Raw genomic sequence first — 144179 nt, 5'->3', positions numbered from 1 at the left:
GTATTGATTTGTAACAGGCCGACGTCATGCAGCTTGAACATGCAGCATTACAGGTTGTCAACAACACGAAATGCAATTTTTGATTACTCTCAGGGGGTCCATAAAATCAAATAACAGTTATTGTTGCTTTCAACCCGTTATGTTTATTTCCAGGTATTCGCAGCAAGACTCACTGGGGATCGTCAAGTGATTCCTTCATGGATGGTGTGTAACATAGCAAAATGTTTTGGGTTAAAATGAAACGTTTTGGATAACATCTTCGACAGAGATACGTGGAACTTGAATTCGTTTTGTGTGACAAGGATTTTCAACTGCCAAATACAAACAGAGTTACAAGACATTACTTAAACGTTCTACAAAAATCCATCTTACATTTCCGGTTCCGGTTTAGCAATGGCGGATCCGGTTGTTAGTTCCCGGTTTGGACAACGTCCGATCTTAGAGGTTCCCGCTCTAGAAGTGTTCAACACAAACAAAATGGTAGGCTCGTTACAAGACGACAACCCACGATCTCATCCGACGTTCGGGCGAACCGGGTACACGGCTCCACAGCCCGACTACAGCCGTTACAACCACATACCCCCGTACCCGTACCCGAACATCCCAAGCGGACATGCTCCACCCATACCGTCGTACTTTGGAATTAACCATCATGCACCGCGACAAGTTCAAACAGTTCCGGCGTACAGCCAGCAACCGGACACCCGTTTTTACACGTATGGACCATACGGGGAGGTGAGGGGAGGCTCGGTTCAACCCACGTACTATAACCCCTACCCTGGGGTGCAGAGCCCGTATTATGTACCCCCACCCCCTCCTCCACCACCCGTACCCCCACCGCCAATGGCTCATCACGTGACTGACGAGAGTTTCTTCATGGAAGGGTGTTGGAGTTTGGCCGGCTTGTAACAGTGCATCTGAAAAGGTCTTCAAGGGATTTTACAGGGTTACCGGATTTTATGAAACGAGAGTTGAAAGCAACGTACGGGAAGTATCCCAAAACTGACATTCGGATTACATCGGATAAAGGCGAGTACCACATCTACGCCAAGCCGCAGGGGTATGCTGATGACGCCGACTACCCCAGGGCGTTCCGGACCCCGGCTAAATTCGAGCAAGAAGCACATACCCGCAGTTATCGACCCCGGGATGTTGAGAGATGGTATGACTGGGACCCACAGAACAGGCGGGATGATGATGATTATTTTGAATGAAGCAAAACCAGGAACTACATCATTGTGCAGGTCCAGATATGGGACATTGGGTAGCATGGTGTACCATCGGGTGACTCAAATGGAAATTCTGTCAAATGGAACCTAGTGGTTAAAGCCTTCGCTTGTCACCCGGAAAGTCCGGTCTTGATTCCCTTCATCGGTACTATTTGTGAAGCCTATTTCTGGTGTCCCCCACCGTGATGTTGCTGGAATATTGCGTATAAAAAGCTGCGTAAAACCCGACTCACTCACCGATAACCGCCGTACTGTGTGTGTGTTTAGCAGTGACAGTGTTCCTCTGCTGTTTCCTAAACTTGTTTTTTTTAATAAAGGGGGAATTACCTTCATGCTTATATCTAATACAGTAGAACATTTCGGAGACAGAATAAATAGTTTGTTGACTCAGATACAAGCATTTCAGACATTCTTGTCACACGTCAGTCTGATGACGGAGCAGTGAGTAGACATTTACTGGGCACGCCATTTTATACAAGAACATCAGAGCATATAAATATTAAGCAAGCGTTGGGTTGTCATGGTGGTTAAAACGTTCGCTCGTCAATGTCGAAGACCCAATTCCAGGGTTCCGCTCCCCACATGGGTTGTCACCAGGTAAAGCCAATTTCTGGGGTTTCCAGGACTCATATTCCTTGCTAAAGGTGGCGCAAAACGACATTCTCTCACCAAACAGGCTCTCGTCTACACCTGTTTGGGTTAGTTATGCCCTATATATGTTATGAACATTATTATGTCTGCTTAGATGCCAATATGCTTTGGCTTGTATATGTATGTAACCAGATGGATTGTAACATATATTAAAATGGTGTTTCTCGTACAGCCGGCTGTATGCGTATGGTCGGTGTGAATCAAGTTTAAAAACTTCAACTTTATAATCCGAGTATACTGATAATTCCCTTTTACCTTAAAGGATAAGTCATCTCAGGCAATCCACTGTAGAATTGCTCCGAGTATTGTAATTCCGTTTTACCTTAAAGGATAAGTCATCTCAGGCAATCCACTGTAGAATTACTCCGAGTATTTGTCTGATGTCCACATCAAAATCCACCTGACCATCATGCAATAAAACATCCACAATTTAAGTAATTGCTTTCTTATTGATGGATTGGATCAGACTGAATCTGTGGGCATTGTGGATGAAATGAAAATCTTCGAGAAACCTATACTATTCACACTTTGCTATGGATCAAATCATTGATTCAACAGAAAAGTATGATGTGGGGTCTAATTTGGTTTAAATATCTATTAGTAAGCTTATTATAAGCATGATCCTAGGTTTCAGTTTGTCATTTCATCTTGTGGATCCCAAACCTGCTATTGACAGGTATTGTGTACTTGTCAATGACTCGTTCCATGATTTGCAAATTGGTTGATTGGTGCCATGAAAACCATTTTTATGGTTACTCATGTATCATGTGCATAAGGTTAGATTAAAGTGGCTGTTTGCCTAAAGAGGGGTCACCATAGCATTATTTATCTAGTTTTAATTGTATACACTTTCAAAATATAAATCTACGTTTAGGTAAAGTTGGGAATTTTTGTGATCCTTAGCAAAGTGTGAGAAGTTTATGTATGTCGTAAAAGGCAACACAGTGGATCGGGCGGTCAGTTTCAGTGACTTCATTGGGTGAGTGAGGGAATGTGGAATGTCGGGACAATATTAGAGTATAATCAGGCCGTTATGATGGGTCTCTATCTGTCCCAGCTCATGCTGTTGGTCACTGGATTGTCTAGTCCAGACTCGATTATTTACAGACCGCCGCCATATAGCTGGAAAATTGCTCAGTGCGGCGTAAAACTAAATTCACTCCTCTCTCACACACACGCTCACTCACACACACTCACTCTCTTTTTTCTATCACACTCACTCCCTAAGTCACTTCCTCTAAAACACACACACACACACACACAGCAACAAAGGTAATAGTTTAAATACACATCATCGTAATAGGTCGGTTCCTTTTCAAATCTTAGTATTGACTTGTGTTTAGTCTTCAATGAGGGCTTGATATGCGGATTTCTTAAAAAGGGAATATCCACTTATACCGAATTGTCCTTCCAATAAGCGAGTCTGCACAACACAAACCAGTGGTTGACAGCAAGAACAACGTTCAGAAACTTTATCCGTGGTATTATGATACACGTGCCACTCAGAGACCAAGATCACTGCTGATTGGCTGGGGCGTGTTATAAACAAGACCCGTGAGAATCAACGGTCACGTGTTGTATATCGAGAAAGTTCATGGAGTTGGGCCGTTGGAGTATATATTGTAGACGTGTCTGAGTGCCAAAGTTAGACAATAAATTACCCCCTCTGTCGTGTAACGCCAGCATGACAATGGACAGGCCCAGATTTAAGCGGATGGATTGATATTCAACACATGCAATAAACCAGTCCTAAGATTAATTCCTTGCTTTGCATAATCGACACATTCATATTTCTCTGTTGATTTTTATACCCTTTTTAATTTTTTTTTTTTTTTTATTCACACCAAATCATATGTCTGGCTAGTTTAAAAATGTATGTGGTTAAACGACAAATTCTACTTGAATGTGAGTCAGACACTTAGATCTAGGAGTGCTGCGTTGTTTTCTAATACTTCATGCAAGCTCATGGCGTGGAGATTATCGAGTGTACACCTATGCTGAAAGATATTGCAGCGCACTTGTACGCATTAGATCTAACTATTATGGTGTCAACGACATGACAAGGAGTCTTTGTTCAGTGGAAAGTGAGTGAGTGAGTGAGTTGGGTTTTACGCCGCCTTTAGCAATATTCCAGCAATATCACGGCAGGGGACACCAGAAATGGGCATCACACACATTGTGCCCATGTGGGATTCAGTGGAAAGACTTTATGATAAAAATTGTACAACAAATTAGGAACATAACTTATTTAAGTCCTTTTCTTTGTCAACATCTACTCGGGTGTTGAATGAAAATGTTTTTGATGAGTAATTGCGAAACATAAATGAACAATAAAAGAAATTTTAAACAATACCGTTCAGTCCTATATGTTGATAACAACGTCTGGTTTGTTTCTGGCGGCGTTTCGATGGAGGTTCTTTCACGATACAGCAATGAAGAACTGTAAAATAAAATGGGGCGATGGGGTAGCCTAGTGGGTAAAGCGTTGGCTCGTCACGCCGAAGACCCGGGTTCGAATCCCCACATGGGTACAATGTGTGAAGCCCATTTCTGGTGTCCGCGCCATGTTGTTGCTGGAATATTGCTAAAAGCGGTGTAAAACCAAACTGAGTCAGTGTAACATAAAATTGGTGAATGTGGTGGTGTCGGCAAAATAATGACATAGTCTTAAGATCAATCTCTCCTCAACACCGTCCCCACCTACCAAGATGACATCCCCTCCCCATGACGAAGTACCAGCCACATGTCAGCCTCTCTTGTTTAAATCACATAGCTACATGGCAGTATATTCATATAGCTTATATTCAATAATCAAGTCTGGACAAGAAAACCCAAAACAAACAAACATCAAATAACAAAAAAGAAAAAAAAGGCTGTGATATTATGAGCAACCAAGGAAATTGATTTCAGAGCCTGGCCACCCGAACCATTGGACGCCACGTGCAGCAAGCGTAAGATGCTGGGCACATTTACCATGAACCTGTAAATAGTTGGAGCAATGACCTAGTATTGGCGTGACCAAACCCAACAACTCTCGACTACCACAACTGAGGACGGCACAACACTTGTGTTTCCAGTATTTGTAGTTGGCAAGGATACCTATATCTCACTACGTCACTGAAACATGTGTCTCCACTCTGTGGGGACAAACAAGGCGCGCCGAGTGTTCTCAGCAATCATATAAGTAACTCTGCTAGTTTATATACATAAGATTGTGAATAGTTTAGAGACAGGACCTTATTAACGGAGAGATGAAAGGTGTTATATATGATCTGGTTTACCGAATGCGGTCGCCTTTGTTGTGATGATCTTAGATCTTTGGTCTAATTAACTACCCTGGTGTATTTATTAGATTATTACCTATAACCTACTTCTAAACACGACTGACGTATTTCCAAGTTTTTGATTTGAGATCGGTAATTCAACCGGAGACATTACTGAACGAGTCCAGCATAGAAATCATCTGGACAGTACCGTCCGTCATGATCGATCGCGCATGTTCAGGTTTTTGTCAAACCTTTCGCACGTTGTACAAACTTGCCATTGTGTTGAAGTGGACTTAGAGAAAGAACCTTCCCCTTTTCCTTCATTGGATTCTCTATTAACGAAGTTTCTCAGCCACATCAAATATACTGAACATCATTGAAAACGCACCACTTATAAAAGTTCAGATTATTAAAAGCACGTGTAAGGAATTGATACTTTTTGAGAGGATAATAACAGATGGACGACTGACAAAAAACAACAACACAGAAAAGACGTTCATTCATTGAAATGTTCCACAGTCAGAAAGGATCAAACACACGTGGGGTCAAATCGAAAAATCAATATCGCGTGCGACCGCCATTTGCATTGACACATGCAGTTCAACGTCTCCTCATGGAGTCAATAAGCGTCTTGAGGATGGCATTCCACTTCTGCAGTAGTGCAGCCTTAAGTTCCCGGATGTTTCGCATCTGTTGTCGCCGCGAAAGACTTTGACCAATTTCGTCCCACAAGTGCTCCATGGGGGATACATCTGGCGACTGTGCTGGCCAATGAATAACCTGGATGTGTTGCTGGGCCAGATACTGCGTGGAAAGTCTTGTTGTGTGTGCCCGTGCGTTGTCCTGTTGAAAAGTATGGACATCTTGGTGGTGATTGAAGACAGATACGATGTGATTCTGAAGAATCTGCTCACGGTAATAAAGGGCATTAACTCTCCCTTGACAGACATGAAGGCAGTCCTGTGATTGTAATTTATTCCACCCCAGACCATGACACTCCCACCACCCAAAGGTCTGTCTGAACCACACACTCATCAGCATAACGTTCACCACGTCTACGCCAAACACGTAATCGGCCGTCAGCAGTACGTAGATGAAGACGTGACTCATCAGTGACTACCACACCATGCCATTGTTGTAACCTTTACTGAAAATGCCTGCTAGCCCATTGTATACGCTCATTACGGTCTGTCAGTCAGAATTGGTCCAACGTAAGGACGTCGAGCATGGAGCCCTGTAACGTGTAGACGGCGTCGCATAGAGTCAGCGCTGATGACCCCACGTCAACCTTGAACTAGTGCAGCAGTCCTGGCAGTCGGCAGTGTTCAATCACTGATATGGACAAGGTCAATATGGCGATCCTGATGGAGCGTCGTAACACGTTGTTGCCAAGGTCATTGAAGCTCACGGGTGCTGCCTGTCTACTGATGTCGTCTATGAAGCATAACGATGGTGGAGTGGCCAAGTCCAAGTTGTCGAGCAATATCCCTGCTGCTGGTGCCAACCTGAATCATGCCTAGTGCACGTTCTCTTTCGTGTGGTGTTAACCTCGGCATCTCTGTCCTCGTTTCACAATCGTTAGTGAAGCAATGATAATCGGTTCTCATACACCTGCTTTTAATGTCAGTCAGTATGATTTTAGAATGAAATTCGCGCTTTTTTCATGGCGTGGCTGCATGTTGATGCATTTTGGAATTAAGAGTCATACTGTGTACAGGAATTTGTGGACAGCATTTTTTCAACTGGATATGCCCTTTGACTTCATGTTAGTTATATTCATTGATCATTGTCATATTGAAATCCATCTTGATGAACATATGGACAATTTTAGACTGGTGCGTTTTCAATGATGTTCAGTATATTAATAAAGAAAGGGTGAATGGTGTTCTTGGTATTCACTGACAGATATGATTCACATTTGAAAAAATCGGAACTGTTTTTTGGTCTTTGGTGTAGGATGGCAAAATTACTATCATTCGTGATGAATACCATACCCTTTTAGTTAGTCATCTTAAATGGAACTGGGAAAAACTCCTGCCCACCCCTACTTAGGGACCGTTCATAATTTATGGCTTGGGTGTGTGTGTGTGTGTGTGTAGAGGGGATGATGATTTTTATGGAGAAGCATGTACAATGTGAATGCCCCCTAAAAATTTATGTACAAAGTAATTGACCCCTGCATGTCATGTACAAAGTCAATGACCCCCCCCCCTTTCCACATTTTTATAGCATAATTTTAAAATATTTCATGTACAAAATTGCTGCCCCCTAGAAATATGTGTACAAAATTGATGACCCCCTACCTCCCCAGAACAAAATGGGTGACCCCCTTAAATTCATCATCACCCCCCAGCCATAAATTATGAACGGTCCCTTATTGTCAGCGTTCGAAATTAATGTCGGTCCTTAGGTCCCAGGCCAACTGAAAACCACTCGGACCCACAGCTTTTGTTATCTGCAGGTCCTTATGTCCGACAGCTTTTTCATCCCCAATAACTAAGAATATTATGTCCATATTAAAATATCGGGCCTACACATTATGATCAGAGTCCACAGTTTTTTTATGGTTCTGGGTCCATAGGGCCTTCAGCTTTTCAGGGATAAGGGATATGTATCAAGGATCAATCAACCCATTTAGAATACTGATATATTTGAAAAAAACCCAAAACCTCTGCCTGTTTAATGTAATACGTATACATCTGTGTGTGTGTGTAGTGAGGGTGATACTTGAAGGTGCAGTGATTATTGTAGAAGGGTTTATGTACATATGTAGGTGAAAGAAACAGGTCCTTGATGCAGAATATACACATTGTGTAATAGAAAAAAACACACAACTATTTACATACATTTATCATTTTGTATTTGTGATAACATAAATGTTGAATCTAATGGAATACAACTGGATTCAGCAAAACATTAGTTAAAGTTTCATGGGAATGCTCACACTATCCCAAATACCTTTATTTGCATGTTATCTCAATGTTGCAGTTCTGCTTGTTATCAATAGAAATAACCTCAATTTCTAACCTGGAATATAGTGAAATTCAAAACAAAGAACATATCATTTTCAGGAAACTATTCAAGTCATAATCAGCTATGCATAACACTGACTGACTGACTGAATTTGGTTTTACGCCGCTTTCAGCAATATTCCAGCAACATCACGGCAGGGGACACCAGAAATGGGCTTCGCACATTGTACCCATGTGGGGATTCGAAACCTGGGTCTTCGGCGTGACGAGCCAACGCTTTACCCACTAGGCTACCCCACCGCTCCAGCTATGCATAACAAATGTCAAGGTGTTCATTATTTCAGAAATGACACAAAACATCCATGGTTGGCTTTCTTTTCATTTTAAATTTTCACAATGGTAGCATCATCCTGAAATATACTGATATCTAAAACAGTTCAAAATAAAGAGGTAAGAAAATAAGTTCAATATACTGTATTATAGCCTCCACCTTATGAACTACCCTCCCCACTGAAATGGGTCAAACATGCATGTCAAACTGTCAAACATCACATACAAGCACACACAGAAATGTTCTTTAATAGTTGGCACTCACACTGTTCAAGTTAACAGTAATGGCTTTAGGAGAAACTTGCTTTTATCAGTTTACAGATTAAGCTCAGCATGCTAAAGTCCTGATAAGATATGCCAAAAATAGATACAGCTTAATTATTTCCAGTATCTTCATTCTGATGTTTAAGATAAATAACGGAAACAACTGCAAAATATTTACAAAATGAAAGTAAACATGAACTTAACTGATTAAGTAAAGTATACATGTTGTTCAGCAATCTTTCTATATATGTCACAAAGTGAACAAAATTCATCATTTACAGAATAGCAATATATTTAAAAAAGATAATGACCAAAGCTTTATACAAATTCATCATATCCAGTTAATTTGTCCATGAAAATTTGCAACCTCTGTGGCCATATCTCCCATCCAACACGACACCTGGGTTAGAATTGGTCTTCAATAACCCACGCTTGCCGTAAGAGGCAACTAACGGGGTGATGTGGTCAGGCTCGCTGGCTTGGTTGACACATGTCATCGTATCCCAATTGCGTAGGTCGATGCTCATGCTGTTGACCACAGGATTGTCTGGTTCAGACTCAAATATTTACAGACTGCCACCATATACAGCAGAACACGGATATAACGAACTCCAAGGGACCAAGAAATTTAGTTCGCTATATCCGGCGTTCGTTATTCACATTTGACCGCCATCTTGGATTGTAGAGATGTGGAGACACGTATATGCTGAGGCTACAAATCTTTATTCTTGTACATGTACAATGACATAACATTAAAATTCTGAATTTATCATTCACAGACATTAGCTAGAAAATGTTTAACAATCACAACAATCTCAACAATATGTTGATTCGCCGCCAACAAGGTTGATGTATACCGCTAAGTGGCTGAGCTGACACTGAGCTGACACTGAGTGAGTTCGCTAATCACGTCGTTAATTGGGCTTGGGGGTAGTAAATCAGTTTGCTATAGCCGTTAATTCGCTACTGACGAGTTCGTTATTCACGTATAATTTTAATGATATTATAAAGGACTGTTGACGGGACTTTTAAATTTGTTCGCTATATCTGTTTGTACGCTATATCCGTGTTCGCTATATCCGTGTTCTACTGTAGCTGGAATATTGCTGAGTGCGGCGTTAAACACCAAACCAAACCATCATACACTTAAGGTCATGTCACAGATAACCTCATACACCCGAATACACATGGTCAGGTCACACTCTCTCATATAACCAAGGCCATACATAAAAGCTTCTGTCACATGTCATTCACTACGTCATCTTCCACAACATCCTCCACATCATTCCAATCACTCCACTTGCTCACACTGGGTGTCACACATCATCCCGACACCTCGGACACCAGTTTTTTATGTGTTTCGGTATTCTCGGGGTTAAGGTTGATGAGACGGTTACTGGACTCGGCCAGGTCGGAGATGGAGACACGACCGTGTTGTCGGATGTACTTGGCTACATCCTCCAACTCGTCCATGGTGATGTAGATGAACTTGCCCCGGTCGTCCACTACGCCGGTCAACTGACCCTCGGCCTGGAGGTCCTGGACTCGCTGTATCACATCCTGGGCGGAAGACACATTGAGTGAGTGAGTGAGTATGGTTTTACACAGCTTTTAGCAATAATCCTGCAATATCACGGCGGGGGACACCAGAAATGGGCTTCACACATTGTACCCATGTGTGGAATCAAACAGGTGTCTTCGGTGTGATGAGCAAACACTTTAACAACTAGGCTACCCACTGCCCCAAACACATTCAGAAACAGATGGAGGAACAGATACAAATAGAAACACCCATACAATTAGATGCAGGTACATTTGTGTATGATGTGCTCGTTAAGCTGCAAATGCAGGTATAGGCTCAGGTAAATAAAGAAAAAAATAGGGGAAACTCATGCTTTCTTGAAATAGCTTCTCCATTACACAAAAAGATCTTTCCAGGCTTCCATGTCCTTGGCATACAACAATACAAGTTTGGGCAAAAACGTCCATCTGAAAGTGGGACTTATTACAGGTTCAACATTGCATTCACTGCCATAACATACTAATCATTAATGTTTCTTCATCCTCATTAGCCATAACTAATCATGACAACAACATCAACAACATAATGAAAAGGACAGATTTTTAACACATTTAAAAATATGCCCAAAACAGCCACTTTCTTATATTCTCTGCTGTGCATTCATTAACATCTCACAGTTTCATAAGGGACTGTTCATAATTCATGGCCGATGATTTTTATGTATAATGTGAATGACCCCCCTAAATGTATGTACAAAGTAGGTAACCCCCTGCATGTCATGTACAGAATCAACGAAGATCCCCCCTAGTACATGTGTACAAAAATGATGACACCCCCCTACCTCCCCAGAACAAAATGGATGACACCCACTTAAAATCATCATCACCCAGCTAGCCATAAATTATGAACGGTCCCTAAATGGGGAAGCAAAAGGAGAAACATCTTTACAGGAACAAAAGTAACGCTTTGAATAGTCACTCCCCCAAAACAAGTTTCATCTTTTATTTTATATTCAGGCCAGACCAATTTATTTCTTGTTTTACGGATCCGCCGGTCGTAATTTTTCAAGAATAAGAACAAAAATAAACATTAATTTTCCCTGCTTAAAAAATAAAATCCATATGTTTTTATTGGCCAAAAATGAAAACTTACAAGAAAACTTTTTTTTGCATTGTTTTTTGCCCAATATACAGTTCATAAATTGCCAGAAGCAAAATACTTTTAATATTTTGAAGGAATATTACTTTAACTGGTGATTTTATTTCTATTTAATTCCCTCCTGCCTTTCGGTTTTCTGAGGGACCAAAATCACTAAAACAAGACATAAAATTGGTCTGGCCTCATTAAGAAATCAAGTTCGGGTCACAAGACACTTTTTTTCAGCTACCATCCATACTGCGTTCAAAAGATATCCATGCTGATCCATTTCGAAGTCAGATCACCATGTACATTCAGTCACCTTGCACCATGTGCAAAACAAGCTTAGCAGGTGACAAATTCTAATGTGAATCACCAATGGTGTAAGTAAGTACGACCCTAACAGTACATAACGGTATCTATTACTGAGCTTATGTTACTGCATATTACATTCATCTGGTGATCAACCGCACGATCAATTATAATACATAAGATCAATTTCCTGATAATCAATCACCTGGGAGTGTAACTGGCTAGCTCAGTGTCACATACAAGCAGGTAGCGCTGTGATAAGTGGTCCCCACCCACATGCTACACTTGACAAGCAGATCACATGTAGACCTACTGTTGTTCAACAGAGTATGCCTCTCTTATCTCTTGTTTGATTTAGTTATTAAAGATACACACCCCTCTCATGTGCTGGGATTTAGATTTACTGTTATATTCATTACACAGAGGCAAAGCATTTTAAACTGTGTTTCTGGACTAAGAAAAAAAGGATAACTAGCTCCATGGTGTGGGTATGTCAAGTAAATGTACAAAAGTTGTTACAAGTGCCTGTTTGTCTGTCTATTTGTTTCTTGTTTCACACTATACTCAGAAATATTACAGCTATATGAAGGTGGTGTGTAAATTATTGAGCCTGTAACAGACAATACTGAGACAGAAATCATCAACATTAATCTACGTAATTGGGATCAGGGGCGGATACAGCTTTTGGAGAAAGGGGGGGTGCACACTATTGAGAAAAGGGGGGTGCACACTATTGAGAAAAGGAGGGGTGCACACTTCATTTTCACCAGAGTTTCTATGGTCATTTCAGGGCAAGGGTGGGTGTGTGTGTGTGTGTGTGCACACCCCTGCACCCCCCTCTGGATCCGCCTATGGGGATATGATGATCCCCAAGTTAGTAACCCCGATGACCCGATCCTGTAGGGGTGCAAGATTAGTTCTTTCCCCGATCATCATAGGTTTGCATGCTGTGAAACTAAACCATTGTCACTGTTAAATTTGGATAATCTCTGCTGGAACCATACCAACTGAGGCTAGACATTCTTACTTTTGTTTGGTTAATAGATTACAAACATGAAAACTTTGACTGGCTGGTTGAAACAATTAAGAAATCACTAAATGTATTGAAAAACTTAGTTTCTAATATTCTTAGAGTTTCATTTTGATTGTAAAGTGATTTAAAAAGAAAATGAATATATAAGATTCTTGGTGAAAGCTATCTTTGCCACCACTGGTGGTCAGTGACAATGTTATGATTACAGTAATATTCAGAGACTGTTGTGATCAGAACACTGGGGTAAAATAACCATCGCGTCAACAATTTTTTTACAACGAATCTGAAGACAAAAGATTAATAAGACTTGACAACTAAACCAACTACACAATACTTTTATCTCCTAAATGTATACGCATGTTGAATTTAGTACTATGCAACACCCATTCATTGGTGTGTCTAACTTCTTTATTAAACATACCAGTGTTGTCAAACCACTAGCCCAGCAGATATTGTGGGGCTCCCAAAAGGATACATTTTTTTCAATCATTATTTGGTGGTCTTTCAGTCAACATTTTACTGACCCTGAGGACTGAGACATTCATTTTCACATCACGTCATGTGCATGGTGTTAACTCATGTTTGGAAACACAATCTATACTTGTGTATTTTTGTAGTTTTACATTCTGCCTTGCAACTCACCTGTGTTTTTAGTTTAAAGTGGGCTGCCAGGTCTTCCAGTATCACCACCTTCATATCCTGCAGAACAATAAACAATGATGACACACTGATGACCACACTGATGACAAACTGATGACACAACTATGGTCACATTGATGACAAACTGATGACACAACTACGACCACATTGATGACATAACTATGGCCACATTGATGACACAACCATGACCACATTGATGACACAACCATGAACACATTGATGACATAACCATGACCACATTGATGACACAACTATGACCACATTGATGACACAACTATGACCACATTGATGACACAACCATGACCACATTGATGACCACATTGATGACAACCATGACCACATTGATGACACAACTATGGCCACATTGATGACACAACTATGACCACATTGATGACACAACTATGACCACATTGATGACACAACCATGACCACATTGATGACACAACTATGGCCACATTGATGACACAACTATGACCACATTGATGAACACAACTATGACCACATTGATGACACAACCATGACCACCATTGATGATGACACTGATGACACAATAATGGCCACACTGATGACACAACTATGATTACACTGATGACACAACTATGAAACAAGTATGACCACATTGATGACACAATGATCACACAACTATGACCACATTGATGACAAACTGATGACACATAACACAAGTATGACCACATTGATGACACAATAATGACCACATTGACGACACAATGATGACATAATAATGACACACTGATCGTACAAGACAATACTCAGGACACTTGTGATGGAAAAACATGATGACAACTCACGACACATAGATATAATAAGGTGACACAATGGTGACCACCCTGAGGACATAATAATGACCACAAAAAGTCATCCTAAAGATGTATCATGTGAAAACGACACTACTGTGCATGCACATGAATGAATCACAGAGGGACAAATAAACAAAATTTGGCTTTCATTGTTAACCTCCAAATCAAGAACTGCACCATTCACCATAACAACTCATTAGTCAATGACATAAAAACATGTACTCGTTCACTCATTATCATACATATTCTACAAGCAAGTATTTACAAATACCACTGAAGATATTTACAATACCAGTAACCAGAATGAGAATTCCCCTGATAAGTGTTCTTCTGAGGAATCAAACAAGAGTTACTTCCCTTTATCTACTCAATGACATTTGAGGAGTGTTTTAACCCATTTTACACCACCACTGCTATGTAACCTGGCTACTTTTTGCAATATTCCTGCAATATCATTATGCAGGGACATCAGAAAAGGGCATCTGACCATACACCAATGGTGGGACCATCTAAAAGATACATACAGATACTTACTAAAATGGAATATGGCTTTGTTTTTCATCTGCCACAAGTGACAAGAAAAAGATACCTTTTCTTGAGTGGCATTTGGCATTATATTGTGTTAAGTATTTCAGTGTTTCAATTAGTCTGCTGAATTAATTGCAACTGAAGTTCTAACTTTGTTGGTATGTGTAAAACACATGTCATTAGTATACCTGAAACGTACAAAATTCCAAGCTGGCCTGACTACCTAGTGCTGTTGAATGCATTCTCCCCCTACGTTAACTAGGTACGTGCGTATCATAATTTGCCACTCCACCAGATACATGTTCAGATCAACTCAATCATACCTTGATATAGTTGATGAATTCTTGCAGTAGAGATTCCGACTGAAAGAGAAATAAAGGAATGAAGTGTGAATCTCACAAATACACAGGGCTGTGTATTGGAAAACAGATTGTATTGGAATATATTGCGATTCAGGTACCCACATATTGTGATACATATTCTGATATATTGGGAGCTAAAGTGTTTCACTGCGAGTGACACAGATTGACACTGTACATGGAGATCATATTTTCGAAATACGAAGGCTGTAGAAAGAAAGGTAGGGTTCTGATAAAAGCAATCTCAAAATTAGGTTGAATAGTTAGTGATTCTATTTTCTTTGCAAACAATGTAAAGCATGTGACAGAAAAACAACCCTCTTTGGTCATGCTAGGTGGGAAATTATTCCGTTATTGAAATTAAAAAAACCCGTCATGGAGTACTTGTCATAACTTTGACGGTTGCAAGATACAGAATTCTCGATTCACTTAATACTACATGGGCAAAACAAAAGAACTCAGGGTTCCCCTTAATTTTGAATACATTGAGGGCGTTTTATGACTGCAGTCATGATCATACAGTGTATTATGAGCCCATTCTATTTTTCTATTAAATATCCACAACCCATTCTGAATCCAATATTGGATACAAGCATTGTTTGCAAGGGATGTATGCTCCCTACTTCACACAAGGAAACATGGGTAAAATATCCAGAATAAATGCAAACCAGTATTTGTCAACACATATTCATTTCCTTATCGATTACAGACACCACAAATATCACATACTATACAACAGTAAACAATGGACAAAGGCACCACGTTTCTCGTATTTCAAGTCATGCATATTTCTGTTGTGAGCTCATGACGATTACACAATAAGTTATCTAGCACATGGGCATCTCCTAAGGCAGACAAGACAAGACTACACTTGGTCTTACATTGAGATCCAGTACAGCATCGTCCTGTCCTTCTTCATCCACGGAGAACATCTCCTTCATCTTGAGATACTCTTCGTGTTCTTGTCGCTCCTTCTCCTCACGGATCTTCTTCTCCTCTTCCTCCTGAAGTGTTTAACGTGAGAAGTTATCACCCATGCATTCTGCATTCTTCACATGTAAATGAGATGTGAGCATGTATCTTACATGGCAGCAACGAGTAAGAAAATCCTGAAATAATTCTCGAGGTCCTTTACACTATGCATGACGAGGGGGTGGCTGGGTAGCCTAGTGGTTAGCGTGTTTGCTCGTCACACCCAAGACTTGGGTTCGATTCCCCACATCTTTACAATGTCTGAAGGCCATTTCTGGTGTTCCCTGCCGTCATATTGCTGGAATGTTGCTAAGAGCGACGTAAACCTAAACTAACTATACTTGATGATGCCCTCTATAGTCTCAACATAGGCTCCAACCCACTTAAAGTCTCAACATAGTCAATAAACCCTTGTCTCAATGTAGCCTCCAACCTCTTCTTTAGTCTCAACATAGCCTCTAACCCACTATATATAACTTCCTTAAGTGGCATTTAGAAGCTGGAATCATGAAGTGGAACATTTTTTATATACCCCTGTCTCAATGTATATATTTCTCCTTGTGCAAAACCATTTCTTGATCTTTAGTCTCAACATAGCTACTACTAATTGTCTATCCATAAAAAGTGTTCCACCACTATATATAGTCTCAATATACCCTCCATCTCCTTTTTTAGTTTCAGCATTGCCTCCAATGCCTACTAAAATCTCAATATAGCCTCTAATTCCACATGAAGTCTCAACATTGCTTCCAACTCCTTCTAAAGTCTGCACATACCCCCCAATGCCCCTGAATCAATGCTGACTACACCTTCCACATAATCTCACCCTTGCAGCTTCCTCCAGCTTCTCCCTCTCGTCATCCTTCTTCCTCTGTTCATCCAGCAGAGCTTCTCTCTTCTTCCTCTCAGCTCTATCCTCCAGTTCTTGCTGAAATAACAAATTATACCATCAGATAATGTTTTGGTTAAATAAATTACATTGTTTGCAAATGTCTGGACATGTAAGAACACTGAGCAACATACATACGAGTCATGGTAGTTATTGGTAGTAGTCATGAATGACAACAATGGCGATTAGGTAAGTTTGTTTCTTGGCCTCAACTTAATAGGTGGTTGAAATGGGCTTCACACAATGAACCCTTTGGGGTTATCAATTTGTATTTGTTTGAAGTTTAACAATGCACTTAGCAATATTCCAGCTATCTGACAGCTGTCTGCAAATAATCGAGCCTGGGCCAGAAAATCCAGTGATCAATAGTATGAGCATCAATCTGCACAAATGGGATATGATGACATGCATCAACCAAGTCAGCGAGCCTGACACTAGTGACAGGCGACCGCTTGAACCATTATGCTACCCATAAAAATCTAGTAAATACTTAACTGATGCTATATGTCAAGAGAGTACTAGAGAAGAATATGTGACTTTCAATTTTGAAGCACTTTATCAGTACACATATTGGCAGACTATCACTGACCCAAACAATGTTCTTTATTCTGTTACTATTCATATTCTTTTCCAACACTAGTAGCCCCAAATCAGAAGCTGTATGGATGATGACCATCAGTATGCTTAGACTGTTGTCAAGTCTTTTGTTTAACCCCACAAACCTGTGATCAATGTTATGAGCAACAATCCAATGACCAGGGTGATAATACACAACCAAGCCTCTTAATCTCACCACAAGATCCATAAAGTTGCCAGTTTTGATTATTTAAACCAGCATAGACTCGATCCCAGAACCCCTTCCAGGCTGCTTAACCATGTTAATACTGTGTACCCAAAGAACTTACCTCTCGTGCCGCCCTTTTCTCAGCTTTCTCCTGTAGTTTCTTGAGTTTCTTGGCACCAATCTTCCCGTCACCCTGATTCAAAGTGTCTGCGATGTCATCATCATCCCCTTCGAACATCTCCTCATCTGAATACAACACAGACAGTTGTCATCATTATCAGAGAGATACCACTAACAATGCCAGTAAGGAAATGACCTTTAATCTGATCATAAATTCAGAGGTTTACATAGTCCTTTCAAAATGGGAGTCATAGACTCACCATATATATACATATTCAATTTGATTTTAGTGTAGAGAAAATCAAGAATCATGAAAACAATTACCACCAATATATATATAACAAGTAATTTTTGCATGGTCCTTGATTTTCTCTAAAAACATTTCCTGATTCATGATTATCTCTACATTAACAAAATTTCTTGGCAAATTTACAGTGTCAGTTAACAAAATGGTTAAGACTAAATTGATCTGCCAGTATATCAGCACATTATGGAAACTACACAGGCATTACGTGTCATAGAAAATGTAGAATTTGAGTTTTTAACCTGAATCATCTCTATTAAGTCTCATCCTTCGGCGTGGTCCTCGTCTCCTGGCACCAGGGGGAGCTTCAGCAGCACGAGGTCGGTTGACCTGCCGAGCTTCATCTCTTTCATCAGGTTTCTTTGTTGCTGGAAGAACAACAAGATAGGAGCATGTATTTGATCGAAACACAAACAACAATGGCAATAATGGTGATTCCACTGCACGTTAACATTAATCACAAAGTATACATTTACTAAATGAAATAGACTATAGACTTCAAGGAACAATGATTTTGGGGAGTACTGCACTTTACCGGGTGCACTTTTTCAGATTAATTAGCACTGCTGGGGTTCCCTAACCCTAACCCTTACCCTAAGGATCGTAAAGGGTGCCTAACCCTAAGGATCGTAAAGGGTGCCTAACCCTAAGGATCGCAAAGGGTGCCTAACCCTAAACCCTAAGGATCGTAAAGGGAGCAGAGAGGGCTGTGCCCGGTAAAGTGCATTCTAGCCTGATTTTGAATTAGACCAAAACCAAGAGAGCCTTTTATTTTGGGGATGGACTAAAATGGGTTTGGTGCAAAACAAGAATTACTCGTTTACAGTTTACTGATCACCAACAAAAATGGCTGATTACAAATTACACACTGCTTTTGTAATCCACAACATAATATGCAAAAATTATAGGTCCGTAAGGAGAAGATATAAGAAACAGAAGAGACATGTGATTCTGTGACAAGGTAGACTAGGTAGGCCTAATTATCCGGTTTGACTTTTTCCAAATCAAGCAGCATCTTCATTTTTTACGTAATGCAGATATCGATGACATAATTTAGCAACAAGTGTTCCATGAATGAGAATTGTCAGATTTAGAAGTAGAAGGTTTTTGACACGCCAACGAATTCCCATATTGACATTGGGATTTTCGTGCCTGTACCACTGTGAACAGCTGCTTACTCCAGTCGTGCAGTGTGTGGGATGTAAATATGGAGGAAAGATAAATCTTACAGCCTGAAATACTTACAGGAGCGGAATTTGTTGATGAGGGTGACCACCACCAGAATCAGTGTCACAATACCGGCAGTTACAATGTAAATAGTGAACTGATCTACTACTGCCATGTTTTCAACTTGCACAACTCAAAACCGGAAGTGATTGCAAACAGGAAGTCGAATTAGTGGCGGGTATATTGATACAAAACACGCGCGATTTTCTGAAACGAAATACGCATCGATACTTTCTTTGTAATTACTTTTTTAATGAGTACAATTTGTATTGTAATTATGCCAGAGTAGGGCATCCATTTTCATAATCTTCATAGTTGTGAATTGCGAAGCATGCTGTGTCTAAACAATTAAACAATTCCGATCTTAGATGTTAAGTTCAGTTGACAAAAACCTTACCAAGTTAAATGTTTCTGATGAGGATTTCTATAAATATCAGAGCAATCTAATACAATGAGCTATGGCCAGAGAGCGACATACTGTGTATCTATCATTTTACGGGCGCTTCGCTGTCGTGGAGAGACTCTCAAGTTAAACAGTCTTAATACGGAAATGTCTTTTGTATTGTGAACACACATCTTCAATAATAACACTCTGTCGATCTATTAGTCAATATCAGACATAGTATCTCATCAGAACTATAAATCAAGCAAATTTATATGTACCCATGTCTGGTATATACACTCTGTAAGGAATTCATTCTTGTATGAGTCGGCATTTCAATTCATGATGTGTCGATAGAATTATTCGCTGTTAAGCGAACACATTTTATTTTTTTTTAAAGATTCCAAGCCGCCATCATTTACATTACGCCTCGTCAAAATATTCCAGTTTAGAAAATATTAATCAATATTATTATCAATTATATGATATCTAATATTGTCATCCTTCTCCTTATAGATATGAATGGTTGACAGTCACGTCACAGTGAATTTGATTTTATACTAGATTCGCAAAGATTATGATCATGGTTTGGGGTCACAATGTCCGGTTTTTTGCGGGCTTTAGGTATAGTCCGTTTGACTTCATTTGAGACCGATGAATTGCTTACTAACACAAAATCTATTAAATGCAACAAAATCATGAAGGAAACAGCCAGGTAATCAACAAGCGTGTATAGTGAAATTTCAATTTCATACGTGCAACTCGCACACCTGGATGTTCTACCAGCAAGTGGTCCTCCCTCGTAAGAAATAGCGAACAGTGACAACAAAATAATGATCGTTTGTTAAACAACTTGTTTATTTGGGTGTCCAAAATTATGAGACAAATCATCAGAGTTGGTCTGTCGATTTCACGTGACCGTGCAAAATTTAGTTTTGGTGCAATTATTAGATTTTGTGTTAGTGAGCAATTCATCGGTCTCAAATGAAATCAAACGGACTTTGTACGTGGTAAGTGGGCACGGATGGTCCAGTGGCCGATTGCGCCACATTTCGCCTGCAGAGTTGCGTCCCTTGTGCGTGCAATGATCCCATGATACTGGGTTCGAATCCCGGATTCTCTCTATTGTGGCCGTTGGTGTCTCAGTTTCACAACCGTGCCCGTGGTAGTCATTAAACAGTGAAATACATGAAATTCCATTAAAAGTAGCGTTTTACCCAACTCACTCACTCATGCACGTATGATACTGTAGAGCACACAACTGGTAAACCATAACCTTCTATATTCAGGGAAATTTGGAACCCACTGTGCAGTCAAGAACATCAGAGTTGGCAAATGACGGGGTCCCCGCGTAACACGACCAACTCTTTTGATTAGGATTGGGCGATAATACCGGTTTACCGGTATATTGCAATTCGAACTTCACAATACGATTTATTGCGGTACACTTTTCGCGAACCGGTTTACCCGATACGATCGGCAATTTCCGTGACCATGATCGGTAATTTTCGTGATGCAGTAAAAAAATACCAGTAACATTTGTATTTTTTGTATATTATTATACATTAATAGTTTTGGGAATGTTTATTGGTCATATAACCGTATTTGCATGACTTTTAAACCATGTAAAAAATAGATTGGTACCGAAGGCAGCCGCCTTTTCTCGAGTTCCAAGCTTCAGAGCGCAATCTTCTGTTTGGAAACATTTTCAACTGGTCTCTTGTACAATCACATCTGAGTCCTGAAAGTGGCCACTGGAATTGTCTCAAAAGAAATGAACAGTAATTTCATTACCCTGAACCATGTGTTACACTTTCACAATATATTGCAATACATATTGCAAATACGCCAACACATATCGCAATATATCGCAATATGAAAATTTTGGCAATACCCAACCCTACTCTTGTTACATGTATACAGCAACGCCAACACGTTTGACCGCTCATCATTCCCAATTCAATACTTTATATCCATTGTGTTACCCAGTCTTCATTGATAATTTAAATACTACAGTTTTGGCAAGGGCTTCATCCCTGTTAATTTACCTTCAGTTAAAACAAAATATCCACACGAGTGAGGATAAAAGCATCCAAAACACTAAACAGTGTACTAGATTCACATGGAAGAACTGTGTGGAAATCGTTTTGAATGATTGCATACTGAAAGGAACACTCCTTGATTTATTTTGTAAGATACTGATGTACAAAAGAAAGTACAAACCTGGTGTTTTGAGACTAGCAATGTTCCAATTGGGTACGATATCTGTTGTGTTATTGCAACACGTACACAATGTTTGTGACTTGTGAGTAACAATCAAAACACTTTTCTAAATATTACGCTGTTTTTAGGAAAACATTTTACCAAAGCATCAGGTGTGTACTTTTTTTGTACGTCAGTTTATATCATCTTGAGTAAATAACCAACACGTATCACGTAGTTAATCATAGTGCGAACACTGGGACATTTCGACTTTTTGTCGTATTGTGGCCTTTGAAATGCGTGTTTCTCACCAAGAGCCACCAAGCAACAAACGCGACATTTATCAATGTCAAAACATGTCACTGTCGCCTTTAGGAAAATATATTTAAAATGCGAAAAATGTCTAAAATCTCTCGTTGTCGCAATGTATGGGCTTGGTTAATTCTGACACGTTTTACTTGTTTTCCACTATGTGACAGTGCCTTTTCTAGGATACCATAGTAATAGACGATAAATTACGATGTAGGTCGACAGATAACAATGGCCGAAGTGTATTGTCACAATCATCACTTATATGTTCTTTCGGCGGTATCAATATATGCCTCTGCCCCTGGGTGACATTCCAGTCCTTGTCCACTATCAGTGTGTGCATTTGTGCATTGAAGACCGACTGTTCCTTCTTGTCTAGTATCAGTGTATACATGTTTACATTGAAGACCTACTCTTCCAGCTTCTCTACTATCGGTGTATGCATGTTTAGATTGAAGACCCACTGTTCCTGCTTGTCTAGTATCGGTATATGCATGTTTCCATTGAAGACCCACTCTTCCTTCTGTGTAGTATCTGTGTATACATGTTTACATTGAAGACCCACTCTTCCAGCTTCTCTACTATCGGTGTATGCATGTTTACATTGAAGACCCACCTGAAGATCCACTGTTCCTGCTTGTCTAGTATCGGTGTATGCATGTTTACATTGAAGACCCACTCTTCCTGCCTGTATCTTGTCATTGAAGTATCGGTGTCGGTGTATGCATGTTTACATTGAAGACCCTTGTCCTATCGGTGTATGCATGTTTACATTGAAGGTCTTGTTCCAGTATCGGTGTATGCATGTTTACATTGAAGACCCACTCTTCCTTCTTGTCCAGTATCGGTGTATGCATGTTTACATTGAAGACCCACTCTTCCTTCTTGTCCAGTATCGGTGTATGCATGTTTACATTGAAGACCCACTCTTCCTCTTCAGTATCAGTGTTTGCATGTTTACATTGAAGACCCACTCTTCCAGCTTTTCTACTATCGGTGTATGCATGTTTACATTGAAGACCCACTCTTCCTTCTTGTCCAGTATCAGTGTATGCATGTTTACATTGAAGACCCACTCTTCCTTCTTGTCCAGTATCAGTGTATGCATGTTTACATTGAAGACCTGATTGTTCCTTCTTGTCCAGTATCAGTGTATGCATGTTTACATTGAAGACCCATTCTTCCTTCTTGTCCAGTATCAGTGTATGCATGTTTACATTGAAGACCTGATTGTTCCTTCTTGTCTAGTATCGGTGTATGCATGGTTACATTGAAGACCCACTCTTCCTTCTTGTCCAGTATCAGTGTATGCATGTTTACATTGAAGACCCACTCTTCCTTCTTGTCCAGTATCAGTGTATGCATGTTTACATTGAAGACCTGATTGTTCCTTCTTGTCTAGTATCAGTGTATGGATGGTTACATTGAAAAGCTGATTGTTCCTTCTTGTCCAGTATCAGTGTATGCATGTTTACATTGAAGACCTACATTGAAGACCCACTCTTCCTTCTTGTCCAGTGCAGTATCAGTGTATGCATGTTTACATTGAAGAGTGTGCATGTTTACACCTGATTGTTCCTTCTTGTCTAGTATGTGTATGCATGTTTACATTGAAGACCCACTCTTCCTTCTTGTCCAGTATCAGTGTATGCATGTGTATGCATGTTTACATTGAAGACCTGATGCATGTTTGCATTGAAGACCCACTCTTCCTTCTTGTCAGTATCAGTGTGTATGCATGTTTACATTGAAGACCCACTCTTCCTTCTTGTCTAGTATCGGTGTATGCATGTTTACATTGAAGACCCATCAGTATCGGTGAATGCATGTTTACATTGAGGACCGACTGTTCCTTGTTGTGCAGTATCGGTGTATGCATGGTTACATTGAAGATTCACTGTTCCTTCTTGTCCAGTATCAGTGTATGCATGTGAAGACCTATGCATGTTTACATTTCCTTCTTGTCTAGTTTACATTGAAGACCAGTGTATGCATGCATGTTTACATTGAAGACCTGATTGTTCCTTCTTGTCCAGTATCAGTGTATGCATGTTTACATTGAAGACCTACTCTTCCTTCTTGTCCAGTATCAGTGTATGCATGTTTACATTGAAGACCCACTCTTCCTTCTTGTCCAGTATCAGTGTATGCATGTTTACATTGAAGACCTGATTGTTCCTTCTTGTCCAGTATAAGTGTATGCATGTTTACATTGAAGACCCACTCTTCCTGTTTGTCTAGTATCGGCGTATGCATGTTTACATTGAAGATCCACTGTTCCTGCTTGTCTACTATCGGTGTATGCATGTTTACATTGAAGACCACTCTTCCTTCTTGTCCAGTATAAGTGTTTGCATGGTTTCATTGAAGACCCACTCTTCCTGTTTGTCTAGTATCGGCGTATGCATGTTTACATTGAAGATCCACTGTTCCTGCTTGTCTAGTGTCGGTGAATGCATGTTTACATTGAGGACCGACTGTTCCTTCTTGTCTAGTATCGGTGTATGCATGTTTACATTGAAGACCCACTCTTCCTTCTTGTCCAGTATCAGTGTTTGCATGTTTACATTGAAGACCTACTCTTCCTTCTTGTCCAGTATCAGTGTATGCATGTTTACATTGAAGACCTGATTGTTCCTTCTTGTCCAGTATCAGTGTTTGCATGTTTACATTGAAGACCCACTCTTCCAGCTTCTCTACTATCGGTGTATGCATGTTTACATTGAAGACCACTCTTCCTGCTTGTCTATTATCGGTGTTTGCATGTTTACATTGAAGACCCACTCTTCCTGCTTGTCCAGTGTCAGTGTTTGCATGTTTACATTGAAGACCCACACTTCCTGCTTGTCCAGTATCGGTGTATGCATGTTTACATTGAAGACCACTCTTCCAGCTTCTCTACTATCGGTGTATGCATGTTTACATTGAAGACCCACTCTTCCTTCTTGTCCAGTATCGGTGTATGACATGTTTACATTGAAGACCCACACTTCCTGCTTGTCCAGTATCGGTGTATGCATGTTTACATTGAAGACCACTCTTCCTGCTTGTCTATTATCGGTGTATGCATGTTTACATTGAAGACCCACTCTTCCTGCTTGTCCAGTGTCAGTGTTTGCACGTGTACATCACAACCATACCTGTTTCCATCCAGTATCAACTGCTGCAGGTTCACATGGAGAACGTGACTCTATCGACAGTGTTAGTCTCACTCTTTCTCTCTCTCAATCTCACACACAATATCTCTCCCTGTGTGCACGTAACAAAACAAAAACAACTTTAATTCAAATATTTATCATTTATTTCGTGAAATACAAATGCATTTCAAAACACTGGTACGAAACAAGCCTTGTAATTAATAAAATAGGACGGCTGCCGAACTTAGCAGACAAATGACTTCTGAAAAGATGATAAGATACGACAAAGGGTGCCATAAAATATATACAATGTTTCATTTTACACCAGTATGTTTGTAGAAATTTGTCAAATACGCAGTCAAACGAGTTTCACAATTATAAGATTAACAATGCACAGCCAATACGAGGTGCTCCGTGTGTGTGGCGCGTATATAGTACTATATATTTGCGTCTATCTACATGTATTACACTGTACTACTTTTCATCTGCTTTGACTAAAGCTACACACTAAAAACTGTAAACAAAAAAAAATTCCACATCAAGCTGAGACGCTCTGGTGTAACTGAAGTAACACATTCCTACACTAGCTAATATGAATCTGAAATTTGTTTTGAAATGAATTTAAGGCAAAATGTATTTTCAATTTATCGGCTGACAAAATATTAACATTACAGGTGTATGCATACCGTAACATTACATGTGTATGCATACCGTAACATTACAGGTGTATGTATACCGTAATATTACAGGTGTATGTATACTGTAACATTACAGGTGTATGCATACCGTAACAATACAGGTGTATGCATACCGTAACATTACAGGTGTATGTATACCGTAACATTACATGTGTATGTATACCGTAACATTACAGGTGTATGCATACCGTAATATTACAGGTGTATGTATACTGTAACATTACATGTGTATGTATACCGTAACATTACAGGTGTATGCATACCGTAACATGACATGTGTATGCATACTGTAACATTACAGGGGTATGTATACTGTAACATTACATGTGTATGCATACCGTAACATTACAGGTGTATGCATGCCGTAACATTACAGGTGTATGCATGCCGTAACATTACAGGTGTGTAACATTACAGGTGTATGCATACCGTAACATTACAGGTGTATGCATACCGTAACATTACAGGTGTATGTATGCTGTAATGCATGTAAAATTACATGTGTATGCATACCGTAACATTACATACCGTAACATTACAGGTGTATGCACCGTAACATGTACATGTATGCATACCGTAACATTACAGGTATGTATGCATACCGTAACATTACAGGTGTATGTATACTGTAACATTACACAGGTGTATGCATGTGTATGTATACCGTAACATTACAGTATGTGTATGTGTATACCGTAACATTACATGTGTATGCATACCGTAACATGACATGTGTATGGATACTGTAACATTACAGGTGTATGCATACTGTAACATTACATGTGTATGCATACTGTAAAATTACATGTGTATGCATACCGTAACATTACAGGTGTATGTATACCGTAACATTACAGGTGTATGCATACCGTAACATTACAGGTGTATGCATACCGTAACATGACATGTGTATGCATACTGTAACATTACAGGTGTATGTATACTGTAACATTACAGGTGTATGCATACCGTAATATTACAGGTGTATGTATACTGTAACATTACATGTATGTATGTGCATGTATACTGTATTAACATTACAGGTGTATGCATACCGTAACATTACAGGTGTATGCATACCGTAACATTACAGGTGTATGCATGTATGTATACTGTAACATTACAGGTGTATGCATACCGTAACATTACAGGTGTATGTATACTGTAACATTACAGGTGTATGCATACCGTAATAACATTACAGGTGTATGCATACCGTAACATTACAGGTAACATTACATGTGTATAACATTACAGGTGTATGTATGCACGTGTATTACTACAGTGTGTGTATGCTGTAACATTACATGTGTATGTATACTGTAACATTACAGGTGTATGCATACCGTAATATTACAGGTGTATGTATACTGTAACATTACAGGTGTATGTATACCGTAACATTACAGGTGTATGCATACCGTAACATGACATGTGTATGCATACTGTAACATTACAGGTGTATGTATACTATAATATTACATGTGTATGCATACCGTAACATTACAGGTGTATGCATGCCGTAACATTACAGGTGTATGTATACTGTAACATTACAGGTGTATGTATACCGTAACATTACAGGTGTATGTATACCGTAACATTACAGGTGTATGTATACCGTAACATTACAGGTGTATGCATACCGTAACATGACATGTGTATGGATACTGTAACATTACAGGTGTATGCATACTGTAACATTACATGTGTATGCATACTGTAACATTACAGGTGTATGCATACTGTAACATTACAGGTGTATGCATACCGTAACATTACAGGTGTATGCATACTCTAATATTACAGGTGTATGCATACTGTAACATTACAGGTGTATGTATACTGTAACATTACAGGTGTATGTATACTGTAACATTACAGGTGTATGTATACCGTAACATTACAGGTGTATGTATACCGTAACATGATATGTGTATGCATACTGTAACATTACAGATGTATGCATACCGTAACATTACAGGTGTATGTATACCGTAACATACGTAATTCCAGCAAACTGTGTATATGTACATACAAATATACGCTTACAGAAACCGAGAGCATACACTTTTAATCTTAACTACAGACTGGTCATCTCTCGCGTCACACAGATGAATAGTTTACATGTACATCATTACTGATAATGATATCTGACAATTCCCCTTATCTAAACATCCAACAGACAATAACGTTTCAAACCATGGGAACGAAGATACAACATACTGATTTATGAAAATGAAACATGATCATAATAATTATATGTTGTAAAATAAAACAATCCCCGAATGTCATTCTGGTAACACCATCGGTGAAACAAACAGTGCTTCCATTATCGCGTCTGGAATAAATCACCGGAGCAGAGCTTTTGTTGAGTAAAGAGATCATATTATGTCAACTGAGGGAAGCTTTTATAGACGCTTCATTAAGTACTTGTCGCCCTTGTTTACAGACTGATCAATCATCCGTTCGGTCGCTCGTTACGATCAACATTCTAACTTCAGAATGGCCAAAGGGCTATTCCATTGCAACCAACATTGCACTATCGTAGGTCGTATTTGAACCGAACACGAACATATGCCACTGAACTGTCTGTCCCCTTTAGTTCGTCAATAACCAACTCAGACTAGCTCGTCTACACAAAACTCTGTAAACACTATGTTTAAGACGAAGACGTTTCCGTGTCGGTCGATACATTAGCGGCACTGTGTTCCAATACCGACAATCGGCTTGTCTTGAACTGGTGATCATTCTACATTTCAGGTGAAGTGACTTCATGCTTTAAAGCGGCAGAATAGTATCAATCTACTGATATCTCGATACATGAATTATAGTCTCTAGGGCTAACATAGGGCAGAATTGTATCAATCTACCGATATCTCGATACATGAATTATAGTCTCTAGGGCTAACATAGGGCAGATATTGCATCAAACTACTAATATCTCGATACAAGAATTATGGTTTCTAGGATTGTTATAGGGCAGATATAAAATTGCATCGAACTACCGATATCCCGATGCATGGATCATGGTCCCTGGGAGTAACATTGGGCAGATATTGCACCAAACTACCGATATCTCGACACATGAATTATGGTCCCTAGGACTAGAATCCCATGCTTTCAGCACACAGCAAAGTGGGAGTTTCACATGGCTGCATTTGATAAATTCCTGATATATGAAAACACCAGATATTCAATATTTCATTGGTGCATGATATATAATTTGTGCATGCCTGAGGCACCTGGAACTGCAAATACATCATTACGTTTCAACAGATTCATTTGCGTCACCATCCATGCTCTGAGCATGGCCGATGAACATCACGTTTTACACACCTGTGGTTATAGATTCGAGTAACTGCTATACAATGAATACATGCTAATGTATAAGGCCTAAACAAAGCAGTAATGAAATTGGGGCAACATATGTGCTTATGATGCCTCATGTGGTCTTTGAATATCACAATAGAACGCTAAAACGACACCACTTTTCTAATACAGTTATAAAAATATTGCCATAATACCTCAATAAAATAATTCCACCTTAGCTTTTAGCGTGAGTCTAGATTAGTATGAGTGAACATGTTTTTGAAATGATATTTCGTGAGGAATGTAACAAAAACGTATGTCACTGCTCTTTGAATGCACTGTATTGTAAACACGCGAATGGAAGGCACTTTCACTTTTCGCATTCACTTTGAAAACATATGCCGTCCGAAGCTATAATCACACAATATAGATGAGAATGAGATATTTTATTTTGAAAGACGTTTGTGAGTATCATCAAATGGTATATTCATTTAACCGGTGGGAAAACCGATTGACAACAATCACAGTGTGAGATAGCAAGCTTTCGCTTGAAAATACAGACATTTTCAAGTCCGTGTCACAGATAAGTAGAACGTGTTCTGCAGTTTAAATACTGTTTAAAACCAACAAGCAAATACTTCCAAAGTCTTACCTACCCCACATGTCTCTAAAACAAATATAATTAAATGTATTTACATATAAATCATTTATCTTTCTTATGTTGAAATGATTTTGGTTGGTTGGTTTGTCATTTAACGCCGCACTCAGCATTATTCCAACTATACGACGGCGGTCTGTAAATAATCGAGTTTGGACCAGACAATCCAGTGATCAACACCATGAGAAGATCTACGCAACTGGGATACGATGACATTCGTCAACCAAGTCAGCGAGCCTGACCATTTGATCCCGTTAGTCGCCTATTATGACAAGTATGGGTTACTGAAGACCAATGGGTTATTCTAACCGGGATCTTCACGGTTATGTCAAAATGAAATGCCTGCAAAACAATTTAGGGTGAAGAAAAACAATAGTTGAAATGGTATACCTATAATAAAGGTAAGTTCATTTGCTAACCGTGAGATCAACGTAGTGATTGTATTTACAATATCGATCTCTAGTGGTGAAAGGCGCCGCAATTTTCTGTGCAGAGTTGCCTCCCTTGAGCATGTCAGGAACACATGCTAGTTGGTTCGAGTCCAAGTTAGCCCCGATTATGTTTTTAGGTTTGTCAGCACCAAACCTATGTTGCTAGGGTTTACAGTTGTTAACTTCTGCATTACTTAAGAGATTTCCCCCCACGCTAATCTGGCACACCGTGATGTAACTATGTAACTGGAATACAGCCCAAAGAGACGTTAATCCCAACTAACTCCCACGTTTTACAATAAGCCATCAGAACACCCTATGTTTAGAACCACTGTCCTATGATTCCGTCTAGGATCGTCTTCCGTATAGTCTAGTATATCTTTGATAATCAAATTCATTCCTGAAAAAAATGACAAATACAATAAATTGCATTTTAGCTCCAATGGTATCGACAACAGCTGGACTTATCAATATCACACATGGACCAACATGTATATGTCCATACCAGTTGTGAACATAGTTCGTTAACGCTTTAAGGACATAACAAAGGACACATTCTTACATCAGCATTCACCTTTTGTTCTTCATGACGATGGAAACGGACTTGCTGAACCATTGCAATATTTTACCAGGGAGACCTTGCTAGTTCTATAACATTGTCCACAACAAATACAAAGGTCACATATCGTTACTTATATCAATTTTAACGTTTATTAACGTCTCATTATGGTATATGTCCCGAAAAAGACATACTCTTTCAGAAACCTGATTACCTGTACAAAAACGTCACATTGAAACATAGAAGCAGTTTAAATTCAGTGATGAAGTCTGAAGTGACTGAACCAATTCTTTCAAATTGTCCTGAACTGGCATAGATCAATATATTTATATTTACAGACACATACCGGCTCAAACGGAATGTGTTGACAACTTTTTCCGGGGTATAATATGTTTAATCATGTATATTTCTGATGTGATATTTGTCATAAAATACCAAATTCTGAATGGTGACAATGGGACATTCAAAAACAACGAAAGTAGTATACGCACTGGTATTAATGACGTCACTGAGATATTGCACAAATTAGTTACAGGCACAGTGAAGATCCTGAAATTCCATAGCACAATACTCCAGTGAGTTGTCCGTGTAACACGTGAAAACATTACCTAGATTTGTATGTTCCGCATCAACCAGGAATAGACACAATCTAGTTGTAGATTTCAATTGTGACACAGAGCCATCATTCTCGTGAGTAATGTATGTAGATGTCATGTTCTTGACCAACATGGAATAGACACAATCTAGTTGGTACAGTTCATCTGTGACACAGAACCATCTTTCTTGTGAGTAATGTATGTAGATGTCAAGTTCTTAACGAACAAGGAATAGAAACAATCTTGTTGGTACAGTTCATCTGTGACACAGAACCATCTTTCTTGTGAGCAATGTACATGTATGTGGATGTAACCAGAACTTCATGTTCTTAATCAACAAGGAATAAAATAATGTTGTTGGTACAGTTTACCTGTGACACAGAACCTTCCTCCTTGCAATTTATGCAGACGTATTCAACACTGACATGTTCCTCATCAATCAGGACTAGAGTATATCTTGTCGTATAATTCGTCTGTGAAACAGAACCAACCATCCTGCAATTAAGTTATGCTGACGTAACCAGAACGGCTTGTTCCTTTTCAAAGAGAAATAAGCACAATCTAGTCGGTACAGTTAACTGTGACACAGAACCATCCTTCTTGTACTTTATGTAGGCGTGATGAACGTTGATGAACGTTGACATGTTCCTCATCAACCAGGAATAGTTACAATCTAGTCGTATTGTTCAACTGTGACACAGAACCATCCTTCTTGTACTTTATGTAGGCGTGATGAACGTTGACATGTTCCTCATCAACCAGGAATAGTTACAATCTAGTCGAATTGTTCAACTGTGACACAGAACCATCCTTCTTGTACTTTATGTAGGCGTGATGAACGTTGACATGTTCCTCATCAACCAGGAATAGTTACAATCTAGTCGTATTGTTCAACTGTGACACAGAACCATCCTTCTTGTGAACGTTGACATGTTCCTCATATGTAGGCGTGATGAACGATTGACATGTTCCTCATCAACCAGGAATAGTTACAATCTAGTCGTATTGTTCAACTGTGACACAGAACCATCCTTCTTGTACTTTATGTAGGCGTGATGAACGTTGACATGTTCCTCATCAACCAGGAATAGTTACAATCTAGTCGTATTGTTCAACTGTGACACAGAACCATCCTTCTTGTACTTTATGTAGGCGTGATGAACGTTGACATGTTCCTCATCAACCAGGAATAGTTACAATCTAGTCGTATTGTTCAACTGTGATACAGAACCATCCTTCTTGTACTTTATGTAGGCGTGATGAACGTTGACATGTTCCTCATCAACCAGGAATAGTTACAATCTAGTCGTATTGTTCAACTGTGACACAGAACCATCCTTCTTGTATCCTTCTTGTACTTTATGTAGGCGTGATGAACGTTGACATGTTCCTCATCAACCAGGAATAGTTACAATCTAGTCGTATTGTTCAACTGTGACACAGAACCATCCTTCTTGTACTTTATGTAGGCGTGATGAACGTTGACATGTTCCTCATCAACCAGGAATAGTTACAATAGGCGTAGCCGTACGTGTTGAACTGTGATCAACAGAACTCATCAACCAGGTACTTTATGTAGGCGTGATGAACGTTGACATGTTCCTCATCAACCAGGAATAGTTACAATCTAGTCGTATTGTTCAACTGTGACACAGAACCATCCTTCTTGTACTTTATGTAGGCGTGATGAACGTTGACATGTTCCTCATCAACCAGGAATAGTTACAATCTAGTCGTATTGTTCAACTGTGACACAGAACCATTCTTTTCGTGAGTGATTTAATATACACTGTCAGACCAAATCAACATGAAATGTTCCTCATGAACCAGAAGTAACAACAATTTAGTCGTATGCTTTATCTGTGACACAGATCCATCCTTCTTGTGAATGATTTATGTAGACGTAACCAATGAGTTATGTAGACGTAACCAACATTGACATGTTTTTCATCAAATAGGAATAAATAAAATCTAGTCGTATGTTTCATGTTGACACATAATCATTGTTCTTGTGTGCAGTTTATGTACAAGCGAGTCCGGTAATTCTGCGCAGCTGCAAATAGCGTACTTTCGTATTGAAGGTACATCGTCTTCTACCACATTTACGCTTAAAATAGGGACATTTCTACAAGGGACTGGCTTTTAATCACTAAAGGTAAGTAAATAACAGTAATTGACAGTTAAATTGACATTTTTATGAACATTCGTTTTCTTCAGACTTTTAAACCTTTTTCTTCATTATTCATAATTGGATATAATATGAAACACTCTTCCTTATATTGATAAGTGATTTTTGAAAATAATCTGGCCCTAATACGCTTCCATACTTCGGATCTCCAGCTGGATGTTATGCGCATCAGTTGCTGCGCAGAATTACCGGACAGCGATGTCGTCAGAACGCCCGTATGGCATAATGCAACGTTAGAATCTTATAGTCGTTAATAAAACTTATATTTCTAGGTAAATATGATGCATACCAGCATGTGTAGCCACGTAAACCACCAAAAATAAGAGACGTTAGTTGCCGCATTGCGATAGATGTGCTTAGGAGCGCGGAATTACCGGACGTTATTGTAATCATAATCAGAAGGACATCTTAGTCATCAGCAAGGAATAGTTGGTACATTTCAGCTGTCATCCAGAATAATCCTTCTTGTTGGTACTTTATGAAGACGGTAACCAACACCACGTGTTCCTCATCAACCATACTGGTATCTAGCAATTTTACGGACGAATGTCATGGTTTAAAAATACGCTACCCACATACTAGGTAGTAGTGGGTGTTTTCTCGGGAGTTTCGGAAATGGGACTACTTTTAGGGGTTGCCGTCTCAGATTTGACGTCATCTGAAGACGGGGAGCCTCTGTTTGATGAAGGAGAGTCTCGCGTTGACTTCCTTTTGACGTGTGCAAAATCTGTCACTCTGTCCCTAGCTTCTGTCACCCTCTCTTTAGCTCGATCTTTAGCTCGGTCTATAGTCTTGGAAACCTCGTGCATCTTCTCCTTGGCCTCTTTAGCCTTCTCCCTGGCTTTGGTTTTAGCTCGGTCGATATTCACCTTAGCTTTATCAATGGTCTTGGAGAAAAACTCGATTGCCACATTGACGCACATTGACACAAGCGAGAGGCCAATGAAGACATATACTGACGACAGAAGAAAAAACTTGGGATGGGCAGGAAGAACATCTCCGAATCCTATGGTACTGATGGATATAAACACAAAGTAGAATGATTCCAAGAAGGACCATCGTTCCCACAAAGCATACATGAAGGCCCCGAGAAAGATGTACAGTACAAGAATCCCTATAGCCACAGAAATCGGAATATTGAATTCGTCATCAATTTTGTAGCCGTAGTACACCTTGTCACCGGGTTTGACGTCAATTGTCTTCGTGGCTTTGTCACCTTCAACGTCATCCGTGGCGTATTTACCTCTCCGCGCGTTCCTCATCTTCTTGCGGCAGTTACAGTAGCGTCTACTGAAGGCCCACAACAGCTTGAGGCCCAACGTGAAGTGTTTCCCAAGGTCAGCCAGACAGACAAGAGCAAGGGGGATGCCAATGGCGGCGTACACCATTGTCATCATACGACCCAGGTCAGTGGAAGGAGCAATGTGGCCGTAACCTGAAACACATAAAATTATTTTAACATAACTTTTCAGTGAAGAAATAAATCCAGTGGCTAAAGTGTATAACTGTTTAAAGCCCGTTGCGATTGGCCCCCTATGCACAGACTACAATTCTGCAATAACGTTTAAGCATACCACTAGAGTATCCTCAACTGTTCAAGTGTCGAGAACATATCTCTTGTGTTTACTTTCGGAATATCCGAGTGTGTTTTACGATGGATAGATTATTTAGTTATAATTTTTCACTTGTTATATCAAGATCGAGTAAATGGAAAAATAGCTATGATTGACTCAGGTCTATGGAATTTGTACGTAGAATGAATTCATGTCATTGCCGAGGAAATTGAATTCGTAACATAATACACACATAACATAATGTCAATTGAATGTATTAACATGTAATGCGCATGTACCAAATGTATTGGTACTGATACAGTGGTAGAATAGTCCTTAATTTCAACTGAAATAGTGCAATTCCATGTGACCTAAGAAGCGATGATTCCATGTTTATTCCTCCATATTAGAAAAAGGGCATCCCAAATTGCAGAGTACTGTGTCTAGATCGGCTAATATGGCCGTGGGAGGGGTCTGTGGTGCCTTATTGCGCTGACAGATTACTCTGAAATTGTATCGTTGACGTTTTTTATTAAAATAGAATATGGAGTTTTTCGAAGTGTTTGGTTTTCAATGTTATATTCAGCGTCGTCATATCAAGGTGTCGGCGCACTACCCATTATTCCTGACGTCACAGTCGGTTTGACGTGACATCGTTCAGGATCCCTTTACACAAAGTGATATTAGCATTCCCATACGTTAACAAGCACATACGACAGGTGTATTATTATGTTTTGAGCAAGGTGGAACTGATGTCTTCACTTGTGTTCGTGAAACATATTCTGATTCATTTCCCCAGAAAGCAGTCTAAGGGTAATATACAATCTAACGCAGGTCGGAATTGCTTATCATTTGTCTTCCGTGAAGTATCGCTACAAATCCATCATCAAGACAGGTGACCCTTGTCTTCCCGGAGCTCGTAGCTTATTCCTTAAACTGATAACCAGACCGTCGATTGCCATCACATTATCACAAATAGCTATTTGTAAAAGAAGACATTATGCGAGAAAACGTGCCAAGCGTTAAAGCAGTGTTAATTCATCCCCTAGGAGACGTTTGCAATGCATTGATGTGAAAGGAATTCCGCCCAAGAATCGGATTTCAATGACCGAAGTCTGTAGGGATTGTTTTTTGCATGCAATATTTGAGAAACAAATTACCAAATTACGGCTTCATTTCCATTGAGAACGGATTGGATAATGAGGTTGTCCAACTTGGATCAGGTGGTAAGCATCAGAAACAGGATGCAAGTATGGAGGAGGCAAAGATGATTTATAGAAAAAAAAGAGAGCCATTTAAGACGCGTAGAAAAGGAACATAAAGGAAGACCCAAAAAGAAAGAGATAGAAAACGAGTAGACAGACATAATGACGAATAGACATGAAGAAAATATTAGCGAAATAAAATATGTTTCTTTGACCAGGTACGTGGAATCCAGGTCTCAGTGTCGAATGCAGATATTTCTATTTCCTTGTATCTAAAAGTAAGTACTACCCCACATAACAGCAAACAAACAAACAAACTAAATGCAACATACAAGCTATAATAGGAGACGGGGCAGCGTGGTAGCCGAGAGGTTAAAGCGTTCGCTCGTCACGTCGAAGGCCCAGGTTCGATTTCCTACATGGGTACAATGTGTGAAAGCCATTTCTGGTGTTCCCCGCCGTGATATTGCTGGAATATTGCTAAAAGCGGCGTAAAACCCAACTCACTCACTATAGTAGTACATAATGTTACAAGTAACGCCAAGTCCTAAACCTAGTCTGTCATACAGACCCGGAAGCATACATATGTAAAGGAGCATATATCTAATGCAGCCTAGAATATGTGGCCAGTCTACCTTACCACAGTTTCTGAAAATCAAAATAGTGTCTTGGCTCCTCCTTTTCATATTAATGAATACAATTTAGGAACCATGTTCTGTAAAATATGTTTATTTCAGAGACGAGATGTTCGTCTAACCCAACCCACAAATTTCATTAAGTTTCTATAACTCACGTGGAACAAGCAAATGTGATTATTGGAAATAGGAAATCCTGCAATGATATTTAGAAAAGATAATTCAGATGTATTGCAGACAGACCAGGTCTCTATAAAGCTGTACAAGCCCTAACCATCACATCTGGCTAGAGATGTACACTGGCATTGTATACGTATTGGAACGCCTCTTCGTTCTCTTTGAATAAACATTTACGGTAGTTCGTGCAACCAAATTACCAGAGAGCTGTGTGTTTCGAATTTCATGTACGTTTACACAATCGTAAAGGTAAATGAAAGTGTATATATATGTGACCTGGATGATGAACAATATTGTCTGTCTACATTGTTACAATCAAAGCCCTAGACTGTCTCACAGTCTCTGAACCGCATTTCCCCCCTTCCGCTCACTCCTTTCTGCGCTGCTAAAGCCCTAAATGAAGCAAGTCTAGATGTCCTCAGGTTCTGAATCTCCCATCTCACTGGGCTTTCAATTTAAAAGAAATTATTTGTTTCCATCATAATTATATATATTCAGAGACAAAGCGTTAGTCTACCACAGTGTCTGTATTGAAACTTGTTTTGAACCATTCATGATGCTTTCAGCGGATTCCAGAGCATTCCAGAGCAAATTATTATAGGTTCACATTTACCGTTAGTTTTACATTAAATTTTAATTTATCATATCACTAATATATTCAGAGACTAAGCGTTAGTTTACCACAGTGTCTTTATTGAAACTTGTTTTGAACCATTCATAATGCTTTCGGCGAATTCCAGAGCAAATTATTATAGGTTCACATTTACCGTTAGTTTATTTAATGTACCATATCACTAATATATTCAGAGACTAAGCGTTAGTCTACCACGGCTTCAATGCATCACTATGGTAATCAGCGACCATACACTACCGAACCCTATCCCTCTCATACGTTTTGATGGAAGGGTACCTTCAGGACAGACAAGCCAGTGTGTTGATAGAAACACACACGCTAAACGCCAAAACAGAACCAGAGCTCCAAGATATTGTCTAAACGGTTCCGGTCAGAACAGATCCCTCGCAACCTGTGTGGTCGTAAGAGGCGATTTGAGAGATCTCGTAAATACGGAGCATTGTAAACAATCTGTTTTCTCTGGAATCAGATATACCACATACCAGAGAGCCAGGCTGCCGTTAACCTAAACAATGTATTGCTCTGCACTGATGCATGAATATTTCATGACTGAAACACACGTGATAACACAGCTGATATGACATAATTATGTACATCAATGTACTAGTGGCCTAATTACGTCAATCACATGTACAGTGTATGTTCCAAGATCGTTCTACAAGATAGCTCATGTGTGTATGCTACAGTCAATGTATTTCAGTCAAATCATAATTTACGATTTCAGAAATTGCTGGATCCAATTAGTGACAATATAAATTGCCTGAAAATGTCATATGTCAAGTATTTCTTTGAATGTATTCTGTTTAACACCACAATGTTCTCGCTTTATTACAGCGGTCTGTAAATAAGTCTCAGACAATCCAGTGATTGACATCATGAGCATCGATCTACGCAAGTAAATCACGATCACCTGAAATGTTTTAGCCTTACCAACCGACCCATTTAGTCGTTTCCCATGACCAGCTCTAAATATTTTTATTGACTCTGACATATACATGCAGGAGTTATCGGTTTCTGGATCTAGCTTGTTAATGTCAGAATCGGTATGCTGTTACACACAAAGAAACAAAGAAACAGGATGTAGCACAACACATAATGGGGCAAGGTCAATGTATATAATGTTGAAATGCCAATGCAGCTCAAATCATCTTCTGAAGCGTTGGTGGGGAATGAGTGAGTATGGTTTTACGCCGCTTTAAGCAATATTCTAGCCATATCAATGAAGGGGACACCAAAAATGGGCCTCACATATTATACCCATGTAGGGAATCGAACCCGGGAATTCAGCTTGACGAGCGAACGCTTTAATCACTAGGCTACCCCAAAGCCCCGACGGGAGATGAGGGTGAGCTCTAGCCCAGGGGAGTAAGTGAGTGAGTGAGTTTAGTTTTACGGGGCTTTTAGCAACGTTCCAGCATTATCACGGCTGGGGACACCAGAAATGGGACTTCACACATTGAACCCATGTGGAAAATCGAACCGTCCCGTCCAGGGGAAGATTACTTCCAGAACCAGAAAAATTGCAGCATTTATTATCCTTATTACAAAGCGTTTCTATAACTACACAACCATCAACCGTCTCCTAAAATCAGAAGAAACATTTTTTTAGAAACGGTGCTGGAAAATAAACATATATTTGTGACTGTGTATTTACTAAATGGCTGTGTTCAACGGTTGAGGTGTGCGAGAAAAACAATGTTTACAGTTTTACTGCTGCAGGATATAGGCATTTCAACAACTACATGTACACCGTTGTTTTGTTATCCCCGCTCGCGTCCTTGTTTCAACCCATTAAACATATGGGAAGTAGGTCAACGGTAATGTGTCCTGTTTGTTTGATGCATGACGACATAGCCAGCTGTTGGAATCCGGTGTGGCGAAGGGCTCTGTTGGGGGTCCGTGGTTTTCATACTTTCACGGATAGTTTATTGCCATCATTTGTACATAATGGTTACTACAAATTATGATAGAAAAACAACCCAGAATATCTGTATTGAAACTTGTTTGGAACCATTCATAATGCTTTCAACGAATTCCAGAGCAAAGAATTATAGAGTCACATTTACCCTTAGTTTTACATTTAATTGGCCTTATCACTAATAGAAGATATTTCTTGAAAGAATAGAAAACTGCCGAGTTTTGCAATCTCCGCAGCACTTTTTGTCCAACAAACGCGACTTTTCGCCAGCGCTGATTTTCTCGGTAGACGAAGGTAATTAGAGTGCAGACATTTGGCAAAATTAATCTTGCTCATAGTTTTTCTCGTGATGGGAGAGCGGATGTTGACGCACTAAAGTCAAAATACTCATTGTCAGCCATTAGACATTTTAAAGTGCATTTTTACCATTTCCATTTGTTCATTATATTGTGCACGAGGGACCCTTGCCATTGCTCCTAGTTTCAACTCTACATTTCGTAACCTGCACATTGTATATAGACAACAAATCATATTGTGTCTGTTTGAGGGAGTTACTCCTTGAGTACAGAAGGAAAATAAGCTATTATGTGGGGTCCGAGGTCTGTATGGGAAGGTCATAAAACGAGCATTAGAAAATAACACTTGTGTGAACGAAGCGTTTCCAAATTTCCCATGACATCAACCGTCCCACATGTTTTTTGCTCATTTTTTAGCAACAGTCTTTCTGAGATTAATGTTGCTTGCCTCCGCTGTGAACCTGCATGGCCTAAAGTTATATGTAATCAGGGCTCCAAATAATTTTTCAACATCAGGAGTACGTACTCCTTATTTTTTCAATACAGGAGTACTGGAAAACCTTAAGAGTACATTTAGAGTACTGAATGGAATTTAATGGAGTATCAGTAATCGTGTGTTTCGTTTCATATATGCACCACAACATTGCTACTCTTGTGTAAACAGGTCAATAAACAATAAAACAATAATGTTTCAGATAAATACGTCTGTAAATGATTGAATTTCTAAGACCGTACACAATTGCTGTGGTGCTTATCTGCTACGTTTTCTAAATTATTTCCTACCGTATCGTGCATATTTTTTATCTGTACATACGCCGATACGGCCCTTATCTGGAGCTCTGTGTAATGTTGTGGTGTTGGGACGGGGCTGAGATGTTCCCTCGACACATACCCATCTGTGATGGGGTGGACTGTGTGGACCCTGTGCCAGCATTCTGTGAGTGAGTGAATATCGTTTTACGCCGCTTTTAGCAATATTCCACCCAATATCACGGCGGGGAGATAAACCAGAAATGGGATTCACACATTACACCCATGTGGGGAATCGAACCCGGGTCTTCGGCGTGACGAGCGAACCCTTTAACCACTTGGCCACTCCACATTTCCCATCATTCTGTGATATCTATTCGTAAACACATACCATGATATTCGTAAACGTATTCTCCTGATATTGTGGGAATCGCCATGTGTTTCTTCTGTATATGGAAATGCTTTTGTTGTTTTTATTGTATGTTTCCACTGGCACTGAAGTTGGCTATGGTTGTTGGGAAGAATGAGTGATTTGGGTAAAGGCCGCATTGAACAGTATCTGGTTATATTTAAGGCGAGTTTGCTAGACGTGGGAGATAAATATGGAATCCTGGAAGGGAAATTGTCGCGTTGTCGCATTGTCGCGTTGTCGCCCTGATGGGAGATCAAAACAAGCAAAATGAGGCAAAATTAACCAAAGCAAAATGCGACAATGCGACAAAGCGCGACAATGCGACATTTCGGCCATTTGTAGCATTGTCGCGATGTCGCGATGTCGCGATGTCGCATGTTTTGAATAATATTTTTCTATTCCACCAAAGGGCGACAATGCGACATCGCGACAATGTCCCTTCCAGGATTCCAGAGATAAAGCATTGCAGATCATAGATATTTAGGACTGACCTAACGGTATCGGGCACGCCGAAGGTACTCAAACATCCCTTTCAAATCCCTGTCTCTCAAAGGTCCGGTTGTGTAGAGTTATGGTGTTAAAGCGTTCCTGAAACTTGGTATCATCATGAATTTGAATAATGGATTCAGTTTTGTTCTACGTGAATTTATCAACAACCGTGCTATGGGTTTAGCGCACTGACAATGTACCAGAGGGTGAATAATGGCGCGCTAAAAGTATCCATTATTATTCTTATAACCAATTTGGTAATCCGTTTTATTAAACCGGCATCAATTACCTCAAGCCATGTTGTAACTGAAGTTCCTTCAAAGAGTGGCGTAAAACTACATTCCCTCTCAATACAAGGTCAACAGTTAGCGTACGTGAAGATCCGGGTTAGAATTAGTATTCAGCAACCCATACTTGTCTTAAAAGGACCGCCTCCGTGGTGTAGTGGTTAGAGCGTCCGCCCGGAGAGCGGAAGGTCGCGGGTTCGATCCCCGACCGTGTCATACCAAAAGACGTTAAAATATGGGACTTGTTGGTCCCTGTCTGGCGCTCGGTACAACAAGGACTGGTCGGCTCGGAGTCAATATAATGTGTCAGTATAATGTATTCATGCTTCACTGCGGCATGGTATCTCAGTGGGCTAGCACTATAAAACCAGTTTCAGTCTAGGCTAGTACAAGCAGCCGCACATACACATACACACGCATGCACGTCGTCATATGAGCGAAATATTTTCAAGCACGACGTTAAACCCAATTTCACCTCACCTCACCTTGTCTTAAAAGGCGACTAACGGGAAGTGGCCAGGCCAGGTTCACTGACCTGACTGACACGTCTTAACACTGATGTCAATCAAAGGAATATTTACATGCAGCTAGAAGAAAACAAGGCTAAGATAACAAAACAAACATAAACACGAAAGGGCCTATCATCAACAATTTTACCATCAGAAAATTCTACCCAACACATAACAAAGTGTATTATTCTCTTATGCACATTTTGCCACATTCAAAGCATATTTCTTGCTTTACACAAATTTTACGGTATACATTCCATCGTGCTGAGAGCGGGTACCTAATTTGATGGTTCGTATACCTCCTACGTCAAAGGGCAGATTTGACAAATTAGGGCGTTGGTGCAGCGTCATTATCGGCTGCTGATTCAATGACAAATGGCATCTCTTTCCGTGACATTACATTGCCAGAACAAGTAGATTGGTTTGTTGACATTATTACTTAATTACATGCGGCAGTTATGCCACTCTAGACATCCCAGTGAATAGAACGAGTTGTCGGATTAGTCAAAGGGCCTTGCAGACACGTGTTGACATTTTGTGAATGGGTGAGTATGGTTTTACGCCGTTTTGAGCAATATTCTAGCAATAAGACGGTGGCGGGCACCAGAAATAGGCTTTACACATTGTACCCATGTGGGAATCGAACCCGGTTCCCTTTAACCACTAGGCTACCTTGACATTTTGACACCTGATCTAATATATAACGGCGTTAAACTCAAACAAACTCACTCACTCACTCTAATTTATAGATGGAAGATTCCCACTTGTAGATATACATGCTATTTCACGTAATTATACTGAAACCAGACAGACTTATATATGACGCCAAGAGTGAGTGGGTGAGTATAGTTTTACGCCGCTTTTAGCAACATTCCAGCAATATTATGACGAGGTACACCAGGAAAGGGCTTCACACATTGTACCTGTGTGGGGAATCAAACCTGTGTCTTCGGCATACGGAGCTTACGCTTTACCACTAGGCTACCCCACCGGCCGCCCCGGCATGTCTGAACAATCGACAGAGTTTAGAGATTAAGAAAGTTTGTATGGTTCTTGGAGTAATCTTCCCTGGATTTTCTTTTCGATACTCTATACATTGACATTTCCCAACTATGTATTGTGTCGTACACCGTGTTCTTTGTTTGTGTAGAAGTGTGTAACAGTATACCGTCTCTGACATTAACACGCTGGATCCAGAAACCGATAACTCCCCCATGTATATGTCATAGTCAGTGTGTGAAGCCCGTGATATTGGTGGAATACTGCTAGAAGCGGCGTAAACCTAAACTCACTCACTTTGTGCCATTAAGCATGAATACGGCGGCAAAAGTCGCCTTCGTCTGTTTAGGTCAAAGACGAACATGTGATTTTTTTGTTAAGCATTAGAACAACATTTTTACTTTGGAGCCGGAAATTGGTTTAAGAACGTTCTTGGCTCAACAATGATAACTTTGAAACATCACTTCATGTAGAGAGAGAGTGAAACCACTCAGATTAAATCGGCAAAATTCAAACAATATCGTGAGACCTCAACACATAGAGAAACGCTTTCTGACATTATGTCAGATGAGCTACTTCTGTTGTAAATAATATTTTATATTTGTAAGTTACATTTATGTGTTGGTTAATTTGGCTTGATGTGCCATGTGAAGATCTTAGTCTTAATTATGGTATGGCCACATTGCAGATTGTCATCTCATATTGCGTATTAGGTGAACTGCAATGCTTAGCAGAGATTTCTAGTGCTTGTAGAAAGGGTATCGTCACTTTACAAACAATGCTAATGATCTCATTTAGAGTCGGCGATGGGTCACTGCGTGTGAACAGGTGTTTGGAGGGCTTAATACTGAAGTGATCGTGAGTAAGCAAATTGGGTTAAACGTCGGGTTGAGTGAGTGGGTGAGTTTAGTTTTACGCAGCAATATTCCACCTATATGGCGGCGGTCTGTAAATAATCGAGTCTGGACCAGACAATCCAGTGATCAACATCATGGGCATCGATCTGGCAATTGGGAGCGGATGACATGTGTCAACCAAGTCAGCGAGCCTGACCACCCGATCCCGTTAGTCGCCTCTTACGACAAGCATAGTCGCCTTTGTGGCAAGCATGGGTTGCTGAAGACCTATTCTACCCCGGATCTTCACGGGTCCCGGGTTGAGCAGTGGTTTAGTTACATCATGGCGTGTCAGCTTGGTGCGGTAGGAAATCCAAAATGAGGCTGGTCTAAGATATTACAACTTTGATGAAACATTGGTGAAAAGGTTAGAAACTTGAGGCGAACCGGGGTTCGAACCCACGATCACAGGATTTTGAAGGGAGGCAACTCTGCACAGCGAATTGCGGCGCCTTAGGTGACTTGGCCTCCCGTTACCCAGTGTTAATGTAACAGATCAACTGACGCAACTGAGATTAGCCATACACTATAACGACATATCCTCCCCTACAGTTACGATCTGTGGTGTAGTGAAGAGAACTGAAGATCGGTGGCTCGATCCTCAGGCCACGTCGTGCCAAAATTCGTTAAAATGTGGTCCTTGTTGTCACCCTGCCTGGCGTTGGGCATTAGGAGAATGGGGGCGGTGGGGTAGCCTAGTGGTTAAAGCGTTCGCTCTTCACGCCGAAGACCCGGTTTCGATTCCCCACATGGGCACAATGTGTGAAGCCTATTTGTGGTGTCCCCCGCCGTGATAGTGCTGGAATATTGCAAAAAGCGGCGTAAAACCAAACTCACTCACTCACGCATTAGGAGAATACAACAAAGAATGGTCGGTTCAGAGTCAACGTGCTGTGTCTGAGAGGGTATCAGTGTCAACCTGAAGCATGGCATCGCAGCCGGTCTCCACTATAGGATTGTCATGAATCCAGACTGGCAAACGCACGCAAGCACAGACATGCCGAACCACTTTTCATATCACCTCACCTTAGCTTAGCTAATATCACGATTGAGTATTTAATTGTTATGACGCCACAGTTAGATAATATAATCTAGCATTTGACGGAATCTTGTTAATAATCAGAAAAAACGGTGACTGAAACCATGAGCAATGACCCAAGTAATCGATACACGATGAAACAGCCAAGTCACCAAGCCTCACCACTCGATCAATCGTAGTCCAATCTTACGATAACCATTAGTGGATGAGGACAATAAAAGTCTTTGCCCCGGTGCCTATTCTTTTGAACGCAATGGCCTCGGAGTTAAAGACAAACAGATCATATCTCAGAAAAGCCACTGGCATATTTTAAACTTTATAAAATCAGAAAAGGTCCACTTACCAATCGTGGTGTAGATGGTCCCACAGAAGAACATGGACTGCCAGAACGTCCAGGTGGGAGTACTGGTCGAGTTGACCACGCCATTCTTTTGAGCAATGACTACCGTCTCCTCGTACCGCAGCAGCAACCCTCTTGCCATGAGATTCCATTGCGTCTCGTTCACCAACCCTCGACTTAAATTGGACGACAGTTCCTGCAGCACCTCCAGAGTCTCCTCTCTGTTGGACGTTATGTTGTCTCTGTGTTCCTTTTCATGTGGAGCTTCTATAGCCCGGAATATCAGAGCACCTATGACGGAGTACACGACCAGGAGGATTAACAACCCCACAACGGAGGACACTGCCCTGTAAATAGTCCTCAGAATCTTTTTAATCTTCAGAAAACAAGCCCTGCTGGCTGTTTTGCCATCCTTGCCTTCCGCTAAACCGGAAGCGTCTTCCTCTTCCATTGTGAAGGAGCCGTCATCTAAGTCGTTCGCTAGCCGCGCACGTGCGCTGTCGTCTGCAACAATGATTGACAGAAAAATGTAAGATATATTTATATACTACACGTGATGGTAAACTGATGTGTCTGTTCTCTGTGGGTAGAACATCCACAGATGCTCTCATGTCATATTGAGAAGTAGATCGTAAGTGCCATATTCGCTCAGGGCATTGCGCAGAAAGCTTACACACTAATGTAAGAACCGTTCGTAATTGCTTCTGGGTAATTGCACTCAAAGAACAACAGGTGTAGGGTTAGCCCAACGGGATACATAATAAATGCTTAATAACAACCCTGACATTTGTTGTTGGAAAGCACTACCATTGCGACAGAGACAAGAACAGCTTGAATGGGCTAATGTATTCATGTCAGCAATGTTGAAACAAGTGATGCGCTTTTGTTGTATTGTTGATGAAGCTTACAATTGTTTATCTTCGCGGTATGATATCATAGTTACTTTCTTCTATTTAAGCAATGTTGTTTCATGGTTCATAAAATGACAGCGTCCGTGTTAATATATCCGTTATATCGCAGCGTGTATGAGGAAAGCCTGAACTGACGTAGGGCGTTATGAAGTTTAACCCTTAGGCTATGGTGAGTGGGTGAGTTAAGTTTTACGCTGTTTTAACAATATTCCTGCAATATCAAGGCGGGGGACACCAGAAATTGGCTTCACATATTGTGCCCACGTGAGGAATGTAACCCGGGTCTTCGGTGTGACGAGCGAATACTTTAACCACAAGGCTACCCCACCGCCCTACCAGCTATGGTCCCAACAAACCAAATGCTCATAATAATTGAGTGAGTAGGGGATTCGAACCCAGGTCTTCGGCGTGACGAGCGAACGCTTTAACAACCGCCCCTTTAATATTGTACAAACAAACCAAATGGTCATGATGAGAGAGTGAGATAGGTTTTACGCCGCCTTTAGCTTTAGCAATGATATGTCAACATCACGTCGGGGACACCAGAAATAGGCTCTGCAAATTGTACAACGTGACGCTACTTACCGCTCTTTACACCTACAAGTGAGTGGGTGAGTTTAGTTTTACGCCGCTTTCAGCAATATTCCAGCAACATCACGGCGGGTGACACCAGAAATTGTCTTCACACATTGAACCATGTGGGGAATCAAACCCGGATCTTAGTGAGGAGCTAACGCTTTAACCGCTCGGCTACCCCAGCGCCCCTCTATACACCAACTAAGTGGATGGACTGAGTACATCATGCATCTCCTGATCACTGTCTCCAGCAAGATACGATCCTCGGTGATCACTTCAAACGTTCAGTTACTGCACCATTTTACAGTGAACAAATCAACAAATATGAGATAAAATACATCAATGTACATTTTACATACAGCTACATGGGGAAGTCCCTTCTTGTCTATGTGAGTTTCACAACAGAAGTGACCAGAATCTAATTACGCTATAGCAAACAAGATGGGTAAACATGGCAACCACGTGTGGAACAATCAGATTGCGTGCGTTCGCCGGATGAATAGGAAACATCACATCGCCAATTATATTACCAATTTCACTTTTTAAAGAACAATTTCGTACACTGTTAGTAAATTGTTGAGCGAGTGTTGTTTTTTCTGACATCCTTAAAAATCTGACATCCTGAAAATATCTCGACATTCAAAGATAAAGTAAAACTACTGGATCTAGAGAGATCTAATGGAGTTACAGCATTCTAGATATACCCGTCCAACCGTATTGTCATACGTGTCCTCAAAACCGGGGTTTCCACGCTAATGGGTTTCCAAAACAGGTTGACACAAAAATATGACACGCACATTGCATTGCCCATGTCAGAAATGATGGACAAAAAACTGCTCACGTGACAAACCCAGGTCACAATGACCTCTGTAACTGAAGCGGAGTTGTTGATAAGTAGCCAGTCTGGCGGCCATAATGACAGGTAGCCATGCTCCAAGTCTGTACTGATTGCTAAGCCCATGCATGTATAGTAATGCTATCCTTTAAAGAGGCAAGTCTAGAAAAGGGGACAGGACCCCAGTCTGTAATTTATAATTTTTTATAGAAATTATCATTTAAACTATTAATTAATACCTTAGAGACTTGTGCAAGTCTAAGTGACATGGTATGGCGCTCTGTATCACTGCGAAATATCTCCGTATAATTCAGCGTGCAGTTCGGTTTTCGCCAACTGTCTCCAGCTTATATTGTTACAGTTGGATTATTTCTCGATCAAATCCAATTTCCCAGAGTATTCTTTCTTTTGCCAGCAGTGCATGTGCTAATTTAAATGTGCTGGAGCACATGTCAGCCGTATTCATCTGAAGCTGACATGGAAACCTGATTGAAATGAGTACCATCTGTCAGGCGTTCTATCTAATCTGGCAGGGCTCACCGTAACAGGCGTTTTGACTGTCTCACAGTCCCTAAACTGTATTATATTCACTATCGCCCTGACCTTTCTGTAATGCTGAAGTCCTAAATGAAGCAAGGTTCCCATCTTCATGAGGTCCTTTTGGGTTTAAATTGTGTTTATGTTTTATTAAAGACCTGGGTTCGATTCCCGACAAGGGTACAATGTGTGAAGCACATATCAGCAGGGATATTGCTAGAATATCGCTACAAGCGGCGTAAACTCACTCACTCGCACACTAGACGACTTGGGCTCAAAACTTTCGTCTACAATGAGTGAGTGAGTTTGGTTTTAGCAATATTCCAGCAATATCACGGCGGGGGACACCAGAAATGGGCTTTACACATTGTACCCATTTGGGGAATCAAACCCGGCGTGACGAGCGAACGCTTTAACCACTAGGCTACCCCACCGCCCCACCACGACTATGGTACAAACAAACCAAATGAAACCCCATTGATCGTTCCAAAGTAATCGAATGGATTACCAGATGTATAGAATATGCTTGTCAATGCTACTGTATGGATAAACAGTTAGCCTTGTTTAACATGCATGTCACCATACCCCAACAGATAGCGTCATTGCTCATAATGATAATCACGCGATGCTCTTGTCCAGGCTCAGCTATTTATAGACCACCGTCATATATCGGGCTGTTGCTGAACGCTAAACAACAAACATATAAACAAACAATAACGGATATGCTCCCAGGGGTTTGGTGCTGTTATGCATTGGCAGCAATGTATTGATGGTAACACGATATCGGCGCAATATCTGGACACCAAATAACGGTAATAAGACACGTAGCACGAAAACACATTAGTTATACGATACTATTACATTGCCAGTACCGTTACAATAGGTAAGTAATGAGATACCATGCAGCATTACGCTGACAGCAAAATCAAGGGCGTATGTTTAAGTCTCGTGAAAGTGAGTGAGTGAGTGAGTGAGTGAGTGAGTGGGTTGGTGTGTGTGTGTGGGTGAGTGAGTGATTGGGTGAGTGAGTGAGTGAGTGAGTGAGTGAGTGAGTGGGTAGGTGGTGGGTGGGTGTGTGAAGTGAATGAGTGAGTGGGGGTGGGTGTGTGAGTGAATGAGTGAGTGGGTAGGTGAGTGAGTGGGTGAGTGACTGGGCGACTGGGTGATTGGATGAGTGAGTGAGGTAATTTTTTTCTCTATTTTAGCAATATTTCAGCCACACCATTTGGATTCTAGCATTGGGCTTAGCACATTGTATTCATTTTGTTTCCACAGTGAGTATAAATATCGTCACTATAGGCGTCGTACCCAGCTGAGTGTTGCAATTGTTTCCAAATGTCAGGTGCCTGGTTAACACTATTACATAATGCATTCCGTAGAAAGGCCTGACCGGGAGGTGAATTCTCCTGCCTTGTAACCCCCACCCACAGTCCTCTCACCCCTCCCGACTTAATTGTTCGACCCCGTCTCGCATAATTCAAGCTGACCCCGACTTAGGAGTCACCCAATCCCGATATATTCTGATGTTGGACATTTTAATGTCATGTAAAGTCAGCGGACAGGTCACATCGACTGGGGTCGATCATAGATTTACCAATAAACGCAGCAGGTGTGTGCTGATCGATATCGCCCTGAAGCTAAGGACAATGATTTTTTGGTTTGTATCATGCTATATTTATTAGTCACTCAGATAGTTCCCTTGGCCAGCGCTGTGGGTATTTAATATATTTCGTATTAAACAAGGCTGGAAACATTTGCTTCACATGGAAAAAAATGGAATTAATCGTTTTTCAAAAAGGGAAATAAAATATGTAATACAACATTCCATGGGTTATATGATAGTCATGAGTGAGTGAGTGTAGTTTTACGCCGCACTCGGAAATATTCCAGCTATATGGCGGCGGTCTGTAATAAATAACCATCATTAAGTATAAAATCCAATTAAGTAATTAAAAGTCTGGGACAAGGAAAAGCCCAGAAACGTTGTGTATGGAATACAGAAGACGTTGACATCCATAATATTTTGTCTTGTACTAAATGATATAACTTTCGCATACAAACACAATTTAAAGATTAGTTTGGCAATTTGAATGTTGCAAATACCAAATACATGTAGATTCATCATCGAAATCAGAATCCATCAGTACTACAATTAGCGTACCGACCTATCTGCACTTACAACTGCTAAACGTGCGTTAACGGTGTATGTGAAGTGACAATTACAGAATTGTTTACAGAATTGCTGGCCTAATTCATCTGCAGGGATAAGTGCATTCCGGTTTTGTTTGGGTGTCTGAGTGAGTGAGTTAGTTTAGTTTGATGCCGCACTCAGCAATATTCCACCTATATGGCGGCGGTCTGTAAATAATCGATTCTGGACCAGACAATCCAGTGATCAACAGCATGAGCATCGATCTGCGCAATTGGGAACCGAACATGTGTCAACCAAGCCGGCGAGCCTGACCACCCGATCCCGTTAGTCGCCTCTTACGACAAGCAAGGGTTACGTACTGAAGATCAATTCTAACCCGGATCTTCACGGGTTGTTAGTCTTGCAGTTGTAGATTATCGGATTAGGATATTCTGTCGTAAGGCACTCTGGCAGGCATACTGAATGATAACGCATTGTTTATCAGCAGGTTCAATAATTTACTATATGCATCTGCTCGTATCAGATATGTATATGTAATGTACATGTATATGTTCAAGAGTATGTTGCTCTGTGACTGAATGTTGCTTGCTACGTATTAGCAACACGCCAGCAATATCACGGCGACTAGACTAACACTTATTATTCTCTGAAAATACTTAATTTTGACAGAAACAAAGTCCGTTTAAATTGAAAATAGTGAGAAGGGAGATTCAGAACCAGAGGACATCTAGACTTGCTTTATTTAGGGCTTTAGCATTGCACGGAGGGCTAGGCAGTAGGGAAAATAATGTGGTTCAGGGACTGTGAGGCTACATGGCGAGCTGTAAATACAAAAACACGAAATAGTCGAGCCGAAACCAGACAAACGCACGGATGTGTGGATAATAGCGCCATATGTAACCGACGAATAACCACACAACAACCTCAGCGGAACAAACAGAAGTAGGTCAATCCGCCGAACCGTGTTGGTGATAAAATACATTGCTGACATGCATTATTTGTAAATCACCTACCGCGCAGCAGAATCTCGTATTCGTCGCCCATGTTGATGTCAAGGGACACGAAGTCAACTGTTACCACAGTCCCCGTTGGCTCCACCGTGCCATTTGTCGTGCGTTTTCAACACGCCAGGGGCAATGTTAAAACCGTAATGGCCAGCGTTTGGAGTGATCACAACGATCAATAGCACTTGTATTAAAAACACGCTGCACATATGACCAAAACAGGCTAGCCACGTGCACCCAAGCATGAAACGTTGTTATTACCGCTTACGCAGCAAACATATGTTACGCTCATGTGGTATTACATGTTGGTGGATTACACAAAGGCTAGTGAGTGAGTATGGTTTTTAAGCCGCTTTTAGCAATATTCCAGCAATACCACGACGGGGGACACCAGAAATGGGCTTCACACATCGTACCCATGTGGGGAATCGAACCCGGGCCTTCGGCGTGACGAGCGAACGCTTTAACCTCTAGTCTACCCCATCGCCCCTCGACGAAGGTGCTGGGTCGGTCATTTTTATAATACAAATTATCAATGCATTATATTGATAAAATAATAGGGGGAAACGATATACGGTACGTTTTGCTTGAGTTATGTAGTTGTGCGAGAGTGAGTGAGTATTGTTTTATGCCGCGTTTAGCAATATCCCGCATGTAGTGGATTAGGCATCTGGTATGCTCCCATTTTAATTAGAAGGAATTGATATTTTGAAACAGGTATAATCACCAACTTGCCAACATACAGGTTTATAGCTGTTGTTTTGTTTTGTTGCTGACAAGCAAACCACCAAATCTCCGGGCTTGTCAGTCGGATTTAACTACCTCCTGCGACAGGTAGCGACTTCGTAATCATTTTATAGAGAATGGACACAGACACACGCATCTTTATAAATGTTGCTAAAACTGGAGAGTCCAACCCCTGCAGCTTGAGTGAGTGAGTTTAGTTTTACGCCGCACTCAGCAATATTCCAGCTATATGGCGGCGGTTTGTAAATAATCGAGTCTGGACCAGACAATCCAGTGATCAACAGCGTGAGCATCGATCTATGCAACTGGGAACCGATTACATGTGTGAACCAAGTCAGCGAGCCTGACCACCCGATCCGAGCATGAGTTACTGAAGGCTCATTCTAACCCGGATCTTCACGGGTACCCTGTAGCTTGAAACTGACACGCACCACGTATGTTCTGTATGCATGGGTGAGTTATAATATGATTAGGTACATCATTACTGTTTGTAAATAAACAGGGAGGGACTCTCTTTCAGCGTAAACTGTGATACATGCATACGATCGCGCTGAAATACTATGACGTCATGGTACAATGAGTGACGTAATCTGCAACAAGGAAGGATCAGAAGAACCTTGTCTAACCCCAAGTCTCCAGAGACATGAGCACTATTAACGTATGTTTTAGCAAGAAAATACCTGTCTAGTATCGAAGCAGACACTCTTATTTTCTTCACGTATCTACCAGCCTGTCTGTTTCTAAAATAGCATAATAGCCATGATAAACAAATCCTCTGCTGGCAAATCATGGGATAGAAGACAAACGAACACTTAAAGGGGCACTCATGGTCAGGACGCCAAGCACGACTTCCAAACGCTTACTTATTTATTATTATTATAGGATATTTATATAGTGCACATATCCACGCAACTAGTGCATGCTCAAGGCGCTGGTATTTTTTCCCTCGATCATTGGATGTCAGTCTCAACGGCACATCGTGTTATCAATCTCAACTCCCTGGGGAGTATACAACTTTTAGGCGCACCGAGTTATTGTAGCTTTCTCATCCTAACGAGGTACCCATTCACAGCTGGGAAACTGGGACACATAGTCACAGTACTTTGTCCAAGTTCACTGCATGTTGCTGTACTTGAAGTGCTATATCTATGAGCGAATATGATTTTACACCGCTTTTAGCAATATTCCAGCTGTAAGGGCTATATGAATATCAGTCTGATGAGTAGATGTGTTTAGACACACACACACAGACAGACACACACAGACAGACACACACAGAAACACAGACACACACACACACACACACACACACAAAGACACACACACACACACACACACACACACACACACACACACACACACCTTCCTTAATATTTTAAATCATAAATGCATAATACGCGTAACGACAACATTATTTATCTTGATCTGACTCATCTGTGACCACTCGTTGGCTGGTAACAGAAACGGGCGAATGGCATGGTACTTGCAGAATGAATGAATGAATGAATGAATGAATGAATGAATGAATAGTAATTGTATATGTAACCTTGCTACAAGAAATAAATGCATACACGACGCCTACATTTCTTCTATGGCATTGCCAGACAGAGGTCAGTATATTGGTCATTGTTGTTGCTTTTTCTCAAGAGGCTAGCATAGGTTGCTGGTGCCATACGGTGTAGTATGATAGTAACAAACGAACCCTGTTAAACTGAAAAAGAGCCCCAGTAAGATTCAGAGACTAATAACATCTGCATTGGGGCTACACGTGGTGGGGTCTATATCAAGGAACCCGAGGAAATCTAGACTTGCTCCATTTAGGGCTTAGCATTGCAGGGAGGGTTGGCAAGTAGGGAAAATAATGTGGTTCGGGGACTGTGAGACAGACTACTGAACCATTTCTAACCCGAAATCACCACCGGCTACTTACAGGATAGACTTGCATACGTTTCTAAGGTAATGAATAATAGTTTAATGATACTTTCTAAAAGAATATGAATAAAAGAACACAATGTCCCTTTAACAGGCTGGCGTACGATACTGCTGTTAATATAGACTTGCCTCTTTAAGGATAGAAAGCAAGAGAGCAAGGCATCAGTGGCTCGAGACGTTCATTCCATTTGTTTGGGTAGACATTCTTTTTACCTTCAGTACAATTGCATGCAATACACTCAATTAAAAGCGAAAATGCCAGTGGTAGCTGCAACGTCTTAAGTTCTCAATCTCCAGGCAGGGCTGCAGACAGACATGGTGTGAGGAGCATTATGTATTATGCAGCTCCTTCAAAAAGTCCTGACACAAATTAAGCATGACGTTACAAGACATTTGTAATTCACTTTTCATGTTCCTTTCTCGCACGATTCTTTGAAGTTGTTGAACGACTTCTCAATCATTTGAAAAGGATCAGGGCCAGACACATTGGACTTGAAATAGACACTTTATATAATCTTTACAAAAGTGGAAATCTCAACGTCTGCAGCTTAAAACCGACACGCATCACTTAAGTTCTATATGCACATGGGTGTGTTAGGGTGGCTGAATCATTACTGTCTGGAAATAAACACGGCTGTGCTCTCTTCCTGAGTTGTGATCGGTACATAACGTCACGCTGGAATGGTATGACGTCATGATACAACGAATGACGTAATCTGTGTCATATGCAGTTGAAAATGAGGTTCATCCAGAATATCCTTACTAATCAGCTATATCGATGCTACTCTGATAAACATATAGGAAAAATAGAATTAATACACATAGATGCCAGATTTGTGTGGTTATTAACTTGGGACATGATCCTTGTCAAATCTCTTCATCCGCAACGAAGTTTTTTCGTGTACACGTGTATCTGGAATCGTCCATAAGGTGAGGTGTCCAGAATAATAAAGTCCCACTGCATGAAGATGACTGAGCTATACACATCACCGACTATGTTACAAAGTTTAGGTGTTAACTCAGCTACAATCTACAGAGTACATATTTTAACGCAAGGAAACCTAACAAAATGCACCTTATAATAACAGGAGGGAGAGCCTCGCTTTGAGATTTCCACGATTTCCAGGTTTCCGCTTGTCAGAGCTCGCTGGACGCCGTGTTTGCAAGGTTTAGAAGGAGCGTAGTGTTGCAATATACAAGTGGTTAGATGTATCAAATAATACTGATTAATAATTATGTATCCAGTTAAATGAATTAGTCTCAAAATTCTGGACTGGTTATTGAACTAAGTTGCGCAATAGGACGGGACCCAGTCAACAGGAAACTAGACTGTTGTGTAATCAATGTTTTGACTTGCAGGGTATACCAGGAGCTGCCATCATTCGACACCATGGGAAACCTAGCACTATAAACCTCATAGCATACTCTTTAGTGTTATAGTGAAGAAGAGTAAATACTACAAATCCTTATTTATGCTACTTGTAGTTCAATATGACGAGTTTAGGCTGAAACATCCTTACGATTCCCATAAACCAAGACGTTGGTTGTTTGGTTGGACCAGTCAATCCAGTAATCAACAGCATGAGCATCGATCTATGCAGTAGAGATACCGATGACATGTGTCAACCAAGTCAGCGAGCCTGACCACCCGATCCCGTGAGTCGCCTCTTACGACAAGCATGGGTTACTGAAGACCAAGTCTAACCCGGATCTTCACGGGTTACCAAGATGTAATCAACATAAGGATATAGGATCAATATACTGGATTGTGAAGATGTACTTCACTAGTTTGCAGTGTCCTTTTTACTGACTGCCTGTGTAACCATGGCAATGTCGGAATAACCACTCGAGTTGACCATATGATACACGTGTTTTTGAAGGATATGTTTCACTACCAGTTCGTCAGCATCTGCCAAGAAATCGCCTTTCCAAAGAAGGGCTTGACCTACGCGTGACCTGTTTAAATGGCAGATACCTGCCGTTCTTGAGAACATTTCAGGGCTCTTCTATGTTGAGAATGTCTGTTTTCCTGGCAGCTGTGGAAATGATAACAGTAAACTATAGACGACGAACCGTAAATGGTCCGCTGGATATTTGATATTTGTGATAAAAGCATGAAGATATACATGGAAATAGAAAAAGATAATAAGACATTTGACTTGACGCCAAGATTTGCAGTTCCACTTCAGATGAATCATAGGTCAGAGTAATGACACCGGGTGGTCGAGACATAACGACTATCTACACCTAAAGCTGTTCTACGTTATCAAATATAGCATGTGAAGATTTCGCTCTCAGGGGCGATTGGGTAGCCTAGTGGTTAAAGCGTTCACTCGTCACACCGAAAGGTTCGATTCCACATGGGTGCAATGGGTGAAACTCATTTCAGATATTTTTGAAATATTGCTGAAAGCTATTGCTCAACGTCACGCACGCACGCACGCACACTCAAATCTCTTTTACAAGAACTGCTCCATGACTGCGGGTTAATATCTGTATTCAATTAATCCAAAACAGTCTACATCATGAAAATAGACAAACCTAACCAGCCATTCCGTGTGAAATCTAAAACGCATTTATTTGGACAAGCCAATGTTATTGGATTATAATATCGAAGTTTCCACGATACACTGCTTTTCCATCAGACGAGAGGCCGATCAAATGACTGCGACATATACGTTAATAACTGCGGTAGGTTGACGTTTATACATTTTTCATTTCTTGGAAAGATGTAAACATTGACGGGCTAGTTCCTCAAAAACTGCACAAAACCCTTAAGCATTCCATAGCATGAATAGATAAAAAACCCACATTTTTCTCCGAGCGTTGAAACATTTTAATCTTAATATTAGGATTTTCTTAAAAAAAAGAATGAATTATTGTATGCCCGCGATCGAATATCTCGCTGCGATCCATCCAAGTGAGCAAAAAGATGGAATGCACACCAAAGCAATCGACTCGACAGTGACCGTCATCAGCTTTCTATAGCAGTCTGTGAATATACTTCAATATCTTCATAATAATATTTGAATAATTAGTGATGAAATGATCAGTGAGGACGCACCCCTAATCGTCCCAGTTGTTACTTGATCGTGTTGGCCATTTAGTCGTTGTTGTTTATTTGTTATTTAACGCCGCACTCGACAATATTCATGCTATATGACTGCGGTCTGTACACACTCGTAGCAGGACCAGACAATCCAGTGGTCAACAGCGTGAGCACAGATCTAAATAATTGTCACATGTCAACCATGTCAGCGAGCCTGACCACCCGATCCCGTCAGTCGCCTCTTACGACAAGCATGGGTTGCTGTAGACCAATTCTAACCCAGATCTTCACCGACAGATGCGATCTATTGCCATATGTCTCTTACAGTGTCCGATTTACCTACCTTCTTCTACTACACACTAACATATTAGTTACCAGCTGCCAGTCGTAGCAGCTTTCTTTAATTGTGCTCTGTTCATGAATGGGGGCGGTGGGGTAGCCTAGTGGTTAAGGCGTTCGCTCGTCACGCCGAAAACCCGGGTTCGATTCCCCACATGGGCACAATGTGTTAAGTCCATTTCTGGTGTTCCCCGCCGTAATATTGCTGGAATATTGCTAAAAGCGGCGTAAAACTAAACTCACTCACTCACTGTTCATGAATGACACTAGAAATGGGCTTCACACTTTGTGCCCATATGGGGAATCGAATCCGGGCCTTCAGCGTGACGAGCGAACGCTTTAACACCCCACCTGCCTTTATGAATAACGTTCCGTATGCAATCTGTCATGGATCTGTTTTAAGAGTAAATGTATCTTGATAAACAGATAATGAGGCCTCATACGAGTGTTTTGTCGTTTAACATTAAATCATATTAATTAACGAGGATAAATATGATTTCGGCAATCTGTTGTGTCTCCCACGCCATAGAGAATACATTCAAAATTACGTAAATAAAAAGTCTCGAAAGACTGGGTAAGTCTAGCTTTGCCTCAGCTATCAATTGTTTGGGGCTCCCTTTTCCTTTCTTTATAACGAATCCTTTTTTCTGGGAATTTAATGCCAGGCATTTTGTTAATGGTTTCTATAGCACATGTAATTGAGAAAGAAAAAATACTTCTTTTCACGGTTATTAGTTAGTTCAAGGATATTTCATTATTTATCCCAACAATTCATCAGTGAGTTCTTTCATATAATTGAAGCTGACAACATGAACGCCTATGTGACTTGTCTACCAGATCAAACTGACACGCCGCAGTGGAACTGTTCAAGGAAGCATTGAACAGCAACCTCAATCACTTGCCCACTTTCAAGTTCGCCACAAGAAACAAAAGCTGTCCAGGCATTACTAATTTAAAAGTAATTTTTGATTGAATATAAAAAAATTAGGAGAACATGGAGACAAACATCTTATGGATGACAAAGAAGTAAAAGTATCATGTCTTCGTTGGTTAACTGAAAAAGACGTTTATGTTTAAGTGCTACACAGAAGAATGCTTCATTTTTTATTTATATATACAATATTCTATAAACTATATAAACAAGATATACTCATGCCAATAATGGTTGTCAAACCCCCTTCCCCCCCAACCCCACACACCCTCTCCAATAAAAAAACTTGAAGGGGGTGACAACCATTATTGGCATGAGTATATCTTGTTTATGTAAAATATTGTGACCGTTTCTGTATGGAACGTTTGCACAATAAATATTATATCTTTATCTTTATCTAAGCGTTGACTTTGTAAAGGACAACCTCGTCGTGGTCGACAGCAACTGCATATATGAAAGTGTCACATTGCTTGACAGCTGGACTTTCCGAAGATGGAAAGTGGAAATCTCACAGATCGCGTTCCACAAAACAAGAAATATGAGCATAAGGACTTTAAGGCCGAAGAATACATGTATCTTGAGTGATTGTTGTTTAACGCCGCACTCAACAGCATTCCAGCTATATGGCGGCGGTCTGCAAATAATCGAGTCTGGACCAGTCAATCCAGTGATCAACATCATGAGCATCGATCTGCGCAATTGGGAACCGATGACATGTGTCAACCAAGCCAGCGAGCCTGACCACCCGATCCTGTTAGTCGCCTCTTACGACAAGCATGGGTTACTGAAGATCAATATTCTAACCCAGATCTTCACGGGTTGTATCTATGTTTGACAGTAACGGTTTGATACATTTATGATAACTGTGTTGTGGTTAAAAAATCATGGATGAAACAGACTTGACCTAGCGATAGTTCTAGTCGTGGAACTGCGGTGCAGCGGTTGTTGCTCTGAGTAGCGTGAGTTTCCCAGTTTGATGAAACTGCTGATGAACAATCGATCAACAAACTGCTTTAGTGTAAATAATACAATGTAGCCGTCGCGAGCTCCACATCCGAACAATGAGTGCAATTGTTCAGGGACAAAACAGATTGTTGAGGAGCGGAAGGGGGGATGGGGAGCACACTTATTACAGTGAGTCAGTATGGTTTACGTCGCCTTTAGCAATATTACAGCAATATTACAGCAACATCACCAGAAATGGGCTTCACACACTATATCCATGTGGGGATACCCGGGTCTTCAGCGTGTCGACAATTACTGGACTTGCCATAGTATAATGCAATAAAGTAGCTATGCTGACATTTTGGCGTCAAATGAGGTACTGACAAAACCAGACAAACACAAACTGACAATAATTCCTTTCTGCAAAAATTACCTATAATTGATATTACATTTATGTATGTGAAGGCGGATGGGGTTGATGTGATGGAACGGGGGTAAGGGCTGTACGCACCCCTCTCTCAATCAGTCATTGTTGTGTTTCATTGCACTTGTAAGTAACGATTAGAGTGAGTGAGTGAGTTTAGTTTTACGCCGCTTCCAGCGATATTCCAGCAACATCACGGCGGGGGACACCAGAAATGGGCTTCACACATTGTATCAATGTGGGCAATCGAACCTGGATCTTCGGCGTGACGAGCGAACGCTTCAACCACTAGGCTACCCCACCCCTCCGTAAAGCTTAGAGGAATGAGACATGCGTGCAATACTGGAGTACTTACTTTAATGTACTAATGCATTATCTAACATCACTATGTCGACAAGTCCCTTTGTGCAAAGCACGGGAGTGCATTCAAGGTAAACCGTGATTTAGTTCATCAATTGAGGGACAAACCTGCTCTGTTTGGAACTTTGATGTAGTCGAACTGTAAATTAGATACTTCATGTTTAATTTTGGAACACTTTAGTGCGAGGTTTCAAACGTGTAAATTATATATTACATCATGATGGAGAAGCGGCTTTACCGATATCGAACGTATATGATTCTCATGGGTTATCGACAGTCATTGTTATATGCATCCATGTGAAAGCTGTCCATAGATTGACGACGGAAGTTTTGGTGCGTGACGGGCATCTTATCAGAATGGAATCAAAACTCTGATTTTATTTTTACCAATTAGAATCAGGCATTCTTCAGTGTAACTTAACGTGCCATGTTTTTGAATATAACTTTGAAGACAATTTCAGTATCAAAGGTCGGCGTCGAGAATGAAGGATAATTAAAGGTTCAATGAACAATACGCACGAGTATTGTGATTATAGAGTAAAGCTAGGTCTCCGTGTGCACGTACTCGTATTGTCTGCGTAACTGCGTGATGCGTAATGCGTAGTCAGTGTATGAAATAAGCCAAATCCCAGCCGGACATCAGGGCTGGTAACTTCAAATTGTTACCAGCCCCAAATGGATTTAACCAGACCAGACACCAATATATGGTCAGAAATCTAGACGGTCTTGGTCGGTCGGAAGGGCCTTATTTCATACACTAGCGTAGTGTCCAATTCCATGTGTACGTGTGTAAAGGCTATGTCATGCGTTAAGTCAAGGAATCCCTACTTACGGCCTCCGTATAGCTGCGTGATGCTTTTTGAGCGTATGCAAAATCACGCATTACGCAGTACACAGTGCTCATCACGTATCACGCGTGCATGGAAACGGCTGTAACTATTTTAGTATAAAGTGTTGTTTACACACTACGCATCACGCACTACGCACTATGCGCACATGGAAACCCGGCTTAAGGGTTGACAATTCTTTGATTCAAATCCACAGATTGTCTGTCTAACTGTACCCGAACTGCATCATGTCCATTTAGCCCTGTCTGCAATGCTAAATCCCTTAATGAAGCAAGTCCAGATTTCGTCAGTTTCAGGTTCGGAATCCCTTATCTCACAGGGGCGCTATTTCAATTTAAAAGGAATTATTTATTTTTATTTTTATTGAAATTATGTATAGATTCAGAGACTAAGAGTTAGTCTAACCCACAGACAGCGAACCCTAACATTATAGCACAGTGAATTCCTGCGCCATGTCATCGGTGTAAGAGGAGAAATCTGTTATACCTTGACTAAAAACACTCTTGGTATTTCCAGCTAAACGTTATCAGCACACAGGTTATGCAAGCACCCTTTCACTGTGAGGTCATCGAATGGTTAGAGGTGGTTATGAACGACCTTATTGTAGTATAATATAAGGATGTATAGTCCTTATGTCTTTTTAGAGGTACCCTATATGTGGAGAGACAGCAAAGAGCCGTGAGTGTCAAGTTGTTGTGCGAGTCTCAAGTCTGTGTTTGTCTGCTGGATAAGCCAAGGAAAATAACATCCTTGGATGTAGTCTTGCTCCTGATTGCATTACGCATTCATAGGATTAGGATGCTGGATTCATATGAGGTTAACTGAAGGGGGGCTTGACGTCGCATTCAAGGTTATTTCACTATGTAGCGACATGAAGCAAGAATGCGCGCGTGCGTGCGTGCGTGCGCGTTCTGCATGTCTGTGTATGTGTGTGATGCATGCATGAGTCTCGACTAACGTCGAGCGCCAGGCAGGGAATCTTACTAGATGGTAACAGTTAAACGTCAGAATTTACAATAGAAAGCTCATTTACAGCAATAGCAACGAGTACTAAGTTATTTTTTTTATGCCCTGCACATTCATAATGATTACTAATACATATCAACGAGTACCATAGAGATGCTATATACGGGAATAACGCGCGGAAGCAAAAAATCTGTCAGGAGCAGATAATCCATCTGGGACAAAGGAAGAGGATGTGATCAGTGCCACCATCCTATTTCGAACAACCAGCCGAAGTCCAAAATTATTTGGTATAATACAATGTAGATAAATATCATTATGAAGTAAGTGAGTATTAAAAAGTGTTTCTCTGGGATAGTAATGCATCGGATATACCACACGCGTTCACATTAGATACCAAATATCGTAAACGAGTGTACTTTTATAGCATCTGATCTAGCCACAACATATTCATACAGGGATCACGCATTATGAAGTTGAAAAAGTCAGTGAGTGCCTCGTAATCTTTTCTTAACTGGATTTACATCGCCACGCAGACTTTTCAACGAAGCCGCAAGAGCATGGGCTATCACGGTCCCACACTTACCCTAATCTAGGGCTAGACTTGTATGTAGCCGTATCTTCATCATAGCGGTGTCAGCGATAGGGTTTCATCATCAGGAGTGAAGCTTACAGTTATTGAAAACTACACTTTTTTGCTTCATGTTTAAAGCCGCACTCTGCAACATTCCAGAAATCGAGTCTGGACAAGGTAATAAAGTGATGATATTGTAAGCAGCTATTGAACGAATTGCTTAAAAAAGAGGCCCTTTATTGACACTGAAATTCGCTATATTTATATTATGCCAAATCAAATCAAACAGTTGCTGTGAATCTTGTGATGAGAACTAGATATTCAAAACGTTGAGCCATATCAACGGAAGATATATACTGAGAGAAACAAATAAAGGAACACAGGAAAATTCAAGCTTTCGTGTAATATTTTCCAGTTTTCATCATCAGCTTTGAATAGAGCTGTGGGAGGAATTTTGAGAATAAATAAAGGAACACTGCCATGAAGTGGTGTTCCCTTATTTGTTTCCCTCAGTATAAGTCGCCTAGACTTAGTAGTGGACCTATTTCTGTGTTTGAGACACAAATAATGGTGATGCTCATGACATGCAAGTGACTGACGTACCTCGGCTCGGCAGGAAGGAGAAGAGTAACAATTAATGATTATTCAGATTGAAGTAGTTACTTGGCGTTTGTTTTGTTTATTTCACACCACACTCAGCAATGTTCCAGCCATATGACGGCGGTGTAAATCCTGTGATTGACATCATGAGCATCGATCTACGCAGTTGGGATACGATGACATGCATCAACCAAGCTAGCGAGCCTGACCACCAGATCCAGTTAGTCGCCTCTTACGTCAAGCATGTTTTGCTGAAGACCAGTTCAAACTCTGATTTTCACGGGTCCTCGGTAAGGCAATGGTAAATCAACTATTATAGTCAGAGATATATCACTGATATTTGATAACCCTGAAATGTCACTCTAGAGTTTCACAGAACCATGATTAGCTGTAAGTAACAAAATTATTATACATATTTAACTTGGTTCGATACCAAGCTTAGGCACAATATAAATGTTAGATAAAATATCATTGGTCTACTTCTATTTGATGGCGATTCAACACCACATATCAATGACATAGTTGGAAGCGAACAGTGGACTCCAACGAGATTTCGTTGGATTATGGAACGAAATTTGTCGCATTATTCAAATGTTTCCAGTGACCCAAACTGCCTTTAACTAAAATATGGCAATACAAATGTGCACATACTTTTCATATGTTGAAATCATAGGGCTTGTTGGTCGTGTAAAGCAAAACAAATCATGAGCACGTCTTGTAGAGCCTTCCTGTTTGTGAGATAAGTATGTCTAATAAAGATCAATACCCTCGGGATACAAGCGTCTTGAGACTGGCGGCAGACACTGCTTGCGTGAAAACACCAGACTGATGGAGATCGACTTAAAGTGTTGTTAGTGTTGGTTCTGTCAGAACTGAGGGGAGTGTTGGGTTTGCTGGAACGTCAACTGACAGGTATTGTAAGGGGGTAGTTGGAAAAGAAGAATGTATTGTAAGGAGGTATTAGGGGTAAAAGAATGTACAGTAAGTAGGTTGTGAGGGTAGAAGAATGCATTGTAGGCAGGTGGTAGGGTTAGGACATTCTCAAAGGCACTCAGGTAACTCAGTTGTAGAAGCTCTGATCCAGTGCCTCTTCCAAGAAGACCAATCATGGTTTTGTTATCTCTGCTTTGAGCCTTCAGTAATAGGAAATAACAAATATGTGAAACCATCGGAAAATTTTTGTCTTAAGAAACTGTAGTTCAGTGTTGGGTATAAAACGACAATGCTTTTATTAATTATCAGATATCCGCAAAAAAGAGATTTGCCGTAAAAGGTAAATTAGTCGTGAAAATTAAACGGATAACTAAAAAGCAGTGATAACACCAGGTGTTGCATAGCTGCCATGAACATTCTGAATGTATTTAAGTATTGAAAGTACATTTAATTAGCATCTTCTATATTTGGGATTACGCTTTCTTAAAAAGGTACAAATTCTAGTACTTACTTTTGGGTGTGTCCCATCCGGGATTCGAACCCATTCTCTCAGAGTGTGGAAACTAATCGCCAGCAACTACATTGCGGACTTTTTGTGATGGTGATTAGTTGTCTGACTCTGAGGGTTTGGGTTCGAATTCCGAATGGGACTCAGCCCCTCAAGTACTAAAATCTGTCCTTCACTGAAAAAGTGTAATCCTTGATATAACAAATGTTATATATGACCACTTTTTGAATGGCATTGTGTCTTTGATCTTCATGACATTTAATTCGTTTACTACATATGGACATTAAGGACAGTCCATGCGGTAAATAATTCAACATCATTCCATTCTTTAAGACATGTAGTTTTTCAAATATGTACAAACGTTATCATTCAATTTGTATCTTTTACTCATTTCTTGACTACGTGTATGAAGGATATAAGAATACACTTACTCATACATATATCGATAATCATATAATATAATAATTTATGTCAGAAGCCCGTTTCTGGTGTCCTCCGCCGTGATATTGCTGGAATATTGCTAAAAGCGGCGTAAATGTAAACCCACCCACTCCTCAACATTGATCGCAAAGTTAAAGTCATATAATAGCATTGGGATAATTGGCTAAGATAAAATTTTAAAAAAACACCAGAGGACGTTGTCTCTGGCCTTTTCTATCACACTACATTTTGCATATCTTTTTACAGTATATACGCTGCTAAACGTTATTTTGGATACGCTGTAAATCATGTTGTGGATAGGGAGATATTTGCTTTGAGTATGCCCCGTTCAAATCCAAGTGTAATGAATATATACGAGAAAATAGAGTACAGCTGGCAGTTTATCTTAGTGTCATATCTCAACATGCGACCCCCAAAGCTTGGCTGAGCTGATAACGTTCACTCCAGATTATATAAAACATCGCTTTCGTGTTATTGCAGATAACTATACAACCCTCTTAAAGGCCCACTCAATAAACCTGATCTGAAATCCATACATACACGAAGCCTTGCTCTAAACATATATCAGTGAAACAGCATGTTATTACTGTATCTCAGTAATTAGTCCATAAAAGTCCAGGTTGTACTGACGGACAATGTCATGTCATTTCGATGAGTATCTTATTAATTAGCAAATCCAGAAATCCCAAAAGCTGTATAAAAGAAAAATATCATGGTAATTCAGTTTACAGGAATGTTTCAGATATTGTATCTTAGTAATTAGCAAGTCTACGAAGACAAAAGCTTTACTGAAGTAATCCACAAAGTCTGCCTGGTCTACAGAAGGATATTTCCGGTAACTGTGTCACAGTAATTGGCAATTCTAGAGAGTCTATATTTATCGTGAAAGAAAATACATCAGTCCAAGTAGAAGGAATTGTCCGGTTATTGTATCTTAGTAATTGGAGTTTCTAGTAAGACCAAAGCAATGATGAAGGAATATACTATAACAATCCAGTTAGAAGGAATGCTACGTTACCCATATCTTCGTTATTGGCAAGTCCAGAAAGAATAACGCAGTTGTGAAGAAAATACCATCTCAATCCGGTTGGAAGGAATACTCCGGTCACTGAATCTTAGTAATTAGACTTAAAGGAAGACCGAAGCTATGGTGAAGGAAAATACCATGATTATCAATCCAGTTAGAAAGAATGGTACGTTTCCTATACCATAGATAATTGGCAACGCCAGAAAGAATACTGTTATTTTTAAGCAACTATCATATCAACCAAGTTGGAAGGCATTGTGCGGTTATTGTATCTTAGTAAATAGCACGTTTTGATAACAGTACAAGAACAAGAAGCGTGCTCTCTTAATATTTAATTAAAGAATGAATAAATTATGAATACTATGCTTACACTTTAAAAATCAATGAGGAAAGGAAACATTATACTGGAGGTTGTACTGTGAGATACTGCAAGAGTTGTATGCTCCCCAGGGAGTTGAGATTGACAATACGATGTGCCGCTGAGATTGACATCCAGTGAACCAGGGAAAAATAAAGCGCCTTTGAGCAGAGCTGGATATCGGCGCTATACAAATGTATGTATGTATGTATGTATGTATGTATGTATGTATGTATGTATGTATGTATGTATGTATGTATGTATGTATGTATGTATGTATGTATGTATGTATGTATGTATGTATGTATGTATGTATGTATGTATGTATGTATGTATGTATGTATGTATGTATGTATGTATGTATGCTTCACGCATGAAGTCCCACAGCCCTGTCAACAACACTTGCAACGAAAAGACCACAGCCTGTGAATGATATAATTAATTTCCTCATCGTAACGAGACATGTTCCATTTGCCGGTACATGTCGACAGTTAACACACTATACGACTGAACCCTAGACTAACGCTTCGTCTCTGAAGGTATGATTTTGACAGCAACAAATAATCCCTGAGCTGAAAAGGTGATCCAATTAGATGGGACGTCCTGAACATGGGGAAATCTAGATGCTTCATTGAGGGCTTTAACGATGCCGAAAGGGTTGGGTGGAAGGTAGACTAAGGGTCGAGTCACAGGGAGGCCAGAAGAGTCTTGGCATTGCAGGGGGGGGGCTCGGCTGTAGGGAAAATAATATGGTTCTGGGACTATGAGACAGACTAGGTGGAAGTGAAATTAGTGTAGTTGGGAGCTGTGAGACGGATTACATGGAACCCGAGATCCGCTCGGATCTGAATGAGCGTCTGTTCTAGAGTGTTGCTTGAACATTAGTGTCTTGTGAAGAAAGTGGAACTCGAGCCTGTTTCAATGGACTCTACGCCTGTCTTCCCGATATGACAAGCGGTGATAGCTCATGATATATTCAGGTTCATATACCTTCTACAGTTTCGTCCAGATGCGTCTATCTGCCGCCCAGACAGGACATGCTCGCTGACAGATGCTACAGTTTATATCTACCCTACCGTGACGCATAATACGGCGTTAAATATACCGCTTACTTTATGCATAATAAATATCACAGGACGTATTCATGTTTCGATTTATCTTTACGTTCGAAAAAATTCGTTTTTGCTCATCTCCTGGGTAAATCTACATCATAATATCCGGACTTGTATAATTTGCCGTCTCCTTTCATGAAGAAGTTTTTCTCACATCGACGAGTAATTAATGTCTCATTACATTTCAGTATACTTCGGCCATAACGACCTCAAAAGGATTATATGTTAGTTCGTTAAAACCGTAGTTCGGTTCGACTGAAATATAACGCAAGTGGTCGGGACTGAAACCACTAGTTCGTTATATCTGTCAGTTCGTTTTAACCGTGTTCGATGTAAGCATAATTTACTTTAAATAGAAACACTGTAATTTGGGTACACAGGAGACCATAAAATGTTTCACGATCTCCTAGTAAATGCATCAGCGTAAACAGTGTGTAAATGAGTTTAGTTTTACGCCGCTTTTAGTAGTATTCCAGCAATATCACGACGGGGGAACCCGGAAATGGGTTTCACACATCGTTCCCAACAGCGTAAACAACACAGTAAATTGAATTGGATTTGTTTGGTTTAAAAATCAATATTTGCTCCTCGGCGTAAAGGACACGTGATACAAGATATATATGACACAAGACCCAACGAGACGAGCTCCATATTGCTGGAATTTCCCCGCTCACGTCTTCATGACCATACACGCTTTAAGCATTGGTGTGACTGGCAAACACAGAAAACCACAACAGGGGAATTTTCACAAGGGCGACACCTGTTTTCGTTGTAAACTATCAAGAAGAGGTGATATCTCACGAAATACAAAAACAACCCGAACTGACCTCGTTTTGTGTTCGAAATAGCCTATCCTTATCCAATAAAAGACGCTAAACTACTATGATGCTGATACTGTATCTACACTATGTTGGCACTGGAGAAGATCGTTTGGAGGAATTCTTCAAATTCCAAGAATTTCCGTTCCGTGGAGACCTTAGTTAATAGCACTTAGTATAGTGGTAGTGCACATGTACAGTTCCAAGTACAATGTTACTGATTCTTGTACATTGTATTCAGGAACCATAACTTCTACACACGGGCAATCTAATCAATACAGCGAGGCTTTAAGAAACCAATTAAGTCAAAGAGACTGATCTCGGCATCTTTAACGGTGTCCCCACCATGGTATCTGCTATGCACACTGAAGAAACACATCAACCTGTGCCATGTGCATGGATTATTGTGATTATCATTCTTATTATGAATTACATGTTAAGGACTCATAGAAAGGTTCATATCTACCTACCGGTGTCAATAATTATGTAATCCCTCATGGTGTCGGATCCCGTGGTAAAATCCAAACAGCGTACAGATCCACAGTGATTGCCCCTATTCTGGGGGTGATACAACAGCCTTGGTTCTACTAACACCAATCAATAGACTCCCTGTCCATTCCACGTTACCGAGCTAAACATCCTCAGCATCTGACACTGCCAAGTATCCTCATCTGACACTGAAGGCATCTGCAGCCTCAACCGACGCACTCACAGCTCGTCTCGGATGAAGGCACTCTGTTTATGTTGACGTTTCAACCACAATGAATAATATATGTTTTTTTCAGGATCGACAGCTGGTTATTTCGTATCTCTCCATTGATACCTATCAACTTGGTCGTCAATCACTGCAGTCTCTAACCTTTGAAAACCCGCGGCGATAGACACAATGTGAAGTTTAAGAATCTGTCACAGTGTAATTCATGTTATAGAATTGTTTGAGATCAGCGGTGCAGAACAGCAAGTCTGACGCTTAAAGCCAGCTTTAATGTGTTCACCTTTTGGCGATTACAATCAGAACATTTTACCCAGAAGGATGAAGAACGATCGTCATATCTCCAATGCGGGCATCGTTTATAGAGTTCCTTTTCCTCCAAACGCCGGCGTGGGTTGCTATTCTTGGCACCGTGATTAACCCTTCGTCACTAACAGGATATTCAGGCACCAGTCTACAGATATATGAGTTTTCCATACGTCCGTTTCTCTTCGTCATATCACTAAACACCCACGAGTAGCGATCCTCAAGGTGGACCCAGTGTGGGATTGATTTTAATCGATGTTTCAATTCTTGGAAAGCTGACTTTGAGATAACTGCTGATGGGTGAATGTTCCCAGCCGTGAACGTGACTCGTCACAACTTATATAACAAGCAATCATTCTAATGGTAACGTGAGAAGTTAATCGCAGTGGAGTGTATGTTACAAGGTTACGTATTGACAACACGCATGGTTTATTCATCTGAGTGTTCCATTGATGTGGGTATTTCCGCAAATACAAACAGTTGCACATGTTCTGTAAGGGATTGATGGGAACACGTGCTATTCGTTCAGCTAGCATTATCTAAGAGCTACTGTTTGTATATGGAAATATGATACATTCGGAGTAGATGTTCCACAAACAGGGCAAAAATATTGAGCTCGTCAGAAATATTCTCACAAATATGAGTGCAGTTTGGAAATAGTGAAAAAAGTATTTACACTTTGTTATACCTTTTAGTGCAATTGAAGGTTGAAAATAAACATACATCAAAACCCCGTTTATCCGGATAGTAACATTCCAGGGAATTGCCCGGATTCACTCATGACCGGATTAACGAGTCATCTAGTTATGTTATTGTATATATGAATACGTTTAAAATGCAATCATTGGAAAGGGAGTTTACATGAACCTTAACATGATGTGACGTCGATTGTTCTAAGTTTTACGTTTAAAACGAAAACGCTTATACCGAACTAGCGGATATAACGAACTGTATTGGTCCCAGTCACTTGCCATATATTTAAGGTGAAATGAGGATAAGAAAAGCAAGATTTATGGATGTCAACTTCTTTATTGTGAATAACACGACGTGTCGGAGCGTATGCTTGCTCCTTCATCATACACTCCGAAACGTCGTGTTATTCACAATAAAGAAGATGACTTCCATAAATCTTGCTTTTCTTATGCATTCCACTTCTAAATGCCCTTCAAATATTTGAAATGAGTATATCGAACTACGGTTATGACGAACTAAAATTAGTTGTCCTTTTGAGTTCGTTATAACCGTATTTTATTGTATCAGAAGCATGATACATGCATAAACAATACAGCTCAATACAATGTACAAATTAATGGTTCATTGCACACACTCCAAGAAGCAATGACGTGACATTTTTTGAAAACTGAATAACCTTTTCAAAATTCAACAGTAAGAATCTCACAGTGTGACTTTATACAACTTACCATACAACGTAGTAGAAATATGCACATTGCCAAGATACAGGTAGCCTTATGTGCAGATTACACACAGACATCAACACAGATATTCGATACATACATCAATAACAAAAAAACAATACATTATATAAACAATATTGGCTCATTGTACAAACTTCATTAAGCAATGACAAGCACATTGTTGAGCTGCATGATTGCAGGAACAATTCTGTAGTGTCACTTACCATACAGCGTTGTAGCGTTATGCTTGTTATTACAAGCAGATATTCTAATAGACGTGTGAATCGCCTCTTCCTGAATCTGTGTATTACATTCTGTCGAATGTCATTATTTTGGGCCCAAGGAAGTGACGTAAGGAAAAACAGGTGATTCACTGGGAACCGCTTGGGCTTGTGTATGTATTACTCACAGACAATGGATGCATAAGAACAGAACTTGGGATAGTCTGTATCTCACAGAACATGAGTAATATGTGTTTCATAGGTACTAAGTTAGTTGTTAAGTAAGATTTGACCAGACTTGGTATGAAGACCATAATATGGTTAAACTTGGTATGAAGTCATAATTTGATAACGTTACGTCATCTGAATGGACTGGATCTGTAATTCCTAGATCGTTGGTTATTATATGTACATGATATTAAGCTAGAGTAGAGTATTATACACAGTATAATATAAATAAATCCGCCATATCCACAGTGAGATTGGTGGATTTATGCCGACTATACTAAGACAACCTAACATTCATGAGAGTAACGGGATTGTGGTTTCATGTTATTATGATAAAGCGTACACGCCTGGGTATGGCACTGAGGAAAATAAGCAAGGTGACTGGAATTCAAACCTGCAATGGACAGTGAAAGGCTTATTCCAAATATATTTATAATATGTCCAGATATATTTAATATGTGTAAAATATTCAACTTATTGTAAAAAGATAGTGTTTGCATTCATGTGACATTCATTTTGCACAAATTGTCTATGCATGTACTCGTATACCACTGTTGTTGGTTTTGAAGAATAGATAAGATTGATTAGAAAAATTGTTTTCCTAGGATACTGTTCAAGACAAGCATCCTCACGTTCCCGGCCGTGACAACGTTTGTCAGCCGAGTAATTAAATCATCGCTGACATTCTTCATTTGGCTGCATACAATACAATCACATTACAACAAGTACCGCTGTAATGGTTAACAGCCTCACCTCCTTAGCTTGCAATGAGAGCCTTCATCTACCACACGAATATCCCAACACGTGTTGTCCATATAGCGCTCTATGCTGCCCAGAACGTTTACATTACAATCAGATGCAATAACGGAAGCAACAGAGTATGTACTTTGTCCCCCTTCATAACCTCTTGTGTTCACACATTCACAACAGATGCCGTTACCAAAGAATAATAACATGGTAAATACCTTGACTCGGCTCAGAGACCATATAATAGATATTATATGGTCTCTGCTCGGCTTCAATTACTGCTCGATTCCAGTATATTCCAGACGAGTAATTTCCTCATCGGCTCTGACAGACTGAACATGAATGTCTGGCACAGATAGTACAGCGAGACACGGTTCTAGGACGTCCTTGCATCACTGTGTGTCATACAGACTGTGACACTTGAGGAGGCCTGTCTTAGCTTGGCTTATTACGACACTGTCGTACAGCCCTAGTCATACTAGCAATGCAGATTGTTCTGTGAAGGTTAAGGGCATTCTATGCTTTAGATTTGTGTGATTAATTGATTGTTTATTAATTACAACGTGGAGGATCCAAATCTGTGGGTTATAATTTTGTTTGAAAAAGGTTGGTGTTTAATTGTGTTTATTCAGTCATTGTATTAAGAGTGCAGTAAAGTTATGAATTCTGATTCCTTGAACAAGTACTATGCATCGTTGTATATAGTGAAATAGGTGTATCGTATCCTAGTTTCATGGGAAAGTTTTCAAATCAATTTGTACAGTGATAAGTGAGTGAGTGAATGAATGGGAGGGGAGGGAAGGGGGTGGAGGAAGGCAGGGTGTGTGTGTGTGTTAGGAGTAATAACATGGCGGGATGCATCCGAAATTAACTTCATCTATTGCACCCATGTGGGGTTCCGAGATGGGCGAACACTTAACCCACCCGGCTTATGGATCAGATGCCGTCACTGTCCTTATGTTTGTCGCGCAAACAGACTAAAACAGGGACCAAGTTGCTCTGCTACTGATGTCATCGTATGACGCTTAACGATGGTCATGCTATCAACCACTAGGACTCTTGGGTAGTCGAGTCCAAATTATGAATAGCGTCACGACATAAAGTTGGAATAATGTTGATTTCGGCAATAGGTTTACAAACAAAATTTACATACCAAGTTTCACTCGTGAAAGGCATCCCGATATCTCTTAATCCAGATAATACCAGACTGAAAAGGCTTTCTTCTTTTCCTTCTAGGCTACATGTATTTGATAAAGCACATACAGCAGTAAGTACGTCCGAACGGTGACGGCTTTATTCGATAACTGATTCCAGTCGGCTCTCTTCGGGCAAATCATGCCGCAGAACCAACAGGTAACCATGCATATGTTCATCATAATATACCCAACATCCATACCAATAACCGACCTATAAAACACATTTAGTGATTGAAAGGTATGATTTATATACCACGGGAAACAATCCACACATTACACAAAGCTAAATATTGAATTGCCCCTTCTATGCATTGAATGTGATATGATAGTGTGTCATTCACTGAGAGTTGACAAGACGGAGGATGTTAGCGACCTGTGATAACATGGCATTGATTGCAACAAGAACAAACAACACAAAAAATAAAACGAAATTCCAAATTGCATGTTTAACAAATGAAACACCATATACTATTACCAAAGAATTGTATCTATGCTGTACAAATATTGCGTTGTTCAACTCACCGTGTGTGAATAGCAGGAGACGAATGTGTGTGTTCATGAAACCGTAAAATTAAATTGTATTGTGTGACGTAAAATGATACGGCAATAAGAAAGTCGAGACAATGATGATGGGGATGAGTTAGATTTAGATCGATATCACGTCCCATTTAATATGTTTTTTATTAGTGATAGATTGTATACATTACTGACAAAAGAGAACTCATTGGTAAACATGACTGATACATGGAAACCAAATCACAACCATTGCAATATAGCGCTCATGTTATTATGATAAAGATGGTTATTATAAATATAACATTTAGTTATATTTTTGCTGTGACTAGTCTTTATCTAAAAAAACACCCCGCTGGATCTTAAAATATACGTAAACGAAAGAATGGAAATCATGCACATACATGCACAAGTATTATTGTTTTATGTAAGATCATCCTCCAATAATATTCAAAAAGGCAAAATTAACTATAATCTATTTTTATTTATCAAATTGTTCGACGCATGTAATTACATGAAGATGTAATATGTACGGCTGTAGATCGACTCCACGGGTTTTAAAAAGATATATATTATTGTTACGGCCAAAACTGTATATATTTTGAATTTTTGTTTTGTGGGTTTGTATGAAATATGTTATGGTTGACAGAAACGCCTATACTTTTGTTTGTCGTTAAATATTTTAGCGGGTTGCATTTAGGGGTGTCAAGGGGAGATAACTTTGGGTAGCTATGTGATTCGTGATCAGTATGTCGCCTGCTTGCCATGTGAGCGTGTCAGAGAGCAGATGGTCTACAAACGGTATGAGTAACTTTTACATTTTCTGCTTGTCAACACTTTGTGTTATAGGTAATGAAGCTATCAGCAGCATTTCTGCAATATGAATTATTGATATTTCTGTGTATCCACGTTTTCAATACTGTTTGCTGCATTCAAAACTCGCTCGCTTTGCACGAGTTCTAAAAATAGATTTTCTCAGGTTTTCGTTTGTTTGGGCTTTCAAAGTCATTAATTTAACAAGTAATAAGGGTTTTTTACTGAAATAGTAGTCATGTAAGTTTACTAATATTATTCGTCACTGCAGGTAGTTAGAAATGTAAAACTTTGTCAAAAGTGTATCTTTATTGATGAAGTTGAGAATGTAAATGCGGCGATACTGACAACATTATATGGAACTATAGATTCCCTTATTTCTTCATTGCAGTCAATCTATAGCAAGGACACTTGCGTCGAATTGGCCCGAATCTGCTTAGAAATCCAGAATATTGTCGTTTCAATATGAATATGAATCATGATGAACTTGAGAGACACTTGCGTTGAATTGGCCCGTATCTGCTTACAAATCCTATTGACATTTCAATATGAATATGAATCATGATGCACTTGAGAGAAAAGAATAAAAGCAATTCCTGAACTACAACTATTGCGTTGAAACTGATTCAAAGAACTATATTCATACAGTTTTGAAACAAATTCGATATTTAAGCTTACATTTGATGCTTAGAAGTTAAATTATATCGTGACCAAACTAGCATTCAGTTAGATGTCCCACGCTTGAAAACCACAGGGAAGGTATTCTCAAGTATTGCCTCAAGTATTCTCTCACTTCAATAACCCGGGTTAGAATATTGGTCTTCAGTAACCCATGCTTGTCGCAAAAGGCGACTAACGGGATCGGGTGTTCAGTCTCGAAACTTGGTTGACACATGTATCCCAGTAGCGCAGATCGATGCTCATGCTGTTGATCACCGGGTTGTCTGTTCCAGACTCGATTAATTACAGAGCGCCGCCATATAGCTAGAATATTGGTGAGTGTGGCGTAAAACTAAACTCACTCATTCACTCTTACGTCAATAGCGACACCAACAGCGACATCCATGGTCTATCACGGCAAGTGGCTGGTTACAGGAGAACATACGGTCCATGTTTTCATAGCTACTGTACTTTGTAAGTTATCAATAGATTCCTTTGCGAACATGTAAGTATGGTTATTATAAGGGTAATGCTATTTTCGAGGGCATTATCATTTGCAGAAGTCCGAGGTCTTCCATTAACTGCCCGACGAAGGAGGGCAGTTGAAAAAGACCGAGGGCTTCTGCAAATGATAATGCCCTCAAAAATAGCATTACCGTTATTATTGCTAAATGCATGGAACTTGTGTTGAAAAGAAAAAGGAAACAATGAAGGAATTTGACTGTGAGTTTACTCAAAACCAACCTCTGACGGGGTTGACTGACAGAATGCAATTACGTCTTCGAACAATTCAAGTGACGTCACAACAGAAAGTGACGATATTCTACCTTGGCCTTTGACAAAACCATAGCCTGCAACATGTCAAACTATGTCAGTGTTCGGTTTTGGTCCAACAACAACGTTAATAGTGCAATTGTTAAGGTAAGCACCAGCAAGAAAGACAATATTACTCGCTATTTAAAGCGGGAATTTGGGGTGCTTTGACTTGTTTGACCCAGAATATCTGCTAGTCCAAAGCCAATGTCCAATGAACCGTAAGCCCACGCACCCACTATGATGTCACTTGACAACAGAACTGATAGTGGCCCGTCGTTAAGGTTGAGCGGTCCAATATCATTTGCAGTGGCCCGCAAATTTCTGACAATGGGAGGGCCGTTTCATTATAATTCCATGTATTTTAGCTATAATGGTGTACAAAGACGCTACTCATAGGAATAATGACCGCCCAATTAGCCTCCTGTACCAACACCCAAGGCTATATCATGAAACACTTGAAGGAGGCGGAAGGGTGAGTCGCCGTTCACAAGGGCTGTAAGTACGGGGATATTAGGACCGGTAACTGGAACGCCTTCAACAGGAAAGATTGGCCATTTAACTGCTGTGAAGCCAAGGCATTGTGGTGCATTTTGTTACAATTAAGTGCATTGTGTTGCAATATGTAGCATATACATGCATGAGGACAAGGTACACACTGTCAGTGTGTGTTTACACTCTACACGCTAACGTCACAATTTTCGTGTACACTAATTATGCCGAAACATTAGAATATCCAACACACGTTCATAATATTAACAGGTTTAGAAGTAAAACATGTTCAGAGATACGATAATATGACAGTGTCATCCTTGTGTTTATCTGATATAGTTTCTCTTCGATGTTGAAGACCAAACTGAACTGAAGTAGTTTGGCAGTGGTCTGTAAATATTCAAGTCTGGACCAGATAATCCAGTGATTGATATCATAACCATCGACGTAACTGGGACATGTGTCAACCAAGTTGGCGAGCCTGACGACCCGATCCCTTAAGTCACCTCTTACGACAAGCATAGGTTGCTGAAGACCAATTCTAGCCCTTATCTCGGCAAACATGAATAACGTAAAAACAAAGGTTTTGGAAACTAATAAAGTTTCAATGTTGCTGCATGTATCAACTCGAAATAAGAACTAATATTCAGAACATCACACATATATATTCTATCTGGAAAACATTATTCAAAAACGATTATGTGATACATTATTGATTGGCAATCGGCAACGAAAAAAATGAAAAATAACTTTACGTTTTAAACACTTACCTCATAAACATGTTTAGAATAATGCTAATGCCTTAAAACGCATACTTTTTTAATATCTTTACAGTAAATATCACTGTAGCATGTTAAACATCAATCGACGTCATCACGACATCAGAACGACTTTGATACAGAATGGTGACATAGCATTGCCCGATATGTCCCCAGAAGGATAACGTAGACAATGACATACATTACAAAAACAACATTGGATTGGTTGGTTTGCTAGTTTGCACCAGACAATCCAGTGATCAGCAGCATGAACATCGATGTACATAACTAGGATACGACCACATGAGTCAACCAAGTCAGTGAGCCTGATCACCCGATCCCGTTAGTCGCCTAGGTTGCTGAAGTCCAATTCTAACCTGGGTTTTCACGGCTTGACAACATTAGAACACATAGCAGGAACAACATCGTTACAACAACATTGTTACAACATTGATAAATACCTTCGACAGTCACATCTTGCTTGATCGGACGGACAGTGATCATTTTGAAATCCAAACCTCTTTATCAAACCCTCCAAGTCAAAACTATAATGATCATTTTACACAACCAACATTCTCCACATGACTATGCTGCAATGTTTTGATTCCCCACGTCATAACATAGTATTGTCTGTCCCAAAATGTCATGAAACACGCGGAAAATGGCACGGATCGACCACTTGTCTACCAGCAAGGGCTGATAGTAAATTATTAATATATCCATTTTCATCATCTCTCCCAGGATTCACGTTCCTGCAGGCGATATTGCAGCAGAATACGGCATGCATTTACAGACAAACGAAATTTTAATTATCAATGTTGGATAACTAAATTGTTTAGAAAAAGGAATGACATTTTGTACCAAGTCTAATGTCAGACGTTGTATTCCCGTGTCTGTAAACTCATGAATAACTAATACTTATGTCGTCACGCAGAGCATGTGGCCTATACAGAACCATACACAATTTATCTGATGGTGTTGCGTAGGCGTGTCATGTTAAACTAAGTGTCCTGAAAGCATCGTTGCAATCCTGATTGTTAAATGGCACGTTTATTGAAGCATTTTCGATTATGCTTTCATCAAAGGCTTGTGTATTTGCCAGCTATTTACCTATATCATTTGCAATAAGTTTCAATCGAAATGTACATGATTCTTATGTACCCGATTTGTACCCGTGTGTTTAATAGGCCATCGGAGTTGCTTTGCCGAGTTGTCTCCCTTGGGATCTGCTGATTGTTGGGTTCCATTTCTAGTTCCATCAAAATATGTCTGTCGGCATTGAATCTGTGTCTATAGGATTTCACACTGAGGGAAAATGTTTATGACCTAGTCCATTATCGGTTTTATTATCCCACCATTAAATAGCCGGATGTCGAACTTGAACCAGAACGGATCTTCCACGTGACGGCAGTAAACCTGACCATAGTCTGTCTCACAGTCCCTGAACCACATCATTTTTCCACTGCCTCGACCTCCCTACAGTGCTAAAGCCCTAAATGAAGCAAGTCTAGATTTCCCCAGGTTTAGGTTGAATCTCCCAACTCACTGGGGCTCCTTTTCAATTTAAACGGGTGTATTTGTTACTATCAAAAAATTATACATATTCAGGGACTAAGCGTTAGTCTACACTCACCACAACGCTACACAACCATCCTCATAATTACGAAAATCATGCAAAATCTAAGATGGTTACTCTATCGCACCATCATGACGAAAACATGTAAAAAGGGTAGGACAAAGAACACTCCCTGGTCTGATCCAAGAGGAACGTGTCTGAAATGAAAGCTGCAATTAATGAGCAAAATCCTTCTCACATACTAACCAAATGATACATCTCCAATCCATCTCTCCTCCCACCCTGTAGTCTTCAGCCACGTGGTAATCAGGTGCCAAAACTCACGCACGCCCTAGACACCGTTCCAATCACCGGGAATACCTACCACAGTCTTAGAATTACAGAGGCTGATACACGAACGTTGCCAACCCAGGACGCCTGCAGATGTGGGGTTACGCGGCAGTTTTGCATTCATTGGCATGGGTCATCATGAGATCTCGGATGATGCACAGATGACATTCAAGCCTGATCTACAAATACCATCACAGCTTAAATTACCAAACTGCCGGAACTTTGTCTAATGCCACGGTAAACCCAGGGGATCCCATGTTTGTTTACGTCCCTTGCCGCAGGCCAACAATGCTGACCAATAAATGGATTCACGATGTTGTTGCTTCACAGAGAAATGTTCCGATGGTAGCAATGCTTGAAGGTTATGTTCGGAAGTGAGAGAACGTGGTTTGACTTAGCTCTGAACGGTAATTCAGTTACATCACGGCATGTCAGCTTGAAAGAGGTTTTGTGGTTGTTTATTGTACGCACTCAGCATTAGTCCAGCTATATGGCGGCGGTATGTAAATGATCGAGACTGGACCAGACAATCCAGTGATCAACAGCATGAGCATCGATCTACGCAGTTGGGATAAGGTGATGGGCGAACACTTAACCCACCCGGCTTATGGATCAGATGCCGTCACTGTCCTTATGTTTGTCGCGCAAACAGACTAAAACAGGGACCAAGTTGCTCTGCTACTGATGTCATCGTATGACGCTTAACGATGGTCATGCTATCAACCACTAGGACTCTTGGGTAGTCGAGTCCAAATTATGAATAGCGTCACGACATAAAGTTGGAATAATGTTGATTTCGGCAATAGGTTTACAAACAAAATTTACATACCAAGTTTCACTCGTGAAAGGCATCCCGATATCTCTTAATCCAGATAATACCAGACTGAAAAGGCTTTCTTCTTTTCCTTCTAGGCTACATGTATTTGATAAAGCACATACAGCAGTAAGTACGTCCGAACGGTGACGGCTTTATTCGATAACTGATTCCAGTCGGCTCTCTTCGGGCAAATCATGCCGCAGAACCAACAGGTAACCATGCATATGTTCATCATAATATACCCAACATCCACACCAATAACCGACCTATAAAACACATTTAGTGATTTAAGGTATGATTTATATACCACGGGAAACAATCCACACATTACACAAAGCTAAATATTGAATTGCCCCCTTCTATGCATTGAATGTGATATGATAGTGTGTCATTCACTGAGAGTTGACAAGACGGAGGATGTTAGCGACCTGTGATAACATGGCATTGATTGCAACAAGAACGAACAACACAAAAAATAAAACGAAATTCCAAATTGCATGTTTAACAAATGAAACACCATATACTATTACCAAAGAATTGTATCTATGCTGTACAAATATTGCGTTGTTCAACTCACCGTGTGTGAATAGCAGGAGACGAATGTGTGTGTTCATGAAACCGTAAAATTAAATTGTATTGTGTGACGTAAAATGATACGGCAATAAGAAAGTCGAGACAATGATGATGGGGATGAGTTAGATTTAGATCGATATCACGTCCCATTTAATATGTTTTTTATTAGTGATAGATTGTATACATTACTGACAAAAGAGAACTCATTGGTAAACATGACTGATACATGGAAACCAAATCACAACCATTGCAATATAGCGCTCATGTTATTATGATAAAGATGGTTATTATAAATATAACATTTAGTTATATTTTTGCTGTGACTAGTCTTTATCTAAAAAACACCCCGCTGGATCTTAAAATATACGTAAACGAAAGAATGGAAATCATGCACATACATGCACAAGTATTATTGTTTTATGTAAGATCATCCTCCAATAATATTCAAAAGGCAAAATTAACTATAATCTATTTTTATTTATCAAATTGTTCGACGCATGTAATTACATGAAGATGTAATATGTACGGCTGTAGATCGACTCCACGGGTTTTAAAAAGATATATATTATTGTTACGGCCAACACTGTATATATTTTGAATTTTTTGTTTTTGTGGGTTTGTATGAAATATGTTATGGTTGACAGAAACGCCTATACTTTTGTTTGTCGTTAAATATTTTAGCGGGTTGCATTTAGGGGTGTCAAGGGGAGATAACTTTGGGTAGCTATGTGATTCGTGATCAGTATGTCGCCTGCTTGCCATGTGAGCGTGTCAGAGAGCAGATGGTCTACAAACGGTATGAGTAACTTTTACATTTTCTGCTTGTCAACACTTTGTGTTATAGGTAATGAAGCTATCAGCAGCATTTCTGCAATATGAATTATTGATATTTCTGTGTATCCCACGTTTTCAATACTGTTTGCTGCATTCAAAACTCGCTCGCTTTGCACGAGTTCTAAAAATAGATTTTCTCAGGTTTTCGTTTGTTTGGGCTTTCAAAGTCATTAATTTAACAAGTAATAAGGGTTTTTTACTGAAATAGTAGTCATGTAAGTTTACTAATATTATTCGTCACTGCAGGTAGTTAGAAATGTAAAACTTTGTCAAAAGTGTATCTTTATTGATGAAGTTGAGAATGTAAATGCGGCGATACTGACAACATTATATGGAACTATAGATTCCCTTATTTCTTCATTGCAGTCAATCTATAGCAAGGACACTTGCGTCGAATTGGCCCGAATCTGCTTAGAAATCCAGAATATTGTCGTTTCAATATGAATATGAATCATGATGAACTTGAGAGACACTTGCGTTGAATTGGCCCGTATCTGCTTACAAATCCTATTGACATTTCAATATGAATATGAATCATGATGCACTTGAGAGAAAAGAATAAAAGCAATTCCTGAACTACAACTATTGCGTTGAAACTGATTCAAAGAACTATATTCATACAGTTTTGAAACAAATTCGATATTTAAGCTTACATTTGATGCTTAGAAGTTAAATTATATCGTGACCAAACTAGCATTCAGTTAGATGTCCCACGCTTGAAAACCACAGGGAAGGTATTCTCAAGTATTGCCTCAAGTATTCTCTCACTTCAATAACCCGGGTTAGAATATTGGTCTTCAGTAACCCATGCTTGTCGCAAAAGGCGACTAACGGGATCGGGTGTTCAGTCTCGAAACTTGGTTGACACATGTATCCCAGTAGCGCAGATCGATGCTCATGCTGTTGATCACCGGGTTGTCTGTTCCAGACTCGATTAATTACAGAGCGCCGCCATATAGCTAGAATATTGGTGAGTGTGGCGTAAAACTAAACTCACTCATTCACTCTTACGTCAATAGCGACACCAACAGCGACATCCATGGTCTATCACGGCAAGTGGCTGGTTACAGGAGAACATACGGTCCATGTTTTCATAGCTACTGTACTTTGTAAGTTATCAATAGATTCCTTTGCGAACATGTAAGTATGGTTATTATAAGGGTAATGCTATTTTCGAGGGCATTATCATTTGCAGAAGTCCGAGGTCTTCCATTAACTGCCCGACGAAGGAGGGCAGTTTGAAAAGACCGAGGGCTTCTGCAAATGATAATGCCCTCAAAAAATAACATTACCGTTCAATATTGCTAAATGCATGGAACTTGTGTTGAAAAGAAAAAGGAAACAATGAAGGAATTTGACTGTGAGTTTACTCAAAACCAACCTCTGACGGGGTTGACTGACAGAATGCAATTACGTCTTCGAACAATTCAAGTGACGTCACAACAGAAAGTGACGATATTCTACCTTGGCCTTTGACAAAACCATAGCCTGCAACATGTCAAACTATGTCAGTGTTCGGTTTTGGTCCAACAACAACGTTAATAGTGCAATTGTTAAGGTAAGCACCAGCAAGAAAGACAATATTACTCGCTATTTAAAGCGGGAATTTGGGGTGCTTTGACTTGTTTGACCCAGAATATCTGCTAGTCCAAAGCCAATGTCCAATGAACCGTAAGCCCACGCACCCACTATGATGTCACTTGACAACAGAACTGATAGTGGCCCGTCGTTAAGGTTGAGCGGTCCAATATCATTTGCAGTGGCCCGCAAATTTCTGACAATGGGAGGGCCGTTTCATTATAATTCCATGTATTTTAGCTATAATGGTGTACAAAGACGCTACTCATAGGAATAATGACCGCCCAATTAGCCTCCTGTACCAACACCCAAGGCTATATCATGAAACACTTGAAGGAGGCGGAAGGGTGAGTCGCCGTTCACAAGGGCTGTAAGTACGGGGATATTAGGACCGGTAACTGGAACGCCTTCAACAGGAAAGATTGGCCATTTAACTGCTGTGAAGCCAAGGCATTGTGGTGCATTTTGTTACAATTAAGTGCATTGTGTTGCAATATGTAGCATATACATGCATGAGGACAAGGTACACACTGTCAGTGTGTGTTTACACTCTACACGCTAACGTCACAATTTTCGTGTACACTAATTATGCCGAAACATTAGAATATCCAACACACGTTCATAATATTAACAGGTTTAGAAGTAAAACATGTTCAGAGATACGATAATATGACAGTGTCATCCTTGTGTTTATCTGATATAGTTTCTCTTCGATGTTGAAGACCAAACTGAACTGAAGTAGTTTGGCAGTGGTCTGTAAATATTCAAGTCTGGACCAGATAATCCAGTGATTGATATCATAACCATCGACGTAACTGGGACATGTGTCAACCAAGTTGGCGAGCCTGACGACCCGATCCCATATAAGTCACCTCTTACGACAAGCATAGGTTGCTGAAGACCAATTCTAGCCCTTATCTCGGCAAACATGAATAACGTAAAACAAAGGTTTTGGAAACTAATAAAGTTTCAATGTTGCTGCATGTATCAACTCGAAATAAGAACTAATATTCAGAACATCACACATATATATTCTATCTGGAAAACATTATTCAAAAACGATTATGTGATACATTATTGATTGGCAATCGGCAACGAAAAAATGAAAAATAACTTTACGTTTTAAACACTTACCTCATAAACATGTTTAGAATAATGCTAATGCCTTAAAACGCATACTTTTTAATATCTTTACAGTAAATATCACTGTATCATGTTAAACATCAATCGACGTCATCACGACATCAGAACGACTTTGATACAGAATGGTGACATAGCATTGCCCGATATGTCCCCAGAAGGATAACGTAGACAATGACATACATTACAAAACAACATTGGATTGGTTGGTTTGTTAGTTTGCACCAGACAATCCAGTGATCAACAGCATGAACATCGATGTACATAATTGGTTTACATGAGTCAACTAAGTTAGTGAGCCTGACCACCCGATCCCGTTAGTCGCCTAGGTTGCTGAAGCCCAATTCTAACCTGGATTTTCACCGGTTGACAACATTGGAACACATAGCAGGAACAACATCGTTACAACAACATTGTTACAACATTGATAAATACCTTCGACAGTCACATCTTGCTTGATCGGACGGACAGTGATCATTTTGAAATCAAACCTCTTTTTCAAACCCTCCAAGTCAAAACTATAATGATCATTTTACACAACCAACATTCTCCACATGACTATGCTGCAATGTTTTGATTCCCCACGTCATAACATAGTATTGTCTGTCCCAAAATGTCATGAAACACGCGGAAAATGGCACGGATCGACCACTTGTCTACCAGCAAGGGCTGATAGTAAATTATTAATATATCCATTTTCATCATCTCTCCCAGGATTCACGTTCCTGCAGGCGATATTGCAGCAGAATACGGCATGCATTTACAGACAAACGAAATTTTAATTATCAATGTTGGATAACTAAATTGTTTAGAAAAAAAGGAATGACATTTTGTACCAAGTCTAATGTCAGACGTTGTATTCCCGTGTCTGTAAACTCATGAATAACTAATACTTATGTCGTCACGCAGAGCATGTGGCCTATACAGAACCATACACAATTTATCTGATGGTGTTGCGTAGGCGTGTCATGTTAAACTAAGTGTCCTGAAAGCATCGTTGCAATCCTGATTGTTAAATGGCACGTTTATTGAAGCATTTTCGATTATGCTTTCATCAAAGGCTTGTGTATTTGCCAGCTATTTACCTATATCATTTGCAATAAGTTTCAATCGAAATGTACATGATTCTTATGTACCCGATTTGTACCCGTGTGTTTAATAGGCCATCGGAGTTGCTTTGCCGAGTTGTCTCCCTTGGGATCTGCTGATTGTTGGGTTCCATTTCTAGTTCCATCAAAATATGTCTGTCGGCATTGAATCTGTGTCTATAGGATTTCACACTGAGGAAAATGTTTATGACCTAGTCCATTATCGGTTTTATTATCCCACCATTAAATAGCCGGATGTCGAACTTGAACCAGAACGGATCTTCCACGTGACGGCAGTAAACCTGACCATAGTCTGTCTCACAGTCCCTGAACCACATCATTTTTCCCACTGCCTCGACCTCCCTACAGTGCTAAAGCCCTAAATGAAGCAAGTCTAGATTTCCCCCAGGTTTAGGTTGAATCTCCCAACTCACTGGGGCTCCTTTTCAATTTAAACGGGTGTATTTGTTACTATCAAAAATTATACATATTCAGGGACTAAGCGTTAGTCTACACTCACCACAACGCTACACAACCATCCTCATAATTACGAAAATCATGCAAAATCTAAGATGGTTACTCTATCGCACCATCATGACGAAAACATGTAAAAAGGGTAGGACAAAGAACACTCCCTGGTCTGATCCAAGAGGGAACGTGTCTGAAATGAAAGCTGCAATTAATGAGCAAAATCCTTCTCACATACTAACCAAATGATACATCTCCAATCCATCTCTCCTCCCACCCTGTAGTCTTCAGCCACGTGGTAATCAGGTGCCAAAAACTCACGCACGCCCTAGACACCGTTCCAATCACCGGGAATACCTACCACAGTCTTAGAATTACAGAGGCTGATACACGAACGTTGCCAACCCAGGACGCCTGCAGATGTGGGGTTACGCGGCAGTTTTGCATTCATTGGCATGGGTCATCATGAGATCTCGGATGATGCACAGATGACATTCAAGCCTGATCTACAAATACCATCACAGCTTAAATTACCAAACTGCCGGAACTTTGTCTAATGCCACGGTAAACCCAGGGGATCCCATGTTTGTTTACGTCCCCTTGCCGCAGGCCAACAATGCTGACCAATAAATGGATTCACGATGTTGTTGCTTCACAGAGAAATGTTCCGATGGTAGCAATGCTTGAAGGTTATGTTCGGAAGTGAGAGAACGTGGTTTGACTTAGCTCTGAACGGTAATTCAGTTACATCACGGCATGTCAGCTTGAAGGAGGTTTTGTGGTTGTTTATTGTACGCACTCAGCATTAGTCCAGCTATATGGCGGCGGTATGTAAATGATCGAGACTGGACCAGACAATCCAGTGATCAACAGCATGAGCATCGATCTACGCAGTTGGGATAAGGTGTCGTTTGCCAACCAAGACAGCGAGCCTGACCACCTCATCCGTTATTTGCCTTTTACGACAAGCATGGGTTGCTGAAGACCAATTCTAACGCGAAGTTTCACGGATTGAACTTTGAAGAGTATGTACGTTTTCCAGGAGTGCATCAACTTTATATGGAATGAAAGCCCAAAGTGACGCTTCCAGAGGCGGCATTGTTGATATAATACTAATGAGCGAGAATCTAGAAATCAAACGACGGTCAACATATCCCGGCACAAGTAAGGGACGCACTACGCATAGCGAATCGCAGCGCTTAGTCTCTGAATATATATGTAATTTTGATAGTAACAAACAAGCCCATTTAAATTGAAAAGGAGCCAAAGGGAGACCAGAGATCCTGAACCTGGGGAAATCTAGACTCGCTTCATTTAGGGCTTTAGCATTGCAGATGGGGCTAGGCAGGAGGGGAAATGTGGTTCAGGGTCTGTGAGACAGACTACGTCTTGGATCACTTTACATATTACGACTCACAATGACAACTTTGTACATGGTGTACCTCACTTAAAAACAATTCTCCATAAATGTTCCGTTATTTCCTTCTCTCAGTATATATTCCACTCACTGGTATCATCAATCACGACACTACAAGATGGGCAATGTATGGGTCCTGTATAACTACTGAAACTTCATCTAAAGCAGGTGTTTATATTGAAAATCAATACCAATTTAATGGCATCCACTCGCTCCGAACTCACGCAATTCGGCTTTTAGGGTTTTATAATTGGTTAATACAACTGTCGTAAAACGAAGCGATTTCGTCAGCAGATTTAAGTGTCTGCTCTTATATAAAAAAAGCCATTAATCAGAATACATGTTTCGTGAGGATCAAAGTGCAACGGTGCACCCTGTCTGAAACAGCTGATTAGTTTAATGAAACATTAACGAACACACAGTGCGTTTGTTTTGTGCTCCTGCATTACCACTAAATTACATTGGTTTATCATTTTGAAATATTTATTCAGGCTGATTAGGAAACACAAAAAAAGTATATTATTTGCAAAGGCTAACACGAACGTTCTGTTATTGATAATACTCTTCAACCAGAATCGCTGAGCAAAACATCAACTGCAGCTGTGCCTCTTGACTGAGCAGTGCACGTTGTGCAGCTGTGTAAACTGGGATAAGCCGATTATCAATGTAGTGCAGTGAAGCTCTGAGTAATCGGATTGTCTTACCTGTACATGCATGAAACTGATTTAGGCGACCATGGTGCAACAATTGCGTCAACGAAGCGAGACAACATCAAAGGTCATGGCCAGAGAACAACCAGACTCGAGAAAATATCAAAAGTCATGGCCAGAGAACAACCAGTCTCGAGACAATATCAAAAGTCATGGCCAGAGAACAACCAGTCTCGAGAAAATATCAAAAGTCATGGCCAGAGAACAACCAGCCTCGAGACAATATCAAAAGTCATGGCCAGAGAACAACCTTTCGAGAAAATTCAAACGTCATGGCCAGAGAACAAAGTGGTGGGCGAGCTGGCTAAGGCGCCGGGCTAGTGATCCAGCGAGGTTGAGGTGTCGGGATCGAGCCCACCTGTGACCTGGTGTAAAAACCTTGGAGTCAACTTTGTGTGCAGACTCTTTCAGTGTTGGCACAACCCCTAGTGTACAATACACAACCCTGTGCACTTAAAAGAACCCACGAATCCATTGGTATATGACCAGATGGTGGCCACATGAATACGTGCAAACACCTAGTTGCGGGTACAGCAACGTGCAGTAAACTTGGACAAAGTACTGTGACAATGTGTCCCAGTCCACCCAGCTGTGAATTGGTACCTCGTTAGCATGAGAAAGCCACAATAACTCGGTGCGCCTAGTGGCTGCAAGAGTTGTATACTCCCCAGGGAGTTGAGATTGATAATACGATGTGCCGTTGAGATTGACATTCAATGATCGAGGGAAAAATACCAGCGCCTTGAGCATGCACTAGTTGCCTGGATATATGCGCTATATAAATATCCTATAATAATAATAACAACCAGTCTGGATTGTCTTGCACAAAATCCATTTGGCGTAAAGTGCACAATAGTGATGAAAGTTATATGAATGGATCACTGAAAATCAGCCAGGACACAATTGTTGAAGAGGGTAAGCATGTGCTGCTCAACCCACAGCAACCGGCATTCAAACAATCCGCGCGGAGGAGCAAGCGTTTGTTTTTACCTTAAGCATCACAGCAGTACTCCTGCAACAACCTCCGAGATCAGCATCATAATCCATCTAACTGACCAGTCTGTGTAAAGTGGAGAATGTTTCAAGTGCTCGTCCTTATCCTCCACCACGTGACTCTCAGCATCCCATGCTTCATCCTCATCCTCCGTCCTCAAAGTCAGATAAATGAATTGTATTGATCCACATGCACGTCCTTACACGGGCTTAGTCGTCCAACAATGCCTCTTGAATATACAAAACGGCTGATTGTAGACGCTATATAGCGTTCGGACTGCAAGAATCAATTTTGGCATGAACTCGACATCTAAGCCCCTTTGAACTTGAATGTTTATGTCCGAAGACATTGCAACGTCAGTCAGTCTTCACTGGCGTACGTCGTATAATAGTAGTTATACAGATAAACAGGATGGGCCCATTCTACTGACGATATAGCTTCTTCTTCGGAGTTTATTACCCGTGAAATGTATTGATGTATTCAATGTGGCATCTGCAGAGTTTAACAGTCACCAGTAACGGATATCTCTGCCTATGTTAGTTAAGGCTAAAGACAGTTGCAACTGCACTATTTATCTTCCTTTGATAGGTATAATCAAACATGTCTAATATATTAATTATACACGCCATATATTACGAGAATAATGTTTTGGTTTTGACAGTAGATAAGGTAGTGGAATAGTATATCTCTACCAGTCTCGGGTTTGGTTGGTATTGATAAAGCGAAACCCCGATAATCCGGATGTACCGTTGCTGTATAAATGTCTTGACACCCCGTCTTCAATACTGACAGGCGCGTTACATCATTGTTACCCCTGTCAGTGGATCAGTCTCCACTCATTCATTCTCGGCTCCCTGGGGAGAATACATATATGTGGAGGTTGGGCACAGTCAGTTTGTGGATGATTGGAGAAAAAGAGTTTCTCTGAATGTATATAGGGTTCCTGCTTGTCATTAGTGAAACTTGGCACGCCAACAAATCACATTTGATTTCCGCAGGGTACATTGTTTCGTGCAGATGGTAGTATTAGTGTTTGAATACACGGAGAAAATGCCGTGATCAAATGCAACATATGTTATGTTTGTGACCAGTAAAGTACAGATTCACGTACTTCTAGGGGGTTGAGCCCCATCCGGGATTCGAACCCACACTCTTAGACCGAAGCACCTTATTGCCGATCTAACCCACCGGGCTTCCACGAAAAGGAATATGTACTTGAATATGTACTTTACTGAGAAAATGTAATCGCAAAATAAATATAACACATGTTGTGCAAGTGTTAGAAATAATGACGGCGACCTGTAAATGTTCGAGTCTGGACTAGACAAACAACATATTAAAATGCTAAGAGCACCATCAGACTACAGTGATCAACCAATGCAAGAATCTAGTAAGTCGCCCCGTGAGACAAGATGATGGCGACCATTTCACCAGGAAGCCTCTGTGGCTGCCAGGTATTTGAGCAAGTGACGTTGGCCCACGCTTGAGGCCCTGGTTGTGTTTCAACGAACCGTATACAATTATTGTGTAGCTACAATTACTATGTGGATCGGGAACCAAGACATTCATAATGTACTCATCATTCCACCTTTGCAGTAAAGTTACTGACAACCCACTAATACTGATATTTTGCACTGAATTCTGAAACGCATCATCCGATTGCGTAGAACGATGCTCATGATGTTGATCACTGGACTGTCTGACTCGATTATTTACAGAGTGCCTCCATATAGCTTGAATATTGCTGAGTGCGGTGTTAAACAGCAAACTAACCAACCAACCAACCGACCGAAACGCTTCGCTCAAACGCGTCCACATTCTCCGATAGACTGAATGACAATGGCAGTGACGCAATAACTGACTTAAACACAGACAGACGGGGCGGACTTCTCTTGGAGCCAATTACACCTGATGTAGAACTGGATGTATCGACCACGACCACGCATGTGTGTTGCCCTCTACTCACGTCCCAGCAGAACAGGAGAGCCATGTTTCATGACGAATGTGGTCTGTCATTACCCACAAGGGTTACCTCATCTCATAGAATCCATTCCATTTCAGGCCAGTTAAACACATATTCCTGTTTCTCTTTACCCTTTGCAACAATGTCTTGGAGAAGAGACAAGCTTTTCTTTCGTAGGCTGCTCTTTCACAAAAGGTGATATTGATTGTAATGTACCACTGGACCCTCATAAAGAGACAGACATATCATGGCTGGATTTTCTTTCTCCTATCATAAGTACTAAAAGTCAAAATTTTATGCCAAATCGAAATGTGAATTAACAAATTAGTTTCCAGTTGCAGTGCTTCGGTACAAAAACCTTTTGGAGAGGACAGGTATGGACCCATAAGAGTTTAATTCTAACAGGAGGAAAAAGATAAAATGAAACATTTTTCATCGTATCAGCCCACAACATGATAAGTGCTTAATTATTCCTTGATTTCAATAAATGACAATCCAAATACCAATATATCATGAATGTCATCTAAACTAGAACAATAAACGATTGGCGACGTCGGAATTGACAGGAAACAAGGCTAGAGAAAGTCATCAGATTTAAAGAGACAGAGAATAATTATTGCTCATAGTCATTGTCCTGAAAGATCTGATTGTCGAGCGAATACGAGTCGAATGAAAGACGATGACATTCTCCCGTGTACATTAAGGTTAAAGCTAATGCCTTTACTATCTCGACCTCGCCGACTGTAAGATCATTGCTATGATGATGATTATAGTTGGCCCGTCTATTCAGCAAGATACATGTACGCTGGTTGTAGGTTCGAATCCCATGTTCAAAATGGTCTGAATGTTTCCCAGTGTCATAGGTACGTTTTGAAACAAGGTCAAAGTTCACCACCAGTGTCACTGGTCTTCCCTTCATCCCCATCACATGTCACCTCTGTTTCAGAGGCGAGAGGTCCACAAGAAGTGATAATAGGGTTGTGGTCACAGATTTCACCCTTTCTAAACAAACAGTGCTAATACACCCGTGAACATAAACGCTAGATTTGGTCTTCAGGAACCCATGCTTGTCGTATGAGGCGACTAACGGGATCGGGTGGTCAGGCTCGCTGACTTGGTTGACATCGTGAGATCGATGCTCATGGTGTTGATCACTTTATTGTCTGGTCCAGACACGATTATTTACATACCGCCGCCATATAGCTGGAATATTGCTGAATGCGGCGTTAAACAACAAACACAAAGCATTGCTAATGGGATTCACTACAACGATTAGAAACGCGCATTTATGTCAAATCTTTCCTCAGCATAACAGGGAGACTATTGCACTGGCCTGCAATTTCAAGTACTCTCAGTCCAAACGTTGTAATAGTGAGTGAGTGTGTTTAGTTTTACGCCGCAGTATTCCAGCTATATGGCGGCTACACAGAAGAATGCTTCATTTTGTATTTATATATCTTGTTTATGTAGTTTATAGAATATTGTCACTGTTTCTTTATGGAACGTTTGCACAATAAATATTTTATCTTTATCTTTATCTTTATCTAAGCGTTGACTTTATAATGGACAACCGCGTCGTGGCCGACAACAACATCATATATGAAAGTGTCACATTGCTTGACAGCTGGACTTTCCAAAGATGGAAAGTGGAAATCTCACAGATCGCGTTCCACAAAACAAGAAATATGAGCACAAGGACTTTAAGGCCGAAGAATACATGTATCTTGATTGATTGTTGTTTAACGCCGCACTCAGCAATATTCCAGCTATATGGCGGCGGTCTGCAAATAATCGAGTCTGGACCAGTCAATCCAGTGATCAACATCATGAGCATCGTTCTACATAATTGGGATACAATTACATGTGTGAACCAAGTCGATGCTGACCAGCAAATGGGTTCATGATGTTGTTGCTTCACAGAGAGCGGAATTTTCCGATGGTAGGTATGCTTGAATGAGTGAGTGAGCTTAGTTTTACGCCGCACTCAGCAATATTCCAGGTATATGGCGGCGGTCTGTAAATAATCGAGTCTGGACCAGACAATCTTGTGATCAGCAGCATGAGCATCGATCTGCGCAATTGGGAACCGATGACATGTGTCAACCAAGCCAGCGAGCCTGACCACCCGATCCCGTTAGTCGCCTCTTACGACACGCATGGGTTACTGAAGATCAATTCTAACCCGGATCTTCACGGGTGAAACGTTGTAATAACTGTCATTTGAGAAAATGAGTGCGCGCGTGGTTTTATGTTTAGCAATATTCCAGCAATATCATTGCTTGGACGCCAATATGTATTGTCTTCCACATGGCACCTATTTGGGGAATCGAAGAAGGGTCTGAACTTTTTAACCACAAGGCTACACACAGTCCTATGTGAAGCTGAGACAGTCAATAACTGATAGATTTATATTCTAGTACAACTGCTTTTGAGTTAACAAACATACAAAGTGCATTTACGGGCTTTGATAAAACTTGATAAAACTAGCCTAATAGCTCGGACCTTGTCTCCCTTTAAAAACTGATAACAAAAAACAACAAAATGGGAATCAAAACACATCCCTCAACCAATCACTAATCTCAAGATAGTTTTTTTTTCTTTCATCCCGAGTTTTATGGAAACGTTGTAAAATTTAAAACTTACTATAAACATTCCATTAAATAATTTTATCATCTTAATGGAAATCACAAAATTGTTGGAAGAAACATTAGAAACAACCTATACCAATACCGTTGGCAATGACCATAAAATCAACGTTAATTTGTCTCGTTTGTTACACATTTTTGCCCGAGGAAAGCATATTTCGTAACATTAAGTTAGTTAATGACAAATATGATTACGACTAATTGACCATATAACGACATACCACTTAACCGGCAGTTAGACCACGATGGCCTCGCATGGTTTTGTGAACCAAGTCACAGAGAGACTGGCTCCATATTTCCGGGAAACATATCATCTATCGGTATCTCATATGAAATCAATATTTGCAGACATTTGTAAAGGTCAAATATTGGGTCAAGCCAACGAGACGCTATTTTGAACATTTTCCGGAGTAATCTTAGGTTACAACAATACTCATGTTTTGTTTCGCGAGGGTCGGCTTGGTTTAAGCCACCGTGTGGACGTATGCCAAGATTCTATTCATTGAGCTTCAACAATATTGTGTACATGTCCTAAAGTCACATGGACTTAAATTTGTTCATAAATATGGGACCTGCTCGTCCATGTGGAGTCGCTCCCCCTAGAGCTACCAGGAATAGAATGATTATGGGTTCGATTCCTGGTTTACGCTCTAAATGGCACTCACTTTGTCTGCACATGGGTTTATCCAACCTATTGTTCTGGTTTCAAAACCCGGATCGGATTATGTTTCTAGTACTAATTCAACTGTAGTGAAAATACAATCACAGTATCATATAACAGCAGTGATAATGGACGGTGATGGCGATATCCAGCAATATTCCAGTTATATGGCGGCCGTATGTACATAATCGTGTCTGGACCAGACAATCCAGTGATCAACATCATGTCTATGTTGAACATCCAGAGTGAAAAGAACCGCTGAAGATCCGGGTTAGAATTGATCTTCAGTAGCCCATGCTTGTCGTAAAAGGTGACTAACAGGATCGAGTGGTCAGACTCGCTGACTTGGTTGACACATGTATCCCAGTTGCGTAGGTCAATGCTCATGTTGTTGATCACTGGGGGTGAGTGAGTGAGTGAGTGAGTGAGTGAGTGGGTCTCAATTGTTATTGAGTATGGTTGTACGCCACTTTTAGCAATGTTCCAGCAATATCATGGCGGGGGACACCAAACATGGACTTCACACATTGTACCCATGTGGGGAATCGAACCCGGGTCTTCGGCGTAACGAGTGAAATCTTTAACCAGTAGGCTACCCCACCGCCCCTGTTGATCACTGAATTATCTAGTCTGTCTGTGATTAATATGTTGTTGTATAAACACTACACTGGCATATGTTTCACCTATATGACAAAGCTTGTGATCTTTCATGTATCAGAGATCATACAAACAAGTGATTGATATCATGGGCAACATTCAATGATGTTTGGGTATTATGATGCGCATATCAGACCAGGCCACACGAGCCCTCAAAGACGTGGATAGCAATTCAGGCGCCGGTTCTAACCTGGAATCTCCATAGGGGGCTGTTCATTGCGTCTTTGGTACAATGCAACCCGACATGGCCAGGGGATCGAACACCGACCTTCCGTGCAAACGTCCTGTTCACTAGGTGTTGGAAGCGATATGAATAATGTATTATATTTAATAATTCTGAAAAAAACCCAATCTCAATGTGGTCATCTTCCAAAGTCAACGATATTACAAAGACCTCCACAACAGCCTGCTCGGCACTGCGATATGATTGACCAAAATATAATAGCATAAGATTAAAATATGTTCTGATTAATGGGTTTTAAACGAGCATCAACGGGACACGAAACCTCGAAAACTCAAGAATACTATCCTGGTTGATGGAATATTCATACAATCCTGCAAAAAGATCATTAACATTTTTTGAATATCATGCTTCATACATACCGTTAGAAAGATATCTCAGGTTCCTGAAAGGCATTGTTTTCTCTCTTCGCAAGACGGAACAATCTAACTGATGTCCATTGATGACAAAGAAGGACAGCGTTTCGTCCTTTGTGACATTTGTCACATGTCACGGTCATTTGACTTGTGACCGTAATTTGGTCTCATTAGACAGGAAGAGACAAATTATCGGATGGTAACCCCATTAACATACATTTTGTAAGAATGACATTTAATGTGTACCTAAAATTGTCTATATATCTGAATAAGCGCATAGATAAAATGCTTGTTCCAGATGTGGAGTTACATTAAAGAGTTGATGGTATTGAACGTGATTCGAATTTCTCGTGATAAAGTCGGTTCCAAATGGAAATGATTTTATAGAATATACAAATTTTGCATTTCAGAAAGAAATTATTCAAACAACAAACAAAAGCCCCAAAATAATTGGCATTATTTATATGTTCTAAAGATGAATTAAAAGTGTAAATATTTGACAAACATGGTAATTCTTCTCTCATGTAATTTTCCAGTAATAACAGGAACCGTTATTGCCAAGACCTTGAACTAGCATGCACTCAGCTACAGATGTTAATTGGATGACTTAGGTTAGACAGGAAATTCCATATTCTAATTGCCAAGCAAACAAATCTTTAACTTCATCGTACAATTAATGAGGATGTGACGGAGTAGCCTCATTATTCCGTATTATTCAATATTTCCGTATTCGGAACGATTTCTAAAATGAACTTTTACATTTCCTGAATTCCATTGATCTCGTGCCCTGACAGACGCACGAGTGAGTGAGTTTAGTTTTATGCCTCTTTTACAAATATTCCAGCAATATCACCAGAGACACCAGAATTGGGCTTCACACATTGTACCCATGAGGGGATTCGAACCCGGGCTACCCCACCGCTTCAAATATGGATTTTCTGAGGTCCTGGGGGCATTTGTAGGTGATGTGGAACATATGAAGATTCTCCCAATCAGTTCTTCTTGTTCAAATTATTATCAACTTTCAAAGCTTAAATGGGAACACATAAATCTGATAGACACAACATAATTGTTTACCCAACACATTAGTTTGCACTGGTAAGCCTCCCCTCTGAGGAAATGAGTCATGTTCTACTTTTGCTCAAATGTTTTGGGTAAATCGCTCGGAATTAAAACTCATGTTAGGCATGGCCGATTGCTTTCAGACGAAGTGTAAGCTCTGTACAAAAGACTTCATACGAAGGCGATATTTCTGATCTGCCTGTATACGTTGCTGGTTCAAGTGAGGTTGTTAACTCGGTGTCTCGAGAGTCCTATACATGAACATTACTAAACAATTGACCAGATAAAGTACCGGACAAAAGAAAGTATACATTCATGTTTGATAGTGGCTCCTTAGACTTATCTCTTTAACCTACTCGAGGGTGTTGATCAGTAGCCATTCTGAGGGAGACACATGGTGTTGTGCTCAGTGGCTGCAAAATATCGTTTAACATTACCAAAGCTTGTCAAGATGATACTAAAGGACAAGCGCCGCCAGTTGTAATGCACAAAAGAACCACTAAAAAATAAATAAAAAAAAAAAAAAAAATTATTAACAACCAAAAAAGTATAAATAACGGGGACAATTATTGCACTGAAAGACTAAACTAAACGGCCAGCAAAAAGAATACATAGTTTTACACGCACGTTTACCGTTGGTTTACAATGAAACAAAAAAGTGATGTTTCCATGGTGTGTGCCTTACCTTGACAATGTTCCGGAGTCTGTTTTTAACCTAGTCACGATTTGATAACGTTTGCATTTTCGTGCTGGAATCCAGTTTTTAAGCGTATACTGTCACTTTTCTGCCGTTTAGGGAGGACGCCGTAAAACACGATTCACACATTCATTCCCGATCTAAAACTTTTTTCTTCATAGTCACTGGTTGCACTCTGTCACTGATTGTATCATGTATACTGCCTTGTCTGAATTCGCTGACTCAGCAACATGTTACACACATAACCTTAGCAGTATTGATTTTATATGATTGATTATTATCTTCTGTGGCTGCAAGATCGACACCTGTTATACCACAACAAAATCAACAGACAACGCGTAACATATGTCTGGCTTCAAAGAACCCATAGCCGATGACCTGTAAACAACATGGGTGAGCGGTATCAATATTTATACCACTGATACAGCTTGGTTAATGTCTGGATGAATCTTTCCGCCTGTTTTAGATATTGTGCATCAACGTGTCTAATTAAACAGATTGGCAGTTACAGGTCTCGCATAGCCTTATCGGAAAACACCAGTTTAACTTGCAACAATGTAATGATAGGGTAAAATGAAAATGAAATCTACCATTAATCAACTTGTATCCACATTAATCGACACGTGTGCGATTCTCGAGTTCAATAGTTATCTTGTATATGCTTGTATATGTGAATGTTGCTAAAAGCGGCATAAAAGCATACTCGCTCACCCCGAGAGAAACAGACACGCTGCATTCCACCATCTCAACGTTCAATGTACAAGTATTAATAAGAAAGTAAAATAAAATTTCACCCCACTGCAATGTGGTCGAGAAATGCTCTATACTCACAAATAAACATTTAATGATTTAAATACAATATTCAATGAATGCAGAGACATAAACTAACCCTTAATCTGAGATGAAACACTCCATTTAGCTTGAAAAAGAAACCTACTAAGAAGGACACTTTAAAACCTGAGAAATATCTAAACTTGCTTCATTCATAATGTATTCATAACAGGCTGAGGGGAAGGGAAAGAAATATAGTTCAGGGACTGACGAGTGGACCCATACAAATACAAACAAAACCCCACAGAAGTGATAGAAGCGCACGTACAATATAAGGAGATAAGTGCATATTGCCATGGCGCGTCAACGTCAGTGCTGTGTGCTTGGTGAGATTTTCGTGTACAAGGTACATATCAAACTAGGCTGAATAAGAAACAATGAGGCTGCATTTCATATGTAAACTGACGTACAAAAAAAAGTACACATTTGCTTTTTTACACAAAAAAATCAAAAGAAACGAACACAACCTTTTGTGTAACATATGTTAGATTTTTGGATTACACTTTCTTAGTAAAGTACAGATTCTAGTACTTTTTGGGTTGAGTCCCATCCGGGATTCGAACCAACACCCTCAGAATCAGGCACCTAATCGCTAGCACACAAAGTCAGACGCCTATACCGCTCAGCCACCGGGGTTTCCACTTGTAACTTGTGACTTGAAAACTGTTTTGATTGTGGCTTAAAACCTTACACAATATTGACGTTTTTCATTTCGGAAATAAGACCAAAGTACCAGTTGTGTAGTTTCTTTAAGACTTGCTCGTTGGTTTGTGTTCGGCCGTGTGTTAATGTGAGAGAATGAGTGAGTGGTTCTACGCCGCTTTTAGCATTTGAAAGAAATTGGGGCATGTGTCATTCCCCTAATCTTTACGGCGCGCTGGGGTAGCCTAGTGGTTGAAGCGTTCGCTCGTCACGCCGAAGACCAGGGTTCGATTCCTCACATGGCTACGATGTGTGAAGCCCATTCCTGGTGTCCCTCGCCTGGATATTGCTGGAATATTGCTAAAAGCGGCGTAAAACTAAACCTCACTCACTCACTTGAAAATTGCTTTTCAAATTGTCTTTTTCAGAAGCGAATCACTGGGCTACCACAACCGTAAACGTAATTGCCCTCCAACAAAATTTTTGATTATTATGCAGTTCATTCTGATAGACGCTAATGTAGTGTACTGTTTATTCTCTATAACAGTGTAATTTTGCTTATTAATGCTATTCGTATGATGTTTACTCTGATTATCGTTCGCATGGTGTTTATTCTAATTATTATCAATTAGCATGCTGAATATTTTGACGACTGGTATCTGTATCCGCTATATTTTATCAAAGTAACTTGCTTGTAGTTATTCCAGTGAATTGTATTCGCTGGCTGTATATTCTGATTATTATCATTGGCATACTGTTTATTATGATTATGGATTTTTTGCACATCTGATTATTGTCATTCAATTTACAAAGGTAATACAAATAAATGAGCATTTCGCCATACACATGTCATCACTTACTTGACAACGACATTAGAAGCTATGTCGAAACGTCGCCTTTCACAGAATAAAGAAGTTGTATATCCATGAAATTATCATCATTCTTCTTCATGTCTACATAATAAGGATAACTATAATGCCTTTGTATATGACTTCAAGATAAACGATTTTGGGACTTGATTGTGATAAAAGTATTATCTAAAGGGATATGCTCTATGTATCTGAGTGCCGTGTTAGATCGAGACGTTAAAACTCAGAAAGTCTCTGTTCCTGGTGGCAGATGTCACAGGTGGCGCCCTCTGTTCACGAGATATAAAACAGGGGCAGGCCACTCTTCAAAGGGCACCCTTCCCTTTGATGTTGACGAGTATTCAGATGGACAAAGAATCCAACTCTTGACCTGAAATTTCGATATTAGCGTCGCCACAGAAGCAGTAAACTCGACATATTATTAAAGATCATCTTTGAATATGACTATAGACAAATTACATGGGACCACCGATAAATAATGATTTTCATTGCTGCCTGCCAGTCAACAGTCTATAGTCTAGTCTAATGACGTTCCGGCCACTTTCCACACTGTGTGTTTATGTTTACTGTATTTGTTCTAATAAACATCTGTCATGGCATTTGTGGTCGATGGGGATCAACAAGTTCACTTGGGATGGGAAATCAATTCTCATTTCCACGCCGTGATGGATATTCCAGGTCTTCGACCGTGGCCCTCTGTTTGATGGTCTTTATCTATTCCAACACATTCGTCTCTGGTCAGCGGCAACATCTGTGAGTGGTAACAGGATTCACCGAATTTTGTATTATTAGATATTAATAATGTTTACTCCCATGAGTGAGTGAGTTGGGTTTTACGTCTCATTTCTCAATATTCAAATAATATCACATCGCGGGACACCGGAAATGGGCTTCACACATTGTACCCATGTGGGGAATCGAACCCGGGTCTTCGGCGTGACGAGCGAACGGTTTAACCACCAGGCTACCTCACCGCCCCTTTACAGGGTGATAAATACAGACATCAACACATACATATAAGCGAATTACACTATACATAATTACTTTACGATTCCGATTGTATCATGAACATATTCATGAAACACTATTAAAAGTGAAGATACCAGCAAATACGTATAAAGCGAAAGTCTAAATATTAACTTATTCGTCAAATACCTTAGAACAGGAGAGGGGAAGGGCAATTAGATATACTCACATGCTCATGCTATCACTCCACGGCCTGTACATAACCAAGTTTGGACAAGGAGTGTATGTGTGCATGCTCACAAATGACATGACGCTTAAAAAGCAAATATCTGATCTGCCACGGCAATATTTTTTCCGAATTTGGACTTCCTTGGTATTTTATGGATATATAAATCACGTTTACTGGTCTGAATGATTCGCTCAGTCCTTCAGGGAATTTAAAAGCCTCGACAAAGATTGGCTGACTGGAAGGTTCACCTTTCGCGACTTGCTACATGGGTTTCCTCTGATCTTTACACAGGGGTGTCGTATGGGAATAGAACACATTATTTCAGTGAGAATGAAACTATGCATCCTGAAACAAAACTTGGCTGCCATCTTGGATTGGGGGTGTGGGGTGTGGGGTTTGCGGGTGGTGGTGGGGTGGTGGTGGATGGGTGTAATTTTTATACCTTAGCTAACATCGATCAACCTTGCACATATGTCATCATAGTAACAATTAAATCACGTTATCTACTTAGTTAACTAAGATCCAGTCCACCAAAGGAGTCCAACATTGCTAAGTCGTCGTTTCTGAGAGGTCGAAAACTCATGCACGGCAGTTGTCAACAGCAAAGAACCGCTGAGGTCGTTTTCTTATTGCAGAAACTGATATGTACGCCTCACCCTACAGCAGATCTAACATAACACCAAATATCAATCTGCAGATATGTATTATTTATACACATGGTGGTGCGGCTTGGCGTTGTCTGGGACCTATGGGTGTTTATGTCTGTTTATTACCTATACGTTGACAGCCTAGTGTCTGAGGCGCGTCAATAAATCAATGTGCTTTGTCTGTGTAGTTCTTCTTGTTTCATCTTGGAATACCGATAAATAATTTAAAAGATATTGGGTTTTCCGCTCGATTTCGGTGATGAAGTGACAAAGGGCACTCTGAAGGACAAAATGGCTGTCGTCAACCACAAATATTATTGTGATATATTAAAAAGGTTCTCGATTACTACATCCCTTGATTGCCAGCTGATGAATGACAGAGATGGAGTGAAGCGTCGTGCGATGTCTATACACGAGCCATTGTGTAAGGCCAAGTGTCACGTGATAAACTGTAAAACTCTCGGGAATTCTCGTTTATGAACTATTACTTCCCACTTACTTCAAACATTTTATTTACTTGAAAAATACCAGCCAAGCATATTACAGCACAGCTACATTATGTACTTAAAGAAAATTTGATGTCATGCAGCACCAAGTTCTACACTCGGATCGCACTCCAGGACTACTGTAGGCCTTTAGCTGAGGTTTCAAGTTACCACAATCGTGGCTCTACAATTAACGTCTGTGAGCACAGAACAAAACGTATTTACATGATTAATTGTTTACGTCTTTTACAGCATAATTCCATTTTGTAGAAACTACGTTGTATGGTTTTCCCAAATCCCTAGTGACATTTTCTGCGTAATATAACTTTGAATTAAATTTCGACAAAACAGCATAAATTCATTTTAACGACATTAAACAGTACAAGATTCTGTGGCAGGGAATTGGTAACAGACGCACGGTTGCTATTTCGAGTGCAATATTTATCTGCAACATATTAGACATTTTTGAAACACCATATTTCTTTCACCCGCCATTACTCACTCGATGTTACGTGTGACTCTGAAAGTCGGATGAGAAGGAGTGTTAAACTTCTCTTCATGAAATGCATGAAAACAATTTCCAAGCATACAGTCCAAATATCATGGGACCGCCTCCGTGGTGTAGTGGTTAGAGCGTCCGCCCGGAGAGCGGAAGGTCGCGGGTTCGATCCCCGACCGCGTCATACCAAAAGACGTTAACATATGGTACTTGTTGGTCCCTGCCTGGCGCTCGGCATTAATGGGTACAACAAGGACTGGTCGGCTCGGAGTCAGTATAATGTGTCTGAGTGGGGTATCCATGCTTCACTGCGGCATGGTATCTCAGTGGGCTAGCACTATAAAACCAGCTTAAGTCTGGGCTAGTACAAGCAGCCACACATACACATACACACTCATGCACGTCGTCATACGTGCGAAATATTCTCAAGCACGACGTTAAGCCCAATTCTCACCTCACCTCACCAAATATCATGGTGTTATGTTTTTACAATTTCTCACGAAAAGACAAAAAATAACATTGCACCTTTTCTCATCTATGTGGAATGCCTGAACCAATCTTTGTCTATGTAAACGTTGGGAAATTTCTTTGATTGATTGCATAAATTTGAAATTTCAAAAGGTAAACGGCTGTTATTGTGAAACGTACAATATGCTATTACCCAGTTTGATTCAATATCTTTTCTCATTTTACTCACAGAGGTTTCAGACAGAAAAGTGAAAGCTCTTCTGAGACACCGCTAGCCGCCTGGTAACCCGTGGAGATCCGGGTTAAAATTGGATTTCAGCAACCAATGCTTATCGTAGGAGGCGATTAACGGGATCTGGATTGTCTGGTCCAGACTGTTTACAGACCGCCGTCTAGAATATAATCTTTCGTCACCAAAGTGGTAGACCACTACAACATAGTCCACTAACATTTTGTCATTACGTTTTCACAGTGACACCATTATGTCACTAATATACTATCAAAATTAGTGTTTTCAATAAGAAATATAGCAATTGTTCAGGAACTTCTGAAGAACGCTCTTCTGAAGTTCCTGAACATTACCAAATCTTTGGATGCAGTTAAGAAAGTAGTTCTGATTCCCTCGAATCACAGTTCCGCGAAACATTTCACTCAGTTCGTTATTTCAGCAATCTCTCTGTTAAGACGTTTGAGCATAACTACCTGCACTGAGAGAATCATTACAACTGAATAAAGAAAAGTATGTCTAATGGTTTCCGCGGGTTGTAGAATCGTTAGCGCTGACACTGTACTTATCGGCCCTGAAGCCAGAAACAGCAGACATCTTGAATAAACAGAACCATCGTCGAGCAAAATTGAAATCAATGGTTTCAGTTTTCATAATATCATACATACGGCATTGGGCAATCAAACAAATCAAAACTAGGAATATTGAGCACGATGAGAGACAACCCCCCTATCAATATGTCTATTCTCCATGTTCGCCGCAAGTGGTTCGTAATATTTCAAAGGAGGTAATGGCATATAATAGCCAACCTTTGAATGAGCCTTCAGTACGCTTTCTTGAAGAGGATCTCATGCCAGTGCGTTGGTATTGTGTTACGTCGTTTGTTGCAACTGTGCAGCTGCATAAAAGCAGGAGTACCAAGTACTTCACACACATCCCTGCATGGCGAAAACAACATCCTACAAAATTGTTTCTCCACAACGAACGTTCTACATAAAGAACATACCAAGTACTTAACACGTATCTACATGACGAACACATCACACAATACTGTGTCTTTATAACAAACATTCAACATAAAGAACATATTCTACTTGGAGACAATCCTGTTCTAGATGAACATGTGCACGACAGAATACCAATAGCTATCTTACAACCCTGCATGAAGAACACATAACTGACGAACACATTCTTCACGAGGATTAGACATTGTACAAGACGCACACACTGTACCTGAGAAGTTTGTGAGACGGCCATATATTTTACATGAGGATCACATATTTCACAAGTCGAACACACATTCCATATGAGGATCCCACACTGTACAAGGCGAACCCACATCCTACATGAGGATCGTTGTACGTTGTACAACATACATTCTACATGAAGATCACACATTGTACAACATACATTGTTCATGAGGAACACACGTTGTACAACAGACATTGTACATGAGGATGACACGTTGTACAACATACATTGTACATGAGGATTACACGTTGTACAACATACGTTCTACATAAGGATCACACGTTGTACAACATAAGTTCTACATGAGGATCACACGTTGTACAACAGACATTGTACATGAGGATCACACGTTGTACAACATACATTGTACATGAGGATTACACGTTGTACAACATACGTTCTACATAAGGATCACACGTTGTACAACATACGTTCTACATGAGGATCACACGTTGTACAACAAACATTTTTCCTGAGGATCACACGTTGTATAACATATGTTGTACAACAAACATTGTACATGAGGATCACACGTTGTACAACATACATTCTACATGAGGATGACACGTTGTACAACATACATTGTACATGAGGATGACACGTTGTACAACATACATTGTACATGAGGATCACACGTTGTACAACATGCATTGTACATGAGGATGACACGTTTTACAACATACATTGTACATGAGGATCACACGTTGTACAACATGCATTCTACATGAGGATGACACGTTGTACAACATACATTGTACATGAGGATGACACGTTGTACAACATACATTCTACATGAGGATCACACGTTGTACAACATACATTGTACATGAGGATGACACGTTGTACAACATACATTGTACATGAGGATCACACGTTGTACAACATACATTGTACATGAGGATCACACGTTGTACAACATGCATTCTACATGAGGATGACACGTTGTACAACATACATTGTACATGAGGATCACACGTTGTACAACAAACATTGTACCATGAAGATCACACGTTGTACAACATGCATTCTACATGAGGATGACACGTTGTACAACATACATTGTACATGAGGATCACACGTTGTACAACATACATTGTACATGAGGATCACACGTTGTACAACATACATTCTACATGAGGATGACACGTTGTACAACATACATTGTACATGAGGATCACACGTTGTACAACATACATTGTACATGAGGATCACACGTTGTACAACATACATTGTACATGAGGATCACACGTTGTACAACATACATTCTACATGAGGATCACACGTTGTACAACATGCATTGTACATGAGGATCACACGTTGTACAACATACATTGTACATGATGAGGATCACACGTTGTACAACATACATTGTACATGAGGATCACACGTTGTACAACATACATTCTACATGAGGATGACACGTTGTACAACATACATTGTACATGAGGATCACACGTTGTACAACATACATTGTACATGAGGATCACACGTTGTACAACATACATTGTACATGAGGATCACACGTTGTACAACATACATTGTACATGAGGATCACACGTTGTACAACATACATTGTACATGAGGATCACACGTTGTACAACATGCATTGTACATGAGGATCACACGTTGTACAACATGCATTCTACATAAGGATCACACGTTGTACAACATACATTGTACATCAGGATCACACGTTGTACAACATGCGTTCTACATGAACACACGTTATGTACGACGTTCATGTATTCTGCGGTCTCTACGACGACAACACACTCCTCATATCGGGACCATATTCTATATGACCAACATAATCCACATTGTAAATGGCAAGCACACATTCCAAGTGATTATACGCCGTAACTATTGTTTTAGCGATCGATTCGTTTTCACAAATAGGCAGATTAATGTCTATTACTCATGACAACAATGTCTAATGCTGTTGAAGTTACGTAAATATGTTCTTATAAAATAATAAGATATCCCTGAAATGGAGAATTCATGAGAATATATTGATTCCGAAAGCTGAATCAAAAGGAATTCTCCGACTTGGACCACGTTTTTGTTTATAAACCGTTTCGCTATAATTTTGAATAAAGCCTTTCGGTGCGTCAGTTGTGTTTGTTATTATGCACGTACACAATGACCTTTAAGTCTCTGAGTAAGAATGAGCTGCAGCAACAATGCTGTGACGTCATTAATAATTGTTTAATTGATGGGGAAGGCTAACCTGAAACAGACAAAACAGATATTTCCTTGTTCAGGGCTTCATTCTTTCGCTTTACTCACGTAAACAGGTACAGACAACGTACAAGCTATTGATTAAATACTCACATCGGACCCCATGAAATAGTAAACAACCTTTAAAGCTCACATTGTAAAGATCAACTCTGGACGGAGCGTGAAATTAATACACATTTCTCGTGCGGCACGTGAAATGTTGGACTTCATAAGAGGTAATATATGAGTGAAATTTTGGTATAGGACAAAAGGCAATAGCCACCCCTATACCTGTGTTCACCAATGGTGCCCTCTCTACACATTTATCGAAAACAGTGCTCGGATATGCAAAATCTGAACAATGGAACCAGGTTGAGAAGTTTACCTTCCTTGGCTACTACGATGATAACGGTATGTTCGCCTTTACTGAACATCAACATATATTCTGCATGAACGAATCCACAATATACAGGGAGAACACTTATTACAACTACATGAAGAACAAAGAAACATTCTACACGACAAAAACACAATCTGCATGAAGAACACAGCATAAAAATCATGCTCTTAGTACAAAATTAATATTACTTAATTTCCAAAAGACATATTTTATGCCAAGACATTCTATAAAAATAATGCTCTTAGTACAAAATTAATATTACTTAATTTCCAAAAGACAATTTAATGCAAAGACATTCTATATGAACACATGATATAAAAAAATTCAATAAGATGATCACATATCCATGCTTAAAACACGGTATACACGGCTTCTGCTCCATTAAAGAACACACATTTCATATGATGAACAGGTCTTCACAATTAACACACATGCACATGATAATCAAAGGAGGGTAATCAAGACAAGGTGTTCTTTTGCATTGACGTTTAATATTAAAAAAGATCATATTCTTCGTTGTAAAGACAAATTGTATATCATCTACATAATTTTCCATATTAAACACACACATTTAAATCTTCTACATAACAATCATTTACACACGACGTACAAGTTACTACAGGAATGAATATAACTCACATGCAGTATATACGCTACATGATAATCATTCAAGCCACATGATAATGAACTCATATTCATAACATCCCTGATCATGAATTCGAGATGTGCTTCACAGCAATCACACTGAGTTTCTTAGAACACACACTACGCACATCATCATTTAGCATATAATATTCATCCATAACACGCCATGCTCTTCAACCCATCTGAAACACACGACCCATGAGAGTTATCTAGCCCCTGTGTACCTGAGAGTATAAGTACTTAAATAGACGCGACATAACCCTTTGCGCTATTAAACACATCCCTGCTAAAAGCAGATTCCAGCGTACGATTTCATCAGTGTCACTATCAAATTGTGGTGATGCAGGTGTTCGCGAATGCATGGTTTGTCTCTAAGAACACAGTAATGGTTAAAACGACTGGTAACCATTCTGCAGCATGCTACGGTATCGTTAAGAGAAGCACGTACATAGAGAATATTACACGAACAAGTGTGTCATACGATTCATACGAAACCAGTGTGAAATCTTTGCACGCGTTTCGTAAAAGTCATATGACACACTTCCTCGAGTGTAATAATTTCTTCATTACCCATTTCATTCATGTACATTAATTTTGTGCAGTAAAACACGGTAAGCAAGTATGACGGCCCTCTTCATTGACTTCACGGTCAATTGTTTCATGACGCCACAGACGACGAAATACAGAAACAATGGTTGCTCGGCAAAAGTGATATGTGCACATATGATATATATGACACTGGTTATGTTTCAGCACATGGGTAATAATGTCATTAACGATGCCAATATCTGGCTGCCCATTTAACAGCAAATTCTTCAAAAAGCATATTCTGTTTTAAATAATCCCCAGTATATTGAACACACGTGAGCATCAATAACGTTCTGAAACACAATCAAATAGCATGTTTCATACATAAAAGAGCAACACATTATTTTGGTTTGTGTCACTATTAATGTTCCGGTAATCAATGTACGTATTATGTTTGGACACGCCTGTATTTATTGGCGCAATCCACGTGTTCTTTTAACCACACATTAGCAATCTGTTGCCTGGAAACAGTTTTAATTATATATAGATCTGGTCGGACAGAATACAAATAAAACACAATTGGCGATGAGGCGTTGAATTCAAAATTAACTGGTCCAGTGAGTAAGTGATGGGTGAGTGAGTGAGTGAGTGAGTGAGTGAGTGAGTTGAGTTTAGTTTAGTTTAGTTTAGTTTAGTTTAGTTTAGTTTAGTTTAGTTTAGTTTAGTTGAGTTTAGTTTAGTTGAGTTGAGTTTGAGTTTGAGTTTGTGAGTGAGTTACTGAGTGGGTTACTGAGTGAGTTACTGAGTGAGCGAGGTTTTAAACCACCTTTACCAATATGAAAGCACTTTTACGGCAGGGGACACCAGAAATGGGCCTCACACATTGTATGCATGTTGGGAATCGAACCCGGATCTCCGGCCTGGCGAGCGAACACCTTAACCCGCCGCTAGAAATAAACACGAATAGGCAGAACTAGAGACATTCCGCTATCGACCTTTCCACACCTACCACCACAAACCCATCCAGTTAATGCACACTCACAGTCCAACAGATAAGCACAGGATAATGTTGGCGTGTTTGATCACATTATACGACTGACGAACTGACAATACGACTGGCAGACTCAGCATGCATGGTTTAGACAGATGCACCATCACCACAAACACGTAGGCCGATTACAGAATATGAGCGCATGTAATGATTACAATTCACCATCAATAAATGTATGCATGCAAGGTATTCAGTTATCGTATTATCAGGTACCAGGAATCCATGACACGGTTTCCTTAAACCGTAACATAAATGTGCGAAATTTATGTTTCTCCACAATTTCATCACCCGCGAGTGATCATGTAGAATTGCTTAAAGATCAAGGAATCCGTCTTTACACATCAAGCAGGGAAACGCGCTTCATCAACGCTCCTCAAGGATCATGTGGCGTGTTCTTAGGATCTAGGTTTGAATTCCATTCTGTTGTTTAGTTCTCCCCATGTCTCCAGGGATAGGGTAAATGTTAGAGTTTTGCTGTACCGATCAGACATCGCCCACAGCACATATCCGGGTGTGATACCTGGCACTCGCTGGGGAAGCAAAATGTCAGGTATTTGGAGAATGTTTATGTTGAGTGGGAACTCCAGCCAGACAAACTCTGCATCGACAACTGTCAGGCAGCTAGATGAGCTCATGGCGAGATCCAGAACTGCATTGTATGTGCATGTAAAATATTATGTAAACATTAAACATCAACGCTAGAGGTTAATCAATCTTGGTTATCTCGTAGAATAGAAGCGACAAAACCCTTTCCACATCCATAAGAAATCTCTGCTAAAAGAAGACTCCATTGCACAATTGTGACTATATCATGAGTATGTATCCTTTGTTTCAGCAGTATTACAGCTGTACGACGTTGTTTGTAAACAAACGGGTCTGGACCAGACAATCCAGTCATTGTCACCATGTGATACCACGACAGACCGCCTCCGTGGTGTAGTGGTTAGAGCGTCCGCCCGGAGAGCGGAAGGTCGCGGGTTCGATCCCCGACCGCGTCATATCAAAAGACGTTAAAATATGGTACTTGTTGGTCCCTGCCTGGCGCTCGGCATTAATGGGTACAACAAGGACTGGTCGGCTCGGAATCAGTATAATGTGTCTGAGTGGGGTATTCATGCTTCACTGCGGCATGGTATCTCAGTGGGCTAGCACTATAAAACCAGCTTTAGTCTGGGCTAGTACAAGCAGCCGCACGGACACATACACACGCATGCACGTCGTCATATGAGCGAAATATTCTCAAGCACGGCGTTAAACCCAATTTCACCTCACCTCACCATTACAGAGCATGTATTCATGAATCACTATGAAATAGTGATGATACCAAGTGTTCGCCAAAAGGTGAGCGTATCCTGCCCCAGTGGTAGCACCCGTCATAAACATATGCAACGTCTAGTCCATTTCACAAAAGAGGCAAATTCGCCATAAATGAATGAAAATTAGAGGTTAGCATAACCTGCTCTACCGTGTGGCAGTGCTGAAAATGATAGACACTGCGCCCGCTACTCTGACAATTTGTATATTGAGTACGTATTTCGGACTGAGGGCACAGTCGTACTCCTACATGTCACGATGGCCTGTGAACAAACCATGAACTCTAGTTATGAATAGTAGAATCAAGGGGCCTATTTACTTACTGCTATTTATTTAATAGGCATGAGCTGTGGTAAGTTCAGAGACTGAGGATCAGAGATATATTCAGATGTCCAGTTTTGTCAATATGTTGCATATGTAAGATTTAAGAATCCATAACAGCAGAGACAAAAAATAATATCTTGCAGCAATATAGATCGCAGCTCAGGCTTCCAGACATTTGGTGTGTGGTGATATAATAACATAATTATATGATATGACACATCATTCCCGATTTAGGGAAGTGTGTGCGTGCGTGAGCGCGTGGATGAGTGCGTGTGTCCTCGAGTGCGCGTTGAGGACACTGTCGCCGGTACGTAACCATCTTGCACACGTGGTTTGAAATTCATGGAGCAACCATAACAATAACCTTGCATTTCATTTCTTTTCTAGCTGCATATCATTAATGAATCATTCATATACTATACGGAGATCGTACTAGAGCTCTGCGGAGACTGCCGACTCATATACCCATGACAAACTCACGTTAAAAATTAAAGGACTGTATCCACCATGGGTTACCCGAGAACCGGATATTCTGATTTTATTGAACATCTCTGAATTGCATTTACATGGGATTGTTGGCATCTTCCCTGCTATTTATAACCGAACATATTTGTGGTGAACTTGTATTGCGTTATTGAGTTACATAAATAAGTTTATAACTGCATCAATTCTTAAAACATGTGTGAGCGGCTTTGTGAGGGAACGTTTTAGTCCATTGACTACTCCTGCCCTGAACACTTATGGCGCCTCAACACATGTTATACTTCGTTGCTATTTATCTGTCGAAGTGGATTCATACATGCTTGTCAACAAACTCGATCAGATGTTACCCAACCTTCCTGAACAGGAAAGAAATACAACCTGAATCGATTTTCCCAAGACAGAATTTCAGGTACAGGTGTCCCGTATGGTTTATTAACCATGCACATGTTCTAACAATGCACAGATTCTAATCAGTCGTCATGTGATTCTTCCATTAAATAGTCATGTCATTTCTAACACACAACAATCATCTGACAATGGTTGGCTGTACACAAACGATATTGTCCTTATTCAACCAGACATAAGTACAGGTGCTGTATGACCAATGTGTACATCTATGACAAACACGAATGATATTGCGAATGAGTCTGACAACGAAGTACGGTATGACCAATATGTATGACGCCCAGGTATGGTAAAAGGTCTGTGTATAGCGGCACACTATGACATTGCCAATGCGTGTGACAAGCAAGGACGGTATAAGCAATGTGCATGAAGATAAAGTATAGTTTACCTAAGATACATTACGACCAAGTATGATATTGTAAATGCGTATGTATATAGGTACGATGTATGATACTGTCAACACGTATGACGACAAAATTATGACCAATTTATGACCAATAATTTATGACCAAATTATTGGTATGACCAATAATAAGAATAGTAATACAGTAGATTTGTTATGCGCCAAAACTCCAGGCACTTGGTGTCTGCTCATGGGGCTCCACAAAATTAAAATACACCGCAGTAGGCGTGCTATATTTTCACTGGTATTTCAATCTTTATAGAACTTTTGGAAGAGATGAGTCTTTATGCAGCTTTTAAAGATTGTCAAATAATTGGGATTTCTTTGTTCCCAAGGGAAGACCAATGTGATTGACACACATATATAGTATGGCCAATATGTATGACACCCATCTTTGGCATGAGAAACGTACGTAGTGCTCGAAAACGGCATGGCAAGTGTGTGTGACTAAAAAAGCATGATATTGTGAATGTGTGTGATGCTCAGATATTGTATGGCAACCATGTATGGCAACAAAGTACTGTAAGGCCAATGTGTATGACTAAAAAATATGACACTGCGAATGTGTATGACGCCAAAGTATGGTATGTCAAAGTTTGGTATGACCATGTACATGTCCCCAAAATATAGTATGACATATGTATATGAGTGAAAAGTAGGATATTGGGAATATGTATGACGACAGAGTATGGCTTGACCAATGTATGCTACTTTTAAGTATGATACTGTCAACTTGTATGACCACAAAGTATGGCTTGACCAATGTCTGCTACTATAAAGTATGATACTGTCAACTTGTATGACCACAAAGTATGGCTTGACCAATTTATGCTACTATAAAGTATGATACTGTCAACTTGTACGACCACAAAGTATGGCTTGATCAATGTATGCTACTATAAAGTATGATACTGTCAACTTGTACGACCACAAAGTATGGCTTGATCAATGTATGCTACTATAAAGTATGATACTGTCAACTTGTATGACCACAAAGTATGGCTTGATCAATGTATGCTACTATAAGGTATGATAATGTCAACTTGTATGACCACAAAGTATGGCTTGATCAATGTATGCTACTATAAAGTTTGATACTGTCAACTTGTACGACCACAAAGTATGGCGCGACCAATATATATAACTACAAACTATCCTATTGTGAATGTGTATGAGTACAACGTATGACATGGTACCCTTACAATATAAACCACAAACCTTAACACTTCGATTGAAACGGAGATATCCTTCAATCAGATCATGACACCTTTCAATATATATAAAAGTCAAAGTCATTTTTATTTCTATATCAGTATTACATTATAACATAATCCTGAGAATAACCAGGATTTAATTTGCATCACAGTTTTATACATTTCTAACAACTGCTTTTAGCTTATCTAACCTGCCCTCCCAGGTATGAACCCGATTACATTGTCTTGAGAATAACCAGGTTTTAATTTGCATCACAGTTTTATACATTTCTAACAACTGCTTTTAGCTTCCCTAACCCGCCATCACATGTATGAACCCGATTACATTGCCTTGAGAATAACCAGGTTTTAATTTGCATCACTGTTTTATACATTTCTAACAACTGCTTTTAGCTTATCTAACCTGCCCTCCCATGTATGAACCCGATTACATTGTCTTGAGAATAACCAGGATTTAATTTGCATCACAGTTTTATACATTTCTAACAACTGCTTTTAGCTTCTCTAACCCGCCATCACATGTATGAACCCGATTACGTACCTGTTTCCCTAATGTATTTAACTCACCACATGCATCGTCACAAATAGCTAATGTATAAACATCTTCCTGCTGTGCCTAATTAAATCCTAGGCAGTAATGATGGCTTTAATTAAATTACTACTTAACGTCACAGGACGTGTCTGAAATGAATTGTTCATAAAAGTCACGGCTTTTGATAGCGTTACATAAAGTCATAATTCCACAATCAACATTCATTACAGCTGAGGTTAAGTTCATTAGAAAATAAATAATGGCTAGATTTATATGGGTCGTAACTATAGGCACAACAATATTAGATATCGTGTATGTAAAACATGACAGATATACATGTAATGCACGAACATTGATCTCGCGCCGATGATGTAATTATCATTTAGTGTTATATTTAGCGATTGTTGATGTACGTTCTTCCACGAGTTAAATATATTTGAGAATTAAATGTTTTAGAATGCAACAGAATTATTTGGATTATCTCATAGATATGGGGAACCCATTTATTTCATGGGCGTCCCAATTTCAGAAACGTGAATAGTTTTGACAGATGTGACAAAGAACATACTTCAGTGATATCTGTCTTCGTAGCATTGTAGTGGCGGTGGAGTAGCCTAGTGGTTGAAGCGTCCTTTCGTCACGGCGAAGGCTCGGTCCAGATTCCCCACTTGGGTACAATGCGTAAATCCATTCCTGGTGTCACCCGTCGTTACATGCCTGGGTCCCATTTCACAAAGCGATCGTAGTGCTAATGTGATCGTAACTCCCATACTTTAACATAGACCTACGACAGTCGTAGCACTACGATCGGTTTGTGGAACGAGGCCCTGGACTATTGCAAAAGCGGCGTAAAACCCAACTCGCCTACTTGCATTACTATGTCCCAGAACAGATCTAAACATACAAGCTACTCCTCCATATCATTCACCTGTATCTCAAAGAGGTATTTGGTATCTATGAAGACAAGGCTGCGATGTTCAACTTCGGATGTTTTTGGAACAGATGCAGGTACTCCATTAGAAACTGCAAGTCTAAAGTACATTTCATTTATACCACTAATAGAAGATATGGACACGTTGAGTTCCCTGTTACCGTTCACGTCTGTTCGTTTGATGTAAAGGATACTTATTTCTCAATCTTGAAAAGCCGACATGATTTCTGGTGTATGTTTGGGCGTCTTGTGAGAATAATGATGATCAAATGCAGAATTATCACCCTCGGAATCTGCCGCTTTGTGTACCAATGCATAGTTATATTTCAATATCAACACTTACAAACCCATCATTTGGAAATTGCTTCATTTTGGCTTTCCAAATGTCCTAGCAACGCGTTAAATTGATTTTCGATTTCGAGTAGAACGTTTTATTCCACTGTCTTCCTTCGTTAGGTTAATGTTGTAGTCAATAGTTGACAGTTTCATGTTCAAATTCTCAGGCACATTATGAACAGTTACCATGGAAATTCTACTTGTGTTAATGTTTACATACATAACACAACTATTAGTAGAGCAATTTCCATGTTCAGGGTCATTAATAACACTGTATTGGGTAAAACAATCATTTATAGTGTCGTTAAGCAGTTCTGTATATTTAGTACATAATTTATATGGGAAGATTAGGCTTTGTTATGATATCCTCTCATTGCAAGTGAAAAACTTTCATTAAGAATATGTATTTGTCAATATTTGTCAGCATACAAAACCGCAAGACACAGATTCGGTAAAGTTCTACTTCTTGTTAGTACAAATTCATCAATAGCTTTCGAAGGACTTGAATAATGTCAGTAACTATTTAATTGAAGAAAACCACTCTTAAAGACTTAGATTGAATGTTATTAACTATTGAGTACACATGCAAATATAGTTTCATACTTAAGTGATATCATAATGGAAAAACAATACAACTGATAGTGATTTGGAAACTGATCATCTATTCAGGATCCAGGTACAATCAGACACTTGTACTGGAGTAGAAGAGTGTGATATAATTGTAAACGTGTGTATTGTTATTTGAAACGTTAAGTTGTAAAAATAACTTATGCATTTGTCTAGACAGCCATTCAAAACATCTAACTGAAGCAACAAATTCCTTGTGTTATTTTTTAAGAATTTATAGTCTAAAGGCAGACATGGCACTATTTACCGCTAAAAATAATGTGATAGTGCTTCTTTGCCTTCCTGTCTATTGTAACGAAGCAATCTGTGAATGTTGTGCTCTGTCTTTCTTTGAAGAATGAATGAACAGTGAAAGTATATGTTAAGAAAGACAATACAGTTATCAACAGCATGAGCATCAATCTACGCAATTCGGATACGATGGCATGTGTCAACCAAGTCTGCGCGCCTGACCGCCGGGATCCCGTTAGTCGTCTCTTACGACAAGCATGGGTTACTGAAGATCAATTCTAATTCGGATCTTCACGGGTGCAAGTCTTACTTAATTGGTGTTACGAGTATCCACAATACGGTCTCCTTGCACGACAAAGAGAGATCACACAACAATTTAAGAACAGTTTAATACTGGCACACTAACTATATTGTACAATAAAAATATGCATGTATCAGTGAAAAACAGTGCAAAAGTCTTACTTCTTGATAAGGTCATATTTGAAGTACAGACAAGATCCACTGCAAATCATCACATCACATAAATCCTTCATAAGGAAATCTGAGGCACAAAGTATTTCGTTCACATAATGCTGACGTGGTATATTCAATTTAAGTTTCATTCACAGCTGGCATGGTACAGCCCTTCATAACAACTCCCGAAAACAGAACTGAACACTTTGTGTTCATCTAGCTTGAAAACGACAAATAGACAACGAACAATAAGGTAGCTTAAACACAGACAATGGAAAGTTGTTGCACTGGTAAACAGCTTCTTGTTCAGTCCCACGTACAAACATCTCTTCCGAGCTTTACTGTTAATCACTCACAATGTAACACTATATATATAAAGTATGAAAGTAATCATATTCATATTTTCTCCATGGAAGATATATATGTAACAGATTCTCATAACAATTGGTATTTGCCGAATCTTCCGTTTATCTACTTTGCATAACTTATCTGCATATTTACGTAATTGGGGTATGGCATACATATTGTTATGGCATAAACTTGTGTCACAGATAAACACTTTATTTATAGGAAAAACAATCTTCTCTAAACATACAGACACGCAAGAAGCCGTTTATAAGGGATTAACATGAGTTAGTAAGGAGAGTCAACACAACTGTTCAAGATTAGACGGTGGGTTGTGGCTGCGTCTTACCAAAAGACGTTAAAAATGGTACTTTATGTTACTCAGCCTTGTGATTGGCTTGGAACCAGTATAATGTGGGTGAGTGAGGTATCAATATTAAAGTAGCATTGTCTGGACTAGAAACAACAGCCACACACTTCATTATGTACAGGCCCGTGCCAGTTACATTGGGACACTTGACGTTATCTCCATAGACTTGCATGTTATTTCAGTGTAGCATAAATATTTTTCATGAAGTGAGTTTAGGATGGATCTATGTAAAGTTTGACAGGCAAATAAGAAATCATCTCTGCTTTCCGCACATAATGTCAATTTAATTTTCCCACCACTATTTAACTAATGACATCACATTTATCAACTTACGAATGGTTCCACAATGCACAATCCCATAGGCCGCCATGTTAAAGGAATTGTTGCCATTCGATAAATAGGTAACGGAAAATTAAACAGAAATTATGTGATTGTAGGTAAGATGATTCCTCACAAATGTGCAAAATTTGACTTGGATCATACGAAAATGAAATTCCTGAAAACTATTATGCTACACAAAATTGACATGGAAGTCTATGGAAATTACGTCAAGTGTCTGAATATAAGTGGCACGGGTCTGTAACTGAATATTCTTTAAAGCAACGCCACACTCGATTTCACTTCATCTACCAGTCTGTAGTTGAACATGCACTTAAAATGTATCATTATTCATCATGTGTTAACACACTACAAACTGTGGTAAACGTGTGAAGTCTACTACACACGCTATTTAGGTACTAGTTCTTCCAGCCTGAGGTGAATAAGCACTGTATCATTATTCATCGTGTGTTAACACACATCAAACTGTTTTATATGAACAAGGCTTATTACACACACTGTATTTAGATACTTATTGGGACTTTAGGGGATCCAGGGATAGGAGTGACTGAGTGAGGGAGAGTATAGTTTTACGCCTCTTTTAGCAATATCCCAGCAATTTCATGGCGGGGGACACCAGAACTGAGCTTCACACATTGCATCCATGTGGGGAATCGAACCCGATTCTTCGGCTTGACGAGCAGGGATAAGAGTAACTACCCACATAGCATGGTAGTTTAAACATCAACTGGGATCAGGTAATCCTAACGTAATACCAGTACAACCTCAACGGAAGACCAACGTCAACGCCTCTACACCTGACGTTAACCGTATTTCAGAACAGCCCTTGCAGTGTCATTTACACTTTCTAATCTAATCATATACATAACCTGCATACCGATGTCACGTATATTTGAAGGTCTTCATAGCCGGTGAAATAACATATCCAAATTCAATCGGTTGTGCACATGTTGTACATCTTTTTCAGTCCCACGTACACAAACCTCTTCACAATAAAAACACACACGCTCATAGCTAATCTATTTGTGTCTACAAACATATAATTTTAAAGTTACTATGTTGGGAAAGATTTATGTGCAGTCGGTGGAGGTGTATATATATATATATGTTTTGAACATTATGTATTCCATGCAATTGTACATAAACCGGACTGGTAAAGAAATTATCAATGTCTCACATTTAGACAGCTACAAAAATAAGACAGAAAATATGAATACTAAACTATACACATGAAAAATAAGTGAGAATTTTGTTTATCACAAACTTTAATCAGAATTTTTAGCTTTCAGCCGGTATAATGCAAATTTAAATTACGATGTTTAGACGGTATAATGCATATTGTTAAGCAGTAATTCTAATAGTCATTAGAGTAACGTTTTTAAACGGACTAATTGTATAAAATAAATATACTCATGGAAACAAATAAGGGAACACGTGAAAGTACAAGTGTTCCTTTATTCTTTTCCAGGTTTCTTCACAAGGTATGTATTGCACTGTGGGTGAAATTCTGGAAATAAATAAAGGAACATTTGTACTTCCATGTGTTCCCTTATTCGTTTCCATGAGTATATATGAACAGATTTCAATATATTGCGTGAACTATAAGTGGACAGGTTTGCAATTTCCCTTCATACATGTACTGTGGTAAAGTCGTATACCATTTCTGTGTTAAAAGTAGGAATTGTGTCTCAACTCTCAGAGCTCATTCTCTTGGTATAAGCGTGCATGTTGTGTCACTCATCCTGTGCTGTATAATTCTTACATGTAGCTCAAGAAAGGTTGCATATTAAATATATTTAATAATTAAATATGAATGTAAATGCGCTCCCACATAATTTCTCCTTCACCAAGTATTTAATGGTTGATTCTGGAGTAATCAGCGTTAGTTGCATGTATGTGAAGGTATGGCATTCAGATCTCTCCATGGTGGAATATAGTTCAAGAAGTCATGATCAAATCCCTTTCAATTATAAACAAATTACTCACAGTTCAGTGCACGAACGTCACCTCTGCTACGACGCATTTTCACAATAATGTGTGAATAGCGATATTATTGTGGCTTCCACATGTTGCAACTGTAAAATTGTTTCCATATGTTTGCGCTTCAAACACCGCCTCAAGGCGTTTACACACTCAACGCTGTTTCGATAGTGTTACCATAGCCATTCTGTTTAATTGTTGTTTCATTTGAAATAACGTTTCAACATGATTGCAGTTTTAGCACTGTGTGAATATGAATTTATGACAATTTCAACACTATTCCATTATTCCATTACTGTTTTGCATGTTGCACACTGTTTCCAGTATGGTTGCACTTGTTATACTGTTTCAGGGTGGTTGCACCTATACACTGTTTCAGTATGGTTGTACCTGAGATACTGTTTCAGTATGGTTGCACCAATATTGTTTCAGTAATGGTATACTGGTTCAGTGTGGTTGCACCTGTTATACTGTTTCAGTATGGTTGCACCTGACATACTGTTTCAGCTGATATGGTTGCATGGTTGCATCTGTTATACTGTTTCAGTATGGTTGCACCTGTTATACTGTTTCAGTATGGTTGCACCTGCAGTATGGTTGCATGGTTATACTGTTTCAGTATGGTTGCCTGTTTATACTTGTTATACTGTTTCAGTATGGTTGCACCCAATATACTGTTTCAGTATGGTTGCACTTGTTTGCTGCACTTGTTATACTGTTTCAGTATGGTTGCACTGGTTATACTGTTTCAGTATGGTTGCACCTGTTATACTGTTTCAGTATGGTTGCACCTGATATACTGTTTCAGTATGGTTGCACTGGTTATACTGTTTCAGTATGGTTGCACCTGATATACTGTTTCAGTATGGTTGCACCTGATATACTGTTTCACCTGATATAATTGTTTCAGCATGGTGCAACTGTTATGGTTGTATGGTTGATATACTGTTTCAGTATGGTTGCACCTGTTATACTGTTTCAGCATGGTTGCACTTTTGCTATACTGTTTCATATACTGTTTCAGTATTGTTGCACATGATATACTGTTTCATATGTCTGTTTCGTTATGGTTGCAGCATGGTTGTGGTTCCACTACTGTTCCCATACTGTTTCAGTATGGTTGCACCTGGATATACTGTTTCAGCATGTTGGTTGCACTTGCACCTGATATACTGTTTCAGCATGGTTGCAACTGATATACTGTCCCAGTATGGTTGCACCATGAATGCTGTTTCACTATAGGTGCTGCATTAAAGATAAAGGTAGGTAATATGGTTCCACGTGATTGGACATTTGATATCGTTTCAGTGGTTGCACCTGTTCGTAGTTTCTTCCCATTTGCACTTTTAACTGTGTTGCCATATGATTGCACCTGTGACATTATATTACTGTTGTACTTCCTGTCAAAGTGTGTCAGCACTTTGTCTGTGATACATTCACATCATATTCACCGCCGTTTTGAATTTTACGAAAAGTGATATATATTTTGGCAGAACATCTTAAAAGAATATTCTCTGGATTCCACGTTATATAGTTCCATGTGGTAACAACACTATCATGGTTCCAGGAAGTGTGAAGATGGTTGCAACACTAACATGGTTCTATACTGATGCACTAGTATTTTGTCAACCTAGTGTATGACACAGCACTCATTAATCAATACAATCTTTTTAACATATGATATCTTATACCCCATAACCACCTGTATGCTGCAAAGTCGGTATCCAAAGTCATGTTACTTCATCTTGTTTGACAGTCATAATAAAAGATAATACCTCTGTGACGCTAAACTTTCTTGAAAACATTCAACCACCTTAAAGATGACCGAGTTGCACTTACCTTCAGGCAATTCAACTTCAACGGAAGGTATAGGATTCTTGGAAGAACTTCGTTTCCTCCTGTGGAACATAGCACGCAGGAAGAACGCCATGGTGATGTGAAGCCGCTGTGAAAACTGTAAATCCTGTTAAACGTCCGTGAAAAGACTATGGATTTTAAAGTAAATCCTCACGATGTACAAGAACAGCCTGCCTTCAGCCGGTCCAGGAACTTGTCCAAGGAACGCAACTAGCACAAGGCGAGTCACCAGTAGTCGTATCACAGTCTAAATAATCAATCTCCAGCTAGATATACATACAAATAGCCGGTGCACAACGGTCGCCTGAATTATACTTTCACACAGTAATCTACATACCGCGTACAGCGTTACTGCACGATGGTATCATCGCACAAACTAGTATTGCAGTAACTAAATTCCTAGCTTCTTCTTTGTCGCACGTGATTTAATGTTGAGGATCCTCAGCCCGGAACATGTTGCAGTAGTAGACTGGTGACACTGTATCGATTACTGCGGACTGTGCGATATGGTCTTTACAGCTGTTTGTACAATATCTTCTGTTTGAATCAGGTGCAGCACCAACTGTCACCAGCTGTAAAAGGATAGAACAGTTTTAATGAATTCACACAGCATCACTGTAAAGAAAACACGGAAATCGTTAGGTGAACAATGTGGGTTGCATACGCTAACATACTGTATTAACAGAGGGATGACTTAAACGTTTCAGCCGTCTACATGCACTTCCAAATGAGCAATATTCCAGCAGCTCTGGTCCTTGGTTTCAACATTTCATTTTTTTTCAGGAGCAATCAAGCATGTTCTTTCAAGGGTGTTTTCAAGGAGTGTTAATACGACTGGGTTCTCCGGCAACAGAATGCAGGCCTTTAAATGTTTCATTTCTAAATTTGTGTTGGTTGGTTTGTTGTTTAACGCCGCACTCAGCAATAATCCAGCTATATGGCTCTGGTCTGTAAATAATCGAGTATCATAATTGTTTGAGAGTGACTGTTATGTTGTATTTATTGTGGAACAGTGCTGTAGCTGTATTACATTATTTAAGAGTATTGTTAAGATTCGGTTTCCTATTTAGACTGTAAGAAAGGACTGGGTGGGAAAAACCTTTTGAGCCTGTTCTGAAGTATTTGGGTGTTGTCTGACTCAAAGGGTTAGAGAAAGTTCTAGACCAATTTCTTAGACAAAGGGGCGTCTGTCCTACCTCATATTAAATATAATTATATGAAGGCCAGCAGCTGTGTGAAGATCATTTTTCACTCTGGTTGATTGTTGTTTAACGCCGCACTCAACTATATGGCGGCGGTATGTAATTTATCGAGTCTGGACCAGACATTCCAGTGATCAACAGCATGAGTATCGATCTACACAAATGGGATACGATGACATGTGTCAAGCAAGTCAGTGAGCCTGACCACCCGATCTCGTTAGTCGCCTTACGACAAGTATGGGATGCCATGACCAATTCTAACTCGGATCGTCAGAGTTCTTTTCACTCTGGATGGTCAACATTGAACCACTGGATATCACCATTTCTGTCCATTATCACTGCTTTTATATGATACTGTGATTGTATTTCTACTACAGTTGAATTAGTACTGCAGCTCTATTTATACTGCCATTGTGATTCATTTGAACTAAAACACTGTTGTTGATTAGATCACATTTCTTGTGGATTGGGTTCATATCGAGACTTTGTGTAATCGACACGAAACATGATGTACATGCTCGTGATATATTCGGAATCGTGCAATAAATTTCTTATGATTATGGAAAGGCTTTTGTCGCATGTATTTATGCAAGGATAGAGTCTAATCATCATGATATACACCAGATGCACAAATGCACCATATGAGGCGGTCAGCATTACATACACTTAGTAATTCACACACAGCTCTTAAGAATGCGTATTTGTATTTTACACACCCGTGAAGATCCGGGGTAGAATCGGTCCTCAGTAACCCATGCTTGTCGTAAGAGGCGACTAACGGGATCGGCGACTAACTCGCTGACTTGGTTGACACATCTCATCGTATCACAATTGCGTAAGATGATGCTCATGCTGTTGATCACTGGATTGTCTGGTCCAGACTCGATTATTTACAGACCGCCGCCAAAAAGCTGGAATATTGCTGAGCGCGGCGTTAAGCAACAAACCAACCAAATCCTGCATCCAACCAACCAACCAACCAACCAAACTGCATTTAACACAAAGCCATAGCTTTTAGGTCATAGCTAAAGGCTACAGGCCCTGTTCCCAAAACACACGATGTAATATTTATAAGCAAACTAAAAACTTCGATTTTTCTTTATAATCTTGACAGCATAGTAGCAACAGTTAATCGTCTAGATATTTTCAGTGGATAAATAATAAACGTGTTCTGAAGCTGATATTTGAGTTCGCGGTCGTCGACGTGACAAACTTCTTCCACGAGCTGGATGTGCGGAACTGCATGATGTGGTATTTGTAGCTGTTCGTGGTTATAAGGACTGTTTCTTTTGGGATATAGGCGAGGCAGGGAGAGTTAATGACGGGCGCTCACACTTCCTGTTTATATTTCATAGCCTTCATTTGGAGAAACGTCATGCTTTTTATGCCGTCCTTATTTATAATTTAGTACACTAACACGCACACCAAGAGATACCACATGTTTTGTTTAAATTAGACAAAAATAGAATTGACGTAGAAGTCATTGCAGCGCGAAAAGGCGTTTGTATTAATAACTTAGTGGACTCGAATATACCTTTCTGTCCAGACGTGTCTGTAACTGTTAGTACTGCTGTCATTTTTTACACGTGCGAGTTTAAACAGAAACAACGTCCAATCCCAAATCCAAAACAAAACAAATAGAATTAATATTAAAATGAATAACATAATAACACAAAAATCGACATGTTATAAGTTTGATGTTTAATATGTTTCAGTCTCTAGCACATTATTTACACATTATTCAAGATGGTGGAAATGGTGTAAACACTTTCAGGATGTAAAAATGTCATTCTGGGTTCCTTAAAGGTCACATGCAACGTAAAACACAACTTTGCAGATTCTGATACCTTTCGGTATGGACTTACCGAAACAAATCATCAAAAATGCAAATTAAGCTTATAAAGTTGAAAAATAATGCGATGAAAAAAACCGCGCGAAATCGGAGTTCAAACGTTTCACTAATTTTCCCCCGACTTTCGGGGAAAACAGGTTTCAACAGCTGGACTGCGCTCATAGCACGTGCGCAGTGAAAAAGGTTCGCGCAGTTTGGAAGCGGGTTGTCCGGTGAATACTCGGTAAAGGCTTTGGTGTGAGCTATTTTTCTAATGTTTTGTTGATATCTCACAGGCGCGAGCTTTTTATATGTTATGACAGTAAATTAACTGTTTATATAATTTCATTTGTCTATTTAACCACGAATTTTTCTTACCGAGTCACTTTCTCAGTTCGATACTTAAAAGCAATGTCATTATTTAGCGTTGACAGAATTTCTAACTGTGATATAGATATGTCGTTGTCACAGACAAAACTCAATGTCTTGTTTTATTGACACCTGTGTATCTGCCTGCCTGTCTGCTAATGACAATATTCAATACACAGCTGCTATCACTGACCACATGCAATTTGAACTTAACACCAATCAGGCTATACACCATAAACAAAATGCATTGATTTATGGCCCGAGTTCGGTCTCTGTCACATTATGTAATTACACAGACAGGCAGGTGTGATACTTGAACACATGACATGTTATGATGTCTGTTGATTGTAAAATGTTATACACAAAAAATGAGCATGTATTTACAAAACCCAACATCTCTATATATACACACACAATGAGCCGTGAGGGCATCTGCAAATGAACCAGCCGTTACACTTGAGTGCACACCCAAGCGCTCTGACTGGGTCCGGTTCGGAAGTAAACCCAAGTACAAAATATTGCACTTTTGATTTGCGATTGTACGCTTATAATTTTGTTTATATGTTTTTTCATAACCAGCAATGTATATTATATGTCATGAATAAGTGATAATTGTGTTTTAATTATGTTTGATTTTTTGGTTGCATGTGACCTTTAAGACAAAGCTGCCTTAGCTCTACGACTGTCGTAACTATTATGGCTTAACATAGACTTATGACAGTCGTAGCGCTAAGATCGCTTTGTGAGACGGGACACTGGTGGGCGGAATCGACTTACAGCATATTGATCAGGTTTAAAAAGGGGATAGCGTTTTGTGGGTTGTGTCTGACAGGTGTGAGGCACCTGCACGCAGGTGGATACATGTGATGATGTTGACATGTCAGATGTCTAAAAGTGGTGGATGCGCCTGTGGACATACAAACACTTGATATACAATAACTCCGTGTTTGTTGATATACCGTGATGTCTAATTCAGATCTTAAGTGTTCTTAGTGAGCGGGCTGGATTTACGTCGCTTTAAGCAGGAGATCAGCAATATCGTGCGGGACAACATGAATGGGCTTCACACATGATACCCATGTGGAGAATCGAACCCGGGTTTTCGGCGTGACGAGTAAACGCTTAACCACTGGGCTAACCCCCCCCCCCTTTTGTAAAATAAATGATACACTCAACGTAATGACTAAACAGGGTGATCTTTAACAGACGATACAGATTAGAGAATGCTCCCATCAATAAATCCAAGAGTAGAAGCGAAGAAATACCCCATCTCCACATCCATTAGAGATCTCTTTTAGAGGCAGAATCGATTGAAGAATTCTGACTGAATCATGAATACTGTTTATGCATCACTAATAAATATTTATAGCATCAGGTGCACGCAAAAGTGAGAGTATCCTGCCCCATCGGTGGCACCAGTCATGGAGATTACAGCTAATTATACCTAAACAAAGTAGAAATGAGAGGTAACGGTTTCATCAATGCAGGTTGTCATTGGTGCACCATACACATATAAACAATATAAACATCTTACCTTAGCACCATCTGCTGTGAGAATCTAGACACAGAGCACGTTGAAGAACATTGCTTTCCCCAGTATGCACATTAAGCTCACTGTACGCCCCACCAGTAATTCTGCTCTCTTTGCCTTCACAGACAACGATGTATATACACAGGAGCAGTACTACGTGGACCACAGACGCAGAGGCAGCAGCAGGCTGAAACACCGAGGGCAACTCCCAGTGAGCCACTATACAGTATCTGCAACATATTACTTTGGTTTTTAAGATGTTACATGTAGTACCTGTTTGAGAAAGAGAAAATCTTCCCAAGTCAATATTTTGAAGATAAAGTTTGCTGGAATCAACACTCCGGTGTTATGAACTGTTGCTGTGGTAATAACAAGAGGCGTCTGCATGTTGAAGACGTTATGCGCCACATTCCAGTGTATGCAAGAAGCTGATTGTAAGTAGCTGTAGTTGAAAATAGTGTCTACCAGGAGAAATGTATGTTCAATTTTTTATCGTTTATTGTTTAAGGCTGCAGTCAGTAATATTCCAGCTATATGTCGGCGGTCTGTAAATCATGGAGTCTGGACCAGACAATCCAGTGATCAACATCATGAGCATCGATCTACGCACTTGGCATACGATGACATGTGTGAACCAACACAGCGAGCCTGACCACTTTAGTCTCCTCTTTGGAGCGGTGGGATAGCCTAGTTGTTAAAGTGTTCGCTCATCACGCCGAAGACCCGGGTTCGATGTTTGTATGTATGTATGTATGTATGTATGTATGTTATATGTATGTATGTATGTATGTCTGTATGTATGTATGTATGCCTTTTATGTATGTATGCATGTATGTTCATTACAGCAAATGTATCTGTATAGTATTTTATAATTAAATGGTTTGAATATAAGCACCTTAAGGATACATATGCTGTGAGTCCATGTTGCATTTGAACCTGTAACCTTTATATTGGCCACATTCTTCATTGAACTCGAATTCGAATAGGGTATATGATGCTTGTTATGTAGAACAAATGCAATGTACAACTGTATTAACAAGGAAGTCCTGCTGCCCAGCATATCAAACGACAAAACACATGAATTTTAATAATAATTAATAATAATGAGGTTACTTATGCACGCAATACTTTACACCACATATTGACATGCTCAAAGCGCGCACAAACAGCACAACATTATTACCCCGGATAACCCAAGCTGCCTGTTAGGCGCTAGAAGGTTATAGTCATATCACGTATCCCACCGGGTACCCATTTTCTGATGGGTGAACAGAGGCAATTTTGAACAAACTCTCTTGCCTAAGGTGAGACCACATGTATGACATGTGTTTCGTTGTGGGGTAGGACTGAAGTCCTAGAAACTCTCGGAGTCAAGGAGTCAAGCTGCCAAACACGGTCACCCATCAGAGGACTCTCCGCGCCCAACGTTGCTTAAGTTCAACTGATTTATGACCTGAGCTCTATGAACTGGACCACGCATTTTGTCAAGCGTGCCATCCTTTCTATCCCTTGTAAAATATATGTTGTTGTGGAATTGGCTATTGCTTTGTGTCTTTCAGACATTATTACACAATGCACTTTGAGTTGGACATAATATGCACTGCCCCATTAAGTTAACTAGAAGCGTTCCCGACATAATTACTGCTATATGTGTGTAGTACGTCGGTCTTGTACGTGTCTGATTACCGTCAAACTGTTGTACGTGAACATTTAACCTTATCAATGTTATTAATCACAGTTTGGCCAGTGTGCATTTCTCAAGTGCTCAGTATACATGCCCTATAGCAATAATTCCGATCATTTACATATTAAACAGACTAAATGTGGTATTGCAATGTATTGAAAAATAAGCCAACGGATGCTAGGATTAACAGCGTTGTTTGTGAAATGAATGAAATCAGCTTTTCATCGTCTAACGTAAGGTTGTTGAGTGCTGTCACCGTGCCACAAATCCTTGTGCCGGTTTGCATCCATTACTTGTGGTTGTTATTTTGCTGTGGACAGTCACGGTTTGTTCTGAAGATGGTTGTTTCAAAGCAACATACCGTGATAGGCCTTTCCTTCCCACGGTATAATTTGTCAACATGGGTCTGAAAATATGAATGAGGAAAGAAGAAATAGCACTCAAGCAAAGCCAGTTTAGAAGGCTACAAAGCTATTAAAATTGTCAACGTTTCCTTTAAAATCAAATGTGACAGCATTATTTGTCAAATGTCAACCGATGCTGTCGCGCCTTGGCTTTCCGAATATCAAATATCAAAATACATCTGAAACAGTTGAATACATCGTGTGAGTAATTATATTGTATTAGGAAAGCATCTGATTATCAAATCAATATATCAATCATTTGATTTCAACATTTGTATCTCATTTCTCGAAATTCATCTGTTATTTCTTTTCCATTCTGCTGATGAGACAGAGTGACAAAATCCTTCCACAGGACCGTCCGACAAGAAGGATGGCCTCATCCTTCAAATATCGAACTTCCATTTTTGCAGTATTCGTGTCTTGTTTGTTTACTTTCCACACACATTTGAAATACAGTGGAGCAAGTTGATCTGCGGAGATGTCTAAGAGCATCATGCGACACCATCAGTTTTGGACCCAAGTTTACAACATTCGAGGCTTTAGTAATGTTTATGGAAGATGTGACGGTGGACAGTTCGGAATGTAAAGCATCATGAACAAAAATGTCCTGTGTCATATGAACAGTTGACTTGCCTTTGAACATGTTTGTGACGAGTTCCACCAATGAGGACGAAACAAGCCCACTTGTACAAACACCTGGTATCATCACTATATGATTCATAAACAGCTACTTATGATATAGTCTGAAGTGTACAATCGACTGTTAAAACAGATATTCCTTCTGATAATGAAAAGAAAAGTCTTCCCCTCCACCTCCTTCTTCTCCTCCTATTCCCCTTCATCTCCTCCTCGTCTTCCTTTTACTTCCTCGTCTTCTCCTCCTTCTCCTGTATCTTCCTCCTTTTCTCTCGTCTCCTCCTTCTTCCTCGTCTTGTCCTTCTTCCTCGTCTTCTCCTCCTTCATCATCTTCTTCTCCTCTTTTTTCTACTCCCTCTTCGTCTCCTTCTTCCCTCAGATTAAAATCAATATATGCAGCAAAGAGGGTTAGGCTGGTCCTGGCTTAGTAAAGCTGGTTAAGTTCATCATGAGGTCAGAGGCCTTACACTATTTACTCGCAGCCCAGGATGCTGAGCCTAGTCTGACCACCAAGAACTTTTGGGATAATATACAGCCTTCAGCATTAACCAGAGTGTCAGAAGGTAATCTGCAATTATCAGTTAAGAGATTCTTCGTGTTATCGTTATCATAATTAGTATTGTATACTCTTCGTCCAATCGATAACCCAGAAATGATTCAATGACACTATCACAGGAGATTATTACGTGAAGGTTTTGTAAATGTGCTGTACCTGATATCGAGTGGTCAATAGATGATTCAATTACATGGTTGTCCTTAATCATTCTACGCTGAAGACCCGGGTTCGATTCCCCACATGGGTACAATGTGTGTGAAGCCCATTTCTGGTGCCCCCCGCCGTGATATTGCTGGATTATTGCTAAAAGTGGCGTAAAACTAAACTCACTCACTTAAATATTCTATTACATTAAACACTCAGAAGGGTTTCAACATTAGTATTTCCGATTTCCATACTCTACTCATCAACACATATTTTGAAAATATAATGAATTGAATAATTCTGTACAGCTGGAAATATTTGCTCTGAAAAACACGAACATTAAATAAACAGTTTAGACAAAATGACAACAGTGCAGCATTAAACAACAAACAACAAATTAAAACATCGGTATTAGATACTAGGCGTATCGATCAGCAAACGGTGACAACATTTACCAATCAGTTTAGCATGACAATGCATAATGGAAGTTCTCGCTAATGCAACGACGTAGAGTAAGCTCATTATATGGTCGAGAGATGTCACACCGACATTGGATGAGTTCAAAGCACTCTGATGTCATGTCAACCCGGATGGTCATATGAATATGAACCGCAATGAGCTCCAGTACCTTTTGTTCATTTCTTTTATTCGATACATTATTATTAATATAGGGCAATTTCTACCCAGCTGGTAAAAGCTTTATGCCACGTGTTCATGCATAATACATACATGAATACCATAATACAACGCCAGAGAATAATCAGTCTCCATCATCTCTCGAAACAGATTCACAGGGGCAATTAGGCAAACTGTTGGAAAGTATGCGTTCACTAAAAATCAGCGATGACACCAGGTGTTCGATAAAGGGTAAGCATGTCCCGCTGTACCGATAACACCCGCTACTCACAGATGTTATATACGGTCAACGCCAGAGAATAAATAACAAGTATCGATTTTATGCTTGAACAGACTTGAAAGTGTAAGCATGCTCTTTCCCACCGGTGGAACCGCCGCTCATATGTGTATCTAAACAGTGTGTCTGTTGCCTAATTCGACAAGTGGGTGAGTTTTGGTTTTACGCGTTTGCAATATTCAAGCAACCTCACGGCGGGGGACACCAGAAATGGGCTTCTCACATTGTACCCATGTGGGGAATCGAACCCGGGTGTTGGGCGTGACGAGCAAACGTTTTAACCACCAGGCTAACCCGCCGCCCCCGTAGATTGTATGCTGTCAGACTGATGGTATATTAGCAAGGTTAAATTGTTTATATTAGTGTTTATCATTTTAATGTAGAAAGTGAAAATGTGAAGCTACCCCACCGCCCTAATTCGACGAATTGAATCTCAATACAATCAATACAATTTTCAGCACAATCTCATCAGCACAGTTTTCTGTCGTTAACTGCAAGTCAACGATGACACCAGGTGAGGTGAGGTGAAATTGGGTTTAACGTCGTGCTTGAGAATATTTCGCTCATATGACGACGTGCATGCATGTGTATGTGTATGTGCGGCTGCTTGTACTAGCCCAGACTGAAGCTGGTTTTATAGTGCTAGCCCACTGAGATACCATGCCGCAATGAAGCATGAATGCCCCACTCAGACACATTATACTGACTCCGAGCCGACCAGTCCTTGTTGTACCCATTAATGCCGAGCGCCAGGCACCAACAAGTACCATATTTTAACGTCTTTTGGTATGACGCGGTCGGGGATCGAACCCGCGACCTTCCGCTCTCCGGGCGGACGCTCTAACCACTACACCACGGAGGCGGTCAATGATGACACCAGGGGATCAATGGAATCGAACAATATAAAGTAACACTTCAGAACCTGCATTTGACCTGTGTGGCAGTGTGGTGACTTGCCTTAGTCCTGGACATCCGTCTTGGTGATCATGGTTCGAACACTGACCGTGTATTACCCTGGCACTGCGCCACTACTACTTGCCATCAGGGGCTATATCCAAATGCCTCTGGGACCAGGCCTACAAATATCAGGCAGTGTTTTAGCGTTTACTTAAAATTAACGTTTCAGGTAAGTACTGACTAAAACAAATTCAGAAAATGAAAATATTAATGTTAAACCTAAAATTAAAACTATACTTCATATCAATAAACCACAAAAACTAGTGTACTTAAAACTAATATTTAAAAGTATATTGATAAACACCTAATCTTGTAATTAGACTAAAGGGTATACCCATAAGTAAACAAACGGACAGTCCTATGGATATACAACTTCCTTATTACAATATTTTACTGTAATAGAGAAGTTGTATATCCACAGAGCCACAATATGCAGATTTTTAAAGAGTGAGTGAGGTTTTTTTGTGTTTAACGTCACATCGGCAATATTGTAGCCATATCGTGACGAGAACATATTTGACATTGAAATGGAATATCTGTATATTATAAAAACCTGTCGACGAAGGACAATAAAACAACTAGAATATCACAATTAAAATTAAAACTAGCATGGAAAGTTAAAACTAATATCACTATTGGAACAATACAATATACAAAACAGGCTATAGATCGCCAACAACAGAAGGTGGATCACCATACTAGGGACCATGGGGACTTACAGTACCTTTGCTACCTGCATGGACCCTAGTTGGATTTACACCATCCCTTCAGCTGCTGGCGATTGTAAGAAGTGTTAGCCAAAATTAAAACAACAAGAATACTACGTTTAAAAATCCTGATAAATTGACTTTGACAATTTGGGGACTTACGTACCCTTTCAGGAGGACAATAATTTAACAATACTTCAACTCCCCTTGAGGGTACAGCCGAGTTATTAATTTAAACTTCCAATCATAAAATATCTATCTATTTACAAATCAGTTAACAAATCTAATTCTTTTAAAAATGCAATAATTAAATGAGAACTTATGTTATTAAAAAGATCCTTCATAGTTCGTGATTTGAATTAGATATCCCTTGTGAGATTTTTAAAGAAGTTCAAAAATATATGTAAAACTCCAAAAGGTTCAGTAATTGAATATAATGTTTATGATCTAAATAATTCATGTATTCAATGTATTACTTTATTTTAAATGTCTTATTCTCCTTTGTATATATCTTTCTATCCCTGTACATATAGTTTGTTTCACTTTTGCATGTAAGCTCTGAGGGTTTCACTAAGTTGGAACAACTTGTACCTAATCCATTCTCTTGAATAAATATGTGTAAATCATAGACCCATACTCATTGTTCACCACTATAAGTTTTATATGTCACTCAAAGAAGAAATCCATAGTTGTTTCCCTGCTTAAATGACCCAAGTACATGCATTATTACTCAGGGATTTTAACGAATTCGAGTTCTAAAATGAACGAAAACATAAATTGAAATTTCAATGTTTTTTCAACAGAAAGGTTTGAGAACTAACTGATAAAAGTGAAACTCCTAAAACATTCTCACGCTTGGAGTGCACATGTGACACGGATTGCTTACAAACAGTTCGAGATTCATTCATCACTTGCAGCGTAGCGTGAGAACGCTAGGGTAATAATTATGTTTTCTGGAAAAAATAACACGTTTTAAGGGAAAGACGTATTTTTCGATTATTTTGTGAAACATCAAATTCATGTATGCACATTGCCGTGACATATAAGAAATTCGTTTATCTTAATCATTCACTGAATTTCTTTGACATCCGATGTTTTGTTCCGTCAAAATGATTGAATGCTAATTATATATGTGCGTCACTGTACGCAGTATTCATACAGGCCATGGTCGGCTCTTACATGGTGTTTGGTTCTTCTTAAATTGACAAAGACTGTTGCATTTTAAGAAAGTGTTTGTCATCTGGAGTATCATGGTGGTCAGGGTCTGTACAGACCCGTGAAGATCCGGGTCGTCAGAAACCCATGCTTGTCCTAAGAGGGGGTCGGGTTGTCAGGCTTGCAGATGTCATTGTATCCCAGTTGCGTAGATCGATGCTCATGCTGTTGATCACTGGATTGTCTGTCTAGACTAGATCATTTACATACCGCCACCATATAGTTGAAATATTGCTGAGTGCGGCGTAAAACTAAACTCCAACACAGCGAGCCTGACCATCCGATCCCGTTAGTCGCCTCTTACAACAACCATGGGTTACTGAAGATCAATATTCTAACCCGGACCATCACGGGTCAGACCAACATGTAGACTCGGAAACAAAATATCATCTTTAAAATGAACATAATATAAAGATGCTAAACAAAAATAATATGAAATACTAAAGAAGTCCAGAACTATTCTTAATTTCAAATTTCAAACCAACATGTGATGTAATCTGGACTAGTAATTCGTGACTTCAGTTTGACATCTTTGTTTTCTTGCGTCTTCACGGAAATCAATTTCTCTGCATTTTGCAGTAGACCACATAAACACTAAATAATACTGTGAATCCATCGAGGCATACTAGGCGAGAAATAAAATCACTGGCCGGAATAAACAACATCAACGTTAACACAGTTCACGACTTGCTGGTATGGCTACAGCCCATCAGGTATGTGCAGCTGTGTCATTGTAAGTGTCTTTCATGTGGGGAGTTGTGCTGAGTTGACGAACAACCAGGTATTGATTGCTATTTTACTCCCAGTGTCGACAGCTGGTCACCTTGTGTCAGGAACAGGTCATATCAAAATAAGTACATTTACAAAATCACAATCCACAACTGTGTTGGGTTCATCTGAGTTCAGGCGTTCAAGTGTTCATTTTACTGGCGATTCATACATATCGCAATGCACAGAATTTGATGCGTGAGTGTGCCCATACGCCGCTTTCAACAATGTTTCCATCATATGAGGTTGGTGAACTCCAGACACCAGCATCACATGTTGCAGCCGTGGAAGAATTGAGCCAAGATTTCAGCTCTTTAACCACTAAGCTGCCCCACCGTCCGTTCATCCAGTTAAATAATATAGTCAAATTGAATTGAAGCATTAAAACCGTCTCACGTGATTAGAAAACGCCTTCCCGACAGCTTTTCACCTCACATGAGACACACATGTAATGTAGAGAAATGCATTGTTTCGTTGACTAAGTGATTAATTGGAAATTAATTCAAACCGGTTACAGAAGAGCGACAAGTGAATATCCGGGTTGGAACTGGTCTTAAGCAACCCATGCTTGTCGTAAGAAGCGACTAACGGGATCGGGTGGGTTGACACATGTCATTGTATCCCAATTGCGTAGATCGATGCTCATGCTGCTGATCACTAGATTGTCTGGTCCAGACTCTATTATTTACAGACCGCCGCCAAATAGCTATATAATATTGCTGAGGTGTCGCGTCGCCTCGAATGTCGTCTTCTGTATCTGAATTATACACCGACGGGCGGAAGTAGCTTTACCGAAGCTTCAAATCCATCTAGTTTAGGAGCCACAAAACTAGGAGCCACAAAAGACATATTCATGAAGTAAAGTGTATTGAAAAGTTAACGATCTCGATGATTTAGACATTTTACGTGCGCTTTCCGAAATGATGCGCATATTTGGAGGACATGGACACTGTCGATACATGACATCCCAGAGGTGTTCTATGAGGGACATGTCTGGGAGGCGTGAAGCCATGGCAGCACGTTGACGTTGTTCACTGCAAGTCAGTACTGTATGGGACCCGTCAGAATGATAATGGGCTCCATGTGGATTATTTTGTAGAAAGGGTAGGACACTTGAACGAAGAACGTCATCCATGTGACGCTAAGCTGCCAAATTTCCGTTAAGGGTGACCGAGAGTGTTTTGTCCTGCCCACAATTTCCTCCCCTTTCCATAAAACCTCATCAACCACACCGAACCACCTCCTTAACGTAGACATGTCGCCCGTTCGCCCTTTCATTCACGGGAAAATTTCATGTCTCCATCAGCTCTGAACAGATAGACCCGGCTTTCATCAGTGAAGATGACCTTCTGCCAGTCACGTCGCTGCCAACGACGTACGGCCTTAACCTGTGACAACGATGTCGCTGTAAATAACTGTCCTCTTTAATGTCTGTAAGAACTAACTTCCTTCAGCCCAGAGACGACTGTCCATAGTCCACAGATTGCCAAATGACCTAAGGCATTCATCACTGATACCCAGTGACAGTCTGCGTTGTTGGGTTGTCAGTCGTGGCATGTCAGCAATTTCTTAAAGGCGTCAGTGCCTCACATACCACCCGTATACGTTACATACCCCGATTTCACATGTAAGTTTGTCTCTTTTTAGCATTTACTGCGAAACAGGAACTAGAACTGTGTGTATCACCTTCTGCATAGAGCATTGTTGTTTTGGGGCGATGTTCTTTGCACTGATTTTGAGCTTGTGTTTTCATGTTGTTGTTTTTAATTTCCTTCTTGAAAGTGGTAATGTTTCTCTTGGTCGTCAGTTTAATATGCTCAAAGGGGGGAACATTATTTTCAAAATTACATCCATACAATCGAATGAATTCATGTATACCATATAATGCTGCCGTGGGTATATATGGTCTTATTTGGAAGATATTGCTCACTGAAACGAAATCACAAAATGTAAGAGTGCAGATTTCACATTATGACATCCGATTTGCACTTCACGGAATGACATTTTTAATGATGAGATGCTAGAGTTCGTACAACACCTTGTCATTGTTTAAGAGTATAGTTTATTGGTCAGGAGGAATATGTTAGCCAGTGAGATAAATTTAACGCCGCTTTAAACGATATTTAGTTACATCACTTAATGTGGGAGGAAAACTCGACGTCATACAGGTCATGTACCTTTGTCATTTTGGTCATACCCACAAACCCGGATATGGTGATGACAAACCTAGTAACACAATCGGGGCGACAGGATTCGAACCTACTATCTGAAGTCCCAGGCGCCTCCAGTGCCCCCTTCTAGGGCAGAAAAGGTACAAAGTAACGACAACGTGGAGTTGTTTGTTTCATAAGGAGTGAGTGAGTGAGTTAAGATTTAGAGTCACATCGGCAATATTTCAGCCATATCGTGACTAAAACTAGTTCTAAATTTGTAATACATACATATAATATATAAAACCCTGTCAACGAAGGACAGTAAAACCACTAGATTATCACAGATTGAGTTAAAACTAGCTAACATATATCTTTAAAAGTAGAAAATTATTTCTGGACAATACAATGTAAAATTGGGCTGTTTCGTAAGGATCAGTATCATGATCGGTCGTATGTCATCACAGGGATTCAGATGTTGCTCATTCGGGTTTACTGCTCAGGGCACAATCATTTACAGACTATAGATTTGTATTGCTTATATATCGTTGATGGAAGCAGAAATCACCACCGTTTTCATGCATTTTCTATCTAGAAATGAAACATCATTAAAACTGAGTATCAATTTTCGACATCAACATTATTGTCTTTGTTACAAGACAAAAGGACATCCGTAATAACCTTCACTCTTTCTAAGCGTGTTGAGGTGATTAATTGGATTTTACACATAAATTTATCGTTTTGATTTTTAAAAGTTGGAAACCTAGTAGTGCTCTTGCCTTAAATATTTTATATACCACCAAATCACGATACTCTTTATCTTAAAGTTCAAACTTTCCACGAAAGTTACCAGAGTTAAAAATATTTTTCCTTGACTGCCCGCCATGACGACCCCAAGTATATCCAAGGCAATTTTGACCAAAAAATTAACGAAATTGTAATGATTTAACGAAACCATGACGGTGTGATGTAGTTATTACAAATATGAATATCAATAACACAATTCTGATCACACTACTCAACATAGTGTTTTTATGTTTTGTTTTTAGAATAATTTTTAGTTTCTAACTTGAGACCAGCCAAAGCCAAAAACGTATGTCAAGAGTAAAAGCGATTTGGCAGGATCCCAATGTATCTTGATGAAAATAAGCTGGCTTTCCTTTTGTTGTAATAGTGACTTACAGTAGAGGAAAAGGGAACGAATCAGAATTCGATAGCTGCAACTACCAAGACAGTTTTGTGTGAGAAGAAACCAACAACCAACCCGTACAGTGATGAAGCAACTACCATTGATGCGTACAGTTATTGTTTTCGCTAATATCTTAGTTTGTATGTTTTGACAAAAGCTAAAATCTTGACACAGCTGCTACATAAGCTCATTTAGCCTAAGAATGCACGATACGTGAAATGAATTCAATTGATTATGTTAAGACGTCGAAAGTGGTCGATTTCTCGGCTTTTCCTATTCGCGCCGAAAGACGTGTCAAGAAATGCTTCAAATGCAAACAAAATATAACCGTTACGTGTCATGACCAAATCATATAGAGGTTATAATCCACGACCATTCAGCTTATGAGACTTATAAACATTTACTACTTGGAAACATGAAAATCTTACAAAGCTTGGGACTCACTCTCTACCGGGATCGACTGTCTATCGAGGAAATGGTAGTTGATGACGACCAACTTCTGGTTGAGCATAGACAGGGCTTACCCCCTGTGCACAAGCAGATTGTCTTGAACTGAGTGAGTATGGTTCTACGCTGCTTTTAGCAGACAGTGGACATATGCAGATATATGCATCGGGCATGTGCACATAGACACATTGAGGTTCGAGATATTTGTAAATACAAAAAAAGATGCTATACTTATTTTCAAGTGTATTACGAACTGATTGGCACATCAGATATGGCGAGTTTGAGGATTTCAGGAAATCCCATCAGTTGCCTCTTACGATAAGGCTGGTTTGCCTAAGATCAAATCTAACCCATACGTTAACGCGTCTTCAACGACACAAAGGGCTCATAAATAAATGATATATTTCACATCCATCACTGTTAAACTTTCAGACCTGTCAATAACTGAAGTATGGCTGAATCAGATTAAAATACTACTAAGTGGTCTTAAACGCACATGCCTATTATTGATTTATCAACTAGTTCGTTAAAAGGAGGACCCATCAAAACGCTGTTATTTATTATCAAAGTAAAGAGTGAATGTTGACAAAAATCTCCACAAGGCTGCATGACAAAATCGATGATTTAAACTTTCCAACAGTCAACTTCTCTTTCATATCGAGCAATATTCCAACAGCTCCAGCCTTTGGTGTTTACATTTCACAACTTGTGAGGTACAATCGAGCATGCCCTTTTTATCAGGATTTCAAAGAGCATCATGGCAATGCTCAGAAGTTGTTTGATCAAGGTTACAACATTCAAGGCCTTAGTAAAGCTTTTAAGAAGTTATGGTAGTTTATGGTAGTCATGTGGAGGAAATTTCCAAATTTGATGCATCGGTGACAAAAATGAAGTCCGGTGCAATTATACCATACGTTCTTGAATTATTTCAGGTGAACACTTGACTAGACTTAGCAAGTGTTTGCTTCCGGTGGGGCAGGATACGCTTATCTGTCGCGAACACCTGGTATCATCATTACTTCATAGTGATTCATAAACATCATAAACACATGCCCTTTCGCATATCGCATGGTGACAATCACTGGATTGTCTGGTCCAGACTGGATGTATTTTCAAACAACATCGTACAGCTATGATACTGCAGAAACAAATATATACTCATGAATAGTCACAATTGTGCAATCGACTTTCAGAAGATATTTCTTATGGATGTGGAGAGGGTTTTGTCGTTTCTATCTATTGTGCATCAACGATAGAAAATGTCAGCATAATGACACAGGATGGTATTTGTGTGTGCGCGCGCGCGTGTGTGTGTGTGTGTGTGTGGGGGGGCACCGTTTGATGCAATTTATCCAATAGTGTATGTGAAAGTGTACGAATTCAACAAAAGTGTACGAATTCAACAAGAGGTAATACTTCAAGAAGCTGCTCGTTGTCTAGACTGTCATACATACCCTGAAAGAAATATATCCAAGAACGCCCATGCAAGTCTAGAGTATGTGGCAAGTCTAGATTACCACAGATTCAGATTTTCAGAAAGTCTCTGGCCTCGTTTTCATTAGATTTTATTATTACAATTCTGTAAAATATGTCCATTTTAGAGTCTTGTTGCTAGTCTACATGTTGTCGTCCATTGGATTATATTTGAAACAGCCTCTGGAAATCGGCTTTACCAAAATAACCTCCGAACCTTGGTTCGAATTGGGGGCGGTTGGTTAGCCTAGTGGTTAAAGTGTTCGCTCGTCACGCCGAAGGCCCGGGTTCGATTCCCCACATGGACACAGTGTGTGAATTCCATTTCTGTGTCCCCCTCCGTGATATTGCGGGAACATTGCTAAAAGCGGCGTAAAACTAAACTCACTCACTGACTTGCTTCGAATTAAAAATTCCCACTATAGTTTTATTGTCAACAGGTTAACCGCACGTGTGTGGATATCGTTTTGCTACAATCAGAAGTGATGGAACTTAAAACATGTCAGTTGATGATGATCTAAACCTGACACTACGTTACACACTCCGGTTCAGCGCTCCCGAGTGTCATAAAACAAAAGAAAAACAATAAAGTAGTGATTGAAGTTCACAGTTTATTTCTATCATTTAATTGCTTGAAGAAGCGACAATATCAAACATCAATCATCCAATTAACCTTGACAAGGTAACAACAGAAAGCGAAGATTTCTCGTTTGATTGACATTTTAAAAGTTGAGACGTACAATATAAAACAAATTTTTATGGATAACAACTTCTTTATTTCGTGAGTGCGACGTTTCGATACAGATTCCTATACCGTTGTCAAGCAGGAGTGATACTGAAGTGGAGGAGATGTGTGTGTGTGTGTGTGTGTGTGTGTGTGTGTGTGTGTGTGTGTGTGTGTGTGTGTGTGTGTGTGTGTGTGTGTGTGTGTGTGTGTGTGTACTTATATGTATATGTTTGCAACATTAGCCACATGGCAATATACTTCCCAATGGTGTTATATACATTTGCCACATAAGCCACACGGCATCATACTTCAAAATAGTTATTATTATATATTATTATAACTACCCAAATTCGACAGTATTAGTGCAGTCAAACACCAAAGCACAGAAAGTGTGTTGAGTATTAAAGTGTCCCGGAAATATAGCTTGGTTGCGTTTTTTGCTTTTGGGTCTTTTATTTAGGTTGTGTTGATCCTTGGATATCTCGAGGTTCTATCAGCGTTAACTAAACGTTGTCTGACTGTAATTCACATTTATGATTGCAAGTATTAGAGCGGTTAAAGAAAACTTTATGGATGAACAACTTCTTATTTCAGGTGGTGCGAGGTTTCGATACAGATTCTTGTGTCTTTGTCAAGCAATTATACAAGAATCGGTATCGAAACGTCGCAACACCTCAATAAAGAAGTTGTTCATCGATGAAGAGTGTCCCTATCTGACTCTCCAACATCTAAAAATGCCACTCAAAGACGTTACAAGAACGGTTACTTACAACAGTCATAGTGCTGCAACAGTAGGGCTGGGTGGTTGACATAAACACGAAGAAGATGTACCTATGCTAGTTTATTGCTTCACATAAACACCAAACAACTTAAGGTGGCTCCAATTCGAACATCTTTAAAACTTTAAGCAAGGAAGTAAAGCATGGACCTCATCTGTACTTAAGGGTACCGATCATCCTCGTGAAGACTGAATAAAGATGACCCATGGTCTCCTGGGACCTTGTCTTAGAACGGGAACATTACCCGCATGATGGTTGGTGTCTTTCCATGATGTATATCGTATCAGTCGTCGTGAACGACCTATCACGGAATGAAATCACATTAAGTCAAGTTGAACACATTCGTTGCCGAAGAAATGTTAAATATGACTTAATTTTGTTTGTTATGTAACGTCATACAGGAACATTTTATTTGTATGACAGGGGTGTTAAATATGACGTAATATTAATTGTTATATAACGTCATACAGGAATATTTTATCTGTATGACAGGGGTGTTAAATATGACGTAATACTGATTGTTATATAACGTCATACAGCAATGTTTCATCTGTATGACAGGGGTGTTAAATATGACGTAATATTGATTGTTATATAACGTCATACAGCAATGTTTCATCTGTATGACAGGGGTGTTAAATATGACGTAATATTGATTGTTATATAACGTCATACAGCAATATTTCATCTGTATGACAGGGGTGTCAAATATGACGTAATATTGATTGTTATATAACGTCATACAGCAATATTTCATCGGTATGACAGGGGTCTGTAAAGAATCAAATCTGGACCAGACAATCCAGAGCATGACATCACAAGAAACGATCCACGTCAGCAGGGTACGAGGACGCGCAATCTAGGATCTTTATTACCCAGAATCCCCAAACAATGCTAATTTGGACCTTCCGCTGTATGTGACAATGTCTTGCTCACATAATCAGATGATCAGCTTATAAGAAAAGCTAAAGGAATGTAATTGGAATTGCTTTGCTCTTTGCTGCGTTGGAACATAAGTAGTAAAATGTAAAAAGTAGTAAAAGGCATTAGCAGGAATGTTGCAGGCAGCCAACGAACAGGCAATCAATATTTAGTGTCAATATCGCACTGCCTCACCTGAATGTTGTACGGGTGTTGTATGCACCCCTTTTGATGGCGACTGAGTAATGTTTTATTTTGATGGGAACTTTTTTCTTTAAAGACACAAATTCTGTCACTCTGAAAACATGAAAACAACAACAAAGGTTGCAAGAGCACAATCACTGACATATACATGGATGACATATACATGGATTCACGCAAGTAACTGGAATATTTCATTAGGGCGTGTTATCAATTTGCCGGCAGGTAAATTCAACCAAGACAGATCCAACAACAAACTACAGTTTGTTCCAGACTAAACTCTAGGGGCGGTGGGGTAGTCTAGTGGTTAAAGCGTTGGCTCGTCACGCCGAAGACCCGGGTTCGAATCCCCACATGGGTACAATGAGTGAAGCCCATTTCTGGTGTCCCCCGCCGTGATATTGCAGGAATATTGCTAAAAGCGGCGTAAAACCAAACTCAGTCAGTCAGTCAGTCAGTCCAGACTAAACTCACCTTCCAGCAAAGAGAGTATGAGTGCAAGTGAATGTATTTGACATTATTCACGTGGAAGTATATGAGATCATATGAATAATACATTAAATCATTTCACAAATGGAAGCAGAAACATATACATAAATAAGTAGAATTTGCAGTCTTTCGCGGTCTTCAAATTGGGCACAAACATTAGATTTGTATCATTACGTACCCTTCGTTATTGACCATGAAGAGGTATCCCCTCCATGCCGTCATTGACACACATTCCTGCCACTGTTGTCGACCTCCAAGAAGTATAGTTGATATACATGCATTTCTTATACCGCCACGAAGACTGCACGTGTATAGGTAACTAACTGAACCTGGGGAAGACAATTGCCACATTTTAGCACACACCAGAAGTATCTTCATTTTATTGTCGTGATATAACTGCATCACACCATCATCAAAACCAGCTTAACTCTCACGCAATGTGTTCAGTCTCACTGGATACTGACAGTAGTGTAAATGGTATAAGATATAGCTTTCTTCTACCTTCTCAGAGTTCTCGAGAGAATGTACATGTACATCTAACTGAGGCACGCTATTGGTTCAACTGCTGTTATGTTATGAAAGTTATGAGTCGATAATAATACTTCAGTATGATACACTTTCTTTCTTTCAGCATGCATTCATATGTTTTCATGAATAGTAAAAATATTAATGATATAATTGCTGGTTTTCTTTTACACTACTCTATTATTCTAAAGCTAATTCAAGATAATATCAATTCTTGACAATAGACAGCTTTACACAATTCATATGTTTTCAGGATTCATGATTACCAGTGTTGACAATGGACTGTTTAAACAATCTCTGAACAATCTGAGAATGAAGGAGTGGGTGAGCGCGGCTACATGAACATAATATGGACATCGAACCCGAACCAGTACAGGACAAGCGAAGGCTCTAACCATTCATCCACAATGAGAAACTTCAAGTATCAATATCATATTATAGATATTATAGATATGAATGTGTGATGGTAAACTGCTGTAAGGATACACAATTAGTTGACAGTTTACCTCTTTGGTCAGTACCAAATCCAAACATGTCTCTTGATCGACAAACTGGTGTTAGAGGGGATCCTTCGTAAGTGGTAAACATCACCTTGTCTTTGGACTTACCTTCTATCCAGTAGATAAGCCTAGAAAACAATGTTCACGACTTCGTCACTGAATGATTGAAT

The 144179-nt window shown here is 39.8% G+C and overlaps 3 protein-coding genes and 2 long non-coding RNA genes across 9 annotated transcripts in view; 3 read left to right on the top strand and 2 right to left on the bottom strand.

The window, feature by feature from the left end:
* Positions 1-2049, top strand: part of LOC124279506 — a 4487-nt gene extending 2438 nt beyond the window's left edge. The window contains 2 exon segments of the mRNA XM_046715335.1: positions 154-880; positions 883-2049. Coding sequence (XP_046571291.1) covers positions 394-880; positions 883-1214 — 819 coding nt within the window. The 5' untranslated portion in view covers positions 154-393 and the 3' untranslated portion in view covers positions 1215-2049.
* Positions 2050-9958: 7909 nt separating this feature from the next.
* Positions 9959-19523, bottom strand: LOC124279504 (DDRGK domain-containing protein 1-like). The gene is made up of 8 exons (XM_046715334.1): positions 19396-19523; positions 18393-18518; positions 17848-17972; positions 16880-16981; positions 15963-16085; positions 15046-15084; positions 13359-13415; positions 9959-10272 (listed from the first exon to the last, which is right to left on the bottom strand). Exons 1-8 carry the CDS (start codon positions 19490-19492, stop codon positions 10036-10038), a joined length of 906 nt encoding a protein of 301 aa, XP_046571290.1. The 5' UTR covers positions 19493-19523; the 3' UTR covers positions 9959-10035.
* A 6270-nt stretch (positions 19524-25793) lies between these two features.
* On the top strand, positions 25794-26326 carry LOC124279503. 2 transcript variants are annotated; one of them, XR_006899389.1, is made up of 3 exons: positions 25794-26081; positions 26157-26231; positions 26282-26326. It is a non-coding gene; the product is annotated as an uncharacterized LOC124279503 (long non-coding RNA). The 2 variants fall into 2 exon arrangements; XR_006899390.1 differs by having other exon boundaries at positions 25794-26106.
* A 5968-nt stretch (positions 26327-32294) lies between these two features.
* On the top strand, positions 32295-33493 carry LOC124279502. Its single transcript, XR_006899388.1, has 2 exons — positions 32295-32579; positions 33228-33493. It is a non-coding gene; the product is annotated as an uncharacterized LOC124279502 (long non-coding RNA).
* A 621-nt stretch (positions 33494-34114) lies between these two features.
* LOC124279501 (TWiK family of potassium channels protein 18-like) lies at positions 34115-126713 on the bottom strand. 4 transcript variants are annotated; one of them, XM_046715330.1, is made up of 4 exons: positions 126628-126713; positions 121674-122263; positions 45992-46492; positions 34115-35284 (listed from the first exon to the last, which is right to left on the bottom strand). In XM_046715330.1, exons 2-4 carry the CDS (start codon positions 121762-121764, stop codon positions 34428-34430), a joined length of 1449 nt encoding a protein of 482 aa, XP_046571286.1. In that variant the 5' UTR covers positions 121765-122263; positions 126628-126713; the 3' UTR covers positions 34115-34427. The 4 variants fall into 4 exon arrangements, with proteins under 4 accessions (XP_046571286.1, XP_046571289.1, XP_046571288.1 ...); XM_046715333.1 differs by lacking the exons at positions 121674-122263; positions 126628-126713 and adding an exon at positions 72760-72950; XM_046715332.1 differs by lacking the exons at positions 121674-122263; positions 126628-126713 and adding an exon at positions 69383-69968.
* Between the last annotated feature and the right edge of the window lie 17466 nt (positions 126714-144179).

Source organism: Haliotis rubra, unplaced genomic scaffold, assembly GCF_003918875.1.
Source record: "Haliotis rubra isolate DU_JTF1 unplaced genomic scaffold, ASM391887v1 Scf250, whole genome shotgun sequence".
Classification (NCBI taxonomy): Eukaryota; Metazoa; Mollusca; class Gastropoda; order Lepetellida; family Haliotidae; genus Haliotis; species Haliotis rubra.
Note: the sequence above shows the minus strand (reverse complement) of the source record. Positions and strands in the feature narration are given on the sequence as shown.

What these genes read in the sequence shown, in the direction of transcription:
- LOC124279504 (XM_046715334.1), bottom strand. Translation starts at nt 19,492, where the DNA reads ATGGCAGTAGTAGATCAGTTCACTATTTACATTGTAACTGCCGGTATT. An exon ending in CATCAACAAATTCCGCTCCT is followed by an intron (nt 18,519 to 19,395) that starts GTAAGTATTTCA and finishes TTGTTCTTCCAG; the next exon opens with CAACAAAGAAACCTGATGAA. An exon ending in AGCTGGAGGAAGCTGCAAGG is followed by an intron (nt 16,086 to 16,879) that starts GTGAGATTATGT and finishes TAAACACTTCAG; the next exon opens with GAGGAAGAGGAGAAGAAGAT.
- LOC124279501 (XM_046715330.1), bottom strand. Translation starts at nt 121,764, where the DNA reads ATGGCGTTCTTCCTGCGTGCTATGTTCCACAGGAGGAAACGAAGTTCT. An exon ending in TGAAGTTGAATTGCCTGAAG is followed by an intron (nt 46,493 to 121,673) that starts GTAAGTGCAACT and finishes TCATTGTTGCAG; the next exon opens with ACGACAGCGCACGTGCGCGG. An exon ending in GACCATCTACACCACGATTG is followed by an intron (nt 35,285 to 45,991) that starts GTAAGTGGACCT and finishes TATGTGTTTCAG; the next exon opens with GTTACGGCCACATTGCTCCT.